General features: G+C 40.9%; 2 protein-coding genes across 3 annotated transcripts; both read left to right on the plus strand.

Moving 5' to 3' along the window:
* Positions 1–28,475: 28,475 nt before the first annotated feature.
* Positions 28,476–108,604, plus strand: Acer3 (alkaline ceramidase 3). Of its 2 annotated transcripts, none has more exons than XM_028877466.2 (11): positions 28,476–28,666; positions 64,544–64,654; positions 68,057–68,109; positions 69,991–70,043; positions 73,930–74,011; positions 82,003–82,038; positions 90,169–90,227; positions 94,447–94,548; positions 96,867–96,971; positions 104,326–104,371; positions 105,055–108,604. In XM_028877466.2, the coding sequence occupies exons 1-11, from the start codon at positions 28,564–28,566 to the stop codon at positions 105,106–105,108; spliced, it is 804 nt and encodes a 267-aa protein (XP_028733299.1). In that variant the 5' UTR covers positions 28,476–28,563; the 3' UTR covers positions 105,109–108,604. The 2 variants fall into 2 exon arrangements, with proteins under 2 accessions (XP_028733299.1, XP_037053201.1); XM_037197306.1 differs by lacking the exon at positions 28,476–28,666 and adding an exon at positions 49,470–49,520.
* LOC114698684 (rab-like protein 2A) lies at positions 73,930–80,947 on the plus strand. Its single transcript, XM_028877467.2, is given in 4 exon segments — positions 73,930–74,011; positions 78,634–79,000; positions 79,002–79,028; positions 79,030–80,947. Coding segments are annotated over 3 exon segments (558 nt in total). The 5' UTR covers positions 73,930–74,011; positions 78,634–78,923; the 3' UTR covers positions 79,484–80,947.
* Positions 108,605–136,703: the final 28,099 nt, after the last annotated feature.

The raw sequence follows: 136,703 nt of genomic DNA on the forward strand, positions 1-136,703 counted from the left end.
CTGTGTTAGCTTTAACCAGGAGTACATGTGACTTACTTAATAAAAAGAGAAAATTTAAAGATAAATCCACCATATTCCATTGCCTTACCTTGTGCTTCTTAATTTATCTGAGACAAGGTCTTATGTAGCCTAGGTCAACATGGAACTAGGTATATAGCTAAGGCTGGCCTTGAACTCCTGATCCTTCTGCCTCTGCCTCCCAAGTGCTGGGATTATAAGGGCGTACCACCATGCCCAGCTATAATCCATCTTGAAATTCTCAGTCCCTCCAAATACTGTGACCTCCCAGTAGCCTGGTCTCAGGTGTCAGTGAGGGAAGTTCACAACCCGATCCAGAATCAGGCACCCAGAGCAGCTGTCAGGAGATACAGGGTCGCCTGCTCTGCCATCCAGGCCTTGCCAGGCAGCCTTTTTGGGTCCTGGATATTTGGTTCCCTGGATACAGATAGCAGTGAAATCAGACCCTGGCCTGGGTCAGGGAAGCAGGTGCGGGGCCCAGCATGGCAGCATGGCCGTCCCCTCCCCAAAGTGGCCATAGCATCTCACTTCCAAGATACAGCCATTATCCCAAAGTGGTATTTGATTTGGGGTTTCCTTTGTCCATGGCTAGTCTGGCATAATTCCCCATGAACACAATGGACCCTCAGTAAGTGAACCCCAGTGAGTCACAAAAAATGTATGCAAAGTTAGAAGCAGCCCTGGGTATTTGTAGGTTACTTGCGTCACAGTAACTTGGGTCTGTGACCCAAGAGCCCCACCTAACAGGGCGCGCATTTCCCAGAAGCTCTGTACACACAATGTCTCCCTCCCTGCTGTACACCTGTATCTCCCGGGGAGCATGGGAAAGTTCCCAGGACAAAGCCGATGGCAGCCTTAGGCTATCAGCAGGGTCCCCTTCTCATAACTGTCATGGAGAGTCCTTCTTGGAGCACCTGAGCTCACAGATGGTGGGGGACTAGGCAAGGCACTGAGCTTCTGCTAGCTGTTCCTTTAGCGCCCCAGGCACCTCCCACATCCCATCCCAGGGGAGGGGAAGGCCGAAATGTCAAGGGATATTGCTGAACCTAACAAATATAATACAGTTTAAAAACTCCAACTCATCGTATGGATAGTTCCTCACTATGCAAAAATTAACTGAATAATTGTGCTTTGGCCTCAGAAGGAAGTAACGCAGCAGTCTCTGAACAGAGTGACAATTGTCTGGATCCTGTTGTCTGGTGTGACCCCATCCCCCTTCTCCCATGGCTTTGTGCGGAAGGAAAGATGGATGAAAGAGATGAGCGGTAGACAAAGCCTACTTTCAGTATTTTTCCCTTGGTGTGTGTGTGTGGTGTGTGGTTTGTGTGTGGTGTGTGGTATGTGTGTGTGTGGTGTTTATGTGTGTGTGTGGTTTGTGTGTGGTGTGTGGTATGTGTGTGTGTGTGTTGTATGTGTGTGTGTGTGTGTGTGTGTGTGTGTGTGTGTGTGTGTGTGGTTTGTGTGTGGTGTGTGGTATGTGTGTATGTAGTGTTTATGTGTATGTATATGTGTGTGTGGTGTGTGTGTGGTGTGTGTGGGGTGTGTGGTATGTGTGTGTGTGTGGTGTTTATGTGTGTGTGTGTGGTATGTGTATGTGGTGTGTGGTATGTGTGTATGTGGTGTTTATGTGTATGTATATGTGTATGTATATGTGTGTGTGGTGTGTGGTATATGATGTGTATGTGTGGTGTATGATGTATGTGTGGTGTGTGTATGCGTGTGTACACGCGTGTGCCTTGCAAGAACCCTGATATACTCTGGAGATCAGAGCACAACCTTTCCAAACGGCTCTTTCCTTCTACCATGTGGTTGTGGGAACCGAACTCAGATCATCAGGCTTGATGGCAGGGGCCCTTGTCCACTAAACCGTCTCTCCAGCCCAAGGCCACTGCTGGAAACACACCTCGACATCGGGGTCTTACAAACAGCTACACAGTTGCTAGGGTGTGTCTCGTAGGGCCCTATCCCCTCCCACCTCTCCTACCCCAGAACCTCGACTTGACTTGTCTTTATTCTTTGCTAGATTCTGTGTCTCTTCCCTCAGCCCAGCTCTTGCCCAGCTCTCCCCAGCCCCTACAGGTCACCGGCCCTTCTAGAAAGGCTTCTTGACCCTTTTAACCCAGCACCTTGCAGTGTAGGCACATCTGGGACATGGACATTCCCAAGCATCCTTGCCCAGCAAGAGTCTAGACGTCTGTACGATGACTTGGGCACCTGTGGCCACTCTCATAGCCCCTCACCCATAGGCATGCTCATGTGTGGATTGGGGCTCAAGCCCTGAACCCACTAAATACCAAGGCCCACAGCCACGTTCTCCAGTTGGCTCTCCAGAAACCCTGTTCTGTTGGCCTAAGGGAGGAACGCACTCCCTTCTTCATGAGAAAGGAAAGAGTACAGGCAGGGGCAGAGATGGGCAGCACTGTCCACTCCCCCTCGTTGTGTCCTTCACCACCCTCCAACCCCTCAGCTTTCTGGGCACCTTCATGGTGAGTTCCCGCCCGTCAGTGTGTCCTGGGGCAGCTGTCTTGCTCCTCGGCTTTGTCGCCTCTGTGATCACCATCAGACTGATGACTGTACCCTTAGAATCAAAGACAGCCAGAGATGGATTTTAATGCTGGTCCTTGTTCAATAAGCCCTATGACCTTGACAAGTTGTGCAGGCTGTCTTGGCCTCAGATTCCTACCCATCTATTGAATTTCTTTTGTTGTTGTTAGTTGGTTTTTGAGACAGAGTTCACGTAGCTCAGACGGTCCTCGAACTTACTCGGCTAAGGATAACCATGAACTCCTAATCATCCTGCCCACTCCTCCACACACAGGGTTATAGGTGCCATCACTCTCTGATCTGTACACTGAATTTCAAAATGAGATTGACTCCATCTAGGAAAGAAACAGAGCCAGGCAGTGGTGGCACACACCTTTAATCCAGTACTTGAGAATCACATGCCTTTAACCCCAGCACTTGAGATCTCACACCTTTAATCCCAGTATTTGGGAAATACACGTGCCATTGATTCCAGCACTAGGAAGGGAGTGATGGCTGGGTGGAGGAAGGTGTGTAAGGTGTGAGGAGACAGGAACTGAGGCCTTTTCATGGTGCTTGAAAGGAGTTTGGTACAACAGCCCTAGCAGGACATTGTTTAATAAACACCTACCTTAGAATAAACGCTCAAGTCACTGGAGTCATTATTCAACAGAGGTCCTGCTGCTGGGCAGAGCTAGACAGTGTAGCCCCAATTTCTAAATGGTCTTTAAAAAAAAAAAAAAACCCAGAGCCAGATATCGGGGTAAGTGCTGATAGATCAGAGAGACGAAGGAACAAGCCACGGCCACATTTTACCTCTAGGACTCCTCAGCAGCTCTTGCACACCATAAGATCCTCCTAGTACGCTGGTATTCTACTGAGGGAATAAGCATGTGACTCCAGTACTGGATAAAGGGGTGCCACCACTGCCTAGCTCAGTTTCTTTCCTAGATGGAGTCAATCTAACGTAATCCAGGGTGGCTTTGAACTCACAGAGATCCAGATAGATCTCTGCCTCCCGAGTGCTAGGATTAAAGATGTGTGCCACCACTGCCTGGCCTCTATGTTTAATCTAGTGGCTTGTTCTGTTCTCTGATCTTCAGGCAAATTTTATTAGGGCACAGAATATATCACATTTCCCCCTTTTTGTCTAAAATAATAAAAGAAGATTACAAGTAATATAAGAAAAACTATATGCAATAAGTATATACAATATATGCAGTCAAGAATTACATTAACAATGTCCAGTCCATTAACATTTGACAGATTCAAAGAAAATACTACATTATTTATCCTATTTTGGTGAGTCCAAAATATACCTAATTCACTTTCTATCCTAACTTGTATTACCAACCCAAAACTATCTTTTGATGTCTTTCAGACTTCACACTTTACACCTCTTTAGTGAGTTTCTTTTCTGAATTTGTTAACAAGGAAAACTATAACTGTCTTATCTTCAACTCCCTCAGAGACCCCAGAAGGAAATATTAACTAAGTAAACAGGAAGTGCAGGCAAGTGACTTCCAAAAAATGTGAGAAATGGTAGAAACAGCTGGCTGGACAGTCACACAAGATTTCTCTGCAATGTTGGGACATCCATCTTCGGTCTACAGGCCTAGCATGTCTGACAGACTCATCTGTGAAGCAGGATATTATGAAGGACTGTCCTATTTTGTCTTGGCAAAATTCGGCAGTCCTTTCTTTTGTGTCCTGCTTGTCCATTTGGACAGCATATTGTTAGCAGTCGAGGCAAGGGCCATTTCTTGCCCAGTGACTAACTTTTGCCACAAAGAAAATAAATTCCATATGGAGTTTCTTCAATGCCCATCATCTTCTCTGAAGTAGATTGGTGCTGCCAGGAGCAGACATGTCTCATTGTCATAAAAATAAAAAGAAACTATGTTATTAAAACACCTTAAATGCCATATTCTGTAGATCTCTGAAGTGTTTGAAGATGACCTGTCTATCTAAAATATAACTGTTTGAACTTGAAAACATACCTAACCTGACAAATCCCATTGTAATAGGTGACTATCAACTAACCTTCGTTTATTATCCTAAATAGTTGGTAATAATAACTTTCAAGGACTAGCAATTTGCATCACATTGTTAAATGAACTGTATAGGTACAATACTTTGAACAAGAGTAGAAATGTATGTACAGCATGTTCTAACAAAATTAATCTCAAATTTGTATCAATATACAAAGTTTGTATACAATGTACAAAAGTCCAATGCAATGTAATATATTTAAAACAAGCAGTTGCTTTTTAAAGGTAGATTCAATAATCTACCTTTTTATCTTATCATATCCATAGTCTCCCTTTTTTCTTTTCAGAGTAGATTCAACAATCTACCCTTTTATCCTATTACTTCTACATCTTTTTTTAGAGTAGATTCAATAATCTACCCTTTTACCCTATCATTTCTGTATAATACATTTCTACATCATGCCAGAACTCCTCAGAAGCAGGAAACTTCTTCTGTTCTGCCAACTCACCTCCCTGAGGTATCATGGGTAACGACCACAGCCAGGCCTTATCTTCCCATTGTTCCCTGTGTCCTCTCACCAAGGGGGCCTGAAACATCTCAGAGGGCTCCCTCCATGTTCCTCTTCTGAGAAGTTGGACCCTCCTTGGTCTCACCAGACTGTTGTGAGCAGAGGGGTTAGGTGGCATGAGGCTTGTGACTCAGCAGCACCTGGCAGTTGTGAATTTCTTCCTCCCATCTCCTGAGAGGGAATGATCCCAGTGATATCTGCCACCTGCGTGTCGTAATCCACAAAACAGTGTGGCAAATGAAGAGGAGAGTGTGCAAGAGTATATGTGTAAATGGTGAGTCCGGGGCTGATGGGAGACGTAAAGAGAGAAGCCAGGGAGGTTCTGTGAAGACTTCCTAAGGAAGCAGCTGTTTCAGCACGGGGTTATGGAGCCGCCCACGGCATGGCACCGCCCACAGCATGGTGCCCCATGCCTGTAATCTCAACACTTGGGATGTTGAAAAAGGCTTTCCACGTTCTAGCCCAACCTGGCCTGCATAGTGAGACCCTATCTCAAACAACAATGAAATAACAATAAAGCAGGGATGGAGGATTGGGGAGGTTATTCAGTAGATAAAAGCACTTGTGCAAGCATGAGGTCCTGAGTTCAAATCCCCAGAACTCAGTTTGAGTGTTTGTTAAATGTCAGCACTCCTACAGGTAGATGTGAGGTAGAGATAGGAGAAATCCCCCCAAAGCCAGTGGGTCAGCTAGCCTGGCATATACAGAGGGAAAACAATCAAGAGACCCTGTCACAAACCTAAGGTTGTCCTCTGACCTCCATATTTACACTGTGGTACACAGAAGTGTACACAAACACACACACACACACACACACACACACACACACCAACAGCGCTGGAGACTGCAGCTCCCTTGACAGAGTAATTGCCCAACATGCAAGAACCTCTGGGTTTGAATTCTAGCACTGCATAAAACAGGTTTGCTGGCCTTAAGCCTATGATCTCAGCACTTAGCAAATGGAAGCAGAAAAATCAGAAGTTCAAGGTCATCCTTGGCTATATAGTGAGTTCAAGGTCAGCCTGGAATACATGAGACCCTGTCTCTAAAAAAAAAAAAAACAAAAACCACCTTTCACTGGTGGCAGAAGGTGCTTGGTGGCTTCATCAGCCACTGTCATTTCCGCTGGGCTCAGCTCTGGGGAAGTTGGGGCCTAGATATAGAAACTATGAAAATACTTCCACTTGTATTTAAGAAAAAAAACAAAAACAAAAACAAAAAATGAGTAGATTTTGAAGAAGTCTAGACCTTAGGTCAGATTTCTCTCCTGGATGCATTTGTCTGTGAATGACATCACAGTCCCACCCTGGGGAGGAAGGACAAAGTCATTATTTCTAAGGCTGGCGTGTAGCTCAGTGGAAGAGCCTGCATGAGGCTCCAGTTCTGTCCTCAGCACTGAAAAAGAGCATGTGCTCCAGATTTAAAGCTGCCAGGTGATGTGACTGACACTGGGGACAAGTGGCCAGAGTGACTGAGCCCTGCTGCTGCAGAATTGCTTCTGTTGTGGCCAGACTGAGAAAGACCCAAGAGTCTGGGTTGGTTGTTTGTACTCAGGGCCTTGGGACTGCTAAGTAAGCGCTCTTCTACTGAATTATGCCACCAACCCTTCTGATTCTATGTTTTAGACAGACTTTCAGTCAATTGTCCAGCCTGGCCTCAGTCTTGCCATCTTCCTATCTCAGGTTCCCAAGTTGCTACAACCTGTATTTATCTATTTAGTATGTTATGTGCACATGTATGTGGGAATGTTTCTGTGTGTATGGATGCATGGGTGTACCTGAATGCATACGTGTGCGTGTGCGCATGCGAGTGCGCATGTGCAGTGTGTGTATGTGTGTGTGTGTGTGTGTGTGTGTGTGTGTGTGTGTGTGTGTGTGTGTGTGTGTGTGTAGGGTATGTCTGTGTGCTGTGTGTGTGTAGGTCAGAGGACAATTTCAGGTGTTTTTTGTTTTTTTTTTTTTTTTTTTGAGATCAAGTATCTCATTGGTCTGGAACTTGCTGGCCAAGTAGGCTAGACTGAATGGCCAGCAAGCCTCAGGATCTACCTCTCTGCCTCCCAAGCATTGGAATGACAAGAACTTACCACCATGTCAGCTTTGCTTTACATGGGTTCTGGGCGTTGAATTCAGGTCCTCATGCTTGTCGGACAAGTGCTTACCACTGAGATATCACCACTTTGGTAAGCCCTCTAATTTTTGTTTGCTTGTTTCTTATTTGTTTTTCAAGACAGGGTTTCTCTACATAAGAGCCCTGGCTGTCGTGGAACTCACTCTGTAGACCAGGCTGGCCTCGAACTCACAGAGATCTGCCTGTCTCTGCTTCCCTATTGCTGGGATTAAAAGTGTGGGCCGCTACTGCCCTGCAAGCCCTCTGATTTTTATACTGTAGAATTTTGAGCAAGATTTTTTTTGTTTCCTTATTTCCAGGCTTATTTATGTGGAATTGTGGCCAAAATACCAACATCAATGTCCAGTGGGCAAACACAAATTACTTGAATCTTTGAATTACTTGAATTCAAATTACTTCAATTACATGAAGCAAAACTGGAGGACTTTTAGAGTAGTTGATTTCTTCTTGACCACAGGCTTTTCAGGCTTAAAGCAGGCCATGTTATCAGAACTGGAAAATTCAAGGAGGAGTGAGAAGGGCTGGAGAATGACTCAGGCCTTAAGAACACATAATGCTCTTGGAGAGGACCATGGATTGGTTTCCAACACTCACACTGGATAGCTCACAACTACCTGTTATCCCACCCCTGGAGGATCTTATGCCCTCTTCCGGACTCCATGGACACCTGCATTCACACACACACACACGCACACACACGCACACACACGCGCACACACACACACGCATACACACAAAGGAATGAAAATAAAACTTTAAGAGAAAGGGAGAGAAGGGAGGTGGGGGTGGGAGAGGGGAGAGAAGGAAGGAACTCAAGTACCTACTCTTCCAGGAAGCCCTCTCTGAATCCTTCTTGCCAGGCTGGGATACAGTCTCCCTTAGCTTCTTGCATTTCTCTGTCTCTACTCATTCAGATTATATTGCACATTCATAACCTATGTCCACATCTGCTCCCACCCTGGCTATTCTGCTGGTCCTCAGGGATCCAGGACTTAGCCTAAGGCTGGGCAGGCTCTAAGTGGGGTCAAAAACCTTATGAACTGAAAAGATAAAGCATCAGGGCTAGAGGCTGGGATGAAGCCGGATGATTCTGCCTGCACTTCCAATTGGAGAGTTTGTTTCAGAGAGAGAGAGTACCATAATAAACCTGTGTGTAAACACTTTTTATGAAGCCTATGAAGGGTTTCCTCTTTATTTACTAGCTTGCTGGAAACCTAAAACTCCTCCAGAGTCTAGGGAGCTCTGTTGCTGTCTCTGACATCTGGGACAAGACCCAGAATGTCGTGTGTGAGCAATGAATAGACAGAAGCAGCAGAGTCCAGAGGGAACAAAAGCTCCAGGTTCTCCATGGTGCTGTACCTGTCTTGGGGTTTCTATTGCTGTAAAGACACCATGAGCATGGCAACTCTTATAAAGAAGAACATTTCATTGAGATGGTGGCTTACAGTTTCAGAGGTTTAGTCTGTTATCACCATGGTGGGGAGCATGGCAGCTGGAGTATAGAGATGTGCAGGTAGACATGGTGCTGGAGAATTCTACATCTTGATCCAAAGGCAACAGGAGGTGAACTGAGACACTGGGTGTGACTTGAGCATATATGAGACTTCAAAGCCACAGCGACACACTTCCTCCAACAAGGCCACACCCACTCCAACAAGGCCACACCTCATAATAGTGCCACTTCCTTTGGGAATCATTTTCTTTCAAACTACACATTTCACCCTCTAGCCCTCAAAGGCTTGTAGCCATATCATAATGGAAAAATGCATTCAGTCCAACTTCAAAAGTCCCCATAGTCTTTCTCAACCTCAACAATATTTAAAAGTTTGTAGTTCAAAATCTCTTCTGAGATTAATGCAATCTCTTAACTGTAATCCCCTGTAAAAATAAAAATAAAAAAAAACCAGATCACAGACTTCCAACATAGAATGGCACAGGATATACATTACCATTCCAAAATGTAGGGAAGGGAACATAGTGAGGAAATACTGGACCAAAGCAAGACCGAAAACCAGCTGGGCAACTCCAAACTCTGCACCTCTATATCTGATGTCAAAGAGCGCTTCAGACCAACAACTCCTTCCAGCTTTGTTGACTGAAACACTTCTTTCTCTTGGTTAACTTTCACTTGCTTAACTCCCTGTTAGCAGCTTTCCTCATCGGATATTCTACAGCTCTTTCATTTCCAACATTTTGGGGTCTCTAAGGCAATCCAGGCTTCAACTTCACAGCTTCATGACATGGCCTCTCTAGGCCTCCATTCAGGGACACTCTGACACATGCCTGGCCTTAGTGGCTTTTCTTAGTCACAGAGACAAATTCCATTACCCATTTCTTCTGTCCTTAACTCCAGAACCACGTGACCAAAGCTGCCAAGTTCTGCTTCTTACTAGGGCTGGAATATGGCCCCCTCATTCAATTACATCTTCACCTACCTTCTGTTTTCAATAATTTCCTTCACTGCCTAAGCTTGGCTGTCTTGGAACTTGTGCTATAGACCAGGCTGGCATGGAATTTAGAGATCCACCATCTTCTACCTTCTGAGTGCTAGGGTTAAAGGCATGTTCTACCACATCTGGCTCTAAGGCTCTAAGCTTGTCTTTAATTCCTTTCCACAAGTTGGAAACTTAGCTGGGTAGGATCTTGCCCAGAGGTCACCACTCCCTTTAGTCCATTTATTAATCTGTTTATCTCCTTGAACACAGGACTTATCTCCATTCTACTTCCTGGTGCTCCTTTTCTCCTCAGCTTGCTCCTTTCCATTATAAATCTCTGTAAGCATAAACACTATTAACCACAGGACAGAGTCTATACTAGGCTGTTTTGAGATTTCCTCTGCCAATGGAATTAATCCAAATCTCTTCACTTTAGCACCAGGCATGCTCTTCAGACAAGGGCAAAAATCAGTCCTATTCTTCACCAAAATATCACAAGAATGATCTTTAGGCAACACACTAAAATTATTCTCCTCTGAAACCTCTTGAGTCAGCCCCCCACAGTTCAAATCATTCTCAGCACCATTGCCTTTCATGTTCCTACTAGTATGTTCCATTAAGCAGTACTTAAAGCTTTACACTGCTTTCCTAACCCAAAACCAAAGTACTAAAATCCAAATTCCTCCAAACGAAAATATGGTCAGGCCTCTCACAGCAATACCCCACTCCCTGGTACCAAGTTCTGTCTTAGTTAGGGTTTCTGGAGCTGTGAAGAGACACCGTGACCATGGCAACTCCTATAAAGGAAGACACTTAATTGAGGCGGTGGTTTACAGTTTCAGAGGTTTAGTCCATTATCATCAGGACAGGGAGCATGGTGGCTGCAAGTACGCTTGCATGCAGGCACGCATAGGACTGGAGATTCTACATCTGATCCAAAGGCAACAGGAAGTGAACTGAGACACTGGATGTGGCTTGAGCATATATGAAAACCTCCAAGCCTGCCTCCACAGTGACACACTTCCTCCAACAAAGCCAACCCCACTCAAACAAAGCCACGCCTCCTAATAGTGCCACTCCCTTTGGGGGCCATTTTCTTTCAAACCACCGCAATACCTCGAGCGCTAAGCAGTGATCGGCCACCACCTGCTGTGTGACCAGATACCTCGGCCTCTCAGGCTAGTAGAAGGAGGGCTGTTAATTGGATATATAGGTTGAAATCCTAGCCAAGAAGTGATGGTGGTTATTAGGTCATAAGGACAGTGTCCTAGTGAATGGGATGGGAGCCCAGTAAAGGTACTCAGAGAAAGTTCTCACCCCTCTTTCTCCCATGAGGGCTCAATGATTCTAAGGTAGTTTGCCAACAGGGAAAAAGATGGCCTCTCTAGAACACAGCCATGCTAGCGCCTTGGCCTCATGTTTCAGGCCTCCAGAATGGTACTTAGCAGCCAACTGGGGCTGCTACTTTCAGCCATTAGGTCTGGTGTTTTGGTACAGCAGCCAGAATCAAGACAAGGGCCTTGGCGAAGATTTTGCCATGTAAAAAACACATTGGACATCAATTCTGTGAAGGTTCTGCAGAGTAAATGATGAAGACAAGATATCCCTCCAGAGACCATGGTCTCGAGGTGGAAACAGACTCTTGATACAGAGGCCCTCAGTGTCTCCGAGGCCCAACCATGCCAGGCTACTTTATACCCAACCTCTAATTCAATGTTTTCCTCAGGGAGGTGTCACCCTACCCTCAAGTTCTAGTTGTGAAGCAAGAGGCTAGGTGACCTGCCGGGGCCAACAAAGAACACAACTGCCACTAGAATCCATGTCTATTTGGCTCCACGGTCAAGATAGTTCCCACCAAACCCTAGCAGTGGATAACCCAAGGATTAAAAACAAAGAGTAATAATATGCTATGTATGAAAATATCCTAAAGAAACACTATTTTATGTGCTTACTAACACATTAATAAAAAAGAAAATCCAAATAAAAGTAATAAGTAAAAGGGCTAGGATGTAGCTCAGTTAGCAGACTGTCGGCTTAACATGCATGAAGTCCCGGGTTCAATCCCCAACTCTACATCAGCTGGGAGTGGGTGGTTCATGCCTGTAATCCCAACACTTGGGAGATGGAGGCAAAAGGATCTGAAGTTCAAGACACTACCAGCTGCACAGCAAGAAGGCAGCCTGGGCTACATGGGACCCTATCTCAAAAAACAATACAAATGAATAATAAAGCTTAAAAATATTAATTTGGGGAAAAAATCTATGGCCATTTACTTCCTTAGAACTTGACTTTTAATTATCTTACTTATTACATGTGTGTGTGTGTGTGTGTGTGTGTGTGTGTGTGTGTGTGTGTGCATGCAGATATCACAGAGTGTGTGAGGTTGGAGGGCAAGCTGTAGGAGTCCTCCTACCATGCAGATCTCTGCTGGTGTGGGACTCAGGTTGTCAGGTGCGGTGACCCCATTAGGTCTGGAGACAGGCTTCTTTGGCAAGCATCTTCATCCCCTGGGGCTTCTTCCCAGCTCATGCTTGACTCTTGGAAGGGCAAAGAGGAGGCCCTGGCATGGCTAAAGGAGCCTAAAGTGGGAAGCAGCAGCAGAAGGTGTTGTGAAGGGAGATGGGATCATACGGGGCCATGCCTGGTGTAGGCGGTGAAAGGAAGCCCTTAGAGGAATGTAAACAGGGTAGACGCTCAACCCTGGAGAAGACAGAGACATTAGTTACTTGGACCCAAGCACCTCACACTGACCTAGCTGAAGAGGCTTGTCCAGAGAACTAACAGTGAAGCTATCCATGAAGCCTAGAGTTAGTTCAAAACCTTGGTCTCCCATCTCTCCAAAGGACAAAAGCAGAGCTTGTAGTCAAGTCATGGCACCCATGCTCTGACCACAGCACCACTGTGTCTCCTGAGAAGATACACATCTCATGTAACTCGGCCAGTGTTCATGTTTACACATGCCTGTGGTTTAGTGTCTGTCCAGCAGATGGAGTGATAATGTTAAAACTTTGTTAGCTGCCCACGTTCAAACTTTCCACCTGTGTTCCTGTCGCCCCTCCAGGCCTAAGGAATGTGGATGCTGCATGTGCTCAGTCATGGATTTGCTGGGTGAGAGCGTGTAATGACTGATGAGTGAGTGCACGCGCACGCTCGCGCACACACACATAGATACAGCCAGCAAACACAAAGATTAAGGGGCATCGTTTTTTAAATCCATGTAGAGGAGTCACGTATTCACGGTGTATATAGTGCTTTGGGGGGCACTAGGCCAGACTGTCTAAGTCTCCTCCTTGACTTGATGGAGATTTGACTTAAAACACATTGCTTAGCCTTGGTGCCCAAGAGATAGCTCAGGAGTGAAGAGCACACGCTGCTCCTCCAGAGGACCTGAGTTTGAGTCCTGTCTTAATTTGCTTTCTAGAGGAAAGGGCTTACTTCTTACAGCTTACAGTCCTTCATGAAGGGTAAGCAGAGCAGGAACCTGTAGGGCAGGAACTAAAGCAGAGGCCAGGAAGAATGCTGCTAACCGGCTTACTCTCTCTGTGCCTTGCTCACTTTGCTTTTTTATGCACCCATTTCTCATACCTGCCCAGGGATAGCATTGCCCGAGTAGGCTGGGCTCTTCCACATCAACCTTCAATCAAGAAAATGCTCCACAGGCTGACCTACAGGCCAGTCCGATGGGGGTATTTTCTCAGTTGAGATTTCCTCTTCTGAGATGACTCTAGTTTGTGTCAAGTTGACAGAATAAAACTAACCAACCCACTTCCCAACACTTAACATCAGTTGACTCACAGCTGCCTGTAACTTGATCTCCAGGGGATTTAATGCCCTCTTTTGGACTTCAAGGGCACCCGTACTAGCATGTGTATATACCACCCCACACACGCATACACATAATTTAAATATTTTTAATTATGTACCCTTTCTCATTATAATGAAGATAATAAGGTATCTAAATTGTGGATCTATTGTAGATACTAAATTACTGTACATAAAATATGGACAAAGTATCTGAAACAGTTCCTGGCACTTATGAATTATTACCTAATTATGTCATTAGTGACAACTAAATATGTAATAAAGAATGGGAGAAAGCTTTGGATGCCTTCCATGAAGATACCTGGCATAGGAGAAAAAAACACTATCTTTGGAGGGCTTGCCTAAACGGCTGGTATAACCTTGGCCCCGAGAGTCTATCTTTCCACCTGAAGGTGAAGATAATCCTCTGGAATTTGACTACAGCACTGTTAATGAAGGGGACCACCCATATGGTATGTCAGTGTTTGGCATGGGTCCCAGAACCTATTCAAAGGCAAAGAATGTTGCTTCCTTCCTGTCTTTTCCCCGGTGGGCTGTGAGCTTGCCAGCACAGCATCCTTAACTGTGCCCCATATGCCCGCACCCTTGACTCCAGCAGAGTCTGGTTAACAAATGACAAGCATGTGTGTGTAGTCAAAGCCGCCATTGCTGTGTTCCACATCACTGCCCCGTGGCTGTGTTCTTTCCGCCAGAAACCTCATTGAGGACATAATCATCTGTCACAGTGGCAATGTCAGTTGCCACCTGCTGCTGTCTCTGCTCAGGAAGGGCTTGTCCTCTGGCTCTGTCAAGCATCGGAGGAGACCTGTCACAACTCAGATAATGCCCCTGCCTGCTCGGATGTCGTTATGCACCTCTGTGGCGGGCCCTCCCATCTCTGCTCCACAGGATAATATTTGAGGCCACCACGCCCACTCGTTGCCATCTGGGTCACGTCTTCTCTCTGTCCCCTTCTGACTCCTGCTCCACACCTCCAAACAGCGACTCCTTGGACTTGGACATCTCTGCGCCCTTGCCCACAGTGTTTCCCTGCCAGGGTGGCCTGCCCAGAGCACCCCAAGACTCCCAGGCCCCTTTCCCACGTTCTCACAGCACTTCACTGCGGCACTTCGCACACATGGGCCACCTCGGGTCTTGTGCTGTGTTTATCTTCATTGTGAATCGAGTGGGCACTCAAAGAATACGTAGTCGGGAACCTGGCTTCACTTCCCCGTGCCTCCCGCACCTCTGTTCCTCCTTTGTCTCTCACTCTTCTGCGTGTTCTCCTGAACACACCCAAGTGTGACCCGCTCGTAATAGATGAGGCACCCTGCCCAGTCTATTGTCATCTGTAGAGGTGTCCTGCAAGAGTCTCCTGTCTCCCAATCTCCATTGCCACACTCCTCTTGGATCCGACTTTGCCTTTCCACTCTCGGCCACACCCTCAGACATCTCCTGAGCTACTTCTAATGTCAAAGGGCCCCATACTGTTTCCTTGCTGTGACGTAGTGAGTCCGGGTCTCCCTAGGCAAATGCAGGCTGACCCTGACCTCACATTTGCAGCCAGCTTCAGCCTCGTGAGCTGGAACTGCAGGATGTGCCGCCCAACCTCTTTCGCCCGGGCCCTGCTCTACTTCTGGCTTTGGAACCATGGTAACTGTTTTTTCCCTCTTCCCTCCTTCCCAAATGATGTCCCTACACAGTTCCCTCTGGGGAGAGGAGGTGGCTGATGGCAGGGACATTGAGATTAAGTGTAGCCTCACAAATGTGACTGACCTTTTCTGGGTTCATAGGCAGCACCCTGTGGTAGGTTATTGCTTATTTCTTAGTCTGGGCTCAAGGGCTGTTCCTGGTTCTCCTGAGTGCTCACACCAAGTCATCCCTGTAGACTTGCTGTGTGAGGAAAGCAGGTCACCTCCTTGACAAAGTCACCACAGGGCTAAGTCCCAAAGAGCGCGTCTCCAAATTCACTTCTGCTGATGTGAATCTGTAGGTTTCTGTTGTTGTTGCCAGTGCTCCTGCATAGGATGACTTCCTTTTGTCTTGGGGACAGGATTTCAAGATCTGTCACTTTGCCCTACTTTGCACTTACTTCTGTACTGATGTAGCCAGAGGGATCCTCGGCGTCGAGGAAGGCTGAGAGGGGTCAGTACCCGCAGATGATAGTTCCCTCTGGGAACAGGTGTCCCAAGACCCAAGATGAGACACAGGGTGCCAGCTGGGAGAAAGCTGAGGGACAGAGGGAGTTAGTGGGGAGCAGAAAGCAGTGGAGCTGTAGGAGCAGAGAGATGGGGGAGCAGAAAAATAATACACTCAGAAAAGTCCCTAATACTCTAGATCATTAGATCATATTCTTCTAATGTAAGTATATCATAGTCTTTTCTTTTTTGAGACATGGTCTCACCATATGGCAGGAGCTGGTCTTGAACTCACAATCCTGCTTGCAGTCTCCCTGGTGCTGGATTACAGGGATGGGCCATCATATCAACTTTCCTTTCTTTTCTTTTTTAAGTTGAGACAGGGTCACACTATGTATCCCGGGCTGGCTTGGAACTTACTATGTAGACCAGGCTGGCCTTGAACTCACATAAATCCACCTGTTGCTGCCTTCTAAGTGGTGAGATTAAAGGTGTGTGCTGCCCTACCTCGTCCCCTAGGGTTTTTTATGTTTGTTTGTTTGAATATATTCTTGAATATATTTCAATGAAGAATATTTTCTTCTAAATGTAGTCATGAATAAAGTGTTCATCAATACATTCTGGAATATTTGTATTCTTACAAATATAATCTTCTGATGCCCCCTTCTCATCTTCTCTGCTCCCCCTTTCCTGCCAGATCCTCTCTTTTCTGTCCCTCAGTCTCCCCTTACTTCAATGTCAAGTGGAGGTTCCACTACCTGATGTCTCCATGACAACAATAGAGCTTCTGTTCCTTTGAAGGATGGCGTAGCACCAAAGTACCATTTCTTCAGTCACACAGACTCGCTTGCACAGTTCAAGGGCAATGAATAGACTCTGTTTGTTACTGGAAGTGTGCCAGTGTCACACAGGGACTGCCATGAGTTAATGCAGCCATCTTTGGAACATACCATCTGCCTTGAGTGGTTGGTTTTGTTGGTCAGATTGAGGTCTCACCCCTGCTAGGGCTCCACTAAGCTATATCCATAGCCCTTTGAGTAGGCTTTTTTTTTCTTTTCTTTTTTTTTTTTTTGTAGTTCAGGCTAACCTTGAACTTGTGATCTTGTTTCAGCCTCCCATGTACTTCAAACCAACACAGCCCCTACACAAAGCTGCAGACAAGTCCTAACCCCACAATGCATTGTCTTCCTCCCAGCATCCCACTAGGCCCTCCCTTCTAGTCATGGAGTTAGAGCAAAGCCTCAACCTCCTCTTCACTCCCCTCTGGCCACCCACAGCTCTGCAGATCACTTGGGTTACCCTGTCCTTTGCAGCTGTCAGCCTCTTTGAGCTGGGGCCAAGCGCTTTCATCCACAGGGATTCTAGAGCACCTCTCCAGGGACTTGCAGCACCCTCTATCTCAGGTTACAAAGCACCTTCTTCATTTGCCTTCTCCTCCCAGTTCATGGCTTTGCAAAAAGCAAGTGACACATATTTAATGAAAGGATCGATTCTCGCCTGAACCACTTCCCATGCAGTGCCTGGATTAATTCCAGTTTAATGATTTGCTTTAAAATACCACTCCAAGTGAGCCAAGCCTACCCTCTGTTTCATCTCTCCACTGTCCAACATCTGGTATCATGCTGGGCCCAGTCTCCTTAGCTTCCCAAACACCGTGTCACCTTTTATGTGGCTCTTTGAGTTTAAGCAGCACTTTCAGACCTATGTGAGCTGTCTGACCAGCCAATGCTATTGGTGTCACTCTTCTGACTTAAAGGAAACCAAGACCCAGTGATGAGAGACGCACCCTGAAAGAGCTAAATCTAATGTATCTTGTTTAGAGGCCTTGCTTTCTACTATGTTAAACCACCTCTTCCATGAAGCTTTATTCAGAGGAATGGGTCGGCAAGCAGTTTGGTGAGACAGCCTTTGAGTTCTAGTTTCATCCTAAGTAACTGATGGTCTTCACTGAGTTACTAACTTCCCAAATGCTGAGCATCTTGTATACGAATGGGTAGCAATACCTCAAAACATAAGGATTCAGCTGGGCTTGGTGGTACAGGCCTATAATCCCGACCACCGGGGGGCAGAGGTGGGAGAATAGCAAATCCAGGTCCTACCTGGGCTATAGAGTGAGTTCAAGGCCAGTCGAGGCAACTTTGTGAGACACTATCTCAAAATAAACAACAGGAAAATAGACAAACAAAAACCCTGGGAATTTAGCTCAGTGGTCAGTCACTCACCTAGCATGTTTGTGGTCCTGTAATAAATTCCTAGTAGCAACCATAAAATAAGGCAAAATTAAAAAATAAGAGTCAATGATAAAAAGGTCTATCAAATGTCTCAGACAGTCAGGACTCAGTAAATGCTAGCCCCTTACCCAATCCCACACAGCCTGTACCTGCTCTTAGCTTGTGCCTTAAACCAAAGTGCTCAGCAGTGCATGCATGCAGGAGATCGCTCATCCAGCCAAGACAGGGACACCGAGTTCAGTGCAAGGATGAGAGCATATTAACTTCCATACTCTTAGATGTAGCTCTTTATCTATCTTCCTCTGGTTGGTTGGAGGTGTATTTTTTGGAGATTTCTCAGAGTGTATATGTCAGGGTTTACCCACAGCCCTGTGTGACTTGCTTTATCTACAGAGCATAATCTGAGGCCTTCTCTCATATAGAACTCTTTACTTCAACCCCACGTGCCCATCTACAAAGGGATTTGTAGATTCCTTAATGTCCAAATCAAAGGAACTGGTTTTTGTTGCTGTTTGTTAATTTGTTTTTGAGATGGGCTCTCTATAGACTAGGTTGACCTAGAACTTGCTATGTAGCCAAAGATAACTTTGAATTTCTTATCCTTTTGTCTAATCTCCCAAGTGCTTGGATGATAGGCATGTGACATCATGCCTAATTTATGTCATGCTGATGATCAGATCCAGAGGACAACTTGAAGGAGTTGGTTCTCTCTTTCCACCATGAAGACTGAATTCAGGTAATCAGGTGTGGTGGCAGGTGACTTTACCTGATGAGGCATCTCACTGACCCCTGATTTTTTTTTTTTTAAGACACGATTCTTGCCATCTAGTTTAGGCTGGCCATGAACACCTGATCCTCTGTGCTTTGGCCTCCCAAGTCCTGGGATGGGTGGTATGTCCCACCATGCCTGGTGGGATATTTTGTGCCTGTGTTTCTTCTCAGAAATCATTCCTTATCAAATAGATGGGCGTCTGGTCCAGGTATCTAGCAGACATTTCTGAAGACTTCGGGCCAGCTTATGTGCCACCTGCCTGTACTGGTCACTGTAGCTGTTGTTCTCAACAGCACATCACACTCATTACCTCTTTTAACCAGCATAATAAAATGTTGGGATCTTAAAGAACTGAGAGAAAGGTTTGGACCTCTAGTGACAGAGCTGTGGTTATAAGTTTGCTACTGACAGATTCAAGGGAAAGGAAGTCGTTGTCTTCAATGGTATACCCAGTGTCTTAGTTAGGGTTTCTATTGCTGTGAAGAGACACCATGACCACAGCAACTTTTATAAAGGAAGACATTTAATTGAGTGGCTTACAGTTCCAGAGGTTCAGTCTATTATCATCATGGCGGGACATGGAGGCATGCAGGCAGACATGGTGCTCAAGAAGGGGCTGAGAGTTAATACATCTTGATCCAAAAGCAAATGAAAGTGGTCTGACCACTGGGCGTGGCTTGAGCATATATGAGACCTCAAAGCTTACCTCCACAGTGACACACTTCCTCCAACAAGGCCATACCTACTCCAACAAAGTCACACCTCCTAATGCGGCCACTCTCTATGAGCTTATGGGTGCCAATTGCATTCAAACTACCACACCCACCAATGACCAGGCTCCAGTGGATAGTTCCAACCAAACGGTCATACAGACGGTCCTGGTTATACTAAATGTGTCACAAATAAAACCAAAAGTCATGATTCTGGGAGCAGGACTGGTGGAAACAAGGGGTAGGGAGGTGCTCTAAGGGATGAGAGGAAAATGAGAGAAGATGTAGAGGGAGTAATCAGCATACATTATGTGTGCATTCATGCATGCATGTGTACATGTGTCAAATAACAGAATTAATCAGTAAAAATTTCAATCACACATACACGTACACATATACAACACATGCACGCACATACACATGCACACAGACATACACGCACACAATCTAACCTGATTCTAGAGGTGACTTCTCCTTTACCCCAAGACTCTCTAGTTCCTATGGGAACAAATACTTTACCAATTTATGCATCAGAATACAAGTGTCCTCTTGTTCCAACAGAAAACCTCTGATGGTGGGCCCATGGATAGAGCCTGGTTGGTCAAGTGCCTGCCTAGCATGCACAGAGTCCTGGGTTCAAGCTCTAGTGCCATATAAATTGGGCACAGTGGCCCACACCTACAATCCCAGAACTCAGGAGGGAGGAGCAGGAGGATCAGACACTGTCACTACAGGGTAAGTTTATAGTCTGGGTGGCAAGACAGCTTGTCTCAAAAACAAGCAAGCAGAAGCTTTTGAGAAGATGCCAAGGAAGAAAGTAAAAGAAAAACCTATTCTTCGATTGCTTTTTTTAATTGAGTCAAGGTCTCCTGTAACCCAGGTTTACCTGGAACTAACTATAAAGCTTAAGCTGGCTTGGAATGGGGTGATCTTCCCACCTCAGCTTCCCTAGTGCTGGATTCCAGGCATGAACCACCATATTTAGCTTGAAGTTGGTGAATTTTTAAACCTGTGTATTTTTAAAATTCTAACTCTAAAAAGTAATTAAAATATAATGGACTATTTATCAAATACATTAAATAATGAAAATTACCCCTAACGCTACTTCCCATAAATACCTCTCTCTGTCTCTCTATCTCTGTCTGTCTATCTGTCTCTGTCTATCTCTGTCTCTGTGTGTGTGTGTGTGTGTGTGTGTTTAAAGATGCGACTACATTCTACATAGCTTTTAACCAACCTTCCGAGTTTATCAGAATCATATGCCACATTACACACATCTTTTAAGTCAGCGAATGCAGATATCATAGTAGTGATAGGACTCAGGTGATTGACAAGCTCTTGAGACTATAAAGGGAAGGGCCGAGGGTATCATGCCGTGGCAGTGCATATGCCTTATTTCACGAGGCTCTGGGCTTGATCGCCATCAATGAGAAAAAAAGTTGAGATGAGTTTTTGAGGTTTTTTTTTTTTTTTGGTCTGGGCAGTGGTGGCACACACCTTTAATTCCAGTATTTGGAGGCAGGGACCAATCTCTGAGTTCAAGGCCAGCCTGGCTTACAGAGTGAGTTTCAGAACAACCACTGCACAGAGAAATCCTATCCTAAACTGCCTCCCCCCCCCCATTTTTTTTATAACATGTGTTTATGTGCATGTAGGACAGCACACAAGTTGGGATTCTCCTTCTACTGTGTGGGTCCCAGGGGTTAGGTTGTCAGCTTGGTGGCAAGTACCTTGACCCGAGGAGCCGCCTCTCCTGCCCTTTTATAAAGGAGAATTTGTGGTGTCCTGTGAACACTTTGTTACTGGCTGAGGTTTGCAATAGCTAGGCTGAGATTGCACATCTCACCACAGGGCATACAGAGAGAACTGGCAGGGCCTGGCTGGCAAGATGGTACATGGGCTGCTGACCTCTACCTTCCCATGGCTCAGGCTCCACCCTAGCCAGAGTTGGACAGGGCAATGCAGTTCAAGGGCAGATTCTGCTCAGCAAGGCTCCAGAACTAACTGGGCTCTAGGTTGGGGCTCAGCTGCACTTGGGAGCTGGTGAGCCCACTATGGGAGTGAGAGGAACTGCAGACCATGTCGTGCAAATGTCCAGCTGCAGACCAGGTCGTGCAAATGTCCAGCTGCAGACCAGGTCATGCAAATGTCCAGCTGCAGACCAGATCATGCAAATGTCCGGCTTGCTAGACTCTGAGCCAGAAGGCAGTGCGAGTCAAAAGTCCCTAAGAGGGTAAATCCCAAGCAGTCAAGAAGGCAGAGGGGCAGGTGGTGACAGGCAGCTGGAGGCAGGGATGGCTCAAGCTGGAGCAGTTCTGGACCCCAAAGCATCGCTATTTTTTGTTTTTGTGTTTTTTCCGGACAGGGTTTCTCTGTGTAGCCCTGGCTGTCCTGGAACTCACTCTGTAGACTAGGCTGGCCTCAAACTCACAGAGATCCACCTGCCTCTGCCTTCTGAGTGCTGGGATTAAAGGTATGTGCCACCATGGCCCAGCTCCTTATATCTTTTTTTTTTTTTTTAAACTATATCATATTGTGATCCTATCTAAGGTACCTCTAATGCCAGCCAATAATCTCAAAAAGAGAAAAAAAAGAAGGTCCTTTAGGAAACCTTTGAACAATACCATTCCACAGGCCTCCAAGATCCTCCAAACCGAAGCTGCTAAGACACTTGACTGGGGCTCTTCCTTAGGTATGTCTTGTCCTTTTCCTGGGCATCTTTCTACTAACCATTGTGCTTTACTGTGTGTTAAAATACCTTCCTAGTAAGTATTTAAACTCAAACTCAGCCTCAGACTGTCCTGAGATCATTTTTTTTATTACAGTGAAGTCCAGCTTTGCAGCCTCACCTAGTGGAGGCCTCTGGAAAGAATCCAAAGGTGCTTCCGGCAGCCGTGAGGAGGTGTAACCTCTGACCTTACCCCACTGCTGCCCACAGTCTTTTCTACCTGCTCCCCTCTGTTAACCCAATAGGAATAACTTTGCCTCTCTGTGCCCTGATTTTCTTTTTTGTAAAATGAAGAGTGACTCAGTGGTTAAAGAGCACAGGACCTGACCTCAGTTCCCAGCAACCATGTAGGGTGGCCCACAACCACCTGTAACTCCAGCTCCAGGGGATGCCCTTTTCAGGTATTTGCACACATGTGCAAACACACACACACACACACACACACACACACACTAAAAAAAATTAAAAAATGAGAATGGTGATACTTACATTTTCTTGGAGAAGTAAATGAAATTATGCATCTACATATGTTCATTCAAATCCCTGGCTAGAATTCAACAAGTATTCCATGAACAATAGTTTTAATAGTAGAAATAATAATAAGAGTCACTGTATATTGAATTCTTGCTGTTAGTTCTTGAAACTCATTATCATACTTACTCCTAACAGTAATCTTCTTAATAGGGTGCTGCTAGTATCTGTCAATTTTAAGTGAAGGAGCTAAAGGGTATAGAGCTGGAAGAAGTCTCAGCAATAATAAAAGGCACTGTTGGGGACTGCAGTGTAGTTGACAGAATGCTTGCCTAGCATGCACAAGACCCTGGGTTCAAGGCCCAGGATGAATTAAAACAAGCAAGTAGCACTTGGCTGTAATCCCAGCACTTGGGCTATAGAGGCAGGAGGATCACAATGAGCATTGGAAGAGATTGGCTGATTGATCAGTTGGTAAGTCTGATATCAGTGTGCTACCCGGTAACTAGTTGTCACTGTTTTTTGTAGACAACACAGAGCAGAGTAAGGCCAAAGGTCTGGAGGTAGACAGGTGGTTAACTTGGCACCCAGTACTGTGCTGGGTACTGGGAACACACAAGGACCAAGACGCTTTTTTTTTTTTGTCCTGGGCCACCTGGAGCCTGGTTCTGGGTTTCTGGAGATCACATGTCTCATAATGACCCATGGTATTCAAGGCACACACTCCATGAGCTGTCTGTTTCTTCAGGTTTGCTGGGAAGTTTGAGGGCAGGTGATCCTTTTGGTGAGGAACACAGGAGACAGATGATCACAGTGCAGAGAGAGAGGATTACTAAAGAATTGGGAGTCTCCTCAGGAAGCCAGGTCTAAGTGGAGACCTGGAATTCAGAAAAAGTCAGCAATGAAGGTGTGGAAGGAAGAAAGAAAAGGGGAGATTGGAGGTTAAGGGGCAATGCCCACATGCTCAGGAGTAACAGGAGACAAAAAGACCTTTTCTAAGGGAGAAGGAATATTTTAGAAATGTGATGATATCAGCAGGGACCAGGTGACAAAGCCTTGTGGGTCCTGTCAGAAGGTTTGGACTTCATTCTGTAGGTGGTGGAAAATCAGTTAGTCCTTGGAGGATGTTGACAGTTTGAGTTTAAGAACAGGTCCTCTGGCAGCCATCACGTTGTGAGATGGGGCAAGACAAGGCTTTCTTCGGGGTTGTTAGCACACAGGCAATGGGGGCCTGCACTGAAGGGGAGGGAAATGGACAGAGAGGGAATCCACAGGAGCTGGTCACTGATTGGATGGGACAGGATGGGAGAACTGGCTGTCAATCATACCTTCTTTCTTCAGCAAACTGAGTCGATGGTTCTGCATTTCAGCACCATAGTAAAGAAACCACTGGCGGAGAAGCCAGTGTGCAGGGGGATGGCAGGTCAGTTTTAAAGCACACTGAATTGCTTTTAAATTCAGTTTTAAAGCTTCTGAATCGATGGAACTGCTCAGAAGGTCATCTGAATGAGCTCTTCTCTAGCAGGTGTCAGTTTTGTTTGGGGTGACAGCTCAGTTCAAACTCTCTCCTAGGCACTTCTGCCAGTCTCCCCAGACTCTCTGTCATTGTCCCTGAGCTCCCTCAGTTGCTTCTGGTCAAATAGTTCTAAATGGATATCCTCAGGTGAAGGTTCTGGAAAGGATATTTTTTTCCTGATAACAAAGAACAGGCCCAGTTTGGTATGTGCCCTTTGTCCCTATGCTTGCCCTTCCTTCCTCCTGCCACATCACAGTTGGATGCTTGGACAGGCAGTAGTGATCTTGTGACCATGGGGCTGAAAGCCCTATCCTGAGACCAAGAAGACACTCTGCACTAGGCAGCTGAGGTAGGAACTTGGGCTGTTTACTACTCGAGAAATAAAAAAATCCTTTGTTTTGGATTTCTCTGTGTAATCACCCTAGCTGTCCTGAAACTCGCTCTGTAGATCTGGCTGGCCTTGAACTCGCAGAGATTTGCCTGCCTCTGCCTCCCAAGTGCTGAGATTAAAGGCGTGCGCCACCAGGCCCAGTTGAAAAATTCTTTCTTTAGTTAAGGTGCTGGAACTATTTTTTTTTTTTTGTCATTAGTAACAAAAACATGATCTTAATTGGTTCAAGAGCTAGAGCCCTGGAGACAGATGTGGGTTAGAGATTGAGATTCAAGCCGGCATTGAGGCGGTAACTGACAGCTCTGAGGTGCATGTGAAGAACAGGCACCGAAATTTACACACATGTAAATGGTCCTTATGAGTTCCGAGACTGAGAGGGCTGCCTCCTAGGTGATGTTGAGAGGCGGCGTTCCTGTTCATAGGGCAAGAATTCTTACATTGTTTTCATATTGTTGACATTTCTATAATCCCATTCAGAATGAAACAATCCATTTGGGGTTGTCTGGTGAATACTCAAGCCCCTGAGATGTTATTTTGTTATCACATTCAAGGTGCTTAACCAAAGGTTTGCAAACTCTGGTCCTGAGTAGTGACTATCTCCCAGGCTGGCACATTTGTGGCTCGGGGGCTGGTCTGGGAACCTCTGTTCCTCTGCTCTCCTCTTTTTCTCACGAATCAGCGAGCCCTGGAGGTCTGTCCTGGAATGCTGGTGCAAGAATTGCCCAGGACTGTGTGGCAACTTAACATGACCGGGCCAGCCTTTGTCAAGATCATTGCCACAGCCCCGCGGCTTGCCAGATTCTTCTCTTCTCCCCCCATCTTGCCCTACTATAGCCTGGAAACCTATTCTGCCTAGCCTACAGATGTGGACATTTTATTCCCTGTTTCCCCTCCCGCTTCTGTTCTTGCTAGGTTATGCAGCAAGGGTCTCATTACAGCACCTTAGGCCAGAGCTTTCAGTCCTCAGACTAACAGTTGTTCTTGCCCTGCCCCCACCTCCGCACACAAGCACACCACTCGAAAGGCCTCATTCTGCTCGCCTTCCTCTTGCCCTTTCAAGCCCTTGCAGGCTGTTTTCTTGCCCAGAAATGTCTCTCCACACATTCTCTTACAGACTGCCCAACTCACAGCAGCCAGATTTATCTTCCGCTTTTTCCAGCGGCTGGGAATGGCTAGGGCCCAACTCCCCGACTTGCTCCTCTCTCTCAATCCTTCCTTCAAGTTCCTTACAAGTCCTGTTGGTTTCTGTGTGCTAATGCTATGGAAAATGTGCCCCTTCCTCATCAGCAGTGCTGTTCACCAGTTCAAGAGCTTCAGGTCTTGCCCGGTTGATCTGCCCTCTCTTCAGCAAACATATCCCATCAATGTTATCTGCCTTCCCTTTGGCAAATGTACCCACATCCATGTTATCTGCCTTCCCTTCATCAGATATATCTACATCAAACTCTTGCTTAAAACTCTTTGGGCTCCAAATGGAATTGTCCTTGCAGGCCTGCCAAGCCTCCATATAAGGTGGAGAGTGAAACCCAACACAGTGCTGGCCCTTAGAGAGTCCACAGTCTTCTTGTCTGCTCAGATCATAGCCCCTTCCTCTGAGCGCCTAGATCGGCTAGGCATAAGGAGATCCAAATATGACCCTCACACAGAATGCCTAGGTTCCAGCCTCAGGTCAGATGCGTGTTATCTGTGTACCCTAGGGAGAAATTTCTGATTCGCCAGGTCAGTTTCACCATATGGCTCAAGGAAGTATTTGATAATATAAACAGTACTTGATTTGTGGGACTGTTACATTTCAAAACTATCTGGGAGCAGAGTGCATGTTTGTAAGTATTAGGTACTATGCTTGTTACAGTTATTTGGACCCATGGGGTATGTATATTTGTTTTGTCTTCTTCAATTGTCTACAAAACTATTTGACATATGTTTATTAAACGTTTACTGCAAAATGAATTTGCTAGCTCACTTGGTCAGGGTGTCTTGTCACATTTCATTTTGGCAGTTAAATTAGTATCAGGTTAAAAACCAGGAGCTTTGCTATTCTACTCTGTATCCCCAACCTTGAGCTGATGTCCTGGTTTCTAGTAGAGGTTCAATTCATTTTTACCAGTTCCCATGTAACATGATCTTGTATAAGTGTGTGTGCTGTTATGTGTGCATAAATGTGTGTATGCAGGCCAAAGATAAACTTCAGGTGTTATTCATATTTCATATGGAGAAAAAAATAGACTATGGAATGTCTTTCTTTCTTTCTTTTTTGGTTTTTTGAGACAGGGTTTCCTGGCTGTCCTGGAACTCATTCTGTAGACCAGGCTGGCCTCAAACTCACAGAGATCCACCTGCCTCTACCTCTCAAGTGCTGGGATTAAGGGCGTTCACTACCACCACCTGGCTTAACTAATACTTTTTTAAAAAGCAAATACAGACGTACCTTGACTTACAGTGGATTACCTCTGATAAACCTATTTGAGTAGCATCCCATTGTGACTAATGATGTGCATCTCTCCCTTTTTCTTTTCCCTTTGGTCATGGCTTATCTGACTCACTTAGAAAACAGCAATGATATAATCCTTGATCTGTGCTCTTTGTTTCATATAGTGTGGCCAGGTAGAACCTTGCAGGCTGGATTACAAAGTATAGAAAGCAAGGTCTCTATTCAAGCGTCATGACTGTAGGATAAGAATGAAGGACAAAGGGCTGTTGGGTGTGAGAGTTAGGGAGGTCTTCAGGGAGCTGGGTTTTAAAGGAACAGTGGGGAGTTGGCCTAATTCAGGAGCAAAGGAAGGACTATGGAAGGTGAGCAGCATTTATCTTCATAACCTGGGGAGAGTTTGCTGGAACTGAGCACAAAAGGCAACACGATGTGTCTATTATTTTTAAATTTTTCATTATTATTATTATTATTATTATTATTATTATTATTATGTGTGTGTGTGTGTGTGTTGCCTGTAGGGAGGTCAGAGGACAACTTTGTGAAGTCAGTTTTCTCCTTGCATTTTTAAAAAGTTCCTGAGATAAGACTCAGCCTGCCGGCTTCACATGCAGAATGTCTTTAGCCAAATCCATTGAGCCATCTCACAAGCCTATGTTTGCGTTCTTAACAGCCCAGTCTGGAGACTGAGGTGTCTTCCAGTCCTGATGTTGGAAGCAGCGGGAGGCTAGTGGTTGGCAAGGGAGTAAGTCTCACTTAAGAAGGCAGAAAACGTTATGCATAGACACCCAAAGGGAAGTCACAAACTTTTAGTGCTTTATCCAGTGTATATTTTATTTATTTATTTATTTATTTATTTATATTTATTTTTATTTATTTATTTATTTTCGAGACAGGGTTTCTCCGGGTAGTTTTGGTGCCTGTCCTGGAGCTCGCTCTGTAGACCAGGCTGCCCTCGAACTCACGGAGATCCGCCTGGTTCTGCCTCCCGAGTGCGTGCGCCTCCGCCGCCAGGCCAGTGTATACTTTTAAAGGATGCCAACACCTATTTTTTAGTCTGTCCATTCTGAATTGTTGGCCCCTTTCTTTTGTCTCCACAGGACACTCAGAGTGACTTCCCGGGAATCGCCGCCGGAGCTGGGTAGGGGTGCTCTTTTTAGTCTCCTCCTTTGAGGCCTGCGGCCAGAGTTAGACGCTGAGGTGCCTCACTGTGCAAGTTTAATCTAGTCCTGGGCTTGCCAGAGAAAGGTTTCATCTCACACTCGCCCCAATTAAACCAGACCGCCCACACACTAATAGAGGCTTGGTCCCATCCAGACAGAAAACAGGGTGCTAGACGCACCTCCAACCTTGCGCCACGGGCGTGTGAAGATCGGCCGGGCTCCCCACTTTCCCAACTCCTCCCGCTGATCACTACTCCCTGGGGCCCAGGAGCGACCGGGTCAACCCCGAACCATCAGGAGAGGGCCCTGTGCGCCTGCCCGGGACGCGGTGGGCGGGGCTGTGCAGAAGGGAGAGGCGGTCCGGAGGCGCGGTGGGCGGGGGCCTGTCGCGGGGCAAGTTCAGTGACGCCTCCGGCCCCGCCCTCTGGCCCCGCCCCGTCCTCTGGCCCCGCCCCCGCCCTTCTGGTTCGGGGGGAGGGCGCCGCCGGAGAGCGCGCGTTGCCTGAGCCGGCCCGGGAGCGGCCGAGCAGAGTGTGTGGGGCGGCGGCGCGATGGCTCCGGCTGGGGACCGCGAAGGCTACTGGGGCCCCACGACCTCCACCTTGGACTGGTGTGAGGAGAACTATGCGGTGACCCTGTTCATCGCTGAGTTCTGTGAGTGGGGCCTGAGGCGGGGAGCGAGGGCGCGCGCTGAGGGGCGACGGCGGCGTGGGGAGAACGCGCAGGAGGGCGAACCTGGCCGCGAGGGGAGGCTCCAGGCCGGGCCCGGGAGCGGCAGCCGGCCGTGCGTGGCCGGGGGAAGCCGGGGAGCCGACGAGGCCGCCCGTTGTGCCGGGGCTGGCTTCAGGGGCCCTTCAGGTCAGGGACGGAAGGGACGTGCGAGCCGCGCCTGGACCTCCGAGCAGCGAGTGAGGCGCGCGCCTGGGAACGGGAGTTCCTACCTGAGCCGCTGCGGCCAGGCCGGGCGCTGCCCGTCCCGAGGTCGGGGCTGAGGAGGTCTCTGTCACGCGGGCCCCGGAGCGCCAGCCCGACTGCTGCTACCCGCCTCAGCTAGCCGGGCACGAAGGGGACGCTTAACTGGCTTCATCCAACCTCCAGTCTGGGAAACTCTTCGGGGCCCTACCCTTCACCTCCCCGTTCTCATTAGACCTCGCTCACCTCCAGGGAACAGTTACCGTTTCTCAGAGCCGAAGCCCCCCGCCCACCCCACCCCCACTCTCACCCCTGCCCCGGGGTCTGCAAGTGCCAGCGATCGCTGTTCAATCTTGCACCAGAAGTGGAAAGCCAGAGAGAGCACCTAGTCACTACCTTCCTGCTCCAGCCACTCTCCCAAGAGCACCAGAGACTAAGTCTCCTTGCTCCCCTCTGTCTAGCTTATCAGACTTGCTGGGGGTTAATGGTCATCTGAGGACACTTCTTTCCATGAATGCACCTTCTGAATCCGCGATTGGCTGCTGTTCTCTGTGTCTCTGTCTTTCTCTGTCAGTCTCTGTCTCTGTCAGTCTCTCTGTCTCTGTCTCTCTGTCGCTGTCTCTCTATCTGTCTGTGTGTGTGTGTGTGTGTGTGTGTGTGTGTGTGTGTGTGTGAGAGAGAGAGAGAGAGAGAGAGAGAGAGAGAGAGAGAGAGAGAGAGAGAGAAAGAGAAAGAGAGAGATGATTATTCCTACCAGGCTAGAAAGAAATCTGCCACTTCTTCCATCCAGTTTGGCCAGCTTTCGAGAGCACAGTGTTTGATCATTCTTTTTGTTTGTTTGTTTGTTTCTGGCAAGAAGCAGAGAATAAATAGTCTTTGGTTGCTACTGCCTTCTTTTAAATGGACTGACTCACTTTACTAGGCCGTGAGGCAAAACTCTTCTTAGCTAACATTCACACTCTTGAGTCCTTCTTCAAGGCGAGTTTCATGCCAGATAATCCGGCAGAAAGTCTTGCAGTTTTCAGGATGTTAGTCCCATGCCCTGGAGACCATGATTTAGATTGAGCATCACTTTTTCTGAACTGCTAGTTTAAATGAATAGTTTTTATACAGTAAAGGAGAAAACAGACAAAGTAATCATTTATAGGGTAATTACTTGGCAACCCAAACATTGGCCAAGGAAGCACTTTGCCAGTTCGTTTTTAGATTGCTTTGGCAAGGATATCAGAGGCTCATGACCACCAGGGAGACTTACAATCATGTTCTCTGAACTGCAAGTGTGTAGCTTTTTATTTTTCCCCTCTTAGGAGTCTTTAGATATTGGATGGGCTTGAAGTTCACTCACTTTCTCTAGAATGTAGAACCAGGTGTAGTGGGTGGAAGAAAATAACTCTAAGGGGAAAGATTTTTGCTTCAACAAAAGAAAAAACATTCTAACCAGTGATCCTGTCTTGGAACAAGTTGGCATGGGGATAAAGGGAGCAAGAGCATTTTGTCACTGAAAGTACTAAAATAGGCATTGCTCACATAAGTCATTTATTTGAAGAGGAACTGTGTAGTAAAGGTACTAGCCTTATTCAGTTTTATTAATCTCCATTGGTAATATAGACTTTTAGTTCAGAACTAAGGTTTTAGATTAGAATCAAAAGAGAAAACTGGCAGTTGAGTCATGTGAACTGTGAGAGAGGAAGATACTAGTATTTTGGCAAATAGCTCTGAGAAATGGGAAATGGCTTTACTTCTTCATGTCCTCAGAAGAGGAAACTGAGTAGACTGAAGGAAGCTTTTGACATAGGAATCAAAAGGGTTGCATGAAGAGGGTAAATGAATGTGTTGACAACTCTTTGTGTACATACTTTGGGAGAAAATGACCTGAAGGAGGTTGAGTCACATTGTCTGACCATATAACATAGTGGTGGATATCTACCATAATTTAAAGTGTGAGGATTTGGCCTTTGAATAATACACAGATTTAAAAAACTGAGTGTGTTGGCACATGTCTATAATTCTAGCATGTGGGAAGTGGGAGCAGGAATTCAAGTCCAGACTCTGCTACATCAAACACTTTCTCAAAAACAAAACAACAAAAACAAAAACAAAATAAGCAAGAGAGCAAAAGATAATTAATACATATATACTCCTGAAGAGTGCAGCTCTATAATATTTACATTAGTGAGTTTTAATGGTAGTATTATCAAGGATAATAATATTTATTATTTAAGTACTCACTGTGTACCACAATTTGCTAAACCTTTGATACGTTTTACCTCTTGAGTTTTACAATAATTCTCTGAAGGTATTATTATGCTCATTTCACGGATTAAGAACTTGAAATGTTCATTTATTTTTAATTTTTAGTCTAGTTTTGTTTTGTGAAAGGGTTTCTGTGGTTCAGACACTCCAGATGTTCAATGTGTATGTAGGCCAGGCTGACCTCAAACTCTTGGTACTCTTCCTGTCTTAGCATCCCAAGTGCTAGGATCACAGGAGTGAGCCAAAATCCCTTGAAAGAGCGTATATTTCTTGTATTTTTGGTTGTGAGCCTAGCCTTTAATGGCTGAGCCATGTCTCCAATCCAAGATATAATTTATCCGAAGTTGCAATGAGTTGTACTGAAAGAGTATTCAAGTTGAGGTTGTATTTTAAATCTATTATGCACTTTTGCTTCTCCATCATTGCTTTTATTACACTTACTGTTTTGCCCTTGCATTCAAGGGAGAAGAACAGACATGAAATCCTATATTATCACAAAAGACAAACTGAATGACCGTTCAAGTTATTCAGCCATCTTTCAAGCATTACAGTGTGTATTTTGGATAATAATTGAGTTTGGGGAACCACAGATGTGGCAGTGATAACATTCAGTCCTGAAAAGCTGTCTTCTTTTTTAATAAATTTGTATATCTATCTATGTATCTATCTATCTGGCAATCTCTCTCTCTCTCTCTTTTTTTTTTTTTTTTTTTTTTTTTTTTTTTTGGTTTTTCGAGACAGGGTTTCTCTGCATAGCTTTGCGCCTTTCCTGAAACTCGCTTTGTAAACCAGGCTGGCTTCAAACTTACAAAGATTCTCCTGGCTCTGCCTCTCGAGTGCTGGGATTAAAGGTGTGTGACACCACCACCCAGCTTTTTTTGGGGGGGGGGTCAGGGTTTCTCTGTGTAGCCTTGTCTGTCTTGGAACTCACTCTGTAGATTAGGCTGGCCTTGAACTCAGGGATCTCCCTGCCTCTGCCTCCCAAGTGCTGGGATCAAAGGCATTCACAGCCATTGCCCAGCTAAAAGCTATCAGCCCATGTTGATTCAAACTTCTTTTTATTTGAAAAGATTAGAAGGACCAGGGGGAAAGGAAGAGAGTCTCTTTAGGTAAGAAATAATAAGTCCCTTGCTGTGCTAAAAGTTATGGGGATACGCGGTTCCTATTTTGTATGGAACTGTACAAATAACAATGCAAGCTAAAGTTGGCTAATATTTTATTTGTTTGTGTATGTGGCAGAAGGGATGTATACATGCTACATTGTATGGAAGTCAGAGGATTACTTGCAGAAGTCAGTTCTTTCCTTCTACCATATGGGTTCCAGGGACCAAACTCAATTCATCAGGCCTGGTGGCCCCAAAGCAGTCTTATAATTAATAGTAGAAACGTTATAGTTGTTTTTATAAACTTTAAAAGGTGTTGTCAAACAGGGCTGGGAAGATAGATGGCTCGCTTACCTAGTGCATACTGCCAGCCTTGTGACCTGAGTTCAGTTCCTTAAATCTACAAGGTAGGAGAGAATTGACTCCCACAAGTAGTCCTCTGACTTTTCCACATGCTCCCCTGCCTGCCACCACATACATGAGTGTTTTATTTCTTTGTAAAATAACTTATTATCAAGTGTAGCTTAAACAGTGCTTGCCTTCTCATCACATAACTTGGAATGAATGTATTTCCTATGCATTGACAAATCCTTTCTGAGTTTGGACAATCTTTTAGCATTTTATTCTTTGCGCTTTCCTTATTGTGAAATATTTCCAAGAGTTCCTTTAATTAGAATTGACTTAGTTTTGTTTGTTGTTGGCCACTATCATTTTTTTGGGTTATCTTCAGTTTTTTTTTTTCACCACAACTGTTATGTTCATTATGTTGATAAGTTTGCCTTAACTAAGCTCCTCAGGCAGTACATTTTTAGCCTCTTAAATGATAGCAGCGTCAACATTTCTGTGATGCGTCTTTCTGTCCCACTAGCCAGTGGGACATGGAGACTTCTTATTAATTATGAAAGCTCAGCCTATAGCTTAGGCTTGTTCTAAACTAGCGGTTTTAGCTTAAATTAACCCATTTCTATTCATCTACATTCTGTCACATACTGCCTATCCTGCTTCCTCCATGTCTCCTCGCATCTCTCTTCTGTGCCTAGATTTCTCCTCCTACTTCCTCTCTCTGCCTAGAAGTCCTGCCTAGCTATGGGCTGTTCAGCTCTTTTTTTTTAAACACCAGTCAGAGCAATACACCTTCACACAGTGTACAAATATCCTATAACACATTTCCATGGTTTCCTGTTTCTCTTACAACTCTGTTTACATTTGTTTGGAATTTCCATTGTTAGTCAGTTCCCTCTTTTTTTTTTTTTTTTGGTTTTTGGTTTTTCCAGACAGGGTTTCTCTGTGTAGTTTTGGCGCCTGTCCTGGATCTCACTCTGTAGACCAGGCTGGCCTCAAACTCACAGAGATCTGCCTGTCTGCCTCCCGAGTGCTAGGATTAAAGGCATGTGCCACTACTGCCTGCCTAGCCAGTTCCCTCTTAATATTCATTTTTGTAAGATGTCACCAGAAGAAAAAGATGTAACTCAATCATATGCTTTGCTGTCTGTACATGGACTGAATAGCAGCTATTTAATGACTTTGAAAGTAACCAACTTTGAAAGAATTGCCTTAGTTGGTCACTAAAAAAATTATGTAATTACATGTGGGTTGAAGATCTAGCAATGAAATTTGTAGTGTATTTATTTGGATTATTTAACTAAATTCTGGCAAACTAAAATATATACATATTGGAGCTCTGCTGAGTGTAGATTGCATCTATTAATAATCCTCAGAGCATTCCTGTTAAGTAGATGATGCTACCCCATTTTAAAAAAGAGAAACTTGGTCTGAAAGAAGCTACCTACTCAATGGCATATAGCTGTGCCACTAAGAGTGGCAGAAATAGAATTCAAACTTAGGTCTGACCACTTTCTTCCATAGTACACAGATTACAGAAAGTGACATTTCAAGTACTAGTAGTTTAATGGAAGAAATTAGTGCCTAAAGGAAGAGGAGAGTTCTAAGCTTTTATTATCGCCTTAGAGAAGAAATTACTCAGTTAAAAATTATTTAAGGAGCTGGGTGTGGTAGCTCATGCTTACAATTCCAGGACTTGGGAGGTAGAGACAGGTGAGTCAGAAATTCAAGGCTGTTCTTGGCTACAGAGTTAGTTTGAGTCTACCCTAGGTATTAAGAGACCCTGCCTTTAAATTTTTTTTCAGAATATTTCATTTATTCAGTAAATATTTATTGAGCTATTTTGTCAGTTGTAAAACTGTAAAGTTGTAAAACTGTGTCTGTAAAACTCTTATGTATAGGCAGCCTCTCTGTCCATGATAGTTGGAAAGGCCAGTAGGATATAAATAGGCACACTCCTCCTCCCTTCTCATTCCCACCCCAGATTAGAGATTGAACCTAGGGCTGCATGTGTGCTAAAGCTATATCTTTGTATCATTAACCATACCTATATGTCTACCTCTCTCTCTCTCTCTCTCTCTCTCTCTCTCTCTCTCTCTCTCTCTCTCTCCCCTCCCTCCCTCCCTCCCTCCCTCCCTCCCTCCTCTCCTCCCTCCCTCCCTCCCTCCCTCTCTCTCTCTCTCTCTCTCTCTCTCTCTCTCTCTCTCTCTCACTTTTCCCCCTCTCTCCCCCTCTCTCCATACATACATACCACTGAGCTAACCTCAACTCTGTTTATTTTAAGACAGAATCTCACTAATTTGTCCAATGTAGTCTTGAAGTCACTATGTGTAGTTCAGACAGGCCTTGAACTTACTGCCTCAGCCTTCAGAAAGCTAAAGACTATTTGAAAATTCTTAGTTATGACCTTCACCAGTTAGAGGAGGTAACATGATTGGCCACACCTTTAGTAGTGGAAAGTGTGAACAGCACTCACAGTATGACCATCTAACCATCTACCTTTTATTTTGGAGTTGGAATGAGCTAAGTATTGTTTCCCTTCATGGATTTGTTGCCACTCTTCAATCCTATCTATAGGACCCAGGCAGAAGGAAGTAGGCAGTCCTCAGTGCCCTCAGTCTTTATGGCTTTATTATAAGATTCACTTAGAATTTTATCTGTAGCTCAGGATAAAAGGCTTTAACCAGTTGTCTTTCATACATATGTCACTAGGGGTATCTGGTTTCTTACTTTTGCTTCCTTTCTTTTTCTTTCCTTTTCTCAGGCTCCTTCCATTTTTCTTGAAATAAGTGAGTACACATTAGGAGTCTTTTAGTCCTGGGTCTCTGTGGGCTGGCAGAGGTGACATTCCTGTTATCTTAAGGAAGACAATTCTTTTGTTAAATTTTTTATTACATTTATATTTTATTTATTTATTTAGTGTGTATGAGTGCATATGCTTGTGGCCATCAGAAGACACCTTTTGAGAGTCAGTTCGTTTTCTACCATCTGGTTTGTGAGGATTGAACTTAGGTCCTCAGACTTGATAGCAGGTGCAAAAGCACCATAAGTAAGTCAGCTGAAGAAGGAAGAACAAATGAAAGATCAAATTCAGTGTACAAAAAGATTTAGGTTTAATATATCCAACTCAGAGACTGCAAGTAAATGGTTTTGGTTGTTGTGGTAGATGTATTTATGGGTACATTAGAGCAGAGTGATATGATACTTAATAAAAACCTGAAACAGATTTATAAAGACTTGTAGGTTACCTAATATTTGACACTGCAGCACACAAACACTGCCCTGTCATCTACAAAGTTCATTCTTGAGAAACACACAGTTGAGCTAAAAAGATATATAGCAAAACCAAAAAAACACTAAATTTTTCAGTAAGTTTACAGTTTTGTGTTGGGGTACAGACATGTTTAGAACTCAACAAAATGACAGAGCCAGAAAGAGACAGCAAGAACAGTTATGGTAACATGAAAATCCTAGGCACTTTACTATGGAAAAAGCAACAGGATAATAGAAAGGCCAGTATAATAAAGTCTGAAACTTTGCTCCACTGCAGGCTTGTGACTTTGGGTAAATCACTTATTCTCTGTATCATTTTACTTTCTATAAAATGCCCCTTTTGAACACAGGATCTCAGGCATGTGAGATAAGTACTTTATATCCTTTTTTGTTTTTCCAGATAGGGTTTCTCTTTGTAGCCCTCGCTGTCCTGGAACTCACTTTGTAGACCAGGCTGGCCTTGAACTCACAGAGATCTGCCTGCCTTTGCCTTCTGAGTGTTGGGATTAAAGGTGTGCGCCACCACTGCACTTTGTATCTTAATTGTTTTATCTTGTTTATTTTTATTTTATGTGTATGGGTGCTTTGCCTGCATGTATGTCTGTGTACCACTTGCATGCTTAATATACAACACGGCCAAAGAGGACATTGATCCTCTGCAGCTAGAGGATCTTACATGTATAAGCCTCTATTGGGAGCTGGGAGTTGAACTTGCGTCATCTGGAAGAGCAAACAATACTCTTAACAACTGAGCCATCTCTCCAGCCTCCCAACTTAATGTTTTTTTAGGTAAAAATTTCAAATATACAACAAACTTGGAAGAATACTGCAATGGATGTTCATTTACCCACTGCCTACGCTCCTACTTTAACATTTTTTTTGTACCCGTTTTATCACCTATCTATTCATTTACTGATTCTTCTCTCTGCCTATCATTTTATTTTTTTTTTTGACAAAGTACACTTCCCCTAAAAACTTTCACACTTGTTTCATTATATAAAACTCAATTGTTATGTGTTTTCCTTTTGGTGTAAAGTCTTCATTCAATGGAATGCATAAACATTAAAGTTATCGTTGCTGAAAAATAAATATACCTGTATAACAGAACCCTTATTTAGATATTTAGCTTTGGGTTGGCAATGTAGCTTTGTGGTACAGTGAATGCTTAGCATACCTGAAGCCCTAGAAGCCTTATATTCTCTCCAAGTCAGGGAGGCTGGAGAGAAAGATAGGGAGCTTTTCTATGAACCTCATGCCCCTTCTGGGTTAATAGTCACCTCCTCCTTCCTCTCCAGTGCAACCATTGTTCAGATTTTTTTTCCTCCTCCCAAAAAGTAGATATGCCTGTTCTGGAACTGCATGTAAGTGGAATGAATCATCTAGTATTTACTGTTTGATGTAAGGTTTCTTTTGCTCAGCAGAATGTTTTTGAGATTCATCTGTGTTGTTGTGTAGTGGTAGTTTACTATAAATGAAACACAGAACACATTTTCCTGCTGAGGTGGCTATCTGACTATTGTTGGATTTTGATGATTATCAATAGAACTGCTATGCATATTCTTGAACAAGTCTTTTTGTAGATATATGCATTTTTGTTATTTTCTATTTATTTGTTTGTTTGTTTGTTTATTATTTTGACATGGTCTTGCTATGTAGCCCTGGCTGACTTGCTGTTTAGTCCTCACTGACCTTGAAATTGTGACAGTCTTTCTGCCTTAGCCTCATAAGTGCTGAGTTACAAGCTTGTGTCACTACACCTGCTTAGAAGATCCATCCATCTTTTTATTTTTTATAGGAAAACCCCTACAGCTGGAATATTTGGGACATAGAGTAAATATATGTTTTGTTGCATTAGAAACTACTAGGTGCCGGACGGTGGTGGTGCACGCCTTTAATCCCAGCACTCGGGAGGCAGAGCCAGGTGGATCTCTGTGAGTTCGAGGCCAGCCTGGGCTACCAAGTGAGTTCCAGGAAAGGCGCAAAGCTACACAGAGAAACCCTGTCTCGAAAAACCAAAAAAACAAAAACAAACAACAACAAAAAAATACTAGGTTTTTCTCCATTTTTACAGTGATAGTTTTTGTTTTTGTTTTGAGACACAGTCTGGCTATGTAGCACAGACTAGCCTTGAACTTTTTATGTAGCCCACACTGGCCCTCCTGACTACTGTGAATAAAGCCATGTGCTACCATGCCTGACTTACACATACAGCATCAGGTCCACATTCTTGTCAGTATTTTACTTTAGTTATTTTCATTTTAACCATTCGGGTGAATATATACTCACATGTCATGATATCTAGTTTATTTATTCTTAGGTAGTCAGTCTTTTCCCACCCCCCCTCCCTTGCACACTACTCTTTTCAAGCCTGGCTATTCACATATACATTATACACCCATGCCCCTTTCATTGTTTATATTGTTCTATGAGAGATAATAAATTGTCTTTTGAAATTTTGAAGTTTGGATTGGTTTTTCAGCAATAGGTAACTGAAAACAGTGTTTAGGTTGAGTTTTGGCAATTTTGATTTCCTATTATATAAGCTTAGTATGCTAAATTATACCATACTTTAAGTCTTAGAAGACAAGACTAAAAAATAAGAACTAAGTTTAGTACTTTTGAAATCTGTTTTATCTTCCTAGAATTTTATAAGCATCCTTTTATTGATCCCTCTAGTGTATGCATAATAATCAAAAGAGATATTTCACCCAGTGAAAGTATAGCTCAAAACTGAAATAATTTGTTTGTGGAACTGGGAATAATAGTTGGCTCATCCTAGATGTGCACTCTTAGCTCTTAGATATGTTCTCTAATTTCTTACAACAGACTGCTTTTAACAGTAATGGCTGGGTAGAGTTAGAAGAGCAAAACAAAACTCTGTACATAGTAAAATTTTCTTATTAGCTTTGGCTGTATACACATTGTTAAGCTTGATCTATTGACTCTTTACCTCTATGACATGTCATCTATTTTCTCTAGTAATAACTAAATCCTGAAGTCTGCTTTCTTTGATGCTAGTGTAATCACCCAGATTTTGTATAGTTCATGTTGATATGGCTCTTCTTTCCTATCTTTTTATTGGAAGCTTGGCCTTAGCTTAAGCTCATTCCCAACTAGCTCTTTAACTTAAATTAACCTTCTATTAATTTACATTCTGCCACATTCCTCCATTCTGTATGTCTGACTCCCTCCGTGTCTCGCTGGTGTCTCCAGCATGCCTAGATTCATACCAGTTTCTCTCTCTTTCTGGAAGTCCTGCCTATCCTCTCCTGCCTATCTATTGGCCATTCATCTCTTTATTAAATTGATCAGGTGCCTCAGGCAGGTGAGGCAAAAACATAGATACACATCTTCATGAAGTGTAAACAGATATCCTGCAACAGGCCATACCTATTCAAACCACCACAGTCATTTTAACAATTTCTCCCTATTTTTTTATTTTTAGTTTTTGATGTGACTTCTTACTTTATAGTCCAGGATGGCTTTGAACTCAGAATTCTCTTGTCTCAGCCTCTGTGTACTGTGATTATAAGCGTGAGCCACCACACCTGGTTTAAATCTTTGCCTTTTCATTGGCATATGTTTATAAGTAATATAATTATTTGTATGGTTTGGTTATCATTTTTTTTACTGTCATGCATGTGTTCTTTGCTTTTTTTATTCTTTTCTTGTCGTTTTTTATTAAATTAGCTATATGTTTATACATCTGGTATTTAAGCTGTTTCAGTAGCTTCACTGATTGATATCTCTCTTTTTTTTTCCTTTAGAGTTTGCTCTCACAGGCAGTATTCAGCCTTTTGACATTATTACAAGATGTGGCATCTAAAAAGTTTACACTGTTGAGTTACCAAAAAAAAAAAAAAAAAAGAATTTTTAAAAATATAAAAAAAACCCTAACAAATCCCCAAACCTATGGTTGTTTGAATAGGTATGTCCCTTATAGACTCATGTGTTTGAGTGCTTGGTCCATAAGGAATGACACTATTATGACGTAATGCCCTTGTTGGAGTAGGTGTGGCCTTGTTGGAGGAAATATGTCACTGTGGGGGCAGGCTTTGAGGTCTCATATTTGCTCAAGCTATGCCTTCAACCTATGCCCAGTAGGGTACACAGTTATTTCTGCTACCTGCGTATCAAGATATAGAACTCTCAGCTCCTTCTCCAACACCATGTTTGCCTGCATGCTGCCTGCCATGATGATTATGGATTAAACCTCTGAAACTGTAAGCCATCCTCAGTTAAATGTTTTCCTTTATAAGAGTTGCCATGGTGATGGTGCCTCTTTACAGCAATAGAAACCCTAACTAAGACAAAATCCAAAAAACCAAAAACCCTTTGTAAGGGACTTGTAAGATGGCTCATCAGGTAGATGTGCTTATTGTACAAGCCTGGTAACCTGAGTACAATCCCCTGACTCCACAGAGTTGTCCTCTGGCCTCTACACGTGTTACGACATTCACATATCCTCCCTCCTCCATCATACACGTACACACACACACAAACCCCTACATACCCCTTCCTCCATCATACACACACACACACACACACACACACACACACACACACACACACACACACAATAATTTAAAAACCTTCATAATGCTTTAGGTGAGTTTATGATTTTTTGTTGTTGTTGTTGGGCTGAATTCATAGCTGTCCTGAAGTACAAGCTAGGCAAATTCTCTACCACTGAGCTACACCCAGATTTTTTTTTTATTTTTTAACATACAGTCTCACTCACTAATTGCCAGGCTTGAATTCACTTTGTCAACTAGGCAGGTCTTGAATTTTCTACCCTCCTATCTTAGCTGCCTAAGTAGTTGAGCTTACAAGTCTGCACCTCAGGCCCTGCTACAACATTGTTTTTATATTCTCAGGTGGAATAATTATTGTTTCTATTGTGTTTTTATTTATTTATTTTACCTCTAATAAGGCCAATATGCATCAGCTCTTTTGCTTTTCAATGCTAGTGAATAGTTACTTCTTTATTTCATGTAGCTGTGAGTCGGTTGCCTTTTAAGCATACCAGGCAGTCTTAGCCCTAGTGCCCATTACTTAAATGTTCCAAGGCCTCAGTCTTATTCCAGTGTGAGCGTTGAATCTCACCCTCCTGTGGTACCAAAACAGGCACTGGTGCCCTTCCCCTTACTCTCTTGGGGCAGTCATAACCTGGTTACCATATTGGTTTTTAATTTCTTTTTGTGCCACATTCCTCAGATGTATCTTGAGTTTTAATACTGTTAGAGTTAACTGTGTGTTTAAGAATATATGTATTAAGCCGAGTGGTGTCACATAGCTTTATCCCAGCTTGGGGAGGCAGAAGCAGATGGATCTCTGAGTTTGAGGCCAGCCTGGTCTACATAAGGAATTCCAGGTTAGACAGAGCTAAATAGTGATACCCTGTCTTGGAAACAAAAACAAAACAAAGAATATATTTATTGAAAATTTCCAACATGTCTATGTATTTGTAGTGCAAGGCTGTTTGCATATTGCTAGATAGAATTTATGTATTTTAAAACTAGCAGTTATATTCTATATAGACATGTGGATAGATAGATGAGATAAGAAACTCATCTAGGTAGTAATTTACTGGGTCCCAGCCATATGGCTTTGTAAGTCTGACCATTTTTCTAAATTATTCAGAAAAGCATGTTTTTCTTTTATTCTTTCTTTTTTAAGCATGATTTCCCTAACACTTTGGTCTTCCCCAGCAAGGCCAGCATTTTTGGCTTCTCTTCCCTCCAGGCAGCCTCTGAGATTTACAGGTTGCCTGCTTTGCAGGCTTTTCTTCCTTTTTTTTTTTTTTTTCCTCCGAGACAGGGTTTCTCCATGTAGTTTTGGTGCCTGTCCTGGATCTTGCTCTGTAGAACACGCTGGCCTTGAACTCACAGAGATCCGCCTGTCTCTGCCTCCCAAGTCCTGGGATTAAAGGTGTGTGCCACCGCTGCCCAGCTCTGCAGGCTTTTCTTTTAAACCTTGATGAAATTGTTCTTGAGCTGACAAAATAATCGTCTAAGTAGTATCGGCATACCAGGAATGTAGTATTGAGAGTCTAGCATAGGCAGGCTTTCATAACCTGCCTTTGCTTCCTTTTAATGTGACCTCAGCTTTGTATACTTGTGCTTTACATGATACTGCTGTTACGTTCTAAAACTCAGCACAGCTTCATTGTTTCATGTATTTGTCCTCCCTATCCTGCCCACCCCCTCTACTTTATTAATTCAGCCTTATTTTGATTTTTCTTCTAAATTTACAACTTATTTTAGGTTTTCTTTAAGTTTTCATTTCTAGAGGATTTTTTTTTCTAAATCTGTCTCAATGTTGGTCATAATCTTTTTGTTTTGTGCTTGCCTTTTGTTGTTACTTTTTATTTCTTTAAACATTATAAAATACTCATATTTTGAATTTTTTCATCTTTTTGTGATTCTTCATTTATTGATTTGCTAATGCCTATTTTCTAAGATTTTTTTCACACACATGCTTGCACGTGTGTGTGTGTGTGTGTGTGTGTGTGTGTGTGTGTTTGTGTAGTAGTGTGTTAATGTGAATGTATGGCACATGAGTGCTGGTGCCTGTGGAGTTCAGAAGATGTTGTACATCCTGGAGCTGGAGTTACAGGCAGTTATGAGCTACGCAATGTGGGTGATAGAAATCAAAATTAGGTCCTCTGCAAGAGCAACCAGTGTTCTTAACAGCTGAGCCATCTCTCCAGCCCATTTTACTGATTCTTATGCTTAGTATATATATATTGCTTTGCAATGTTATACAATAGATTTTTTCCCACTGAGATATAAACTTTAAAAAAATGTAAAAAAGGTAAATAGCTGGGGTGAGCAGGACATGAAGTGAGCAGGGGAGATGTGGCCCCTCCTCTCATTTGCCATAAGGTGACGTAAGCGAGGGATGCCCCTCACCGCCCCTCACCCTTTGCCCTCACACCTTGTCCCTCACCAGCTACAGCACTGGGGAGAGCAGGCCCTGCATTTCGCCTGGGCAGGACAGTAGAGCTGATCATTTGGTGAGGAGCACAGATGAGCTGGCCCAGAGAGCATGGAAATGGGAGAGCTGGTTCCGCCCCCCTTGTATGCCATGTGGTGGCAAGAGCAAGGGAAAGAGGCCCTCCCCCTCTTGCCCCTTGGCACCTGTGGCAGGTGAGAGAGCTGGTCTCAGGGGCATGGGAGTGGGAGAACTTAACCTGCCCCTCACCAGCTGCAGCTGGGGAGAGTGGCCTCTGCACCTCGACTGGGCAACACAGTAGAGATGGCCCTGGTGATGTAGGTGCAAGTGAGGGTGTGAGAGCAGGAAAACCCATCCTGCCCCTTACTGCTTGCTGCATAGGGTGAGCTAGCCTGGGTGATGCTGAAGAGCTCATGCCAGTGATGAGGATGAGGTAGAGCTGGTGGGCTGACCAATCTAGCAACCAACCATGCCTAGAACTAGGACTATGAGTTGGCTCACCCTAACATCCACTCCATCCATGATCTGGAGTGCATGAAGGGGCCAGTCCTGCAGATCCCAAAGCTGCAGGATGTCCATGACACAGGGCAACAGCAAGATATTCAAGAGGAATCCCAGTGAGGGTCCAGCTGAAGTCAGAGGCCTTGAATCAGGCCAGTGACTCTTTTTAGTCCATACATCTTGCAAATAAAGATGTATGGACTAAAGGGTACACTGTGTGACACACTGTGTCACAGTACAACTTCCATGACGAGATTTTTTTCCTTTTTAATTTTAGTTTATTTTGTTTTGTGGGGGAGTTTGCAGGGGCAGAGGGCAGATGGGAAGGGACAGGGAGATGAATGGGATTGGGATGCATGATGTGAAATCCAGAGAATTAATAAAAAGTGAAAAGATAAATAACAATAAAGATAAATGATTCTTTTGTCTTTGTTTCTAAAATTATTTTGGTAAACATACAATTTTATTTTGTGTGTGAATATTTTGCCTGCTTGTATGTCTGTTCACTATGTGTATGCTTGGAGACTGTGGAGGTCAAAAGAAAGCATCAGATCTCTTGGAACTGAAGTTATAAATGGTTGTGAACCTTCATGTAGGTGCTGGGAACCAAACCAGGGTCCTCTGCAAGAGCAACAAGTGCTCTTAACCACTGAGCCATCTCTCCAGCCCCAATAAATGATTCTACAGTAGCATTTCTTTAATTATAAGGCATACAAATAAATACATTTTAGAAGTTTAGATAAGTTCCAGCTTATGTATATATAATATGTTTGCTTGCCCTTTAGAATTATGAGCAAAGATTAACACATTTCATTTTGTATTTTCTATATTGTTTCCCTTTTTTTCCCAATCTGGTGTGATAGGAGGAACATAGCTTGTTATCAAAGAGATTTGACATGAAGTTAAGTCCAGATATTCTGTTCTAACAGCTATACAACATGGAGCAACTTCTGTACTTTCTCTGGGGGTCAAGTTCTCTGATAAGTAAAATAAGGATAATAATACCTAACCCACAGATGGCATTTTATATCAAAGGATGTCGTATAAATATGTTTACTATCGTGATTCCAAGAATATAAAAACTGTTTCTGTTTCTTTTGCTCTTTTCTAACTTGCTTTTTCCAGTTTATTTATTTCAAGTAAAATGTGAAATGAAGTATTTAGATTGTAACTTAATGAAAGACTATGGAAATATGTATTATGTGTGTATTTGATAATGCTGTTGCATTAGCTGGATCACAGAGAAACTTCTGTTTGGTACCATGACTCACTCTACTTGGCTGACCTGTTCTGTTTTCTTTAAAGCAGTTGTCGTTTTTTTTGTTTGTTTGTTTGTTTTGTTTTGTTTTTTTTTCCTCCAGACCTTAAGCTGACACTTGGGCAGTGAATGAATACCTTAGAGAAAAATATCTTGTTTCAGTGAAACTTGGTCCAGAAATTCTGATAGGAGTAGCCTAGTACATTTGAGAGGTTTGAGAATTAAAAAAAAAAAAAAATTATAATTTTTAAGTTTTTTCCCTACTACTTGGGAACCAGATTCAAATTACACACTCTGAAAGAATTTAGTAAATTCATAATCCTATTATTTTTACCTAATATTCTTTTAAAATGAATACTTAGCTGCTCATAGAGTTGAAGATGGAAACATTGGAACACTTAAACAACTACTTACACATTTTCAAAGGAATTCCACAACTTATTTTCTGTATAACTATATCTAAATGTAATTATTTGTTTTTGTTATTCATATTCACAGAGAAGCTTACTAAATAGAATTATTTCATTTGTTATATAACTTGAAAATATGTTTGAAGTATTGAATAATACTAGAAGAGTAGTGATATGTAATTGGATAAATTTATAATTAAAAATGTATAGCCATCAATTATGAAGAGAATACAATCTTTACTAAAACATTTAAGTAACTTATTTTACTTTAAAATGTGAAATTAATAGTGTTTTTTATAAAATAAGTAAAAGCTTACTGAGTATTTTGTTTTCTGAACTATAACTACACACACATGCATGCACACAAACACACACAATCCAGAACATGAAAAAGTTCACAAAGTGGAATTAGAATAGACATTTTAAGATTTTTTAAAAAATTATCTATATGTGTGAATCTGAATTTATTTGTGCAGTGCCTGCCAGAGGTCAAAAGAGAACATTGGGTCCCCTGGAGCTGAAGTTACAAGTGGTTGTTAGCCACCTGACACAGTATTGGGAGTCAAATTCAGGTCCTTAGAAAGAGCAGTACAGTCTCTTAACCACTGAGCCATCTCCAGTCCCGAGAATAGAAATTTTATCATCAGTATCCTTGTATGTGAATCCTGACTTTTCCTTGAGGGTTTTGTTTGTTTGTTTGTTGTTATTTGCTTTTTAAGACAGGGTTTTTCTGTGTAGCCCTGGCTGTCTTGGAACTCACTCTGTAGACCAAGCTGGCCTTGAACTCAGAGATTCACCTGCTTCTGCCTCCCTGTGCTGGGATTAAAGGCATGTGCCATCACTGCCCAGCTGAGATATTTTATATAAGACAAATTGCTTAATTTTTCTTTAGCTGTCATATTAGATTACTAATATCTTATGGTTTAGATGAGGAAAATGACTTCCATAAATCTGAAAGTAGCATATAAATATTGGTTAAGAGTTTAAAGCTTTGCTATAAATTCAGGATGTGGTTGTTTACTCTGGAGGCAAAGGCAAGTAGATCTTTGTGAGTTCTATACTATCCTCTGCTCTACATAGTGAGACCCTGTCTTAAAAAAAAAAGTCTTCACTATCTTTCAAAATCAAATTATCTTCCTTTTTGCTTATGAACTGAAAAATTATTTATTTTCTTCACAAAAATGTCTGTTTTACTAAAAGTTTTACTCAGCGCAATGCCTTAGCCCTCTAATAGGTGCTCATAAATAGAATGAGGGGTTGAAGATGTTTAGTCTCTTAGCATAAACATTATATATTGCTATTAAAAACTACTGTAGCCAGGTGGTGGTGGCACACACCTTTAATCCCAGCATTCAGGAGGCAGAGACAAATGGATCTCTGTGAGTTCGAGGCCAGCCTTGTATGCAGAGCGAGATCCAGGACAGGCACCAAAACTACACAGAGAAACCCTGTCTTGAAAAACAAAACAAACAAACAAAACAAAACAAAACCCCGAAACTAACTACCTCTTAATTGGTAAATATAGATAGACTCATCAGCATAAGAGGTGTGACCTTAAACCCACAGAGTTATTGTGGAGATACCATAGATATGTAATTGTTTCATATTTTAGAGGCAGTATAGTACAATTCATAAGCTTAGTCCTAAGTTTGAACCTACTGCATTCTCAGTTGAAGAACTATGGACAAATCATTTTCTCTTTTGAGCCTCAATGCCTTTAGTAAATGAGTATTCTTCTAGATTTATCCACTTAGAGGATTGCTTTGGGAAGTGAATATCTGTAGATGTGAATGTATTTATTATAAGCTAGGAAAAGTATCAGAAAAGTATAAGATGTAGACACTTTGTTTTATAAGAATATGAACTGGCTACATGGTCTACTTTTGCATTTGTGCAAATTATAGAAAATATTATTATAAAGATTGCACAAGGTTGGGTATCTTAAAGGACTCATCCATCTTCATAAACCATATCCACCATAAAGTTTTATTTAAAGGAACACAAGAGGGTGTAGCAAGAGAAAGGTAAGGCAGACATTGAAGCTATGGGAGATATCAGAGGATCTTAACTTTGGGCACTGGTTTGCTTATCTCTGAGTTGAATCACTGGGATCCGGGTTATAAATTTAGGTTTCCAGAGAGCTCAAGGTTGAAATTCTCAGTGGGCTGTATTGTGTTGCTACTCAAGTAGTATGTAGTGATCTTTTTAAATTTCTGTCCTAATTCTTAATACTTTACTCCTACATATTCAAAATAAAATTTGATTTACCTAATATATAAGATATGGGAAAAAGATTGAGCTTTATTGTAATCTCAGAGAAACAGCTCCAAGACCACACCCAGGGTTTGTAGAAAAATCCACGATGTTGGTGAGAATTAAACTTCTATCTGATGGGTAGGAAGGGAACACACCCTTTCTGATGGCAACTTTCTTTATTACTCCATGTTGAAAATCTTTCTCTTTGTCTTTTCCCAGTTATATATTTCCAACAGAAAGCTTTAGACAATATAAGAGTGACATTTGAGGGCCACATTACATTTCTTGAGTAAATGATAAGAAGCAGAGCATCCTGATAACCACACAAAATAAATCTATCAGCTTTCTGATTAGTGGCACAGCTGCAGCTGTGAAGGAGGATTCAGTTGTTTCACTATCTTGCCAAGGATATAGCCTATAAAGGGGGTAGAAAGGCAAACTATCTGGGAGCTTAGAAAATAGAGAAATTATACATTATATTCTGTATTTCTAAGTGTGATAAACATTCTAAATTAACATTTAAAAGTGTCAGTTTCTCTTGGGCTTGGATTGCTGTGCTGGCTAGGGGAGTGCAGCCGGTGCAGCTGGGAGTGAGTAACCATGGCAACGCTTGACACTTCCCTGAGGGATAATGTCATGAAAATCATCCCAAATCTTAAGATATATTTTCTTATCCTGTGTGCAACCTCAGATCACAAGGACAGAAACTTGGAACTCTTATTTCAGGGCTGTAAAGTTAGATTATCCTCTGTAGCCCTGGCTAGTTGTGAAAACTTTTCCCGTGGTTTAGCTGCATGAAAGCAGTTTCTCTCTGGCCTCTGGTTAATTGCTATTCTGTCACACATGTAAATTTTAGGACCTCAACATAAACAGTTAGTTAGTTGCCCCTTGAGTTTTGTATCATAAGACTAAAGTTAGGAGTTTGTACAGAGTTAATTGCTGAGGAATTTGTGCAGGGAGTTAGGTCTTATGTTATCAGCCAGACTTTAGCTAGAGAAGAACTGGCATGAAAGTTGCTTTATGCCTGTGATCTTGGTTCAATAATCAGACATCTGGGAATTTGTCCTTGTGCATTTTCTGTGAAGGTTTATTTTATGATTCATTTACAGGGATATCTAGTCTACTTTGAACTTGCTCTGAGGTTTTTAAATCAACCAATTGTATGTTATTGTCTTGAAGCTGTGGAACAAAGGCCTAGCTACAAAAGAATATTTTATTCACCAAAATTACACAGTAGAAGAAGAAATAATTTTTCTGTCAATCCATAGACATAATTGTGTCCAATATATTCAAGGAGAGAACACACTAACAATCCAGGCTATGGGAGAAGATCCCATAACTATTTTAAGGAAAAATTGTGGTAACACATAAGAAAAGTACAGACAGAAGCAAACAATATTCAGCATCCATGTCCTTGTAAGCCTTGTTTGACGAGGTTCCTCCATCAGAGAATTATTCATCTGGTAGGTTGACCTTATAAATATCAGTTATTATATGCTATATATTCTTATGGCTTCTGGAAGAGCTTAATTTTTCTCAAATTGAATTTTAGTTGAGCTACCTTTTACCATTTGTTAAATGCTTCTTCCAAAAAGTTGAAAACCAACATTATTACATGCTACATCTTAAATGTACTTGTGTATGTATCTGGACTTTCCAATCTGTCTTAGTGAACTCTCTTGTTTCAGCATCACATTATTTTGATGATTTGTGTGTGTGCATGAGTGCACTCACATGTGTGTGCATTTATGTTGGGCTCAAACTTAGGACTAGATGTATGCCATACAAGTCTTCTACCACTGAGCTATGTCTGCTGCCCTGTTTTAACTAATGTTTTATATAACTTCCTAATTGCTTCAATTGTGGTTCTACTTTCTGTATCCATACCCATGTTCCCTGTCACCAGCAAAAAACAATGCTGATAGATAAAAGGACTTTGTACTTTTGTTTAGGGTTAACAGTGAGAGAACATAATTTTATTAGATACTTTTTGGAACCAGAAAGGGGAAAATGAGAGTGATATGGCTTAAATATGATTTATGACCACTAAAACTCATGTGGACATTTAATTCCCAATGTAACAATATTGTGAGTTGAGACTTTTTGGTGCTCCGAGCACAGATCATTTATCTTTAGAGTGAGCCTGACATCTCCCTTATTCTTGTGTACATTACTCTCCCTTCGTCCGCCAGGTTATGATGCCGCATAAAGCCCTTGCCAATCTCTGTCTCTTGAACACTGAGGTAAATAAGTTGTCCAGTCTCTAGTGTTTTGTTATTGCAAAACATAGGTTAAGACAGGAAAAAAAGTAGAATAGGGCTAAGGAAAGGGACATTTACTAAGGACATTAGTTTGAGATGGCTTTTATGCTTCCTCTATAGATGTAGGAAAGCCAGTTGATGTGGAATCTCTATCTCCTCATTTGTAACAGAGGGAAATCAATTTGGTTAATGTTCCTTAAATTTTTATGTTGAAGCATTCATATAGGTAGAGAAAAGTGAAAACAAGTGCATGTCTGAAGCTGTAACTGTGCACAGCCTTCCATAAATAAGACTTTTTAAATACTCATAAAAGGATTTTGTGTGTGTGTGCACATGTGCATGCGTGTGCACATACATATGCTTTAGCGATTATACCATTGACCATTGTAGTAAAAATTGGAAAAAAGGCAGGTGGTGATGGTGCACACCTTTAATCCCAGCACTAGGGAGGCAGAGGCAGGTGGATCTCTGTGAGTTCAAGGCCAGCCTGCTCTACCGAGCGAGTTCCAGGATAGGCTCCAAAGCTACACAGAGAAACCGTGTCTCCAAAAAAAAAAAAAAGAAGGAAAAGAGCTAAACATTGGTTGCTAGAAATTTGTGTAAATAAAATATTATGTAGCTTTATACTAAAATATTGTATAGCCAATAAAATGAAATGAAATTGTAAATATTGAAAACATGATCAGGGCTTTGACTCATGTTTGTCTTTATATTTGCATTTTTTTTCATGCCACTAAACAACCATAGTCAACTGAGATATGAAGAAACCCTGGAGTTGTATAATATAAAAACTTCTTGTATCTGGAACTATTTGTGAATCCTTAATTCTACCACTAATTTTTAGTTCTGCTCCTTTAAATTTCTGGTGGTTAGTATAAGAAAGCTTCTTTGTTGCTAGAGAATGAAAGGGATTTTGCAAAGAGATGATTGTTTTCAAGTGTTCAAATTCTTGGAATATTTTTATACTTGTATCATCTATTGTCATCTAAAAACTCAAGCTTCTAGAGCTACTCTAGGGATTTTCATGACTTTTTTTTTAAACCTCCTGTATCGTGATTATTATATATCATTATTATAGAATCTCCTGCTACTATTCCATCTGAATTTTTTCTTTCAAATGCTAAAGATTGAACCCATGCCCTCCATACTGGGCAAAATTCTGTTACTGACCTACAGCGCCAATGGAAATCTTTTAGTCAGAAGTACATTATGGGAACTTTACTAAAAGAGACTCTCCCACTCTCAACATTGGCCAACATTGAAAGACCTGCCTGACTGTGGGAAATGTGTTCATAGTGCTGTATCTGGTTCTTTTCTAATTCTGTGCTTTGAAGATCTCTTCTTGATCTTAAAAAAATTATTTAGAGGGTGAGATGGCTCAGTGGGTTAGGGTGCTTGCCTTGCGAATCTGATGACCCAAGTTGAATCTAGAACCTGTAAGGTGAAAAGAAAGAATTGACTGACTTCACGAAGTTCTGACCTCCACATGTAGACTGTGGCACAGATGCCCTACTTCAGGCACATGTGCACACACAATAATAATTTAATTTAGTAATAAGAGTGGTGTTTCTTTACATTTTTAGAAGTTTCTGTCATTAGGCTTAATTAAAAAGTCAGTTGGGTTCTCCCTTTTTCCTTTGCATTTAATCTATAATAATGTTTTGGGTCAAGTCCATAAAAATATTAGGCTTTTAACACAGACAGGTAGTTGGAAAAAGAAAGTATTTTGATAGTCTTTCTTAATAATTATGGGTGCTCTTTGATAGTATATTGAACTTGACAAGTTGTTGTAGTCTTATGATAAGTTAAAGCATACACTCCCTTGACTATATCATTGATCTTGCTTTACTATGTCACATTGATATACATTGATTTTTCTTGCATTTTGAATGATCTTTTACCAAATCTGTGATTTTACAAGCATCATGCTTCAGTCACTTGGAAAAAAAGGTTCAGTCTTGATATAGGTCTTTTAGATATAAGGTACTTCTTTAATATTTTTAAGAAATCACAGTTGTTAATATAACACTTTGGCATCACCAGATAAGCCTGTAACTATTGATAAGCTGTCAGTTTCACAGTAGAAGTTAAAAGATTTTCAAGACTAAGTTTTGATTGAAAAGCTAAAATTTTGTCATTTGAAAAAAAAATACAATTATTTTTCTTGAAGGAACATTCACTTTGCTTATTTCCATGAAGATCTTCCATATTCCCAAGAATAACTAATTCATAATTTGCCTGTCAGTTCTTTCAAATTAAAATGGTGCTCATGAAAAAAGCAGGTAGTTAAACTCACATCTTAAAACAATCTTACAAGTACTTTTCCTAGAGAACAGCTTTGTGAATCTGATGACTACATACTTCAGTATGTAGTAGTTCTTTATGTAAATTTTATTTCATGATAATTTCATGACAAAGCACTAAATAAATGTACACTCGAGTTGGGAGTACAACTCTTAAAACATTTTTTTTTTTTAAAAAGGGTTTACCTGAAACCAGTTTACTCACCAATCTACCTATTAGCCACCCTACCCATCTTGCTGATCTGTGACTTCTTGGAGTCCAAACCCAGAGTCTAAACCAGAACTTCTGATAGGAACTCCCAGTGCCAGTTCATTTTTGATTACTAAGCATGCTTTCTTCAATCTGTTATCACATGGTGTTTCATAGGATATTTTTCTGATTTTACAGTTTTATACACTTGGTCTAAATATGAATGCCTAGGCATTAACTATACCACCTTCCTATAAATGTCCAAAAGAGTGCTGTTTTTATTGCAGCTGATTCTAATTTTCACAACAAATAATCTTGGATTGGTGTGAGAATTGACCAGGGGAGTGTAGGAATATAGAAGTTCTTATTGCTTGCAACCATACCATATGGGGAACCAGCTCTTAAAAAGAAATGCTAGGTAGTATTCAGGAGGAGATTCTATTCATAGGAATTCAGCCTATGAGATAGTAAAATGCATAGATAAAGAAGAATGTTCTAAGGACTGGAGAGATGGCTCAGCAATTAAAAGCACTTGCTGCTATTGCAAAGGACCAGAGTTTGGCACTGGCACTGGAGACCATTTCCTAAATAAAACACCAACAGCACAGACCCTGAGCACAACAATTAATAAATGGGACCTCTCGAAACTGAGAAGCTTTTGCAGGGCAAAAGACACAGTCAATAAGACAAAAAGACAGCCAACAGAATGAGAAAAGATCTTCACCAACCCCACATCTGACAGAGGATTGATCTCCACAGTATATAAAGAACTCAAGAAACTAGACATCAAAATACTGAACAGTCCAATTAAAAAATGGGCTAAAGAGCTAAACAGAGAATTCACAAAACAAGAACTACAAATGGCTGAAAGACATTTAAAGAAATGCTCAACATCCTTAATCAAATCAAAAGAAATGCAAATCAAAACAACTCTGAGATACCACCTTACACCTGTCAGAATGGCTACGATCAAAAACACCAATGACAGCCAATGTTGGAGAGGATGTGGAGCAAAGGGAACACTCCTCCACTGTTGGTGGGAATGTAAACTTGTACAACCACTGTGGAAATCAGTATGGCAGTTTCTCAGAAAATTAGGTATCGAACTACCTTAAGACCCAGCTATCCCACTCTTGGGCATATACCTAAGGAATGCTGATTCATACCATAAAGATACATGCTCAGCTATGTTCATAGCAGCACTATTTGTAATAACCAGAACCTGGAAACAACCTAGATGCCTGTCAACGGAAGAATGGATGAAAAAAAATGTACATATACACAATGGAGTACTACTCAGCAGAGAAAAACAACGAAAGCATGAAATTTGCAGGCAAATGGATGGAACTAGAATAAATCATCCTGAGTGAGGTAACCCAAACCCAGAAAGACAGTCATGGTATGTACTCACTCATAAGTGGATTCTAGATATAAAATAAAGAACAATCAGACCACAACCCATAGAACCATGGAGGCTATATATATAGCATGGAGGGCCCTAGGACGACTGTGGCTTATAATAAATTTTGGCTTTACTCAATTATTGAAAAAAAAATAGCCAAATGAATGGAAACACATGAACTATGAACCAAAGGCTGAGGGGCCCCCAGCTGGATCAGGACCTCTGAATAGGTGTGACAGTTGATTGGCTTGATCAGTTTGGGAGGCAGCTAGGCAGTGGGACCAAGTCCTGTGCTCATTGAATGAGTTGGCTGTTTGAAACCTGGAGCTTATGCAGGAACACTTGGCTCAGCCTGGGAGGAAGGGACTGGACCTGCCTGGACTGAGTCTACCAGGTTGATCGCAGTCCTTGGGGGAGGATTTGCCCTGGAGGAGGTGGGAATGGGGGGTGGGCTGGGGTAAGGGAGGGGGTGGGAGGGGGGAGAATAGGGGAACCTGTGGCTGATATGTAGAACTGAATGGTATTGTAAAATAAAATAAATAAATTTTTTAAAAAAAGGACCAGAGTTTGGTCCCAGAGCCCACATAGCAGCTCACAACCATGTGTAACTCCTGTTTCAGGGGTCTAGCTCCCTCTTCTGGCCTCTTTGGGCACTGCATGTGTGTGGTGCACAAAACACAGTTGTGCAAAACATTCATATACATAGGCAAAACACTCATATACATAAAATAAAAAATAAATAAATTTCAAAAATATGTTCTAAAATTATGTTTACTACATTATATAAGGTAATTTTTTGTTTGTTTGTTTTTCGAGACGGTTTCTATGTAGCTTTGGAGCCTATCCTGGAACTCACTCTGTAGATCAGGCTGACCTCAAACTCACAGAGATCCGCCTGTCTCTGTCTTCTGAGTGCTGGGATTAAAGATGTGCACCACCATCACTTGGCTTGTTTCACTTTTTAGTAAACTATGTGCATGTTAGATCTTAGTTTAAAAAAATTTTAGTTTGATAAAGAATTATCAAACTGATTTAGCCAGGCAGTGGTGACATACAGCTTTAATCCCAGAACTCTGGAGGCGGGAAGGAGATGGATTTCTTGAGTTTGAGTCCAGTCTGGACTACAGACTGAGTTCCAGGACAGCCAGGGTGACATAGAGAAACGCTGTCTGGAAAAACCAACAAAAAGCAAAAAGAATTACTGCTTTAATATATGTTATGTTTTCTTTTAAAAGTATGTTCAGTGAGCTGGGTGGTGGTGGCTTTAGTCCCAGCACTTTGAAGCCAGATACAGGCAGATCTCTGTGAGTTTGAGGCCAGACTGGGCTACAGAGGGAGTTCCAGGATAGGCTCCAAAGATACAGAGAAACCCTGTCTCAAGAAAAAAAAAAGTATGTTCTATGATATTGTGTTGGCAAATAATATTCACCTGAAAGTCATGTCCATTTGACACCTGATCTGAATATAGGGTCTTTAAAAATCCTGAGATTAAATTATACCGGAACTAAGGTGTTCTAAATTCAGTAACTGGTATCTTTATACGAAGAAGAAATCACAGTGACAGAGAGAGAAGAAAGGAGGTGAAAATGAAAGCAAAGATTAGAATGATGCATTTACAAACCAAAGAGTGCTAAGAAATGCCAGCACTCACCCAAAGCTCCGAGGAACAAGGGGGTAGTTTTTCCTCAGTGCCTCCACAAGGAAACAACTCTGCTGACACCTTAATTTAAGACTTCTAGCCTTCTCAATAAATTCATAAAGACACCCTGGCTATGGTCGTTTGTTATGGCAGCCCAAGGAAACAATACATGTTTATAGTATTTTTTGAACTTCTTTAAATAAGAAGCTATTAACATAATTTTATTTTGTGTGCACATTAGTGTGTGTGTGTGTGTGTGTGTGTGTGCGCGCGCGCGCGCGCCGCGCACGTGCATGTGCCTGCCAATAAAGGATTAATTACCCAAACTGTAGTATCTCATACAGTGTGAAACTTTAAAAGCAGTGGTAGGGTGCTAGAGAGTTGGTTCAGTAACCCCAATTAAATGTTTTTCTTTATAAGAGTTGCTATGGTCATGGTATCTTCACAGTGATAGAAACCCTAAGACACTTCCACAGGCACCAAGACCCATATATACATACTCATATGCAGACCCATATACATACACGTAATTTAAAAATAAATCTTTAAAAAGTAGTGGCAGAGGGCCGGGCAGTAGTGGCGCACGCCTTTAATCCCAGCACTCGGGAGGCAGAGCCAGGCGGATCTCTGTGAGTTCGAGGCCAGCCTGGGCTACCAAGTGAGCTCCAGGAAAGGCGCAAAGCTACACAGAGAAACCCTGTCTCGAAAAACCAAAAAAAAAAAAAAAAAAAAAGTAGTGGCAGATCACTACTCTATATTAAGGATAACTGGTGTTGGAATTCTTTTAGCTCTTTGGGGGGCCGCTACCCAGTTCCAAATAAATACACAGAGGATTATTCTTACTTATCCTTACTTATGAATGCCCGGCCTTGGCTTGGCTTATTTCTAGCCAGCTTTTCTGAAATTATCCCATCTACCTTTTGCCTCTGGGCTTTTACCTTTCTCTTACTTCTGTAAATCTTACTTTCACTCTTACTTCGTGGCTGTGTGGCCGGCCCCTAGTGTCCTCCTCCTCCTTCTCTTGCTCCTAGATTCTCTCTTCCCAGATTTCTTCTATTCTCTGCCTGGCAGCCCTGCCTATCCTTTCTCCTACCTAGCTACTGGCTGTTCAGCTCTTTATTAGACCAATCAGGTGTTTTAGACAGGCAAAGTAACACAGCATCACAAGAGCTAAACAAATGCAACATAAAAGAATGCAACACATCTGTGCATCACTAAACAAATATTCCACAGCATAAACAAATGGAACACACCTTAAAATAATATTCCAACAGATAACAGTGATACTTTTATTTTTAAGTTATGGAACCTAGATTACTAATCTTTGGGAATCCTTAGAGTCTTGAAGAGCAAAAGAAAATACTTTCCCTTTTGTGATTACTTTAAGATGATTTTTAAAACTTTTTGAGTTGGCAAGATGGTTCAGAGGGTGAGTAAAAGCATTTGTTGCTAAGCCTGACAACCTGAATTTGGTCTTGGACCCCACATGGTAGAAGGAGAGAACTGAGTCCTGCAAATATTCTATATGCCCTTGGCATTCAGGCCCTGTCTGTTCCCCTACACAAATAAGTAAGTGTAACAAATTACAAAAAGACTATTTTATATGTTTAAAGCCAATTTAGGAAAATATTTATGCTAATGTAAAAGCTTTAATAAAAATAAATCATAAAAATATAAATGGTGTTGGGTTGGAAAGATGACTCAGTGGTTAAGAGCACTGGCTGTCCTTCCAGAGGACCCAGGTTCAATTCCCAGCACCTATATGGCAGCTCACAACTGTCTGTAACTCCAGTTCCAGTGAATCTTACACCAATGCACATTTAAAAAGAAAAGTATAAATGATGTCCTTGGTGAAATTTTAGCAGTATTAAATAGTTCCATTTTATTAATTAAACTTAAAATGTATCTTTTAAAAAGGATTTATTTTCATTTTGAATTTTATGTACATAATATATACATATATATATATATATACACACGTATATATATATATATATTCAGATGTGAGTATGGGTGCTTGAGGAATCCAGAAGAGGAGCAGTCTGAAGAAAGTACCTGATCCTCTGGAGTGGAGTTACAGATGGTTATGAACTTCCCATTGTAGGTGCTGGGAGCCCAATTCTGGTCCTTTGGAAGAGCAATAAATGCTCTTAGCCACTAATTCAGCTCCTCAGCCCCTTAAGATACTTGTACTTAGCCGGGCGGTGGTGGCGCACGCCTTTAATCCCAGCACTCGGGAGGCAGAGGCAGGCGGATCTCTGTGAGTTCGAGGCCAGCCTGGTCTCCAAAGCGAGTTCCAGGAAAGGCGCAAAGCTACACAGAGAAACCCTGTCTCGAAAAACCAAAAAAAAAAAAAAAAAAAAAAAAAAAAAAAAAAAAGATACTTGTACTTACATGATTTTTTTTACATGTACTCCAATTATAAGTAAATGAAGAGTGAATGAAAAATTGTGATGTTAGAGTTGAACTTGCTACATCAAATAAATTAATTTTAATTGAACAATGTCATTTAATTTAAAATGTCCATTAGGTTTTTAAAATTTTAGTTTTTATTGTATTATTTTATGGGTATGGATGTTTTGCCTATATGCATATCTGTGTACCACTTGTGTGCCTTGTGCTCCTGGAGGACAGGGAAGAGGGCATTGGATCCCCTTTGAGCTGGTGTTGCAGACCAGTTTTGAGCCACTATTTAGGTGCTGAGAATTGAACCCAGGTCCTCTGGAAGAACAGCAAGTGCCCTTAACCACTGAATTATTTCTCCAACCTCAATGTCTGTTAGGTTTTAAATATCTGAACTATTTTATAGATTTGGTGCTAGTTTAATTTTCATGTAGGCTATCTTGTTTTTATGTTCCTTTATTGCAGTGGTTCTCAACCAGTGGATCATGACCCCTTTGGGGTTTGTATATCAGATATTTAGACTGTGATTCTTAACAGTAGCAATATTACAGGTATGAAGTAGCAATGAAATGATTTTATAGCTTGGGGTCACCACTGTAGGAAAGGGTTGCAGCATTAGGAAGGTTGAGAACCACTGCTTTATAGTATCTTTTTTAAAAGTTATGTGTGTTTAAACTTGTGTTTACATACTTAACCACACACATGCATGGAGGGAGAGGACAACTTGCAGGAGTTGTTCTTTCCTTTCATTGTGTGGGTCCCAGGAATTGGACTCTTGTCATCAGGCTTAGAGTCAGGGCAGGTGCCTTTATCCTTTGTGCCACCTTGATCACTTTTTGTGCCTTGTACCATTTGAGTGAGTGGATGAATGTCAGGCCACTGCCCTTGGATAATAAGACATACAGTGAAAAGAAATCTGTGCAAGGTAATCGAGCTGAGTGCTGGGTGAGAGGTTAGAACGTTATGTGCTGTTAGAAGAGGAGTCAGTTTTCTGTAAGGTGGTTGGAGAAAACTTAACCTAATGTCAGCAGATTTGAGTTGGGCTCTGAAAGTTTTAATTAGAATGTAAAGGAAGTTGGGATTATCAAAATAACCATTTTCAGATTTTGTCATTTCAGTTGTGCCTCTTCATTACTTAAAATGTTTGAAAAGCCTTTGTTCTTGACCTGTGACAAAATCTGTTATTTTCATTCAACAAATATTCCTCCAGTAAGCCGGGCAGTGGTGGCCCATGCCTTTAATCCCAGCACTCAGGAGGCAGAGCCAGGCAGATCTCTGTGAGTTTGAGGCCAGCCTGGTCTACAGAGCAAGATCCAGGACAGGAACCAAAACTACACAGAGAAACCCTGTCTTGAAAAACAAAAATAATAATAATAAAAAAAATAAAAAATTTCTCCAGTGAGTTAATGACCATCTTCTCTTGTTCTTCTGACTCATGTCATCTACTTAATGTTCTTTTCAATGTTTAGTGTTCACCTTGGACCTTTCTAAGGCAGAGTTAGATAACCATAGTACTTTTCTGCTGAGTCTCTTCCCTCCTCTCTAACCTCCATCTTATGAGGTCAGGGTTTTCCTGTGCCATGACTGATGAGGAGCTTTGGTTCCTCTCTTATCTAAACTCTGCTTCCAGTGATTTAATATGTATATTTCATTTTTATAGTGTATGGCTTTAAAACTTTAAACTGTGAAAAATACTTTTCATGAGCCATGGTGGATAATTTATTAGTTTTACTTTTTTATTTTTAACTGTGTATTCGTTTGTGTCCCTGTGTGGGTATGTGCTTGAGTGCAGGTACCCTTAGAGGCCAGAAGGCATTTGTTTTGTTTTGAGACAGGATCTCTCTACGTAGCCCTGGCTGTCCTATAATAGACCAAGCTGGCCTTGAACTCACAGAGATCCACCTACTTCTGTCTCTGAAGTGCTGGTATTAAAGGTATGTACCACCATGCATGGCCTAGAAGATATTGGATATGCTGAGACTGAATACACATATGTATCATGTGACCATATTCCTTTTTTTAAATCTGATCATATTTTTAAATATGTAATTGTTTTAATATTTTTTCATTTATAGGTTGTTAAACTAAGATGTTAGCTAACTCCAAATTGCAGCATCTAGTCACCTCGGGGCCTATGTATTTTGCCGAATACTGGGCAGTTAGCCTGCTAAACACACTAGCTCCACCCTGCTAAACACACTAGCTCCACCTACTGTCATGCTGAAACAAAACATCTTGCTTGTATACCTTGGTTCAGAGTTCTCTATGTTTATCCGTTGCTTACTGTTTTTTCCTCCTTTCTTTCGTTTTTCCCCATGTATATTATTAGCTGCTTTGTGTTCATTATGACTACAATACATGACAGAAGTAATCTGAAGATTTATCTTAGTTTCAGCTCATCCTGGTAGGGTAGGTATGGAAGCCTGAGTGTGGAGGAGGCTGTTCACATTGTGGACCAAGAAGCAGAGTTCATGACACAAACGAGGGGCTAGGTATAACCTTCAAGGACTTATCCTTAATGACTTGTTTCACTAGCTAGCCCCCATCTCCTACACATTCCAGAGCCTTCCAAAGTAGCATCACCAGCAGGGGGAACAAGTGGTCAAATCATGAGTGGAGGGCCATTTCAGCTTCAAATCATAAAACCATATTTTGAGGGGGAGGTTTCCAGACAGGGTTTCTCTGTGTAACAGTCCTGGTTGTCCTGGAACTTGCTCTGTAGACCAGGCTGGCCTCAGACTCACTGAGATCTGCTTGCCTCTGCCTCCCAAGTGCTGGGATTAAAGGCATGCACCACCACCACCGGCCATAAAACCATATTTTAATATATGAGTCTTTCTTGAAAAAATGACTTTATTAAGCAATTCTGAAATTACTAGAATATTGCCAACCTGGCCTACAAATTATTATATAAAGAGACTGCTTAAACTTTTCAGATTTTTAAAAATTTGTGTGTGTGTGTGTGTGTGTGTGTGTGTAGAGGGGGTTCTTTCACCTATGTATGTGGGTGTGGAAGCCAGAGGTTAACATTAGGTGTCTTCCTCATTAATTTTCCACCTTACTGGGTTTTAAAAATTTATTTATTTTTATTTTATGTGCTTTGGCATGAAGGTGTCAGATCCCCTGGAACTGGAGTTACAGATAGCTGTGAGCTGCCATGTGGGTGCTGGGAATTGAACCCAGGTCCTCTGAAAGAACAGCTAGTGCTCTCAACTGCTGAGCCATCTCTCCAGCGCCCCACTTTTCTGTTTTGAAACAGGATCTCTCACTGAACCTGGAACTCATCATTTCTGCTAGACTGGCTAGCTAGTGAGCCCCTGGAATCTGCCAGTCTCAACTCCAACCCCTAGTAGCTAGTAGGTACATGCTACCACACTCAGCTTTTACATGGCTTATGAGGACCTGGACTCAGGTCTGCATGCTTACAGAGAAAATACTTTACTTAATGAGCCATCTTTCTAACCCTTTTAGAAAAGATTATTTAATTCATTTAAATATATATCCAAGCAGAATTTTTTATTTAATAAATACTTAGCAGCTGTTGTGCAGTATATGGATGAATGTTTTTATTTCCAGAAAATGAGCTGTTTTTAAAATAATTTTCTAGAAATTAACTCCAAATCTAATAAATTCTTCGCAGAATTAATTTAGCCTTCATTTTTCTATCATTCATCTTATACCTTAAATTACAAAACACTACAGCCACATTAAAATATATGGGGAAGAGAAGGAAAAACATTATTTCACCTCAAACTCCTATTTTTATGTGGTTATTAGGGTACTTTCACTAGCCATAGTTGGGTTCAGACACAACTAATGAAAGAAGTTTAACTGCTAGAATCAATTTATTGCCTGTTCTTTGCTCCAAATTCAGTATTCATTTCTATACTATCTTTAACTGGTGTTTTGTTTTGTTTTGTTTTGTTTTTTTACAACTAGCATGAGTTAAACTTTGTCAGTGGAGGGCACTAGAGATACATCACAGGAGGAAGGGCTTTTCCTTCTTGGTGTTAGTGTTTTGGCCAGGCAACTTCTTGGGTGCCTATTCTTGAAGTCCAGGTGAAATTAGTACCATGTTAGCTCCTACAAGTTCAGGAAGCTTCTCTAATATCCAGGTCCTGAGTTAGTCCAAAGCACATAGTAGCCAATAACTTCTCCCCACCCCCACAGAGTGGTCACCTTTTGCAGGCACCTTAGACGACAGATTCTGATGGGTGAGGTGTGTATGTGTGTGTGTGTGTGTGTGTGTGTGTGTGTGTGTGTGTGTGTGTGTGTGTGCAGGGCCTCATGTATCCCAAGCTGGTCTCAAATTCTCTGTGCAGTGGAAGATGACCTTCAACTTCTGATGTTTCTCCTACTTCTGAGTGCTAGGATTATAGACATATGCTACCACACTGAGTTTATGCAGTGTCTGGGATTGTGCTCAGGGTTTTGTACATGCTAGACAAACACTCTATCAGTGGAGCTATATCCGCCAACCTTCTGGCAGGTTTTAGTAGGTGGATTTCAACAAGTTTGGTAGCATGTCACACAGCAGCTTCTCTACTGTTCGGTGAACTATGGGTGTTGGTCTGCATCTCAGCCCCGAGGGATCTTCTTTTACTGCTCTACCACAGTAGTAGGGATAGTAGGTCTACTCTCCTTGCACCTACTGTTCCTTTGTTCTGCAGAGTTCTCATTGCTTCTTACCAACTAGCTACTCTTTATTTCCTTCTAATTAATAATCTGAACTTGAACTTGAGTTCCTTCTACCTCTGCCTCCCAAGTGTTGGGATTGTAGGTATATAAAACTAGGTGACCTGGCTCCATTATGCCTTATTTTTGAGACTGAGTCTCATGTAGCCCAAGCTGGCCTTCAGTTCTCTGTATAGCTGAGAATAACCTTAAACTTGGGATCTTCGTGCTCCTGAGTGCTGGAATTATAGGCATGTACCACCTGGTTGGTGTCAATTTGAAAGTCAATTTGAGTGTCTCCTGCATGCTAGGCAAGAACTCTGACAACTGAGGTAAATCTTACCCCCTTCAGCAATTCTTTATTGTAAATTTTTCTTATTCAAATTGCTCCATGGCTTACCAATTCTGGCTAGAACCTGATTAATAGCAGTTTTTAATTTAAAAAAAAGTTTTAAGTCTGCAGTCATGTATATTCTTTGTTTAGTAAACCTAAATTGGTTATAATTTATATAATTTGTTATTTAAAGAGCAATTTTATGTCTATTTTTTAAATCAACTTTTTCATTTTCTTTTGTTCCATTGCTCCCATCCAACCCTTGGAGCTGAGGACTGAACCAGGGTGTTATGCTTGCTAGGCAAGCACTCTACCACTGAGCTAAATCCATAGCACCTCAATCAGCTTTTAAAAAACATACGGTTGGAGAGTTGTCTCAGTTAAAGAGCACTTGTTGCTCTTGCACAGGACCCAGGTTGGGTTCCCAGCACCCACATGGTGCCTCACAAACTCCTGTACCTCTAGTTTCAGGGGATCTGATGCCTTCTTCTGAACACCAATGAATACCAACATCTGCAGATGCTTATCTCTTATGTAAAATGGCATAATATTCTCATAATCTGCACACATCCTTCAATATGCAGCATGATACATTGATTACTTATAATACCTAACACAATGTAAATATTGTGTTAGTAGTTACTATACTTTATTGTTGAGGGAATAATTATAAGAAAAAGTATGTGTTTAGTACAAACATTTTAAAAATATTTCCAGTATGTGGTATTACATGTAATTGAATTAGCCTAATATTCAGCAATAGATGCCTGGGTCAGTTGAGACCAGGTTGACTACATTAGTACAGATATTCCAATACTTCTATCAAATATCCTACCAACATTTTGACTTATTAAATTCCCTATTTTTCTTTGGAAATTTCCCGCAGTTTTTGACTTTCCTGCTTTATTTTCAGCTGTGTCATCAGTGATCATTTGGACAGCACTACTCTGGTTCTTTCTTTCCTCTGTTGCAGACCGTTTCTTAGATTTTTATCTCATCTCTTCAAAGAAGTAATGTCCTTATTTTGGCTCATTATATTACCTACTTGGTTCCAGAGAAAAGATGTGTTGCAAATATATTTTTTCAATCCTTGATTGTTTGAGAAAATATCTCCATTCTACATTTTCAATTAATTGATAATTTATCTTGATATTAGTTAGCTATATTAAAAATCATTCACTTGAAACATTGAAAATATGCTACTCATCTCTGACTATAATAAAATTTGTGTTGATTAGTCATTTCTTTCCCTGTTTACTAACAACTTTTGGGACTTGGTTTTATTCTTTTGCTATTCATGTCTGAACTTTGTTTTTATTTTTATCACATTTTATTTATTTATTTACATATGCATCCCAGGACACATATGGAAATCGAAAAACAGTGTGAAGGAATTGATTCTTCTCCCATATATATAGACCCCAGGAATTAAATGGGGTCATCAGACTTGGTAACACACCTTTGCCCACTGAGCTTTTTTTGCTGTTCCTTGTAACTTTGTTTTTGTAAAGATGAGAACAAAAGTCATATAAGATCCACTTAAATTTTAAAAATCTATTGTCTCATGTCCTGGAAACTAAGAACACTATAAGAAAAATGAAATATTACAAAAACACATAAAATGTAGACTTTCAATTCATTACTTTTCAATTCCACAGCAAAAATAATATTATTTATATTATGTTATATCAGTGTTTATATTATCATTCACTTACAGAGAACCACACTTTGAGTATAGACTTCCATCTTCAGCTAACTTAACTGTTATATCTCTGAGGATTTTCTGGGATCCTTTCCTTGCTTGCTTTTAGAATTCAGAATTTTGTCTTAAGTGGGTATACTCTAAAACATTCTTAGTTTCATTTTTCAGGAAGTATCTTTGGTTTTTTTGTTTATTTTGAGAAATTTTTATTGAATAAAGACTTTTTGTAGTATCTTGAAGATATATTATCACAGTCGTTCTAAGGAATTCCTTATTTAACTATTGCTAAAAACCGAATGAATGTGTTCTTAAGTGTTACTGGTTAATCTAAGTATCTTCTTGTATTTTTCTCCTGTAGGGAATACAGTGAGTAACCTAATTATGATCATACCTCCAATTTTTGGTGCAATTCAGAGCATTAGAGATGGACTGGAAAAACGGTATATTGCTGCTTATTTAGCACTCACAGGTATGTAGAATACTTCATTTGAAAACAATGGTGTGCTATAATATAATCTTCCTTACATGGCTCGTGGCTTACTGGTACTTTACATCTTCCTTGTCCTGGCAGCAGCTGCAGGCAGTCTCCCCCTTCCCTTCCTGTTCCCTCAATTCTCCTCTCTGTTAGTCCCGCCTATACTTCCCATCTGGCTACTGGCCAATCAATGTTTTATTTATTAACACATTTGCCACATAGAGCATCCCACAGCAAACCTTAGTAAAAGCAATTCAGAAATCTGTTGGAGAAGTTTAAAGGAAAGATGGAAATACTAATTTAAAAATCAAACAAAAATTATGGAGCTGAAAAATATAATGAATGAAATGAAAAACTACAGTAGATAGCACCAACAGTGAACCAAGCAGGAGAAAGAATGTGAATCAGACAGGTTATTTAAATATATATATATATAGTCCTGAGAGAAAAAAATAAAGAGGAATGAAAAAGGTTTAAGGGATTTGGAGAATAACATCAAAACAGCATTTATATGAGTTATTTGAGTTCATGAAAGAATAGAAGGAGACAAGGAGTAAAAGATAGGAAACTATAGGGGTGGAGCTATAACTCAGTTTGTGGAATGCTTGCCTAGCATGCCCCAAGGTTTAGCTTTGATCCCAGGCACTGCATAAAGCAGATATGGTGGCTCATGCCTGTCATCTCAGCAGGTAGGAGGATCAAAATTTCAGGATCACCTTTGCTACATAGCAAGTTTGAGGCCAGTCTAGGGTGTATGAGACTGTCTAAAAAAAGAAAGAAAAAAATGTATAGCAGGACTGGGCATGTAGCTTAGAGGTAGAGCACTTAACTTTGTGTTCAGTCTTTAGCAACCATTGCTAAAAATAGGATGTTGACGTCTTCCTTGTGTTATTGCATTATAGTTTATTGGTGTGTGTGTGTGTGTGTGTGTGTGTGTGTTTGTGTGTGTGTATGGTTGTTGAATTGACCTGTTTATTATTATATAATGACCATCTTTGTTTCTTTTTACAATTTTTGCACTCAAGACTATCCAGGCAAAATAAACAAAAAACCCCAGCAGATCTAAATTGTACTATAGACCAATTAAACCTAAAAGATGTTTACAGAATATTACACCCAACAGCTACAGTACAATACATGTGTACCTCAACAGCACATGGAACATTCTCCAGGACAGATCATATGTTGACTCACAAAACAAATTTGAACAATTTAAGATTGGAATGATTTTAAGTATCTTTCTGATAAGAATGGTGTAAAACTACAAATAACAAGAAAAATGTTAGGAACTCTACAGGTATGGAAAAACTAAGATATATGCTCCTGAAAAAAATAGTGAATTAAAGAAAAAATAAAATGGAAATACAACATATGAAAAACTGTGAGAGATAGCAAAAGCAGTTCAAAAAAAAGGATGTTTGTATCAAGAAGAGTGCAAGTAACCCTAACATTACATCTCAAGAAATAAAAAACAATAGACACTAAAAGTAATAGAAGGAAGGAAATAATAAAGACCAGAGCAGAAAGAAATGAAATAGAAACAAATACATATGATCGGTGAAATGAAGATGATGAATTACAACTGATAACAATAATACAAAGAATCACAAGGAACTTGTGTTTGTTTGTTTTTGTTTTTTTGAGAGGTGAAATGAAGATGATGAATTACAACTGATAACAGTAATACAAAGAATCACAAGGGACTTGTGTTTGTTTGTTTTTGTTTTTTGAGACAGCGTTTCTCTGTGTGACTCTGGCTGTCCTGGAACACCATCTGTAGACCAGGCTGGCCTCGAACTCAGAGATCCTCCTGCCTCTACCTCCTAAGTGTTGGGATTAAGGCATGCACCACTACTGCCCGGCCATAAGGAACAATTATGAATAGTTATATGCCAACAAATGAGATAAAATAGAAATACACAAATTCCTGGATACACGTAGCTTACCAAACATTGATGAAATGGCATCTCCAATCATTGGGGCAAAGGAGGTAAAATATTTTCATAATTGATGCTAGAGAAAATAATTGAATATTACCTTACATCATACACAAAAATAAATTCTAAATTAATCAGAAATATAAATATAAAAACCAAAATATTACGAATGCTGAAAGAAAATGTGTGAATTTATGTCCAGCATTTTGGAAAGACTTTCTGTGATTGAAATCTAGATGTAAGGAAGGATGAATAAATTGAACTACACACCTGTCCAGGTGTAGTGGGGCACACATGTAATCTCAGCCACTTGGGAGGCTTGCCTGGATACATAGTGTGAGGTCAATCTGTAAAACTTAGACTGTCTCAATCTACAATTTCTTTTGGCTTGGGATGCTCCATAGTAGAACATTTGCTTACCAGGAACATAGCCCTAGCATTAATGCCTAGTACTACCAAAAGGGGGAGGGTGCTTTTTCTTTTTCTCCTTTCAATTAGCATGAAATGGAATGTATGGACTGTTGATACAATATTTATTATAAAAGTCCACCTAGCTACAAAATTATTTTAGCCTTGCTTACAAAGCCCATTTTGGGGCCAGAAAATTGAAAATGTCTTTTATGCTTTTTCTGTACTATAATTGTTTCCTAGATACATAAGTTGTATATAAAATATTTTATAAAGAAGCCTGAGTTAGAATCCCTTTGTTATTACTTAATAGCTGTATGCCATGTGTAAACCTTTATTGTTAGTGAATTACATGAAGGCCAGATTAACCAATAATGGTTCTGTAAAGATGGAAGGACCTAGAGCATATATAGTGGTCACCACACTTGGCAGCATAAAACTTCAATTCATAGAACTATTTATTGTGGCAAAGAGACTGCCCCACACTGCCACCAGTGTCTGAGATGCTCCCTTGGATTCTTAACTATATACCACAGAAAGAATTACAGAATGAGTCAGAAAGAAGCAAAGTTAGCTTATTAAATATTTACACATAGAGACCGCAGTACACTTTCTCAAGAAAGTTCTCAGAAGAATTGCATTTAGGTATCTTTACAGTAGTTTTGTATATATGATATCGTGGCTCTCTAAATTACACTACTAGGTTTTATGGATCAGAGGAGTACAAGAGAGTGCTAAAGGAAGCTGACCAACTATGCACAGTAAAGCTTATCCTGAGCATCCAGTACTTTATAGAAATAACAGAGTATTGTTAATCTAGTAAATTACTTAGTAGGGAGAATTTTAGAAAAATTATACAGTGCTTGTTTTTCTTCTATGCCAAAATTGTCAATCATAGCACTAACTCAGCATCATCTGTATATTGTCACAAGACTTATAAACTTTGTTTTCCTCCGAACTTAATACTTTGAAATGTCTTATTGTCTTCTGAAATAATTTTGGTCCCAAAGAATTTCTTGCTAATTCTTTTATTTGTCTGTCTTAATTTCAGTGGTAGGGATGGGATCCTGGTGTTTCCACATGACTCTGAAATATGAAATGCAGGTGAGTAATGGCAAAAGTAAATGATTATTTCTCTCAATTTAGAGACACTTCCAATTTGAGAAAAGACTGCATAACTAAAGGAAAATAAAAGAGGGGACTTGTCATCTTTGAAGTTTTTCACTTCAAGTCAAAGAACTCAAATTGGCCATATAAAGAAGTAGTATGGCTTTCTATGTATGTATGCCAACTCTGTGCAGACATATATATTTTTAGAACAGCATTAAAGAAGACTATTACATGAAGGTCCTAAAAAGTCGTAAGCAGTTCACAAAAACATATTCTTATGTGCCTACAGTCTTTCATGTATCAGTGGCATCCATTTGAGTGGGATGGATCCTGCTTAGTTTCTATCTTTGCTGTGAAGAGGTTATATATCTAATCATTTGAACTTTTTATCATCACTAGCAAGACAGGGTTTCTCTGTGTAGCCCTGGCCATCCTGAAATTCAAAACTGATTATTTTATATGCCAACTACAGAGCCAGGTCTGGTTCCCATCATTCACATGGCAGCTCACAGCCATCTGTAACTCCAGTTCTAGGGATCCAACAACCCTTTCTAAACACACACATGGTTGTACATAAGCACATGAAGGCAAGACACACAAATAAAATAAATCTTTTTTAAAAACTAAACAAAAAATTAATAAGCAATAAGATGAAGACTAGTGAGATAGTACAACAAGGAAAGGTACTTGCTGAGTCCAACTACCTGAGTTTGATCCCCATGATCCACATGGTGGAAGGAGAGAACCAACTTCCAAACATTGTCCTCTAAGTGCACATATGTGCAGGGTACATGCATGCCCAACAGTACCCCTCTCTCTGCTAAATAAATAAATAAACTAAAAAAATAAATAAAATAAATGGGGCCTGGTACGATATTTTAATCAGTAAAGTATTTGCCATGCAAGTGTGAGAACCTGAGTTTGATCCCCAGAATCCACATAAAAGTGCCAAGAGTGGTAGCATATGCTTGTCATCCTAGGCAGAGGTGGGCAGATTCTTTATGACTAGCCAGTTTACCCTAATTGACAAGCTCTGGATCAGTGAGAAACTGATTTCAAAAAACAAGATAGCGAGTGCCTGAGGAAAAACAACTAACTGTTGACTACTTGCATTCACGAGTGTGCACACACACACACACACACACACACGAGCAAATGAATGCGTATTTATATTTTTGTAAACGTAGTCCTTTTAAATAAGCCACAAACATCTGGAGTCCATACCTTTATCCTGAGCTACACGTCTGTACTTCTTATAACCTGATAGACATTTCTACATATCTGTGTCAGGTACTTAAAACTCAGAATGCTGAAAATTGTTCTTGTCATTTTCTCTGTTTTCATCATTTCATTAAACTGTACTACTATCTCCTGAATTGTTAAGCAAGAAACTTGATAAATCCTTTATAGTTTCTTTCTCCTAACTTTTCTATAAAATTAATAACAAATCTCTATTTTACTTCCTAAATACTTCTCAATTGTGCACATTTACAAACATTTCCGATTTCTTTGGCCTGGACTCTGATTACAAGGCTGTTCTCTGGGAAAAGTCAGTCAGATGTGCCACTTAGATGTCTGTCTTAGAAGGAACGGATAGATAACTTTGATGGGTCAAAAAACAGCAAATTGTACAAGTTAGTTAGATGGTGATTAATATATTAAGTAATTAGTAAAAGAAATTAAATAAAAATTAGTATTTTGGGGGAGAGAAGCTAGGAATTGAACTCAGGGCCTCTGCATCCTAAGCAATGCATTCTACCACTGAGGCACATCCCTAGCTTAAGAGATGACAATTATAACCATTCTGAAGTTTATTTTGACGTCCATAGTTATAGCTGTGTGGTATTTACATCTTTGTCTCTCTACTTCATGTAGCTATTGGATGAGCTCCCCATGATTTACAGCTGCTGCATATTTGTGTACTGCATGTGAGTACTTACATTTAAAATTCAACTCAATCTGGTTTTTGGTACAATTACATTATGAAGATATGTAATGTAAAAGATAAAAATTGAGACATTAGTGAAGAGTTTAGTTTTGGGGAAGCTGCAGTAATCTCAAAACCCTAATGCCAGTTTAGGTAGTATCTTAATTTGACTTAAATACATATTTTGCCTTTTCTTGAGTGAAGAATGTGTCCAAATTGTGCCATAAAAAGTTTTGGAATAGTTTCTCTATACTGTAATATGAATGGTTTCTTTTTTAGTTACTGCTTTTTAAAGATATTATTTATTTTTATTTTATGTATGTAAGCATTTTGCCTGCATGTATGTCTGTGTACCATGTGCATGCCTGGTATGAGAAGTTAAGAAGAGAATATTGGATCCTCTGGAAATGGAGTTATAGAGGGTTGTGAGCGACCACGTATGTGCTAGGAACTGAATCCAGGTTTCCTGCAAGAGTAGCGAGTACTCTTTTAACTGCTGAGCCAGCACCAGTTCCTTTTGTCATTGGTGTGTGTGTGTGTGTGTGTGTGTCTGTGCGCGCGCCCACAGTGTACATGTTGGGGCCAGAGGACAACTTTCAGAAGTGGGTTCTCTCCTTCCACTCTGGTATACTGAGATTGAACTTAAGTCTTCAGGCTTGAACTGTAATTGCTTTTACCTGCTAAACCATCTCATTGTACCATGAACTGTTTCTTAACAAAAGCTTACCTGAAAAGTGAAGGACACTCATAGTTATTAGTTGTTTGAGAATTTCATACAATGTATTTTGATCGTCTTTCCCCCCTCGCTGAACTCTTTCCAGATCTAGTCCTATCTCCCTAACTACCCAATTTCATGTTCTATTTATTATTATTATTATTATTATTATTTTTTTTTTTTTTTTTTTTTTTTTTTTTTTAGGTTTTTCGAGACAGGGTTTCTCTGTGTAGCTTTGCGCCTCTCCTGGAACTCACTTGGTAGCCCAGGCTGGCCTCGAACTCACAGAGATCCGCCTGGCTCTGCCTCCCAAGTGCTGGGATTAAAGGCGTGCGCCACCACCGCCCTATTATTATTATTATTATTATTATTATTATTATTTTACCTATCAAGTCCAGTTTGTGTTGGTCACCACTCTTGGGTGTGGGGCTTTCTCTTGAGTATAACTGAAGTGTCAGTGGTCACATCATTAAAGAAACCAGACTGTCTATTTCCCAGCAGCTATCAAATGCCAGTAGCTGCTCAGCTATGGATGGGGCTTTGTGCTTACCTCTGCACTGTTTCCACATTTCAGCTAACGAGCACAGTAGGTACTGAGCTGCTTTCATACACAAGAAAGTAAAGCACAGAGAAATTTAGCAGCTTGCTCAAGGCAGTGAGCAGAGCTTCATTAATAAGTATGCCAGGCATACATTATGAAGGTTAATAATCTCTGAGGGACACTAAAATATCCCTGGAAATACCCCATGCCAGAAATCTAGAAGGGGCAGAATCTCTCTGACCCTGATGGGTTTTTTGTTTTGTTTTGAATTGGTTTTAGGATGTTCTTTGACCATATTAAGTATGCAAAGCAGTCTAGACCTCCAACTGTTTCTAAACCTGCTTGCCTTTGTATGCTTTCATCTGTGAAGCATGTACTGGACAAGTTTTGTAATGGACTTGGAAGTAGAAAGCAAAAGAGTCAAGGTACTAACCCTCTATGGACAGGGCCAGATTAAGAAAGTAGTGATAGCCTTTCCAGTGGTGTCAACCTCCCTATAAGAACATGCCCCTTGTTAAGGAGCTCCTTCATCCCTCTCCAGAAGAGGAAAAGAAGAGATACATGACAAACACCCTGGTTCAGGTCCCCCATTCTTACATTACAGATGTGAAATGCCTGGGATACTATAGAATGACTATGATCTTTAGTTATGCACAATGTGTATTTGCTGCTCCACTGTCTCTGTCAGCCCACAGGGGGCAAAACAAAGCCTACAGAGGTATGGATACTCCTTTTGGAGGAAGTAGTTCGGAAAGCACCCTGATTCAAAATGAGTGGGAATTATCCAATAAATTTTGGATAAATAAGAAAAAAGTAGATGTATAAAATAAAGTTGTTGTGGTAACATTTGTGCATATGGGTGATTTGCCTGTATGTGTGAATATGCATCATGTGCATTCCTGGAGAGAACAGAGAAGGCATTGTATCCCCTGGAACTGAAATTGTAGACAGTTGTGAGCTTAACAATATCCTTTGAGAACACTTGAAATAAGTTTCTCAACTGTAGACAAAGCAAAAAGGAAACTGTAACTCAAAATGCACTACCTAACACTTCTATCCAATTATAAAGTCATATAATTTAAAAGTAAGATCCTGCCTCACATCTGTATCATCTTCAGAGTCATAAAACCTAGAATTTAAAGGTGAAGGAGAGCTTAGAAACCTTCCATTCCAGTCTCCTTTCTCCTTTCAGAGAAGGAGGTAAGCGTGCAGTTCAGTTTCTATGAGCAGTTAGTAACTGAGAATGCACTGCTGTCTATTCTAAACCTAGTCCTCAAAGGTTGGGTGTTTACTAATGGCCAACTGTCCCCCATACTATCTCCTGTGCATCAGGCACTAACCTAGTAATTATCTGAAAAAATAATAAGTGTAGATGTAACCAACCATCTTATTAAATAAGAAACACAGAGCCAATACAGAGATAAAAGCCAAGAGGTCAGAGCAATGGCTAAGAGCTAAAAACCTTTCCCTTCACTGTCGCTGTTGCACTACCTCTCCAAACCAGACCTACTTCCTGTGTGTCTGTCTTTTTATAGTGTTTCTGTTCTGCCTTCTCATTGGTTGTAAACCCAACCACATGACCTCCTAGTCACTGCCTGTCTGTACAGACCTCCAGGTCTTCTATGGTTGGTATTGAGATTAAAGGCGTGTGTCTCCATGCTGGCTGTATCCTTGAACACACAGAGATCCGCTTAGCTCTGCCTCCCAAGAGCTGGGATTAAAGGCATGCACCACCACCGCCCAGCTTCTGCTAAGGCTTGCTATTAGCTCTAACCCTCAGGCAACTTTATTTATTAACATACAAATAAAATCACATTTCAGTACAAATAAAATATTACCATAAATAAGATTATATCATTATACACAAAGAATTCACACTCCAGTTGGGGAGACACATTAGGAAAAATAATTATAGTATAATGCCTTTTTCTCCTCCTCCTCCTGCTTCAACAGACTCTCACTCTGCAGCTCAGGGCTGTCCTTCAGTCCCAGCCTCCTGAATACTGGATAAAAAGCATGAACTACCATGCCTAGCAGTACAGTGATCTCAGTAGTTTCATTCAGAGAGAGATCATTAGTTGTAATATACACAAATACACAAAGATGCTAGAGTTAAAGAAACTTCCTTTTTGTGAGGACATGAGGAAACTGAGAAACCAAATAGAAGGGAGTGCAGCCTTGCCTCACTAGAACTGCAAAGGAATGTCTTTGTGCCTCTGTCTTTTCTTCAGTCCTTCCTCCACATGGCTTCAAGTCTTCTATCTACTTTATTTTTCTTTTCATTCAGGTTATTTCTCTGCTCATTTGTTCACTTGTTTATTCATTTTGGCTGCCTCCAGATATCAGCCTTAGACTATCTGATACCATATTTTGACTCCCTTTACTTAATTGATTTAGTTGTCTCCCCAACTTCATGCTTGGAGAGAGAACTTCATTGTCTCAGCTCAAGTTATGTGGCTACTGCTGATCCTCTTGTAATCAGTGTGCAGTTCAGTGTTTCTAACATGAAGAGTGAGAGGTAGAAATAGTGAGGAGTGCTGGATCACAAAGGCATGTGGGCAAGGTGTAAGTGCATTTACTTTGTTCCTGTTATACATTATAAAGTAAATTTCTTTCTCTCTTATTTTAAAGGTTTGAATGTTTCAAGACAAAGAGCTCAATAAACTACCATCTGCTTTTTACCCTAGCTCTATTCAGTTTAATAGTAACCACGGTAAGTCATACTTTATCTCCAGCAAGGTATGCCTTGTAGGAGATTGGAACAGTTAGTTTCCAGTGTTTGTGTCAAGCTATTCAAACTGAAATGTTTTTATGCAATTGGAATGTCTTATTTTTAGACTTTGCACCTTTATTTCCTTTTCAAAAACTACTTTTAATTGAAAAAAAACTTTTAAAAAGTTAGTTTTTAGATTTATTCTACTTTTTTGTGTGTGTTTGAGTGTTTTATCTATATGTATGTGTACCATCTATGTGACTGATACCTGGAGAGGTCAGACGATATTAGATCCCCTGGAGTTTCAGATGGTTGTAAGCCATCATGTAGGTGTTGGGCACTGAATCTGGGTCCTCTGCAAGAAGAGCAAGTGCTCTTAAACAATGAGCTGTCCTTCGGTCCCCAAAATAACTCTTTAATGTGTTTTTTTTTTTTTTTTTTTTTTTTTTTTTTTTTTTTTTTTTTTTTTTTTTTTGATTTTTCGAGACAGGGTTTCTCTGTGTAGCTTTGCGCCTTTCCTGGGACTCACTTGGTAGCCCAGGCTGGCCTCGAACTCACAGAGATCCGCCTGGCTCTGCCTCCCGAGTGCTGGGATTAAAGGCGTGCGCCACCACCGCCCGGCTAATGTGTTTTTTTTTTTTAAGATAAAAGGTTGAAAAGTAAATATTTAGTTAGTAGCAATAGGAAAAATTGCTTTTCTCACGGATGAACTTACTACCTCTTATTTGTTAAAAACAAGAAGTGAGGCTTTCCATGTTGGCCCGACTGAGTGTTTTCATTGTTAACTTGAATTAAGACAATATTAATTGGAAACCTGTGTCAGGTACTAGAAATACAAAAGTGACTAAAAAGTAGTTGGTATCCATGAGGGAACTCATTCTACTAGGGAAGTTAAATGGGAACAAAGACTTGTAGCAGAAGATAATGACTACAAGAATAAAGGTAAAAACCTGTAATATAGTGATGTGAGAAAAAGAGGATCAATTAAGACCATATGAGTGCATTTAGCACATCATATATATGTGTAATTTTTGTCTTTATGAACCATTTTTAAAAACTAAATAATTTTGGGACTGGAGGGATGGCTCAGTAGTTAAAGTACATACCTATCTTAGAAAAGACCCCAATTTGGCTCCCATATCAGGTGACTTACAAACCCCTGTTACTCTAACTTTAGAGGGATCTGTTGCCTTCATAGCACCTGCACTCATGTGCAGGCATGTTCATGTATGTGTGCATGCACACAAATAATTCAAATAATTGAAACATAATAAAAATAAATTGCTTTAAATTTTAATTTACCTTTTTGTTTGTTTGTTTGTTTGGTTTTTCGAGACAGGGTTTCTCTGTGTAGTTTTGGTGCCTGCCCTGGATCTCACTCTGTAGACCAGGCTGGCCTCAAACTCACAGAGATCTGCCTGGCTCTGCCTCCCAAATGCTGGGATTAAAGAAATGCGCCGCCGCCACCACCAGGCTTAATTTACACTTGAAGCCAAGATGATGGTATGTGCTTGTTATCATAACACCTGGAGGCTAATACAAGAGGATAAGAAGTTTGAGGCCATCTTGAGCTACATAGTATATTCTAGGCCAGATTCAGCTGTATGACTTTGTCTCAGCATGCCCCTACTTCCTTCCTAATTTTAATTTTAAAAATATACTGCTTAATGAGGATCACACATGGGCTTGAGGCCAGCCTGGGCTACATAATGTTTTGGTCTAAGCCTAGAACTTAGAAAACAAAAACAAAGATTACTGTTTGAACAAGGCATGATGGCTTGAGGCTGCCCTGGGCTACATCAAAACACTGTCTGAGGAAGCAAAAGCAGAACAAAAAAATACTATATGAGTAGGTCAGGGCAAGCTTCAGAGAAGATTCTCTTGGGTTAGATTTTAACTGATGAACAGGAGTTTTTCAGGCCTCTGGGCAACAGTGTAGTAAAGCATTTTTAGTCTTTTGTATTTCCATACACACAGACCGTAGACTAGCATAGTGAATTGTTGTTTTTTAGAAACTACTTACTATGTGCCAGATGTTTACTGAATAGTTTGTCTTGATTGTTCAATTAAGTTATCATGGGTACAAAATTGAGAGAGGTTTTATATAGGTGATTGCTTACGGTAGGGGAAAGTGGTAAATGAGTCTAGTGAGTTAGACGAAATATCAGGCGATAAAGTCCTATGTGTGCTATGTTTAAGAGTTTATTTGTTCTTAGGATTGATCCATAAAGTAGAAAAAAATATAATCAGACAAGTTTTAGAAAAATTACCTGTTACAGAAGATAGAGTCTGGAGATTAAATACAGGGATTTTTCATACTTTGTAAAATATGGGACCAAGATTGAAGTAGTGTAGCTGTGGGTATGAAAAGCAGCAGACATATACAACCTGTGGGACGTATGACCCATTGATTAGAGAGGGTAGAAGAAGAACAAAGACAGAATGGTGCAGAATGGCTTCTCTTCTTAGGGCATGGTTGTTAGCCTATTAACCATGTAAGTGGTGGTGCATGCCTGTAGTCCCAAGCACTTCACAGGCCAAGGCATGACATCTCAGTTTGAGGGTAGCACATACTACACAGCAAGATCTTCTATTAAAATTAAAACATGGAGCCAGCATGTTGGGACAAGCCTGTAATCCCAGCACTCAGGAGGCAAAGGCCAAAGGATCATGAGTTAAAGGCCATTTTTTCTACATAGCAAACTCAGGGCCAGACTACATGAGTCTTAAAATATAAAAATCGAATTGCTGGGTGGTGGTGGTACAAACCTTTAATGTCAGCACTCAGGAGACAGAGGCAGGCAAATCTCTGAGTTTGAGGCCAGCCTGGTCTACAGAGTGAGTTTCAGTATGGCCAGGGCTACACAGAGAAACCCTGTCTCAAAAAACAAAACAAAATTAAGTTAAAATTAAAGATAAAAATACATATAAAATAATAAGACTGTGGTTATAGTTCATTTGGTAAAGTGCTTGCCTAGTGTACAGAAAGCCCTAGATTACATCCTCAGTACGGAATAAAACCAAATGTGTTGGTATATGTCTGCATTCCCAAAATCTAAGTTAGGAAGGTTGAGGCAGGAGGATCAGAACTTTGAGGTCATCTTTAACATTATAATCAGTTTAAGACCAGCCTGGGCTATGTCTTTAAAAATAGTAATAATAAACTGGACCAGCAAAAATGGTTCAGTGGATAAAGGTCCCGTTGCTAAGCCTAACAACCTAAGTTTGATAATTGGAACCTAAATGGTGGGAAAAGAGCTGACTCCTGCAGTGTCCTCTGATTTACACCTGCATGCCATGGCATGAGTGCATACACACACACACACACACACACACACACACACACACACACACACTTATGTAATAAAAAGGAAACTTTTTAATTGAAATTAAATAATTGAACTCTGAACATCTTTTTCAGCAAAGATAATTAGTAAGCTTATGCTATGATGTAGGAGTAAATAAATTTGGTTTATGATAAGTTGAGTTTGAAGTATCCAGTATTAATGATACTGGAGGCTTAACAGGTAGGCTGGACTAAAGATATAATTTTGGGGAGTTGGTTGAAGTGTAGGTTGTATCAGAAATATGGAGATAGGTGAACTGGTGCCAAAGTCAAGCATACCATTAAGACTACAGAGATACAACCTATGGAATGCAGACCTTTGAGGACCATGTAAAAACTATAGCCAGCAAAGGAGACTAAAACAGTAATCTGAGATAAAGGAAAGACAAGAAAGCCTCATGTCACAGAGGACAAAAATTTTAGAAGTGAAACATGAAGAGGAATGGCAAGATGGCTAAGCAGGTAAAGGTGCTCGCCTTCAAACCTAACAACCTGAGTCCAACTCCCAGAACCCACCTGATGGAAGGAAAGAATTTACCCTTGTAAGTTGTCTCTGACCTTCACTCTCACTATCACATGCATACAGTGAATAAATAAATACAAGTAAAAAAAACCCAACTATTAATTGTCTCTGAATAGTTAAGAAAAATGAAGAATAACAGCCTGCTGAAGGAAGATGTCACCTGGTTAAGATGATGAATAGAATATTCACTATTTTCTTGAGTTCCTATACTCCTTTGCCTAAACTCTGTATGAGTTCATAATGAAAGAATCCTGCAACTTCAGAAGTAAAAAGAAGTCAGGCTATTATTTTAACAGAGGGAATAAAATCAAGAGTGTCGTCAGTGACTTGCCTGGCCAACTAAGATTATCTAGAAAGTTGGCATCAAAATCAAAGCTAGACTCCTTTGCAAGTTAAGAGATGTTATAATTAGAAACAAATCAAGCTTTTGAATCAGTTGGATGTGAGTTTGGATCTAATATTTTTACTTAGCTGCTTAGTTCTCTCTTAGCTTTAGTTTTCTTACCATAAAATGAATATAAAATAGAACTTTTTTTTTTTAATTTTTTTTTGGTTTTTCAAGACATGGTTTCTCTGTGTAGTTTTGGTGCCTGTCCTGAATTTCCCTCTGTAGATCAGGATGGCCTCGAACTCACAGAGATCTGCCTCCTGAATGCTGGGATTAAAGGTGTGCGCCACCACCGCCCGGCAAAATAGACCATTTTTATACTAACTATAATATTAATAATAAGGACTCCATAATTCTTGGCCTAGGAAACAGTGTTGAAGAGACATACTGTTAAGTCTGGGCTGTTGGTACACACCTATATCCCTGCACTCAGGACATAGAAGCAGGAGGATTGAGTTCAAAGCCAGCCTGGGCTACAGAGCGAGATCCAGGACAAGCACCAAAAACTACACAGAGAAACCCTGTCTCAAAACAAAAAACGGTGCTGTCTCATAGCAGCAGCAGAGACGCGGCCAAGCCGCTACCGGAGCATGGTTGCCTGTTAGCGGACAGTGACAAGACTCCAAAGCTGGCTCTTGTCTACGGCCAGGAGCTAATGGCAGGGGACAGAAGCAAGCATTGTGAGCTGGACCAAGAAAAATATGATGCTCATGACAACGTGAAGATCATCTGTGGGAGACAGTGCAGTGGGCAAGTCCAAACTTCTGGGATACGGCAGGCCAGGAGACGTTCCAGAGCATGCATGCCTCCTACTACCACAAGGCTCACGCCTGCATCATGGTATTTGATGTCCAGAGGAAAATCACCTATAAGAACCTGGGCACCTGGTATGCAGAACTTCAGGAGGTCAGGCCGGAGATCCCATGCATCCTGGTGGCCAATAAAATTGATGCAGACTTACAGATGACTCAAAAGAACTTCAGTTTCGCCAAGAAGTTTTCCCTGCCCCTGTACTTCCTCTCAGCTGCTGATGGTACCAATGTGGTGAAGCTCTTCAATGACGCAATTCGATTAGCTGTGGCTTACAAGGAAAGCTCCCAGGACTTCATGGATGAGGTTTTACAGGAGCTTGAGAACTTCAAGTTGGAGCAGAAAGAGGAGGATACACCAGACCAAGAGCACAGTGGCATGATCAAGAGCCCGTCTCCTTCTTAATCAAGAGGACACCCACACGTGGCTGAGTAGGGGTATCAGGGAGCTATTTGAAATGCCCAACATCTCTGGAGAACCTCTCCAGGCTACCCCTGCTCAACTTCCTGCAAACCCACTGTTCTGTGGTCCATGATGAGGTCAACACAAACACACTAGACAGGCATGATATCCCACCAACTTCCTACAGCAGGATGAAGGGATCCATGTCTTTCGAATCTCCCCACCCCACCAGCAGCCTGGCAGTGTAGAATCAGTGAACATGCTCATGTTTTCTTACTAGACATGTAATGTTTGTTGTCTTTCATCCCAAACTGACCTCAGGGATTCTCCTTGCTGCTGACAGGACTGCTGACCCCTAACTACGCTGTGTCCTGCAGAATCTGTGACCTCTGTCCCTTTGCCCTCTGAGTCTCCCAACCAACTTTTTAAACAACATTTTGGACAGACTGTTGATTCCAGATTTTTTTTAGTGCTGTTTCAGGAGCTCTTCTAGGTCAGGAATAGGACTCCGTTGCAGTCACATGAAAACACGCCAAGTCTAGCCATATCTGGTCATATCCGCACATTACTATTACCCACCACATGAACAACAGCTTCTTTTGAAGCCTCTATCTCAGAGTAGAAAGTGTTCCTCCACCTGTCTAGCATCTTCTGTGGGTGGCAGGAAATGGCATGGGAAGAGCTGCCCTGCTTCCTGCAGCTTGCTAGCCTGCACTTATGATTGTCTTCAGCATCATTTCCATTGTCTTTATTATTTTGTTTGTATTGTTTCCTTTTGTACAATAAAGATTAAATTTCATAAAAAATAACAACAACAAATAAAGACACATTCTCCTTATTAAACTTAGAGTTATAGGTAATTTTTCAGTCAAAGCCCTTTGACTACTTAAAGGAAATAATTGTGGTCTTTTGATAGTAAGAAACTTATTTCAGAAATAAATTTTTAGGTAAGTTTTAAAACTACGTGAAGTTTTATTAGATTACTACATTAAATGAAGACATAAAGATGTCTAAACCCAGTTCTAGATAGCAAAGAGATGATTAGGTTATAGGGAACACAACAAACCAGTAGAATGCCATAAAGTAGCAGTTCTCCACCTGTGGGTTGTGACTCCCACAGGGGTCACTTATCTGATAAACTGCATATTAGATATTTACATTACAATTCATAACAGTAGCAAAATTACAGTTACGAAGTAGCAACTAAAGAATTTTATGGTTGGAGGTCACCACAACATGAGTTGTATTGGAGGGTCACAGCATTAGGAAGGGCACTGCCATACAGCTTATAGGTAGATGGTGAATAGTTGCTTCTCTAGGAAATGAAAGAGATCATAAAAGACTTCAAGGATGAATAATTTGTGTTGAATTTTCAAAAGTATTTGTGAGTTGAGGATTTCTTTTTTTTAAGATTATTTATTTATTTATTATACAGTGTTCTGTCTGCAGATATCCCTGCAGGCCAGAAGAGGGCACCAGATCTCTTTACAGATGGTTGTGAGCCACCATGTGGTTGCTGGGAATTGAACTCAGGACCTCTGGAAGAGCAAGCAGTGCTCTTAACCTCTGAGCCATCTCTCCAGCCCCTGAGGAGGATTTCTGAACAAAGTAAAGAGCAACATATTTTCAGATGCAGAAGCATGAAAGGGATGCATTCAAAGCACAGTGCTCTTTGGAGATTGGAGTGAGGAGAAGACAGCAGTGAGGCCAGGCAGGAAGACAGGAGCTGTGGGAAGCTTTGAATGTCAAGTTAAGAAACCTGAACTTCCTTATGGTAGTGTAAGAGTCATTGAAGGGTTGATTCGAATTTTGATTCCTGTGTACTGTGTCATTTAAAAGTTGTGCTCCTGTAGACAATATGTACATATTAAATCTTACAAAGGCATTGAACTTAACAGCCACAAGACACTGGAGCCTAAAACTTGGGTTTGTGTAACTGGAGGTGTATCTAGGTAGTGAATAGTTTGGAAGTAGAAATGGGTACAAAGAATTTGTTTAAATGGTTTTACTTACTGATAATCTAGTATGTCTAGATCCTTTCATGTACTTTAGCTTAGAATTCTCCATGCTGCTGTTTTCCATTCTTCAGGTAAGGATCGATTCTTTTAAGTTAAATGACACTTGCTGAAAGCCTATAGCAATTAAGTGGAAGAGCTAGAAATTTGGTTCTAAGTATAGTATTCTTTCTACTGGTATAGGGACTGTCAGCAGAATGTATTGACCCCTCATGAATAACCTTGTATTCTTGACCATCCTTGATGGTGACACAAAGACCAATGCTGAAATAGTCTACCACTGATTGAAATATTTAATTATTTCATTTGCCATGGCTGGGCTAGCATGGGAAAAAGTTACCGGTAGGTGCTAGCCCTCCTGTGCCATACCACCTTATCTGATTGGTTTTATGTGGCTGTAATATGGTTGGAATAACATGGGGGAAAGAAAGGTTTGGGATTTGAAGAGTAATTGGAATAGGTTTTTATATCCCTTCTTTCACTTATGTTTCTAATAATATTTTTCAGATTTACCTAAAAGTAAAAGAGCCTATATTCCATCAGGTAACTTTTTTAAAAGATTTATTTATTTTATGTTATTTATATGAGTGTTTTGCTTGCATGTATGTCTGTGTACTATGTGCATGCTTGGAGCCTGTGAAGGTCAGAAGAAAATGTCAGATCCCCTGGAACTGAAGTTATGGATGGTTTGGAGCTGCCATGTGGGTTCTTGGAATCAAACCTGGGTCCTCTGCAAGAGCAAGAAGTGCCCTTAACTGCTGAGCCATCTCTCCAGCCTGATAAATTTTTTTAGTTATGAAACATTTAACTGTTTAACAATACATGCCTGTTGTCTGTTTCCCTTCTGTAGGAAATTATATGCTGATACAACTTTTGAAAATAAAATGGTAAAATGTCAAGAATCTACTATTAGCCTAGAACTCTAGTTCTCAACCTTCCTAATGCTGCAACCCTTTAATACAGTTCTTCCTGCTGTGGTGACCCCCAACCATACAATTCTTTCATTACTACTTCATAACTGTAATTTTAGTGCTGTTATCAATTGTAATGTAAATATCTGATAAGCAGGATATCTGATATGCCACCCCTATGACAGGGTTGTTCAACTCCCAAAGGGATCACAACCCACAGGTTGAGAACCACTGGCCTAGAATGATGACACATTCTAATACTTAAGAGATCTTAGCAGGAGGACTTCAAGGTCATCCTCAGCTACAAAGTGAATTCAGGGTTAGAGTGGGCTTTATGCCTGTGCTGGATACAGCCCTGGCTGGTCTGGACCTCTGTGTAGGCCAAGCTGACCTTCAACTCATAGAGATGCATCTACCTCTGCTGCTTGCCTGAGTGCTATGATTAAAATATGGTGGTACCCCAAAAAGAATTTCAAAACAAAGATCACTTTGAAACATAGCTGTAAACAGGAGCTTGGCATTGTAATGGGAATATACCTGGGACAGGCAGTGCACAGCTCTAGCTGGATGTTGGTATTTAGTAATACAGGTACAGTATCGCTCTCAGAAGCTCAAGGGACCCTGGAGCTCACACATAAAATCTTTTTATGAAGCCTAATGTGGTACCACACACTTGTAATGTCAGTACTTGGGAGATGGAGGAAGGATTAGGAGTTGAAGGCCAAACTCACCTCCATAGTGAGTTTGAGGCCAAGTTAGGCTATGTTAGATCCTCTGTCCGAAAAAGTCTTTATAATATTATGATCTAGAAAAGACTAAACTGCAAATTCCTCAAATATTTTATCCTTAATATGTTTAATGGATTTTTTGAGGTGGATGTTATTGATGGAGTACTGTGCCTGATTACCATACAAACTTCAAACTTTGATTCTCAGTTGACAGCCCTACAAATTAGGGATTAGTATAAATATCTTTTTTTGTTAATTTTTTTATTTATTTTACTTACCAACCACAGATTCCCCTCCCTCCTCTCTTCCTGTTCCCTCCCCCCACCTCCCAGCTATCCCCCCTACCCGCCCCCATCCACTCTTCCTCCTTTCAGAAAGGGGCAGGCTTCCCATGGGAGTCGACAAAGCATGTCATATCACTTTGAGGCAGGACCAACCTCCTCCCCTGCATCAAGGCTGAGTGAGGCGTCCCTGCATGGAGAATAGGTTCCAAAAAGCCAGCTCGTGATCCCACTGCTAGGGACCCCATAAACAACCCAAGTTCCACAACTGTCATCCATATGTGGAGAGCCTAGGTTGGTCCCATGCAGGCTCCCTAGCATATTGGTCCAGAGTTCATGAGCTTAATATGAATATCTTAAGGGAAATGAGCTCAGATATGAAATTAGTTGCCTTTAGACAGCAAATACAGTGTTTAAGAGGCAGAGCTAGGATCATAACCTAGATTTATATGACTTGTGGTTTGAATGAGAATATTCCCCACAGGCTCAGATGTTTGAATACTTGGTCCCCAGATGAGGGTGCTGTTTGGGAGGTTTAGGTAGTATTCTTTTGTTGGATGAAGTAAGTTATTGCTGGTGGGCTTTCAGAGTTTAAAGACTTGGTTGCCATTTTGAATTCTGCTTGTGGTTAGAGATGTGAGCCCTCAGCTTGTAGTCCAGCCACCATTCTTATAGCCTGCTGCCTCCACTCTGCGTCATGGACTCTAACTCTCTGGAACCAGAAGCCCAAATAAATCCTTTCTTCTATGAGTTCCCTTGGTCATGATGCTTCCTATAGCAATAGAAAAGTAACTAATACGTGAGTCCTGCTACCATTCTTTTAACAAACTAGTTAAGATACATATGCATCTTAACTACACACATGCATACATATATGCATACAAACATACATACATGCAGACATCTTAGAAATGTCAGACTCCATATACTTTTAAATTCTTATATAGAAAATAAATATTCCTTTCACTTTTAAAATGTAATTCAGTAATCATCTAACTGCAATCTATTTGTTGAAATAAAATCTGTAACTTCTTTATGGGGTCTTGCTTTTTTCTTCAGGCCATTTGGAAGCATATGTACTCATTGACACGACAGTAAAGGGCATCATCACTTTCTTATTTATTGTAATTTGCAGTGATATTATTATATAATTGCCATTTTATTTTAAAAGATTTATAATTTTATGACCATCATTTTCCATTTTGTATTTTTAAGGCTTATTCAAATCTGTTCTATATAATAAAATTAACAAACTATCAATGTAACCTACCCATACTGCAACAGCTATGTGTTTTCCAGTAGGAATTATTTTCTTCTCTATGCATAGCAATAATGTGTGCTGATAAAAAAGGGAAGCAGGTTGAAAACTGAGTCTACCCATGTCCATTGTGATGTATACCCTAGGCCCAGAGATTAAAAATCAGGATAGCTAGCGTTCTCTCTCTCTCTCTCTCTCTCTCTCTCTCTCTCTCTCTCTCTCTCTCTCTCTCTCTCACACACACACACACACACACACACACACACACACACACACACGAAAAATGCTTCTAGAAAGTGGAACAATAGCGTGCTCAGAGTGGGCATGGAAATTTTGTGTGCCTTCAGCCATACCTTCTATTACTCATCTGTATCCTTTGTACTGTTCTTTATAATAAACATTCAAACAATTGAACAAACAAGCTATTTCTCACTGTTGGAGTAAGTTACAAATATAGAAAGAGATAGTTGGATTTGGTGGTGCACACCTCTAATCCTAGCACTCAGGAGTCTGGGGCAAGAGGAGGTTTAAGAATTTGAGGTCATATTCCTCTTACTGGGTTGCCTTGCCAGCCTTAATACAAGGGGAGGTGCTTAGTCCTACTGCAGTTTGATATGCCATGCTTTGTTGATAGCCATGGGAGGTCTGCCCCTTTCTGAACAGAAACAGAGAAGGAGTGGATTTGGGCCCTGGGGAAGAGGGGAAACTGCAGTCAGGATGTTAAATAAATAAATAAAGTTAATTTTTTAAAAAGAAAGAACTTTGGAGCAATAATAATTTAAAAAAAGAATTTGAGCTCAATATTAATATGAACTCATGGTTTAGATGCCATATTTAGAAAAATCTACAATGATTTTTAGTATCACCAGTAATAGGTATCAAATGGTTATTATGTTTCTCCTGGTATAATTCACTGAGGACACAGCATCATTTTAGTAAATCATGAAGAGATATAAAACAAACCCAAACTTAAGGAAATTCCCCCAAGCAACTTGACTATAACCTTTAAATATATCAGTCATAAGCCAGAGAGTACATGCCTGTAATCCCAGAACTCTGAAGGCTAAGGCAAGAGGATTGTAAAGTCAAGCCAGCCCAGGCCATGTAACAAGATTCTGTGGGCCACAAAAGCTAAATTCATCAAATTCAAGTAAAGAATGAGGAACTAGTCTGGAATAAAATGGCTTCAGAGACTATCCTAGATTGCTTCTGTTACTGCAGTAAATAACATGACCAAAAGAAACTTGAGACCAAAAGGATTTATTTCATCTTACAGTTTACAGTCCATCATGTAGAGAAGTCAAGGCAGGATCTCAAGCAGGAACCTGAAAGTAGGAACTTAAGCTGACCGTGGAAGACTTCCTCGGCTTCCTCCTCATGGATTGCTCAGCTTGCTTTTTTTTTTTTTTTCTAAGAGATTATAATATAAGGCAGGCAGTGGTGGTGCACGCCTTTAATCCCAGCACTCAGGAGGCAGAGGCAGGCAGATCTCTGAGTTCGGGGCCAGCCTGGTCTACAGAATGAGTTCCAAGACAGCCAGGGCTACATGGAGAAACCCTGTTTCAAAAAATAAAAGATAATTAAAAGAGAGAGAGAGATTATAATTTAATTACCCTTTCCTCCCTCCAAACCCTTCATATACTCCTCCCACTCTCCTTGAAATTTATGGCCTCCTTTAAAAAAATAATAATTGTTATTGCATGCATATATGTGTAAATAAATACATTCCTAAATATAACCTATTCAGTCCATATAATGCTAACTGTGTATATGTATTCAAGGTGATCATTTGACACTGGATAACCAATTGGTATGCTCTTCCTTGGGAAGGCCACTTCTCTCATTCCCAACTTCCCTCAGTTGCCTCTAGTTCTTTGTCTAAGGTTGAGGCCTCGTGGGCTTTTCTTCATCCAGTTTGGCATGCTCATTGGTGCCATCCTGTTTGGCTCATATTTGGACAGTCATATGGTGAGACTTCATGGTGTAGCTTCTGGTATTACTACGAGAGACAATCTCACAGCAAACTCCCTGACTTTCTGGCTCTTACAATCTTCCCATCTCCTCTTCTGCAGTATCCCCTGAGCCTTAGTTGTGGGAATTGTTTTGTAGATGTACCCATTGGGACTGGGTTCCACAACTCTGCCTTTTGATTGGTTGTGGTTATTGGTGGAGAATCAACAACCACTACTTTACTAAACCAGAATAATCCCTAACAACAGTCTGTAAACATTTGTTCTTATAATCACAGGTAAGTGTAGTCTTCACCCCTCATCAAGGAACCTTCTCTTTGTAACAGATGAAGACCATTGCTTTTTAATATAACTGAGAACCATTTGCCCAAGGGTTGCACCACCCACAGTAGGCTGGGCTCTCCCATCAATCTTTAATCAAGAAAATGCCCTCCAGATTTGCCTACAGGCCAATCTGACAGAGGCATTTTTTCAATTGAGGTTCTCTCTTCCCAGATGACTCCAGCTTGTGTCAAGTTGACAAAAAACAAACCAGAACAATTGAGAGGTGTGGTAACTGAATGTAACTTTCATGTCCTGTGTAATGTTTTGTTTGTTTTGTGTGAGACAGCGTCTTACTATGCAGTGCTAGCTGGCCTGTAACTTAACTATGTAGACCAGGCTGGCCTCTACCTCCTGAGTGTTGGGACTAAAGGCAACAACAACCATGCCTAGCTTACTTGTTTTTTGAGTTTTGCATATTACAAATATTAAGACAACTGTAAGTTTTAAATAAGGCCATTTAGTATCATACCACTGTTACTATACTTCCCTGTGTTTATACTTTGGATATATAATAAAATATCCTCTTTTAGGATAAACATACACCTAAATGTTTAGTTGTAAATAAACAGGGAGGAAGGAAAGGAGGGAGAGACAGAGAGAGATAATGTGGTAAAATGTTAAATATTTGCAGAATCTGGGTGACAGCTATACTAAGTAGGTATTCTACTGTGTAGCATATGTTTTCACTCTTTCTTTTTTGGGTTTTGGTCTTTTTAGAGAATGTCTCACTATATAGCTCAAGTTGTCTTCAGACATGTGGTACTTCTGTCTCAGCCTTCCATATGTAGGGATTACCATGTGTGCCACCACACCCAGCCTGTTTTCATTCTTCTAATGGCAGCGTTTGTTGAATCTGGTTTCTTAATTTAACAGTAATGGTTAGTGGGGCTTGAGTAGGAGTTCAGTGGTAGAATATCTGCCTAGCAGTCCAAGGCCTTGGGTTTAATCCACAGCACCATGAAGAAACAAACGGAACAAATGAGTTGTCTGGTCTCTTGAGAGTGACACAACTATCCATTATCCGAAAAAGAAGGAGAAAGCAATCTTGTCTAAAAAACTCAATAGTTGGAAAACTTAGAGTCTCGATTTCTTGACACTTGATAAGCCATACAGAAATTTCTTCCTGTCTTTAATCTTTTAATTTCTTGATTTATAAAATCGCTCAGCAGGTAAAAACTCTTGTCATGCAAGCTTGACTACTGAATTCAGTCCTGGGTCTTATGATAGAAGGACACCCCTACACACCTGCATCTCTCATATACAAACACACCCAATTACAATAAATTAAAAGCATTTTAAAGTGTTGAAAACAAGGAAATTATCATTTTATAAGTATCATATGAAAACAATATAGTTGTTTTTATTAATAGTTGTATTCATTAAACTTAGTACAATTTGATACTAAATCTACATAGGGCTAAAGAGATAGCTCAGTGGTCAAGAACACTTGATGCTCTTACAGAGAACTGGGGGCAGTTCCCAGCACCCACAAGGCAGCTCACAGCCATTTGTGACTCCAGTTCCAGGCGATCTGATGCCCTCTTCCAGCTGTGTAGACACCAGGCATGCACATAATACACGTTCATACAGGCCAACCATGCATAGTCATAAAAATAGATGAATATTTTAAAAACTATATATTAAGATATCAAATAACATGTAAATTCCTGCCCGTGATAAATGGTGAAAAGCTTCTAAAAGATATTTGACTTAGGTCTAGAGATAAGTAATGCTATAAAAATAAAAGGAAAGGGTTAATAAAGACCAAAGGTATTGACTAGACAGATTTAATTTCCTGAGGAGGGAAAAGTACTGATAACAATTCTCCTTTACTATTAAGTCCAAGGTGATCCAGAAATCTCTAAATGGGAGCCCAAATTTGATTGTCTTTTTCAAAATAAGATAATACCCTAATTACATAACTGCCACATTAAATACATACACCAGTATATCTTAAAGCAAAGGAACAAAAAGAAAAGCATGTATAAGAGTAGATAAAAAAGAATGCCTAAGAAGCCAGTGAAGCCTTTTTAGCAGCAAATTGACAAATCAATGATTGGTATCTCAGAGAGACCATCTGCTGTCTCAAGGAGCCCTGTTACTTAATTTTCCTGACAGAGTAGATGTCCACTAAAGATTGGTTCCCAGGTGTGGTACATCAGTACATGGAGACTTGTCTTTTCTCACGTGACACTCAGATTTTGTAAAAACACACTGTGTAAACAATGTGAAAAAACAAGACTAAACATTTTGAGTTAAATTTTTTCTTTTACACTTTTTTATACATTTTATTACTAATTAAGTAAGTTAGCTGATATGATAAGTACATTTGGAAAAAGATAACTAGTAATTTTGGTCTGCTATATGCCATATTGTATATAAATATACACATGCAATATGTCGGTCTGTTCATGCATATTATATAAGTTGAATTAACCAGTATCATACTAGAATATCATCTTTCTTTATAAATGAAATGAGCAAGAGTTTGGAAGGATAAATGATTGGTCTGCTTTATTCCATCTAGTTAGTGGCAAAGCTAGAAAAAAAAGATTTTTTATTTTTTTATTTCATAACCTATGTTATTATAGATACTCTTGTGTCCAGTTACTTTGGAATCATCTTAGGAGAAATATCAGTGTTATGTGTTGGTTGACTGGCTTTGAGATAGGGTCTAGCAATAAGTCCAGGCTGCCCTCAAACTAATGATCCTTCTGCCTTAGCTTCCTGAGTAATGGAAATACTCAGTAATGAAAGTATGTGCCACTGCACCTGACTCTTCCATCTTTTTAAAAGCTGACTTTAAATTGGACATAGTAGCATGCAGCTATAGTCCTAGCACATACGAGACTAAGGCAGGAGGATCCAGAATTCCAGGCCAGTCTAGTCTACATAGGAAGACTTTGAATGAAATAAAAGAAAAAGAAAAAAGAAATGGGAGTTAAGGATATAGTAGCTCAGTGGCAGATCACTTCCTTAGTATGTATGAGGCTCTGGTTCAGTCCTTGTCACCACAAGATAGATGGATGGATGGATGGATGGATGGATGGACGGACGGACGGACGGATGGTTGACGGATGGATGGATGGATGATGGGTAGACAGAGATGGACAGATGATGGATAGACAGATGATGATGGAATGGATGGGGAAATAGGAAGGAAGAGTTGTATTGACCACTTTCTTTTTCTTTCCTATTCAGGTCATGTATGGAATGTTGGTCTTTACATTAGTACTTCGTTCTATTTATATTGTCACATGGTAAGTAGTTTGGGTCTACCATCAACATTCTGATAAAAATATACTCAAGCTTATAACAGTAAATCAATAGCCTAAATTGGAATAAAATAAAACCTAACCCTAGCAGAATAGTGCTAGAAAACTATAACCCAGCATTTATTTGTGATGTCTGGAAGACTTGTTCTTCAGGTGACTTATTAATGTGCATCATATAAAAAGAAGCGTTCTAAAATTAAAGAAATTTGAAGAAAACTATATATGAGACATCTGCTTGAATATGTATAGCATTGATTAGGATGTTAAAGACTTTGAAAAGTACTATATTCAAAAAATGTTTTTGTAGGGCTGGAGAGATGGCTCAACAGTTAAGAGCACTGGCTGTTCTTCCAGAGGTCCTCAGTTAAATTCTCAACAATCACATGGTGGCTCACAACTTTCTATAATGGGATCTGATGCCTTCTCTGGCATGCAGGTGTACATGCAGATAGAGGACTTGTATACATAAAATTCATTCTTTAATCCCAACACTCGTGAGGCAGAGCCAGGTGGATCTCTGTAAGTTTAAGGCCAGCCTGGTCTACAGAGCAAGATCCAGGACAGGCACCAAAACTACACAGAGAAACCCTGTCTTGAAAAAAAAATAAATAAAAAGATAAAAAATGTTTTTTTAGCCGGGCGGTGGTGGCACACGCCTTTAATCCCAGCACTCGGGAGGCAGAGGCAGGTGGATCTCTGTGAGTTCGAGGCCAGCCTGGTCTACCAAGTGAGTTCCAGGAAAGGCGCAAAGCTACACAAAGAAACCCTGTCTCGAAAAAAAAAAAAAAGTTTTTGTTTTTCAGACTTGCCTAACTAGGTTAAGTAACACCTCAAGGAAGGCTGTCATATCATTAAATGTTTCACAGGCTAGGAAAGCAGTTCAATAGCAGAACACTTAGCTAGCAGGCATAAGGCCAGTTCCATCCTGTGCCCCTCCTCCCACCAGGTATTTCACAAAAGATCATTTAAGAATTACACATAGTCTTTAATAAAAATTTATATTGGACAGTGCTGGCACACATTTTTAATCCTAGCACTCAGAGGCAGAGGCAGGTGGATCTCTGAGTTCGAGGCCAGCTTGGTCTACAGAGTGAGTTTGAAGACAGCCAAGGCAACACAGAGAAACCCTGTCTCAAAAAAAAACCCCGAACAAACAAAAACAGAATTTATGAAAATTAAATAATACTCATGAGATTACTTTAAATAGGTCCTACCCCCTATGGAGTAAATCCCACCATACAGTGGATGCTCAACTCAATAAGTGGTACAATCCATGTGGCTTGCCCATTTTTGTTTTTAAAATGAACCTTTTATTTTGAGATAGTATAGAAATGCTTGTATAATATAGTGTCACAGCCAGGAGTTGACACTGACATAATTGAGATACCAGACACATCAGCAGAAGGATCCCTGTGTGGTCCCTTTATCACCTCATCTACTTCCTGCCTCCAACTCCTACTCCTTAATCCCTGGCAATTAATAGTCTTTTTTATGTTTATAGTTTTGTCATCTCAAGAAAGTTTTATAAGTAAAACCATATAGCCTTAGAGATTGTTTTTTGAATCTCAATATAATCAATCCTCTGGATAGTGTAGACTTCTCTTGCTGAGTAGTATTCCATGGTATAGATGTACCACAGTTGAGTAACTTTCAGATTGAGGCTGTCATAAAGCTATGAACATCTATGTACAGGTTTTTGGGAAAACACATGTTTTCTTTTCTCTGAAATAAAGCCCCAGACTGGAATTGCTGGGATGTATGGTAATTAGTTGTATGCTAAGTTTTCCTTAAAACTGCAGAAATGTTTTCCACAGTGGTTTTACCATTTTTACATTTTTGCCCATAATGTATGAATGATTCCGTTTCTCTGCATCATCACTAGAAATTTTTATTTCATGAAGGTATGAAGGTACATACTAATTCTTATACTTTTAATTTGCATTTCCCTAATGGTTAATGATGTTGAATGTATTTTCATATGCTTTTTCTTTTGCCATTAGTATGTTCTCTTTAGTGAAATGTCTATCGTGCCTTTGCTCATTTTCTCTGGATTTACAAGAATTAACAAGGAAATTTTCTTGCTTTTATAAGTTTTAAGATTCTAATTTTTTGTCAAATATGTAGTTTACAAATATTTTCCCACAATCTGACTTTGTCTTACATATTCTTTTCAGAACATTTTTTAAATATATAATTTCTTTATTTTATGTTCATTGGCATTTTGCCTGCATATGCATCTGTGTGAGGGTGGCAGAAGCCCTGGAACTGGAGTTACAGATAGGTATGAGCTACCACTTGGGTGCTGGGTATTTAACCTGATCCTCTGGAAGAGTAGTCAGTGCTCTTAACCACTGAGCCATCTTTCCAGCCCCCAGAATCTTTTTTCCCCCCGAGACTTGGTTTCTCTATGTAGCTTTGGAACCTGTTCTGGATCTTGCTCTGTAGACCAGGCTGGCCTCAAACTCACAGAGATTCACCTATCTCTGCCTCCCAAGTACTGGGATTAAAGGCACGCGCCACCACCACCGGCCAGAATCTTTTTAGTAAGCTAGTCTCAAACTCACAGAGATCTACCTGCCACTGTCTCCCAAGTGCTGGAATTAAAGTTGTGTGCCACACACCCTGCCTGGCCACGTTTTAGAGTTCCATTCCAGCATCTCTGTAGTGTTGGTGCTGGGTCTGCTCTCGGTGTGTTCACACAACCCGCTCAGGTCTAATGTCAGTGCCTGGCGCAGTTGAGAAACCTTGTCCCCTCTTTATGCCTGTGTTAGTTTTCTGGGGCTGTCGTAACAAAGTGCTGTGAGCTACGTGACCTAAAACCTTTGGGATTTGTAGCCTCTCGAGTCTAGAAGCTGTGAGTACAACTGCAGGGGTCTTCTTGCCATTCCACTGCGTCCTGTCTCCTGGTGCTTTGCTGGCAACTCTGGCCTTACTTAATCTGTAGTTTCTGTCTTTGCTGTCATGTGGTCTTCTCCTTGTGTCTTCATGTGGCCATGTTCTTGTAAGGTCACTAGTCTTCTTGAAATATGGACCTGTTCCAATATAACCTCATTTGAAATATCAGCAGTGACCCTAGTTAAAAATAAAGTCACATTCTGAAGTACTAGGGTTAGGAATTCAATGTATTTTGAGGGTGGAGAAGAGAATAAGTCAACATGTATCTTGTTCCATTTAAAATGTAATTACCCGAAATATTTTCTCTACATAAATTTAGAACCACATCAGATAACTTTATGATTTTTGCCTCAATTGTACATTTTCTTTAAAAACTCAAGAAAAGGGAAATGTATTTTGTGGTTTTGTTGATTGAGACAAGACAGTCTGGTTGTATTGTCCAGGCTGTGATCGTTCTGCCTCTTCTTCCTGGGTATCTAATAAGGATGGAAGTCTGGATGGACTCCCAATTTGCTGAATGGCCTGGGGAAGAAACTACAGTGTGTGTGTATGTTTTGTTTTTTGTTTTTGTTTTTGGTGTATGTGTGTGTGTGTGTGTGTGTGTGTGTGTGTGTGTGTGCGCGCATGTGTATGCAGTGCCTGGCAGAGAATGTGACTCAACCCATGTTAATGGGTTCTCCCATCTCTTACATGCCACTGAAAAATTGTTGGGCAAGTATATCGGATTATCTCCTTCATATACTTAACAGTCGTGAAGGGCCATTCTCTCTCAGTATCTTTAAATAGCTAAATGTCCGACAAATGTCTAGGCACAGTGGTGAACTACTATAAGTCCCAGCTCCTGGGAGGTTGAAACAAGAAAACTGTGGGAATCCAGAAATTTGAGACCAGCCTGAGTAACAACATAGCAAGACCCACCTCAAGAAATCTTTTTAAAGTATGTAATACACGACTGGCAAAGGCATTAAATTAATAAATGGGTTTGCTCTTAGTCTCCTGAGGACTGTTTTGTTTTGTTTTGTTTTTTTGGTTTTTTTTTTTTTGTTTTTTTTTTTTGAGGCAGCATTTCTCTGTGTAACAGCCCGAGCTGCCTTGGAACTAGCTGTAGACCAGGCTGGCCTCAAACTCCTCACAGAAATCCACTGCCTCTTCCTCCCAAGTGCTGGAATTAAAGGCATGCACCACCACTGCCCGGCTTTCTCTTGAGGACTTTTCTTTCTCATAAAAATGATGACTTCCAGTTCTCACCTCTGGTCATGATGTGACTTGAAGATTTGTTATTTTTGCTTTACTTTTCTTTTCTCCACAGGGTTTATCCATGGCTTAGAGGACTAGGTTATACATCCTTGACTATCTTTTTATTGGGATTTTTATTGTGGAATGTAGATAACATCTTTTGTGATTCACTAAGGTAAGATATATTTTCATTCCTAGAAATTAATTTTGGAAGCATTATATTAAGCAGAGAATTTTGTAGGTCCTTTTAGTGTCCTGAAATTAATTTTTACCAATGTTGACACTGTATAGCAGAGTAAAATTAAACTCTGGAAATACCTATTTAAATTGCCTGAAAGTTTAAACCTCAGAATATTTTATAATTTTGGGTTATTTTGTATGTGTGCATCATAAAACTATACAGTTGATCACAGATATACTATTTCTTTGAAAACTAATCAAGCTGGTGTGGTGACACATGCCTTCAGTTACAGCAACTGGGAGATAGAGGCAGTCAGACCTCTGTGAGTTCAAGGCCAGCTTGGTTACAAAGTGAGTTCCAGGAGAGCTAGGACTATTGCACAGGGAAACCATGTCTGTAAAAAAAAACAAAAAAAGAAAAGAAATTTACCTAATCTGCTTCACCGAGTAAACAAGAATGATTTTTTAATAAGCATTTGAAATGTATGTAAAACTTTCTAAGGAAGGTGTCAGTCAGCAAGGTTTAGACTATTAGAAACTTGGAAGTGACCTGGTCTCTGCAGCAGATTTATTACAGGGGGGAGAAGGAGGGAGGTATAACCAATATTAAAAGAGTTAAGAGATGTATTATGGAAGCTAAGGGTACAGCTCAGATGGTTGAGTGCTTGTCTAGTATGCATAAAACCCTGGACCGGATCACCAACATCAAACACTTAAACCAATGAGTGTAGGGAAGGATTGGTTAACAATGTTATTAGCCTTTTGTGATCTTGGTTCGCTGTGAAGACATAAACAGAAATGTTGATTAATAATTATATATTATTATATTTTTATATATTATATAATAAATAATAATAATAACCTGATTAATAATTAAATTTTTATACTAAAAAGTTATTACTAATATTTTAGATGTGAAAACAGTATTGTAGCTATGTTTTAAAGAATTTTTTTCTAGTGATATATACTGAAATATCTAGTGATAAAATATATCTAGAATTTTCCTCAAAGTAATGTGGGAGAAAGACATAGATGAAGATTCAGATGACATGGATTTAGCATAATTTAATAATTATTCAAGTTTAGTAATAGATTTATTATTTTGCTTACTTTTGAAGAGGGTTGGGTTTTTTGAGACAGGGTCTCACATAGCCTAGGTTGGCCTTGAGATCACTAAGTAACCAAAAATGATCTTGAATTCTTTATCCTTCTATCTCCATCTCCCAAATGCTAGAATTACAAGCATATGCCTTTGCATGTGTTTGAAATTCTCTATTATAATTCCCTGTATTAAAAAGTTGCATATGTAAATGTAGAACTTTAAATGTAGATAAGTCAGTATATACTTTACTTAGATCCCTATAGTAAAAAGTTGTATAAATGTAGACAAGTAAATACATTCCTTCCTTACACATTAAGATCTAGCTGGATATGGTGATGTATGTCCATAATCCCAGCGCTCTAGGCAGGAGGTTTAAGATATGAAAGCTAGCCTAGACTATATGAAACCCTGGAGGGCCAGGGTAGAAAGAAGAAAGTAAGAAACTAAGATCTATATTCATGGTTCTGAATTAGAAATATCCAGCAGAATGCCTAGGAGAGTGAAGCTTTTATACTGAGTGATTAGTCATCCCCTGGGTGTGATCCACTAACCTATCATATGGCCTCAAGTTGGCATTCCACATTGGTATTCTTCTCTAATAAATATTAATATGATATATACTTTGTAACCAAAAGAATTTGAGACCCATCTGAACTCCTAGGTGATTGACCTGGGTTGCTAAATTAATCTACAAATTTTAAGCTCAGGCCATATATAGCTTTGCTAATAACTGTGAAATCATAGATATTAAGAGAATTTATAGACTGTATAGTGGTATACTGAGATGAAAAGAAATGCATGTGTATTCTTTCCTGAGCAGATAGCTAACTGGACTAGTGTTTCTCAAAGTGTGTTCCAGAAAATAGTTGTTCCAGGGTATTAATAAAGTACTACCTAAAAAAGAATTTCCATGGATTAGTGGTTACCTGGAACAAAATGATAGACTCTGTGGTAAGACTATTCAAAGCCTTTAATGAATTAATATGCATTAAAATTAGTAAGAGGTCAATAATTGTTTTCTACATTAGTTTGAATCATTTCTTCATGAAACTTCTGGAAATTTTGTTTATTCTACAACATGCTTTTAGAAAACAATACAGTGAATGTAAGGAAATTAGATAATTTCCATATTTTAGAATGTTTCAAAATGTAACATTGTCAGCACTAGTATATCTTCAATTGTAACAGTGGTTTCCCCCTTCTCCACACAGGAACTTTCGAAAGAGAGCGCCCCCTATCCTAGGTGTTACAACACAGTTTCATGCATGGTGGCATATTTTAACTGGCCTGGGTTCTTATCTTCACATCCTTTTCAGGTAGGAAATTAAGGCTTTTTAACCTAGTATTGGAAGAGTTTTGCTTTTTTTGACTTTATACTTCAAGAAAGAAGGTGTAAATATAAAATGTTGGAGACAGAGTCAGGGTTCCAGCAATGCCCTTGCTACTGGGTGACCATAAGAAATCCCTTCCCACATTTATGTCATGTGTCCATGGGGTCATGAAGCAGCTGGTAGTTGGGGATTCTATTGTGTGTATTCCAAAAGCAGATGGATCAAAGCTGACTAGTATCCAAGAGGCCCAATTACACCACAGTCCTGATGAGTGACAAGAGGGTGTGATGGTGTATGATCTTAGAGTTTTCAATCCTGACCTTCTCGGGGTGGGGGACCTTTTTCCAGAAATAAGTTGGTTATCACTTTGTTCCCTTTGAGACTGTTTAGGATTAGACACTTTTGGTGAAAATGGACTTAAGTTCTCTCTCACTGGTCACCCCACCCATTCATACCTCCATAGCATCCTTTTTCCACTTATTAGGCCTTATCTTTCTTCAAATCATTTATTTATTTGGTTTTTTATTGATTGATTTTTTTTTAATTTATTTATTTTTATTTTGCTTTGCCTGCATGTATTTTTTTTTATTTATTTTATTTTTTTGTTTTGCCGGCACATATTTCTGTGTGCCATATATGTGTGCCGGGTGCCTGCAAAATCCAGAAGGGACGACCATCAGGTCCTCTGGAACTGGAGCTACAGATGATTCTGAGCCACTGGTGTTCTTAACTACTGAACTATCTCTCCAGTCCCTTCAAAGTGTTTATGATGAGTTAAGTTTGCATCTACTTGTTTTCCTCTCCAGACTAGTATAAGTTCATCCAAGCAGGGACTTACCTATTCATTGCCACCTTTCAAATGTGCAGAATAACGCCCGGCATGGAGTCAGCACCCAGGATATAATGTTCTTTAATGAGTGAATGTGTACATGCTGATCTCTTCACCAGTGACACATTTAGTCTCAGATTCTTCTTGGAAACAAGCTAGAATATTTATAGAGAAAAGAAGCCAGGCAGTGGTAGCACACGCTTTATTTCCAGCACTCAGGAGGCAGAGGTAGGCAGGTCTCTGAGTTCAAGGCTAGAGTGGTCTACAGAGTGAGTTCCAGGACAGCCAGAATTGTCCTGTCTCAAAAAACAAAACAAAATTTAAAAAAAAAAAAAAGAAAAGAAAATTTTCTTTGAACTAAAAGTTCATGGCTTGGGTCTTAAGGGACAGTTGGTGAAGGTTGAAGGTCATTCTGCAGAATGAAAACCATGTGTTCTTAAGGTGTAGCCTGTTGGTATGTGTGTGCCTGGGTAAGAACCTATTGCCCAAAGAAAAGAAAATCCTTGGGACAGTTAAAGTGGAAACCAGCAGTTTGAATGTAATGTTAATACCTGCTTAGAAGTGTTGTATTATGGTGGATTAGGAGGGTGCCTTAGTTTTGTGGAGTACTCTTTAGATGTACATTGGAATACTCAGGTGTGATAGAGCATCTTTGTAAAGACGCAATAGTCTATATTCGGTGTATCTAAACCAGAAAGTACCACAGGACCAAATGTGTTCAATTCTATCATTGAGGTACTGAAGAGCTTCTGGTTTTAACTGGGAAGGAGCAGAGTGGGAATAGGATCATGAAATATGCATAGGTCAGCCGTCTTGGTCTTACTGATCATTAACTTCAGATGGCTGTGCAGAATTATCTAGTTTTGAATCATCACAAGTTATTTATAGATGAGGCCTGTTGATTACAACTGTTGTTTCTGGGATCCTGGAGAGAATGACTAAGGGAAAAGAAAGCCAGAAAGACCAGATGAAATTAGTTAAGCCTTCAGGTTTAAGGCAAGTGACTGAAGACTTCTAGGTACTTGTCTGGTTGTCTGGAACAGGGTGTCATTAAAAAAATGGCCATTGATAATGTACTGATTGTGATGTCTGCAAATCTTGGCAATATCTTAGTTTCTCTTACCTTGGTTCTTTCAGCCTTTCACAGTGTGGCATTACCAGCTTTAATGAATATCCTTAAATAACTGACATGTCCGCAGCATATCTGAGCTAAAATCTGATCCAAAATTTAAGGTAGCAAAGGAGACAGTTTTTACAAAATGAAAGCCAAGTGCTGGGGGCGGGGGGTGTTGTTGTTGTTTTTTGGTTTGGTTTGGTTTGGTTTGGTTTTTTGAGACAAGGTTTCAGGTTTCTGGCTGTCCTGGAACTCATTCTGTAGACCAGGCTGGCCTCAAACTCAGAGATCCGCCTGCTCTGCCTTCGGAGTGCTGGGGTTAAAGGCGTGTGCCACCACTGTTTTGAGTGCCAGGTTTTTATTTAGCTTTAGGGTGTCATTGGACATCTGTAAGCAGAATGAAGAGTCAGTACTTTCACCTTTGAAGTCCCTACTACAGCTTCATCACTTCAAGATTTGTAACAATCTTAAGGCAAATTGTCCAGAATTTTACCCATCATCTTTAAGTTTAGAGGGTAGGGAACTATATGTTGGAGGAATCACATTGTCTTGCTTTTTCATGTTTCTTGTGTTTCTATGTTGTGATTTGATAGACTATTAGTTTAGATATCTTTTCAGTTTGTTTTGTTGTTGTTTCATTTTGTTTTTTTTTTTTTTTTTTTTTTTTTTTTTTTTGTGGGGGTGGGGATTGTTGTTGTTGAAACAGATTCTCACTATGTAGTGCATGTTGGCCCGGAACTCACCATGTAGACCTCCTGGCCTCAAGTTCACAGAGATCTGAGTGCTGGAATTAAAGATGTGTGGCACAAAGCCTGGTGGTGGTACAGGCCTTTAATTCCAGCACTCAGGAGGCAGAGCCAGGCAGAGCTCTGTGAGTTCCAGGACAGGTCTGCACAGAGAGACCCTGTCTTGAACCACTACTCCCACATTCCCAAAGAGGATGTGTTAAACCAAGATGAGCCTCTCTTCTGATTTTATTCTGATTGGTCAACTTGCTCTCGAGGGCTCAGTTCCCTAGTAGCACTGAGAACAGAGTAAACAGACTATTGTAATTGCAAAAGTATTAAACCAAAAAAAAAAAAAAGAAAAGAAAAGAAAAAACTCTAAATACAGTGAGCACTGATTAAAGCCCAATACTATACCACTGACCATAAAACAGAAAGTGGCAGGCCGGAGGTAGGGGTGGGGGGGGTCTTGGCACACCCCTTTAATCCCAGCACTCGGGAGGCAGAGCCAGGCGGATCTCTGAGTTTGAGGCCAGCCTGGTCTACAGAGCAAGATCCAAGACAGGTACCAAAGCTACACAGAGAAATCCTGTCTTGAAACCCCGCTCCCCCCCCCAAAAAAAAAACAGAAAGTGGTAAAATTAATGTAGTGTGCTACAAAGTTAAACAATTGCAAAGGATGGAATGGAAATGATGAATATGTTCAAAATATTGTGTAAAATTTTCAAAGAATTAATAAAAATTAAAATTTCTTAGGATAAATATGAAAATAATACTGAATGAGATAAAAGAAGGAGACAGAAAGAAATAAAAGAGAAGCAAGGTTAAATAAAAGAACAGGCCGGGCGGTGGTGGCGCACGCCTTTAATCCCAGCACTCGGGAGGCAGAGCCAGGCGGATCTCTGTGAGTTCGAGGCCAGCCTGGGCTACCAAGTGAGTTCCAGGAAAGGCGCAAAGCTACACAGAGAAACCCTGTCTCGAAAAAACCAAAAAAAAAAAAAAAAAAAAAAAAAAAAAAAGAACAGGAAAAAGAGTAAAGAAGAATATTATAAAGGGAAAGAAAAAAGATCTAGACAGCCTGGAAAGATGGCTCAACAGTTAAGAGCACTTGCTGCTGCTCTACCAAAGGTCCTGAGTTTGGTTCCCAGAACCTGCTCACATTGGACAGCTCACAATTGCCTGTTATCTTAACTCCAAGGAACCTGACACCCTTTTCTGACCTCTGCAGGCACCCACATACATATGGCACACACAGATATATACACGTACACATAATACCCCCATGCATTTTTTTAAATTTAAAAAAGGAAAAAGATTAAGAGATCAGAAAAAGAAAAAGCAAGCTGAGCACAGTGGCACATGGCTATAATCCCAGTCCTTGAGAAGTGGAGGCAGGATTTTAAAAGTTCAGAGGTCAGTCTCAGCTCTACATAGTGAGTTTGAGACTAGCCTTGTTTACATGATAACCTATCTCAAAACAACAGCAACCAGAGAGTTCCAGTTATTCAAAGTTTGAAAACAAAATTAGATAATGTAAGAAAGGAGATTAAAAATAAAAATGTAAATCTTAAAAAATAAATAAATAAATAAATAAATAAATAAATAAATAAATAAATAAAGTGAACCAGGCAGTAGTAATCCAAGCCTTTAATCTCAGCACTTGGGAGGCAGAGGCAAGTGGATCTCTGTGAGTTCAAACCCAGCCTAGTGTACAGAGCAAGTTTCAGGTATACACAGAGAAACTCTGTCTCAAAAAGGCAAAAAAATAAATAAGGTAAAGTAAAAATATGTAATATAGTAGGAAGGATGGAAAAGGGAAACACAGGCAAAAAGAAAAGGATCTAGAAATTTGCTCACCTGGTGGATACTTGCTTAGCATGCACAAAGCCTTGGGGTCCATCCCCAGCACCACATAAAACTGGGCATGATGGCACCAGGAGATAGAGGCAGGAGGATCAGGAGTTCAAAGTCATCTTCATCTACATAGTGAATTGGGGGCCAGCCTGAACTACATATGCCCTTGCCTCAAAATAACAAGAAAAAGGGGTAGAGAGTAAAAACATAGAAGTCTTGCTTCTTAAAAATATGTATAATAAAGTAGAAATACTACTAAAAGTGAAGTGAAAAGAAAAAGGAGGATGCACAGAGGCAAAAAAAAAATAGGAAAGAGAAATAGAGCAAGCCTTGGAACAGCTTCTTTCTGTGCCCTCGAAACTTGGAGATGGTTAATAATAGACACAGGGCCTACTAAGTTGTAGACACTCATCTTTGCTATGCTTTTTGCTGGTGAGGAGCCTATATTGGACAACTGTCCAAAGTTCGCTAGAGCTGTCTTAACTTTAGTGGCCTCTTTGTGTACCAAGAGTCTTAGCTGACCACACTTAGCTTTGTAGTCAATCCATGAACTGGGCAGGTTCTCTGGAGACTCCCAGTATTATACCTCTGAGGTAGCTCATGTTCTAGCTAGAGAGGCTCTCCCAAGTGTGTGGGGACTAGGGAAGCAACCAAAGCACAAAAGTCTGTATGGGCAGAAGACCTGACTTCATACTTTACAAACACTAAGTATTGATCATCCTGCAGGAGGAATTCAGCAGTGGATGTCAAGTGAACAGCAAATAGATAGTTCCAGAGGCTGCCCTACCTGCTGTCCTCAGGCTCAGAGCAGTCAGACTCCAGGGTTATTCTCAGTTGATGAGGCCTACACTTGGGTTGTTGCAAGTTAGCTTTAGGCGGGGGTGGGGGGGTGGGGGGGTGGGGGGGGATTTACTCTCCGTTTTCTTAGCTTGGCTGCTTTTTGATACATTACCTTTCTTTCTATACTTTTCAGCTGATCTATTACTACCTGTATGAATTTCCAAAGATTTTCTCTCTTTGGGATAAGGTCTATTTCTTATACTGACTTTTCCTCTTAACCAGGTCACACAGAAGCAACTGCTAGTCTGCCGTTTTACCTAGAAGACAAAGCCAAATTGCTTATTTGGCCCCAAGCCTCAATTTCCTCTTCTGTTAAATACTTAATAGATTGTTGAAATAATTAAGTTGAATATGACTTGCTCCCTCCCCACCCCAGATATTCTCACCTTGTAGATTAGGATGGCCTGAAATTTACTAAGTATCCTCGGTTGGCCTCAAACTCAAGACCCTCCTGCTTTTCTCTACTGAGTACTAGGATTACAAGCAAGTGCCACCGCGTCCAGTGAAAAACTACTTCTGCATTATTGTCAGCCTAAATTGTGCTAATAAACTTTTCACTAAAAGCAATTGTTTAGGTTTTTTGTTGGATAAATACTTAAAAATATCAGCTGTAAGACAAAGTGCTAAACGGTCTTATTAATAAAAATAAGAATAAAAAAATAAAAACCGGAGCCAGATATTGGGGTTAAAAACGAGATCAGAAAAGCAGAAAGAAGCCAGCCACGTTCTTACCACTTGGAGATCCTCAGCCAAAGAGAGCTACTTCCTATATGCCTTTCTGTTCTGCATCTCACTTCTTCTGTCCGCCCAGCTACATCACTTCCTGTCTGTCTGTACAGACCTCCAGACCTTTATAGTTAACTTGTAGATGTAACCAACCGTCTTATTAAATAAGAAACACAGAAACAATGTAAAAGAGAAAGCCGAGAGGTCAGAGCTCAGAGCTAAAATCTTACCCTTCCTCCTGTGAGCTCCTAGCTTCCCGAAAGAGAGCTATTTCCTGTCTGTCCATCTTTTCATAGTCTTTTGTTCTGCCTTCTCATTGGTTGTAAACCCAAACATGTGACTGCCTCGTCACTGTCTGTATGTACAGCCCCCCAGGTCTTAAAGGCATATGTCTCCAATGCTGGCTATATCCCTGAACACACAGAGATCTATGGGATTAAAGGCGTGCGCCGCCGCCGCCACCACACTCTGTCTATGGTTCTAATAGTTCTGACCCCTGGGCAACTTTATTTATTAACATACAATTAAAATCACATTTCAGTACAATTAGAATACCACCACATTAACTAGTGTTGGAATTTAAGGCATGTGCCACCACACCTGGCTCTGTTCCCAGTGTGGCCTTGAACTCACAGAGATCCAGATGGATCTCTCTTTCTCGAGTGATAGGACTAAAGGCGTGTGCTAACATTTGCTAACATTAACAAATTCAAAGTCTTATAGCTAGCAAATGTCCAGGTAACTTCTGAACTGCCATTCCCTGCAGTTCCAGCTTTAGTACAGGAAAATATAGCATAGCCATATTAAATTTTATAAACTTAATGAGGTTCATTTGACCTTTACATTCTTGTTTGAAATACTAGAAAATTAGGTTTTGTATATGTTGTCATGATATATTTGTTACTATTCAAATACATTTAAATAATGTAGTATACATAACACTATGTTGTATATTATAGACAACCTCATGACTTTCAGGGAAAAAATTCAGCAATGTTTGCTATATGCACTGCTTTACTGATCTAATCTCACTTCCAGCAGTGACTCACTTTAAAGACAGACACCAAAGAAACTGTTACCTCTCTGGGTTTCTCATAGGTTTATTTAATTAATGATAGAGCTGCATTTGCAAAGATAGAGTAATGATACCAACCACATGGGACATCATAATGTCCTAAACTACAAACATCCTGAAATTACAGTCTATGAGTTGATTTGTCTAAGAAATTTATTTTTCTACTTTCCTTTCAGTTTATATACAAGAACACTTTACCTGAAATGCAGGCCAAAAGTGAAGGTAAGTCTATGTTGTAAAGGGCAGGGTGGTGGTGTTGGTCTTGAGAAGATCACATGGATGTAAAAGACAACAGAGAGCTATGAGCAGCACAGACTTTGGAACATCAGACATGAATTCTGAAGTGTTCGTTATCCATCCACTATATGTGAGCTTAGACAAATCTCTTCTTTAAAACTGAGTTACTTCAACAGAATGGAGCTGTTAATAGCAACATTATAGCATTATTGGAAGAAGTGAAGATTAAGGGGCTGGGGAGATGGCTCAGCAGTTAAAAGCATGTCCTGTTCTTTCAAAGGACCCAAGTTCCATTCCCAGCACCCACGTCAGGTGCCTCACAACCACCTCTGATTCCAGCTCTAAGGGATCCAGTGCCCTCTCTGACTTCCACAAGCACTGCATTTGCATATGTGCATGTGCACACAAATCCCCCCAAAAGATGTCTTTAGGAATTAACAGATTAAATACCTACTTCCACATTGACAAAGTAGATACTTAGTATATTTAAATAAATTAAGTAAAGGTCGTTTTTGAGATCGGATGCAAGGCCCTTGCTATGCTCAGGCCGCTCATTCTAACAAACCTAACACAGGTTACAGTCCAGACCCCCCAGGGATTGTAAATCTCCTTTCTATTCAGGCATAGAATAATCTTTTCTCTCATTTTGTCCTCACTTGTTTCCACAGTTTCTCTTTGGGATCTGGCCAGTGGTCATGTTTGAACCTCAAAGGAAACACTGATGAATTATTCCACCAAGAAAACAAAAAGCACCTATCGTCTTTCTGACAAGATGGTCAAGAAGGTCCCAAAGACTTGCACATTCAAAGATGCCATGCCCATCACAAGAAATGAATGACTCAGCCACACAGAGAATGAGCAATCAGTCTGTTGGGTGGTCAGCTCCTGGCTTTATCTCATTTGTCCTGGACCTAAGATGCTTACAGAGAAATATACAGATGGGGTGTATATTTATATTCTGGAATGGTGGGAAAGTTGGGCTTTTCTTAACAGGTTAACAGTTTGTGCTGGTCATCCATGGAAAAATTAATATTTTTTCTTTTTTTTTTTTTTTTTTTTTACAAGAGTTGCATGTTAATTATACCTTTCTTAATTTTTGATTAAATATTGAACAAAGTCATTAAGGACTAGCAAAATCCCATATTCAGATGGTTGACTCTGAGCCAGCACTTAGCTGTGTCAGCTTTGATTTATATTATTATATTAACCTCACAGATGGTTTTCCATTATTAAAAAGAAAAAGAAAAAAAAAAAAAGACCTGGCCGTGGGATTCTAGGTAGCTCCTTACTATCTGCCTTGGTGCTAGCTGGAGTGCTGTAAGCAAATTCTGACCTGCCAGTGACTGGGCTCTGTTGTCACCTCCAATAATTTGTCTCGTACTATGTGACCCACAGCCAGTCAAAAGGGTGGGCCATCTATCATCCCTCCAGAAGCTCTTCGGGAAGCACCTCTGCAATGTAGTCCCTTTCACCAGTTAAATTCTGTTTTGCTTTCTTTAATCTTCAAGTTATTATTATTTTTGTGTCTAGCAAATTTAACTGGTGGTCTGGCCTACCCATATTCTATATGCCAGCATAGTTTAAGTGAAGTTATTTGGGAAAGTTGTACATTTTTTACTTTTTGCATTATATAGTATTTTCCAGTTCTCAGAGAAGTCATGGTTATACCCAGACACATATGTCGGGTTAACTACCAGTAAAATGGTCAGAAATGTTTTGCATAAGGCTTATTAAAATATTTGCTCCTTAATTTTTTGAGGAGAAGAAATACAAGTGTTAAAACAGTACTAACTTGTAACTTTTACAGCATCTAGAACTTAGAAAAGTAAGTAATAGCAATAAAATCTCATTGTGAGGCAGATAGTTCTAATTTGGATTTGAGTGTATAAGAAATTGAATTGATTGTCACAAACAGTAAATGAAGGATCATATATCTATTGATTGCATCCTGAGATGTGGCTTCAAAAGAAAAGTAGGGGTTTTTTTCTCATGCAAAACTGATTAAAAACAAACAACTTTCCCATTTTTCCAATATTCATTAACTAGCCTTAGCCTGGCAGAGTGATGATGCACACCTTTAATCCCAGCATTCAAAAGGCAGAGGTAGGCAGATCTCTGTGCATTTAAGGCCAGCCTGGTCTACATAGTTCCAGGCCAAACAGGGAGACATAGTGAAACTATGTCTCAAAAACAAAAACAAAACAGTGTTTGGTTCATTAGGTAGTCTTGCTACATTTTGAAAACCAAAAATGTTTCCCAGATGGCCATTAAACAAACACACCTTTTATAAAAGCAAGACATGCCAAAACATAAATCTAAGAGAACCTCAGTTGTACTTTCACTGTTGGCATGGGTCAGAGTCCAGAATACACCCCACTGAGATGCCCAGGTTCCTGTGTTCAAAACAAGAGTTGGACCAGAGACACATGGGTAGTGATGGAAATAGAGATCTTTTACTAGGAAAAAAGATAAATATTCCCCAGAATGGGAGTGGGCCCAAAGACTGGCAAAGAAAGTTCTAAGATCAAAAGGCCCTTGGCCAAGAGAGTCTCTATCTTTTATAGCACATTTACATAGCCTCCATCTTTTCTGGCAATTAGAGAAGGTAGGGCTTTTTTTTTTTTTTAAAGCATACTGTTTTGTTATGCATAGACCTCAGTTGGAGGTGTTTCCAGTATTCCTTTGTCATTGCTTTTTGTTTGTTTGCCTCTAGAACTTCCTATTTGCCTACCTCACTTTACTCCATCCTCAGAGCTGTGGTCTTAAAAATCTTTCTGAGGATGATAATCTATTTTGTACAATTTCCATGCTGATGAGGAGTGTAATCCTTGCCAAAGAGAGACTACAAAGCTCTCTTCCTATTGTATCTATTGGTTGGAGAGGAGGCTTTGGAGTTTTTGTTGTGGGAGTTGACATGAATCATAATGAGTTAAGTTTGAAACTGTCATATCCTAGAAGAACAGCTTTTACAGGATCAAAAAAAAAAGATGGAGAAATGGTTTAGCAGTTAAGAGCACTAATTGCTCTTGCAGGGGACCTGGGTCTGATTCTCAGCACCCACATGGCAGCTCACAACCATCCATAATTGCAGTTCCTAAGGATCTAACAACCTCTTTTGGCATCTGCATGCATCAGACACACATGTAATACACATACATATCTGCAAGCAAAATATCTATACACTTAAATAAATCTTAAACAAGTTGTCAATACAAGAATAATATGATTATGCCAACCATAAAGGACCAGAGTCAAGAAAACCAAAAGCTGTGCAATTGTTCTGGATATGGTCCTTTAGAATGCTAAAACAAATTAACAAACAAACAAATAAAACCATATATACAAATAAAAAAATCCCAACCAATGGTTATACATTGAGATCATGGCAAAATACAAAAGAACAATTTTTAGGAAAAAATTCAGTAGTAGAATATGTTAAGGGGAAGATAGTATAGAGTTGTAACCATTGAGTACCAACAGTGCCAAAAGAAAAAGAATGAAAAAAACCAAAACATGGTTATAATTACTGACAGATTTATAGTAGAGTTTATCTTTGCCTTTAAGAAGTTAAAGCATCCTGTTTGTTGTCTGAAGAGATCTTTATGTCCTTCAGCCTTTTAATAGCCTATAGGTGTAGGGTCCTTGTGTTCTTGAAGCTGCAGAGACTTGAGTCTTATGGACACTGGTGCCACTCCCTTACAATGAAGCTCTACAGGCTGTATCTTGTCTCCAAACATCTAGTGCCCTTCTTTAGCCAGCTTTAATACCCTGTCAGATACAGTATATTATCTCTGTCCAGGATCTCCAGAGAAATATGATTTTAGTAATGCAGAGTTGTAACTAAAATAAGGGAGACTTTCCTTTTTTTGGTAAGACTTAATATGTCCTTTTTATTATATACAGAGTAAGTATATCCAGTCTAATGTTACTGCTTGATGGTATTGTAACTCCTATAATTTTCATTATGGAAAGGAAGTTCAACTTAAAGATCTTTGGCAAACATATCCATCATTCTAGATGTATCTCAACCGTTCCAGAAATCTTACACGCATCACTTGTACACTAAGAGCACTCTTATAAAAGGGATCAGTCCAACAGAAGAATTCTTAACACAGCATCCGGAGAATGGGATCAACATAAAGCATTTTGATGCTGTTTTATTTTTGTTACCCTTGACTTTAAAAAAAAAATGAAATAAAATTTTAATCTTTTCCAGAACCGGTTTCAGAAGAAAATCCTTATTAAAAATCTATGTATCCAGTGTAAAATTTAATGGCCTAGTGGAGCTTTCATGTTGTGATGCCAATGAATGCTGTTCATTTTATATACACAAGTAGCAGTTTAAGGTTTCATAAAACATTTGATAGGCAAAAAAAATACCATTACGTTTCAGAGAGTTAAGAATACCTACATTTATTATATGGCAGTATGTATTTATCGGGCCTTTTAATATATCTCTCACACATTCATGTTTTCTGACATGTTTTAAATTAGGCCTAGTAATGAGGCTGGAGTGATAGCTTAGCAATTAAGAGGACTTGTTGCACTTGCAGAAAACCTGAGTTCTATTTCCGGCACCCAAAAGTAGTTCATGACCATTCATAACTCTAGTTCCATGGGATCCAATGCCTTCTTCTGACCTCTGAGGCATACATGTGTGGCACGTACATACAGACAAAACACTTGTACACATAAATCTTAAAAGCAAAATTAGGCATGCTAAGAGAAGCACACAACGAAGTTTTTGTATGTATAAATGAAATGGTCACAGACTGTTATCACTTAGTTTTCTCAGGATGCAAAATGACAAAGATGAAATGAAAACAATTACCATGAACAGACATGACATAATTAGAATAGGGTACACCCAGCAAGAAGAACTCATACAGAATTAAAACTCGACCTCTTTGAGATGTAAGAAAGGTTTAATGAGAGGAGAAAGTTCCAAGGTAAAGCTGTTAGGTAGGATTAGTTTATTTTCCTTACTTGTTTAAGAGTTAATTAACAGAGGGTCACCTTCACAACAGGGGATTTTTAGAGTGGGATCTCTTTTCTCTTTAGGTTTTATCCTAAAATAGACTAACAGTTCTTTTCTTTGCTAGAAAATTTTTTTCTGTTTGAAGGTAAAGAGAAAAAGTCAGTGCAGAAAACAAAGCCTTTTTTTTTTAAATTTATCTTTATTAAACCTTTTATTAATTTGTTACTCATATTTAAACATTTCTTTATCTTAGATGTAGTTTTAAAACTCTTATTAATTATATATTAAAATTTTCAGGGTTTTTTTTTACATGTTTTAAATTTTCAGTTAGACCTGGTAGTGGTGGCACATGCCTTTAATCCCAGATCTCAAGAGGCAGAGGCAGGTGGATTTCTGTGAGTTTGAGGCCAGCCTGGTCTACAGAGTGAATTCCAGGACAGCCAAGGCTACACAGAGGAAACCCTGTCTTGAAAACCCAAAAATAAAATAAAATTTCAATTAAAGTATGCTGTCCATTTGTAATCTTTAATTGTTGTCCATGTCTTCAAATTTGTGTGTGTGTGGGTGTGTGTGTGTGTGTTTGTGTGTGTGTGAAATCAAATATTCCCTATTTTAGGAAGCATAAAATCAAATTATCTTTAGTTATATTTATCCAGTTTTAAAATATTTATAACTTGAATTTATACAGTTACCAAACACAACCATCTAGGGAACCAAATGACAACTATTCAAATATTCTTCCATAAATTAGACACTAAAGTGGTGGCAAAGAGTTAAGAGGCTGAATGCTAACAAATTAGCAACCAAACATTCTAAAAACAAATTAAACCAAATGTTCTGAAGCCACACACACTGAAAAAACCACAGAGGACACCATACTGCTGACTGTTCACCAGCTCAGAATAAACCAGTGGACTGTGGCCCAAACCAAGCAAGTCCAAGTCCCTGAAAAAGCTTGCCAGCATCTACCTGAGGAGGTGACATTAAGTGGTTGGGCATAGTGGGCACATTCTGGTACCTGACACTTGTCCAGACTACTCTTCTGGTGAAAGGAGTTCATCCTTAGAGCATCATGTTTAGGTGCCAAAAGTTGTTGACAGGGCTGAGAAAACAGTTCAGTGGGTAGAGTGCTTACCCATCATGCATGTATGAAGCCCTAAGTTCCGTTCCCAGCAACTCACACACACACAGCAACAACACAGATCTGACCTCAAACATGGAACCAAACGTGTGGTGGTAATCTAATTATACTGAAATGTGATTTTGATTGTATGTTAATAAATAAAGTTGCCCGGGGGTCAGAGCTATTAGAGCCATAGCAAGAGTGTGTCGGTGGTGGCACACGCCTTTAATCCCAGAAAGCCAGCCTTTAATCCCAGGGAGTGGTGATATAAAGCAAAAAGATATATAGGGCGTGAGACCCAGAAACTAGAAGCATTTGGCTGGTTAAGCTTTCAGGCTTTGGAGCAACACAGTTCAGCTGAGAGCTATTGGGATGAGGACACAGAAGCTTCCAGTCTGAGGAAACAGGACCAGCTGAGGAACTGGTGAGGTGAGATAGCTGTGGCTTGTTCTGTCTCTTTAAATAGACGAACAGTCAGGAAATAGGGCTCTCATTCGGGAGGCTGGGACACCACAGGCGGAAGGGTGAGATTTTGGCTCTGAGCTCTGACCTCTCGGCTTTCTCTTTCACATTGTTTCTGTGTTTCTTATTTGGTGGGACGGTTGGTTACATCTATAACTGGCACCCAACGTGGGGCACGAACCCACGACCCTGAGATTAAGAGTCTCATGCTCTACCGACTGAGAGACATTGGATAATAGAAAAAACTACAGAATTAAATCAGCCTATATACTTTAAGGATGTGCTGACCTCAGAATGGAAACCAGGGTATGTATTACATTGGGGACGAGGTTTTGCTTTTGTTTCTACAGGAGAAGATAAGCTGTGGGTACCATCAAAATTGATAAAGGTTCGATTTGAACAAGAGAGACCTCTTAATTGAGGAGGTGATAGTTCATCAACCAGCATGAACATCCAATTTAAACTAACTTGTACCAGTAACACATGCCTTTTCATTTAATCAGATAATAACTTGCCAAAAAGGAACATCCCCAAAATTAGTCTTGGGGAAAGGTTTTTGTTTTTGTCTTTTAGGAGAATGAAGGTTAAGGAATCTGAAGAACACTGGACAAATGAGACAACTGAAGAAAAGGGACAAATCATCTATCCCAAGAAACCGAGTGAAACGGTGTATGGGTATATATTATCTGAAAAATTTTATGTCTTCCTAAATGTTTGTTTCTGCTTTTCTCTAAAGATTTAACACTATTGGTTTTCTAACAGTCCCAGTTCAATTAAAATTTAAAGCTGACTTTGGAGTTGGAGAATGGCTCTCTCCTTCTTTAAAATCAAGCATGTTGTTAAAAGGAAAATGCAAACTCCCTGTATCATGCCAGAATAAGAGCCATCTTCTGCTATGGTACAGGACAAAAGCAAAATTAATTAAGGGACTATTCTATTACTAATCTCAACTCTTTGATTCTATTCTGATTCTTTAAACTTTTCTTAAAGTATGAATTTTATACCAAAATTTACAAGATTAACATATAAAGATATATAGATATATATACATTTTAAACTTTGTTAAGATATGAATGGTCATATAGAGTACTAACTAATTCTAGAAAAAAGGCTAGCTGCATATATATGTTTTTATGTTCCAGTCTCTTATCAGTTTTCTGCAGGAAATCATGGCCAGGCCTAACATCAACTGAAGTCTCCAGAAAGAAGATGGGGCCCCACAACAACAACAATTCCACGTGGACAATAATAATATCATTAAGCTGACAAACATCATCCACAGATCAGCTTTGAACTACAAGGTGCTCAGAGCAATTTTGAGATGACTAGCTGAGATGATCCAGTCTCAAAGACTACTTGAATAAGGACTTGAGATAAACCCTGAACTTTGGCATTATACACAGACTGGATAATGAAGGATATAGTTACCTCTCCTAGAATTTGACAATTAACCAAAAATTTTTCTTTCAGGATAAAGAAAACTTCGCCCATACCCAGCAGGAAGCAATTTTAAGACTACGTCGCCCACATTCCCAAAGAGGTGGTGTGGGGTGGGTGGTTTTTTGGTCCTTTTAATGGGTTTTGGGTCTGGGATAATTTTCAGTATTTAGGGGGGTTGGTTACAAGTTATTGTCAAGGGTTAAGAAAAAGGCTAAGCAAAGGAGATTAGATTTAAGGTTCTTGTTTAAAAAAAAAAAAGAAAAGAAAAAGACAATTACTACAAATTTGAAACTGATATTGTTAGAAAATGCTATATGTATATTTCTAATTGTATTTATACCATTCATTTAACAATATAATACAAATTTCTGATCCTTGAATGTTATTATTACCAACTACTAGGATATAAAGAAATGAAAGTTAGTAGTTAGACATTACAATAGAACTTGTAGTCATATTAGATATGTTTTAAAAATTGAGCAGAGATGTTTTAGACAGGTCATCTTCAAACCCTTCAGAGATCTACAGAATATGGCATTTAAAATGTTTTAATAACTTAGAAAATTTTTCTTTTTTGAGACATGTCACCTCCTGGCAGTACTAATCTACTTCAGAGAAAATATGGGCATTGAAGAAACTGCATATGGAGTCAACTTTCCTTGTGGCAAAAGTTAGCCACTGGACAACAAAGTATCCTCGAATCAACAGGACAAAATGGACAGACAAAACACGAAACAATGGACTACTGATTCTTGTCAAAACAAGTGTGGTTATGGCTTTATCAAAAGGCATCTTCTGAGGCCAGGACAATATGGCCCCATCCCTGAAGTGGCCTTCACATCCGGAAAAGGTACGGTGCCCTTTTCTTCGAAGGCAGCTTAACAGGCAGAGGGCCGATGGATTCTGTTGTACAATGGAACAGCAGCTGAAAGCTCATGCCTCTCAAAAGTAGACTGGCATTTAATAAAGGGATGTGGAGAAGAAGGGGATGCTGAGATGAAGCCATATATACACAGCCAAGAAGAATGGACAGCTGAATTTAAAAACTGTCAACAATTTCCAGAATTTAAAATCCTGAATCATGACAGGACACTAGTGGAATTCAGGTGTTTCTGGTACATGGACTGCTCTCACCCAATGTGAGATTGAACTGTTGACCTTGTGTACATCCTACTTCACAAATGAGTCTGTCAGATACACTAAGCCTATAGGCTGAAGATGATGCCCCAACACTGCGGAGAAACCTCAGGTGACTGCCCAGGCAGCTGGCTGTTTCTGTCAACTCACAAATTTTTTGGAAGTTGCTTGCATGCACTTCCTGTTTTTTATTTTTGTTAGCTAATATTATTTCCTTCTTGGGTCTCTGAGGGAGTTGAAGATTAGTTAGTTATGGTTGAAGATTAGTTACTTATAGTTGAAAATTAATTAGGATAGAAAGTGCATTAGATACATCTTGGATTTACCAAAATAGGATAGATAATGGAATTATTTTCTCTAATTTGTCCAATACCTGTTTAGGTATTTATTATTTGTATATATTGTATATAGTTATTGTACTTTTGTATATAGTTTTTCTTTTGTTAGTCATAACCTTTTGCTTTTTTTTCTTTTTATTAAAATAGAAAAGGGGAAATGTGGTGGTAATCTAATTATACTGAAATGTGATTTTGATTGTATGTTAATAAATAAAGTTGCCCGGGGGTCAGAGCTATTAGAGCCATAGCAAGAGTGTGTCGGTGGTGGCACACGCCTTTAATCCCAGAAAGCCAGCCTTTAATCCCAGGGAGTGGTGATATAAAGCAAAAAGATATATAGGGCGTGAGACCCAGAAACTAGAAGCATTTGGCTGGTTAAGCTTTCAGGCTTTGGAGCAACACAGTTCAGCTGAGAGCTATTGGGATGAGGACACAGAAGCTTCCAGTCTGAGGAAACAGGACCAGCTGAGGAACTGGTGAGGTGAGATAGCTGTGGCTTGTTCTGTCTCTTTAAATAGACGAACAGTCAGGAAATAGGGCTCTCATTCGGGAGGCTGGGACACCACAGGCGGAAGGGTGAGATTTTGGCTCTGAGCTCTGACCTCTCGGCTTTCTCTTTCACATTGTTTCTGTGTTTCTTATTTGGTGGGACGGTTGGTTACATCTATACAAACGAGTGACAATGGCCTAGGAACAGATTCAGATTGCTCCAAATGCTGTATTCCCATGGTAAGTTTCATAAAGTTTTTGTAGTAACAACAAAGAAAATCTTGTATCATGGGGCTAGAGAGGGTTTGATAGTTAAGAGTGCCTATTCTTGCAGAGGACCCAGGTTTCCTTCCCAGCACCCACACCAGGCAGCTCCAACTGCTATAACTCCAGTTTCAAGGGATCTGATATTCTCGCCTCCTGACTGGTGGCTTGCCAAATGTGTTACAGAGATCCATCTCCTCAAGCAACAGGAACTTTTTGAACCATCTTGTAGAACCATAATTGAGAAAACAACCAGCCAGATAATGTTATCTCTTCACTTTTATTTAAGTTTAAAGCTCATGCCAGTATGCAAAAGGTTCTTTGGGGACCATCAGATCCCGCTATTCATTTTCCCAGGCTGACCATGTTTAAATCTCATGTTTGGGGCTTGTGAGACGACATAGCATGTTAAGGTACATGTTGCTAAGCCTGATGACCTGAGTTTGATCCTTGGGACCTGTGTAGTGGAGAGAACTGACTCCTGCAAGTTGTTCTCAGACCTCCACTTGTGCCATAGCATACACATAAACACACTAAATAAAAGGTTAAAAAATTATTCCTCACTATTGAAGTCTTTAACTGGCATATTGGGAAAGGTGGCCAAGTTTAAACTTAAACACAAATTGTAGTGGTATTTGCTCTGCCCGTTACCTTGGGCTATAAGGCCAGAAGGAGGCATGGTCACGTAGGTTTTTTGTTTTGTTTTGTTTTTTAAATCCTGGTGTGATCAGACACCAGATGGCCTAGGTATTGAACCTGGGTTCTCTGGGACATTAGTCAGTGTTCTTAATAGCTAAGCCATCTCTCTTCCTAGATAATGCAACAAATCTATGGGAGTCTGGTTAAGGAGTATTAGGGAAATTTTTTAGGGTAGATTGAGGAAATATACTCAGGAATATAGAACGGAGTAGACAGCTGAAGTCTTCTGATCTGACTGGGAGCGAATCCACCTGGCAGTTCGATGACATCAGGCAGCAGGTAGCAGGGAGAAGGGGCTCATGACCCTTCTTTTCTTTTTAAGAGGTCACGTATAAGATGCACTGCCTCCTTCGGGCCCTATATCCCAAAGTCATGGGTGGAGCAAATACCACTACAATAAATCTCAACATGATCAAACATGCCATAATAGATTTCAAAGTAACCTCTTCATCTTCCATCAGTACCCCATGATTTGGGCCCAGCAGCCCTGTATGCCCAGGTACAGTGGCAACAGTTCTTTCTGCTTTCAGTCCATCCTATGAGCAGGGGATGAGGTGTGGGCCTTTGAGAATGGCTATGCCATAGGAGAGGTGGCTTGCCCCGCCGGGGAATGTCATTGTGGAACCCCAAGAGGGAAGTGCAGGTTGCCAAAAGAGCACAGGAGGAGGTCTCTGCTCCTCTGTCCCAGGATTTGGCAAGTTCAACTAAGAGGATAGTAGAGTAGTTAATGTTGGGTAGATAAATGTCTACACTGTCAGAGCCCAAGGCAGAACACGCCCACCCCAATCACTTTTCCCATGAGCCTTTCCTGAAACCAGTTGTGGCTCGTTGCCATGGGAATGTACCTGATCACAACTAGGCTCTGTTGAGGGATGGTCTCCCATCTGCCCCAGGCACCATTCACTTGTAGCCCACTTGACTGTTAGCCTAGGAGGGATGCACACCACTAGGTCAAGTCTTTTGTGGGTACTGAATGAACCTTTCCTGTTTTTATAATAGTTCTATGTGGCCAGTGCTACACTGGTTAGTCCACATAACAGGTCCATGTCCCATATAGCCATCCTCTCTCTCCTTGTGGGCAGCAGGCAGCTCCCCAACTTTCCCAGTCTTAAGTATAGGATTCCCTTGGCAGCCTCTAGTGTGAGCTCCTTGGTCTGTGGACGTAGGGCACTGCCTTAGTCGGTGTTCTATTGCTGTGAAGAGACACCATAATCTGGCAACTCTTATAAAAAGGAAGCATTTATGATTGAGCACATTGGGTACATGCCCAAGAGTGGTATAGCTGGGTCTTGAGGTAGATCGATTCCCAATTTTCTGAGAAGCTGCCACATTGATTTCCAAAGTGGCTGTACAAATTTGCACTTCCACCATCAATAGAGGAGTGTTCCCCTTACTCCACATCCTCTCCAGCATGAGCTGTCATTTGTGTTTTAACCATTCTGACAGGTGTAAGATAGACTCTCAGAGTCATTTTGATTTGCATTTCCCTGGTGGCTAAGGATGTTGAACATTTCTTTAAGTGTTTCTCTGTCAATTGAGATTCTTCTATTTAGATGTGTACCCCATTTTTAATTGGATTATTTGTTTGTTTTGATGTCTAGTTTCTTGAGTTCTTTATGTATTTTAGAAATCAGCCCTCTGTCGGATGTGAGGTTGGTGAAGATTTTTTTCCTATTCTGTAGGCTGTCATTTTGTCCTATTGACAGTATCCTTTAAAGGTCTTACAGAAGCTTTTCGGTTTCGTGAGGTTACACTATTGTCTATCTTAGTGTCTGTGCTACTGGTGTTCTATTTAGGAAGTTGTCTCCTATGCCAATGTGTTCAAGGCTATTTCCCACTTTCTCTTCTATCAGGTTTAATGTAACTGTTTTTATGTTGAGGTCTTTTATCCTCTTGGACTTGAGTTTTGTGCAGAGTGATAGATATGGATCTATTTGCATTCTTCTACATGCCAACATCCGGTTATGCCATCACCGTTGTTTTGAAGATGCTTTCTTTTTTCCATTGTATAATTTTGGCTTCTTGTCAAAAATCAGGTGTCTATAGTTGTGTGGCTTTACATTTGGATCTTCAATTGGATTCCATTGATTCACCTGTCTCTTTTTATGCCAATATCATGCTGTTTTTATTACCATAACACTGCAGTACAACTTGAAATCAGGGATGGTGATACCTCTGGAAGTTCTTTCATTGTACAGGATTGTTTTAACTATTCTGAGTTTTTTGTTTCTCCATATGAAGTTGAGTATTGTTCTGTAAAGAATTGTGTAGGGATTTTAATGAGGATTGCATTAAATATGGATATTGCTTTTGGCAACATGGCCATTTTTAATATGTTAATTCTACCTACCCGTGAGCATGGAAGATCTTTTGTGGTAGGTTGAAAGAAAATAATCCCCAAAGGGAGTGGCACTATTAGGAAGTGTGTCCTTGTTGGAGTAGGTATGGTCTCATTGAAGGAAGTGTGTCATTGTGGAAGTGGGCTTTGAGGTCTCATATATGCTCAAGACACTACCCAGTGTCTTAGACCACTTCCTGCTGCCTGTAAGTCAAGATGTAGGACACTCAGCTATTTCTCCAGCACCATGTCTGTCTGCATGCCACCATGTTGCACCATAACGATAATGGACTACACCTCTGTAAATGTAAGCCACCCCAGTTAACTTTTCCCTTATAAGGTTTACTGTGGTCATGGTGTCTCCTCACAGCAATAGAAACCCTAACTAAAACAGAAGTTGATATCAGGCACTGTGGTATTGCTGTGATAGGCCTGGCCATGCTTTTGTTTGGAGGAATTTGGATTTTGGTACTTTGGGTTAGGAAAGAGGTGGAATGTTTTAAGTACTGCTTAATGGGCCATACTAGTTGTTAGCATTTAGGCATCTGTACTGGCCTGCCCTTAGGGTCCTGATAGAGTATATCCTCAGCTACAGCCACTAAGTCTCAAATATTATTAAGGACCAATCTTAATAATTTTCTTCCCAGGGGCCCAGAAGACAAGTTACAAATGGCGTGAATTATTTTCGGGAAAAGAATCTAAGTACACTGAGCTCTTAGTCCATCTACTTTATTCCTCCAGCATAAAATCCTATCTACGTAACTTCAGTTCTGTTACCATTCCTAGCTCCTTTCTTGCCTAATTTCTCTCTACGTTTATCTGCTGTCCCTTCTAAGTTCTATCTTAATTCTCTCCTCTTAGTTCTGCCCCATCTCATTCTTACCCATCTCATTCTTCCCCATCTGGCTCTTCCTCATCTTCCATCTCATTCTTCTAGTTCTCCAGTCAAAATCCTCCCCCATCTTTGAGGTTTATAGTTAAATACCCATGCAATAGTAGTGCTCTAGTTCAAGCAAGGTCACCAGGCTTGAATTCTTTTTTTTTTTTTTTTTTTTTTAAGATTTCTTTATTATGTATACAGTGTTCTGTCTGCATGTCTGCCTGCTGGCCAGAAGAGGGTGCCAGATCTCATTACAGATGGTTGTGAGCCACCATGTGGTTGCTAGGGATTGAACTCAGGACCTTTGGATTGAACTCAGGACCTTTGGAAGAGCAGTCAGCGCCCATAACCGCTGAGCCATATCTCCAGCCCCAGGCTTGAATTCTTACAGGGTTATAAAGGCAGACAAGAGTTTTCCTCAGGCAGTGACCATCAGGCTTTCCTTTACAACCCAAAAGGAGAATGGTAAAGGAGGAGGTCAACTAAGAGCTAAAACAGTTAATATATCAGAAAAAGGGAATTTATATGTTCAAACGACATCCCTAGAGGTGGTTTGGTAAATGTTAGGAGTCTATGATGTTAGTATAAATACCACTAAGGCTGTATCAGAAAGGAGGGTCCGAGCTTAATTTGCCTTTATTCAGATCATTTGGCCTTGGATGTTTGATAGGTATTTCAGACAAAATACACTGTTATGAGTTCTTGGAAGCATACATAGCATACAAGGAAATCATTCAAAGAATCGGCTAACATATATATATATATATATATATATATATATATATATATATATATGAGCTAAAATATCACCGAGACTTCTTAAACCATGGCTTGACCTTCGGAAAAGTCCTTGACCTTTCCAAGTAGTAGCTTTTGTGATAGTAGCTGAATTCCATTACATTTTCCTGTGACTTGCAGCAGGGGATTTCAGTTAAGAGATTGCATGGATCTTAGAAGAGAATTTTAGACTTTGAAATAAGTTTGAGACTGTTACAGACTATGGACACTTTTGAAGTTGAACTGAATGCATTTTTGCATTATGATATGGCTATACATCTTTGGGGGCCAGAGAGCAGAATATGGTGGTTTGAAAGAAAATGACCCCAAAAGGAGTGGCACTATTAGGAGGTATGGCCTGTTGGAGTAATGTGATCTTATTGAAGGAAGTGTGTCACTGTGGAGTCAGGCTTTGAGGTCTCATATATGCTCCAGATACCACCCAGTGTCTTAGACCACTTCCTGTTGCCTGCAAGCCAAGATGTAGGACACTTCTCCATCATCATGTCTGCCTGCACACAACCATGTCACACCATGATGATAATGGACTAAACCTCTGCAAATATAAGCCACCCCAATGAAATGTTTTTTCTTTATAAGGATTGCTGTGATCATGGTGTCTCTTCACAACAATAGAAACCATAACTAAGACATCTTTCCATCTTCTGATATCTTCTCCAATTTCTTTCTTTAAAGACTTGTCATACAGGTCTTTCACTTGCTTGGTTAGAGTTACCCCAAGATATTTTATATTTTTTTTCTGGCTATTGTGAAAGGCCTTATTTCCCTGATTTCTTTTTCAGCAGCCCATTTACTGTTTGTATATAAGAGGGCTACTGATTTTTACCACAAGGGCACTTGTTCAACTATGTTCATAGCAGCTTTATTATTCATAATACCCAGAAATATCTGGAAATAACCTAGATGTCCCTCAACTGAAGAATGGATAAAGAAAATGTGACATATTTACTCAATAGAGTATTATTCAGCTGTTAAAAACATTGACATGATGAAATTTGCAGGCAAATGGATGGAACTAGAAAAAAATCGTCCTGAGTGAGGTAACCCAGACCCAGAAAGACAGTCATGGTATGTACTCACTCATAAGTGAATATTAGCTATAAAATAAAGGAGAATTATGCTACAATCCACAGACACAGAGTCTAGGTAATAAGGAGGGCTCAGCGGGGGGCGGGGGGGGATGTGCACGGATCTCCTTGAGAAGGGGAAATAGAAGGGATCTTGTGGGTGGACTGGGGACAGGTGGGGATGGGAACCTGAGGGGTCAGGTTGGTCAGTGGATGGAGGGGGAGAGTACTGAAAGAGATGATTGGGGGAGCATTTCCAGGGCAGGTAGAAACCTGGTGCAAGGGCAACTCCCAGGAATCCACAAGGATGACCCTAGCTAAGACTCCGAGCAATAGCAGATATACAGCCTGAACTGGCCATCTCCTGTGACCAGGCAAGACTTCCAGTGGAAGGATTAAAATACCAACCCAGCCACATAACCTTGGACCTACAGTCTGTCCTGCCTATGGAATGTGCTGGGGAAAGGGTGGCACAAAGATTGTAGGAGTGGCCAACCAACGACTGGTCCAGCCTGAGACCCATGCCACAAGCATGAGCCCACCCCTGACACTGCCTGGATGCCAGGACCCAGAGTCTGGATGGCCCAAAGACCTAGGATAGAACCAAACATGATTAGAGGGGGAAAAGTATCAATGTAATGATGCCTAATGATATTCTGCTATATTCATAAATTGGTGCCTACCCCAATTGTCATCAGAGAGGCTTCATCCAGTAACTGATGGAAATAGATGCAGACCCACAGCCAAACATTGGGCCAAGCTCAGGAGTCCTGCTGAAGAGAGGGAGGAAGGATTATATGAACCAAAAGGGTCAAGAACATCACACACACACACACACACACACACACACACACACACACACACACCAAAAAACAAAACAAAACAAAACAAACCCCACAGAACCAACTAACCTGGGCTCATAGAAGCTCAAAGAGTCTGAATTGACAACCAGGGAGCCTGCATGGGACTGACCTAGACCCTCTACACATATGTGACAGTTGTGTAGCTTGATCTACTTGTAGGACTCAGTGGGAGTGAGGGCCTGTCCCTAACACTTTGGCTGGCTTTTGGGAACCTATTGCTCATACTGGGTTGCCTTGCCCAGCCTTAATACAAGGAGAGGTGCTTCGTCCAACTGCAACTTGATATGCCGTGTTTTGTTGATACCCTTGGGAGGCCTGCCCCTTTCGGAACAGAAATGGAGGAGGAGTGGATTGGGGGGAGGGGACAGAGGGGAGTTTGGGAGAGGGAATGGGAGGAAAGAAGGCAGGGGAAACTGTGGTTAGGATGTAAAAATCAATAAATTTAATTAACTTTTAAAAAAATTAAAGCTTTCTTACAGTCTCAGAGGTTTAGCCCATTATCTTAATGATGGAGTTTTACATCCAGATCCACAGGCAGCAGGACGAGAGAGCCGCTGGGCCTGGCTTGGGCTTTTGAAACCTCCAAGCCCACGCCCAGTGACACACTTCCTCCAGAGAGGCCTTATTTCTTAATGCTTTCAAGTAGTGCCACTGCCGGATGACTAAGCATTCAAATATGTGATCCTGGGGGGCCATTCTCATTCAAACCACCACAGGTGCCACAAGCCACCTACAGGAAAGTAGGGGGAAGGGATAAATTGGAGCTGGTGCCTTCTGGTTGGGAGCTTGCCCATCCTTTCCAACTGCTCTGAGAAAGTTGAAAGTAGCAGGAATGGAAGACAGGAATAGATTCCAGGATGAATCTTGGTAAGGAAAAAAGAAGTTGGAAAGCATTTTGTGCTTCTTTAACTTAAAGTTTTGTTTGTTTAGTTTTTTTTTGGGAGGGGGAGTATGCCATGCATATAGGGATGGGTCCCCACAAAGGCCAGAAGAGGGCATTGGATCTCCCAGAGCTGGAGTTACAGGCTGTTGGTGCTGGGAACTGCTGGGTCTGGGAAGAGCAGCAAGCATCCACTGCTGAGCCATCTCTCCAGCCCCTGAGTTAAAGTTCTTAAGAGAATACATATGTGTGTATGCATGTATTTGTATTCCTAGCTGGTGCTTACCAAAAGTGTTATAAGCATAAATCAGAGTCCAGACAGCACACATGGGATTTCCAGGTTCTCTGTCCTGGAATTGCACCAGGTACATATAGTTAGTGATAGAAATAGAAGCCTTTTATTAAAAGAAAGATAACTTCCCAGAATAGGAGTTTGCCCCCTCCTTGGGACCTGGGCAAAGTCCGAGGTCCAGTCCTTTGTGGGACATTCACAAAGCTTTTACCTTCTCTGGCTATAGGAGGCCACAGGGCTTTTTTTTTGCACATGCTGTTTTGTTATGTGCAGCCTACAGTTGGAAGGGTTTTCCCTCTTCCTCTACCATTGGTTTTATCATGTGTCTTTCTATGCTTTATTCCCCTTCCTCTCTTAGAAGGGAATAAAGCTAGAGTTTCAAAGCAATTTGGGAAACTGCATTTTGCTTTAAAAATTCTGATTTCTGACTATATTTACTTGAACCTGACATGAGGGACCACTTCTAAAGAATGCATTTATTTCATACCACTTCATTTTTGTACTGTTCAGCCAATTATTATTCTGCATAAAAGGTGTATAAGCACAGAGGTGCATCCTTTGTGACAAGGTTATTAAATTCATAAGACTCAGATTCTGTAGCATCAAAGTCAGATTAAGAACAGAGCAGCATGCCCTAAGGCTGTGAGCTTTTAGAGGAGTTTTTTTGTTTTGTTGTTGTTGTTTTATTTTGTTTTGTTTTTTGAGACAGGGTTTCTCTGTGTAGCTTTGTGCCTTTCCTGGATCTTGCTCTGTAGACCAGGCTGGCCTCGAACTCACAAAGATCCGCCAGGCTCTGCCTCCCAAGTGCTGGGATTAAAGGTGTGCGCCACCACTGCCCGGCCTTAGAGGAGGTTTTTGAATGTTCATTTCAGTACCCCCACAACTGGTCACTGGGATAAATTGCCCAGCATCTCATAGGAGAGGTATCTTCACCCCTAGGGGGCAAGACTGCAGCACTTCTTCAGGACTCCACTTGCTATGAGTGTGAAAGCCAGAGCCAGGCTCTTTCAGTTCCCCAGTCAGGCCTCACACAGTAAAGAAGTTTCTGTTCCCCTTGTGTGGAGATCACTGCTAACTCACAGGCTATTGCTATTTTACCTTTATTCCAATGCCTTTGTTTGGTTTTCCTTTGTGGATTCTGTAGGACATTACAAGGTTTAGACATTATTACCCTCCCTTCCCTTCCTTTGACTTCCTCCTTAACTGGAGTGTTAAAGTACCTACTGAGTAAACAGGGTTTGTCTGTGTCTCACCAAGGTAAACACCCCGTGAAGATGTGAAAGAGGCATTGTTAGGGTTACTGCAGTGAAGGACCTGGGCAGATCAGAGCCAAGGAAGGCTGCAGAAATGGCATCACATAACAGATCTCACACAAAAGATTTATGGTGTGTGTGTGGGGTGTGTGTGTGGGCGGTGTAAGACCATCTTGGAGTGGGGACAAGAGAGAAACAGACATACAGACAGAGCAAAAGAGGAGGCTGTGTTGGCAGGGGACTTATTAAAGGGTACACGTGTTGCATTTGGCGACTGGTGATGATGTGACTGTTGGCAGTGAGTCGCTGAAGGCAGGCTGGGAGAACATCTGGTTTCTAACATTCCTCCTTTTGTTAGAAAAGGTGAGGGAGTAGGAAGGGGTGACCGGTGAAGCAGGAATGGGGAGCCATGCTCTTTAGACTGCTTCCTGTTGTCTGGGGGATATCTTTGGGGACCCAAGAAAACTGGGATGCTGGCCAAGTCCTGAAGGAGCTGGCTAGTTCACTCACAGTCCAGGCTCTGCAAGACCATCTAGGGTTGGGCAAGTACAGGTGGCATCTGTGAGGGTGGAGTGCCTGGGGCTAGCCGCTTTGAAGCTGTCCAGGATGCATATTTTCAGGGGCCACCTGGAGCTGGCAGGTTGCTAGAACAGATATAGATATATATAGATATATATATTAGGGACAGTGGGTAGAGTTTAGGAGTTTAGAGGAAAATTTTTATCCATGATGTACATTTGAAACTTTTAGGCCCATGGTCCTGGTAGTTGGGGGGGAGGGGTCTTAAAACCAAGGAAAGGGGGAGGGGAGATCCCACCCTCAGGAATAAGCAGAATAGGCAGGTGATTGACAGTACTTATCTGGAATCCAAGAGAGGTGGATTCAAGTCAGTTCCTGAAACATACAAGAGTTTTTTTTTAAGTTTGCAAAAAGAGATTAAGTTTTAAATATGTTATCATTACCATTGTAATCTGTACTGAAATCCACATTGTAGAAAAAGTTGTAGATTCATGCCTTTGAGTCATAGTAGAAACTTGGAGACAGAAAATGATTTGGGGTTAAAAGCGTGAATACTTTTTCCTCTATCCAGAAAATTGGGTGTATATAGACTAGACAGGTGTTTTTAGCACAATGAGAAGCACTTTTCAGGCTATACTTAGAAGACAATCGAAGAAAATTTAAAATCTTGAGTTTGTCACCATGATAATAGTAGTTAGTGCTTACCAGAGCTATATTAATAGCTTATCAGAATTCCATTGATTAATGTTAAGACTAAATGTTTGAGGTCTTAATATAACAATAGCATAGAGAGGGGAATTAATCTGAAACATTTTGCATATACCTTAAGTCACTTTCTTATCACAACTTAAGCTTTCACATCCTCAGACCTTTATAACTTGCATTTATACACCTTAAAACACCTTCTTAGACCCTAAAACATTTTCTTAGATCCTCATGTTGTGCCCAGGTCGCAAGAACCCCAAGCAAGACCACCACAGAGCCAATATCTGGATGCAAGCACACAGAGGTTTTTCATAACAAAACACGCAAGCTTGGTCTGTCATCCAACACAGCGGGTGAAGGAAAACGTCTCCGAGCACTCACTTTAAGGGGTTTATACAGGAAAGGTTCACATGCAGAATATTACATATCTCGGGGGCTAGGGATGAGGTAAGCATAAGGTTACTAATTGCTAACAGGATACGGGGTCTCTATAGAGACATAAATTTGTAATCCCTGTGCCCTGCTTTTGTTGAACTCGGGATATATACATTTAGATTTATTGTTCCAGTTCTACTCTCCTCTAAGGTCAACTTCTGGTCAGTTGAGCCCATTATTCCCCATATCTTGTTTTGCCAAGTCCAGGATACATAGATTTATTGTCCCAGCCTTATAAATTGAACTTCTCGTCACTTCTAAAACTGCTGGTCAGCAAATGCCTTTGGAGGAGGGGAGGGGGAAGCATCTCTCAAGATGGCTACTGATTTTTCCCTTTCATTCACAACTTAAGCTTTCATATTTTCAGATCTTACATAAACTTTATAACTTTTCTCATCCAATCATTCACGAGATACAGGTGGTTGATTACTGAGAACAGTGATGTAAAGTGAGTTACATTGAAAACTATTTTGTGAGTTTATCTCTTTTTTGGAGTCTGGTAGTGAGGTAAACTGTGTCTAACCCAGTAGTAGCTCTAAGAAAGTGAAGCCTGTGGCCTGATTTTTACATCTGAACGGAGCTGAGAAGGCAGCTGAAGCCTTGGTTGCTGCTCTCAAAATGACGAAGCTGCCCCTGGCCTCGTCATCAAGACCATCAGAGATCTGAGGAGGATAAATTTTACCTGAGTAAGCAGGACATATAGAGTCCATACAGTGACTGGCAGCTTTACTGATCCTTTTATAGCTGCATCATTATGGAATATTGCAGTTTTTGTATGACTTCGTTTTTCCAAATGACTAAAGCTTAAAGTAAGCAAAGACAAAGAACCTAGATAAATATTACTGTGAACCTGTATAGACCTTAGGAATTTATAAATCTTGATTATCAAATACCTTCTTTATCAAACATATGTGGTTACTTATCTAAAATTTTTAGAAGCTTGGTGTTGAACAGTTAGCAAACACATAAGTAGTTAAGTGTAAATCCCTAAGTCAGCTTTTGTTAGTCTGAGTAGATCTTTATAACCTTTAAAACATCATATAACATGGTAAAACATCATATAGAGCATATTGTAAACCAGAGTTTAATCACATATATAGTATGTTGTAGCAAATATAACCTTAAATTTTTATCATCATACAAAAATCCATATTAATCTAAAATATTTTGGAGACTTCTTATTGCTTCCTTAGTCTAAAAGGAGATACAATGATAAACTAAGGGCTCAATAGAACTGAGATGTTTTATAATTGTTGCTTTATGCCACGTGGTCAGCTTAAGATGGTGAAGTCACACAGCACGTACCTTTAACCTTAATAAAGATGACTGCCAGTCATGTGGCTACTTTATCCTGATGAGGCCATCAGCCAAGACAGAGGAGAGACACATGGTTGCTATTTAAAAACATGTTTTTTTTTAGTAGATACACATCTCTATAGTAGATTATCTATCTATCTATCTACCTATCTACCTGTCTGTCCGTCCGTCTGTCCGTCCGTCTGTCCGTCCGTCTGTCCGTCCGTCTGTCCGTCCGTCTGTCTGTCTGTCTGTCTATCTATCAAGGAATTGAGTCCAATGAGAAACAGAGAAAGGATCACAAAAAGAACTCCACTATAGGGAGGATTAGGCAGCTAAGAGACAGAGAACAATGTAGCTATAAGGAACAATGAGGAACCAGCAGAAACTCCCCCCAAGGGAAAGTTCCAGTATCCCAGAAGCCATGAGGCCATAGAGAAGCTGTGGGACTTAGCAGACAGCTCCTAGGGGGAGGCAAGGAACCTCTCAATGGATGGGCGCAAGGAGGGATAGAGCAGATAGAGAGATGGCTCCGACGGGAAGGAGGAGGCAAGGAAGGGGCCACGGACCCAGGAGAGTGTAGGCAGCTCCTGGGGGCAGTGAGGAAGTTCCAAGAAGGATCTGAGAGGAGCCCTGAGGGAGCAGAGGGGGTAAGTGTCATGGTAATAAGAATTTCAATCTGGGGCATCCTCAAGCGGACTGAGAGGCTTATCAGAGAGAAATGTCCCGAATCACAGAGCAGAGGCTTCCCTTTTCACATGATGGGGGCCCGGTAGGGTGAGGGGAAGCTTCCTGGCACACTAGTGTGGCCTTTTGTAGTAAAAGTAGATAAAGAAGGGAGCTCTGGAGAGATGACTCTTACCTAGTAGAAGGGGAGAGACAAGTGGTTAGAGCATGTAGAGAAGAAAACAGCTGGACAGATGCGAGTGTCTTAGTAAGTAGAATTGCCCATGTGGTGGGGCCCAGAAGGGCATAGCCACATGGTGGCTGCCCCAAAAAGGCGTAGAAGGGAGATGCCCACATGGTGAGTGTCCCAAAAGGGGCATAGTGGGCTCCAGGAGCCAGAGAGAGGACACTTACCAAGTCTCTTACCAAGTAGCCCAGAGTGGGTGGCCTTCAATTCTGGACTATCTTGCTTCACTCCTAAGTACGGGGATCAGAGGCATGGGTCACCACACCCAGCAAACTTACTTCCGTGTCTTTACAGTCTAAACATGATGGTGGGATATATAATAATCATAAGCAGGTCTGAAGTTCAGCTGAAATTTGGGCTAAGGTCATAAACCCGAGGAACAAAGACAGTAACAGAAACAGGTGAGCTCACAGAAGGGATTGCAGGCTGAGTCCTGGAAAATGAGTCACTCCAGGATGCGGTGGAGGAGTGGTGAAGGAAAGAGACCCCTGTGGGAACAGGGTCAAGGGATGACAGATGGTGAGCGATGCCTTGAGGAACTGCGAGAGAGGCGCCAGGAAAAAAGCAGAGGGCCTTTGACCTCAAGTGCGTAGTGTTCCCTGGACACGATTTTGTGCCTCCTGAGACAAAGATTTGCATTTAATTTAAAAGACGTGTTTATTCTTGTTGGATATCGGAGAACAGCTATAGAACCCAACTTGAAATGTGAAAGGGTCTGCTGAGTGCCGTCCTCACTGCACTCTGAATCTGGACATGGCCCTCTGCCTGCTCTCATGCTTTCCCAGGTACAATCTATAGCACGTGACGGGCAATTGCATTTAAACTGGTCTGTCCTGAGAAGGTTCTGGAAAGGGCTGCTCTGTTAATATTTAGTATGCATTTGCTGATATTTCATTTACACGTTTTTTCTAATCATACATTTCTGAACTCAAACAACCTTCCTTGGATCATTGTTTTCTTTGTTACATTTCTGTATAAAAACAAAACAAAAACACTGGAGTGGGATTGTCTACAGCTTTAAACTGTAGCCAGCCTCATTCTTTCAGGTCCCCAGATTCCAGGTCTTACAGACACAGATCTGCATAAGTCTGTCAAAGGTAACAGACCCTCAATTTAAAGAGATACCAGTCAGTCACTTAGAGGAAAGCCTGGAGAGGCCCAGTGGCTGAGCAAGGTATGGGTGTCAGCAGAGTCAGCTACCTGGTTGACATGAAGTGGGGTTCAGCACACAGCTGGAGCCAACCAATTAATCCTGTCAGGTCCTCCTCTGTTAGAGACATCATTTCCTTGCTGTGCATGTGAAAACCTGGGCTGGGATCCTGGTCCTCCACCAAAGAGCTGTGTAATTGTGGCCAAATTACTTAACTAATATTTAGATTCTATATCTGTGAATAGATTTGGTATTCTGTAGCATAAATCCAATAGTGGCCTCCTTGTATCGCTGTGGTAAGATGACCTGGTTCGGGACTGTGGAGTACCTTATAACTTCTGGGCAGATACAAGGAGTCGGCCCCTGTCCCTGACCCCTCTCACTGATCCGTGCAGCCTAGAACAAACATCAGGGACTGGCCTGTGCCCTCAACACCTGTTCGTATTGGAAGTGGTAAGAAGTAAGGCTCTTATTCTATTCTTCTCTCTCACACTAAGGTGTGGCGGGACAGACAGTGGACCAAGGCTTTTCACACCACTTGCTGTAAGGGAGGTTAAGAAATAATTGGGTCAGGCTTGCTTTCATCTCCCCTCTGAACAGAGCATATTTCCAAAGCCACCTTACCCACACCCTTGCCTACATCAGTTCTGACCACTCCAGAAACTTCTTACAGAGCTCCCGTTTGTCATTTTATTCTAATAACCTTACCCCCAGGAATCCTTCTCTCCACTTCAACTTACTGTCAAATTTCACAGAAGACATTTCTGTTAAGAAGAGTTTCCAGGGGACTTAAAGAAAACGGGTCCAAATACAGTCAGGTACCCAGGGATGGCCTTAACAATGGTGGGCCCTAGTTCTGGAGAGGAATGGGGTTGAATCCCTTCCTGGGACTGTACTTGCCCAGATCTAACTGGTGCTCCAGCCCCTTCAGAATTTCACTCTTCCAGGAAGTTTCCAGGAAGTCTTTAGACTTCCCTGTCCTTCTAGACACAGCCTGTTAGAAAACTTTGCTCTGCTCCCTGCCACACACACACACACCCACACACCCACACACACACACACACACACACACACACACACACACACACGCACACCCTCCTCCACTCCCCTGCTCCCCTCTTACTCATCCCATGTAGACCCTCAGGTAAGTCACCAAGCCATGGAGACGCCCACCCCTCTACTCCGAGAGCCCTGCCTGCTTAGGCCTCAGCACTAGGCATACCCCGCTCCCCCAGGCCTTGGATTCTCTCCCCTTGTTAACTTTTTTTCAGTGTAGGCTAAGAGCAGACTCATGAGTATAGATAAGGACTTGTGAAATTTTTTGAAGGATCAGGTAAAAGCCCCGTGACAACATTCAAGGACCTCTCCCCAGCCCCCTCAACTTTCTCTGTGTCTCCAGGCCTGATGCTCCTCCATCCACGGTGTAGCTCGAGTGCCTCACAGGCATGCTCCCCGGCCCAGGGCTTCCTCTTCTATACCTCTCCTTGTCTGTTGTGGGAACCTCCTACCATCTTCAGACCTCAGTGTGATTGGTTAAATATCCCATGAATTTCTGGAACTCTCGACCCCATTCATCTGGGGTGCTCTTATAACACTCTCATCAATACGCTATTTGGAATGTCTTTATGCAAGTTCCAGAGTCCTGAGACCACTGTGTCATGAAATCTAGCAGTCCCAGCTGAACCAGCCCTTGGCTTACCACTCACTGAATACAGATGGCCACAAGGAGAGGCTGGTGGTGGGTCCAGCATAAGAAACCTGAGTCAAACTGCAGAATATTGAGAAATACTGACTGGCTGTCCACATTAGGCCCTTCATACTGTCTGCATCAAGAACTCCACTTGACAGACAGCAGCTTGAATGTGAAGTCTCCTGGGCTCACTCCAGGGCCCTTCCCTAAGCTTCCTCAGCCATTCGACTCAAGTATTCGGATTTCATTTTCTTTTTCCAGATGGTTCCTGCCTCCCAAGGCATGCTGGGTTCCTTGAGGGCCAGGCTTATGTCTACTTCATCTCTGCCCTGAGCACTCTTAGAAGCAGTGAGATAGGCCCTTTGACCACTTGCCAAATTCGGAGTACTCGGGGCTTGGTGAAATTTTTCAAGGAATTAAGTTAAAACTAGGGGGAGAAGGGGAAGGTGGTAGACCACATTTTTGGTATGCACAGGCCCAGGTTCAAGCACCCCTACTCTCAAAATCATACTCTATCACTTGTGTGTTTAAAAGGTATATATATGAACAGTTTGTGTGTGTGTGTGTGTGTGTGTGTGTGTGTGTGTGTATGCATCTGCACATGTGAGGGGCATGTACAGACCAGAGGACATCAGTTGTCCTCCTCCATCACTTTTCCCCTTTATTTTTAGACAGAGTTTCCCACCATTAATCTGGAGCTGGCCAACAAGGCCCCAAGTACTCTAGTCTCTGTCTCCCCAGAGCTGGGATTACCGGCATGCACCATCATGGCTGGCTTCCCACAAGGGTTCTAGGGATCAGAACTCAGGACCTCATGCTTACATGGCCAGTACTTTACCTACCGAGATACCTCCCGAGCCCCCAGCAGCTTATTTAACAAATACTTCCAAGAGTATTCCGTTAACAGCAGGTCCTATACCTGGAGTGGTTCCAATCAGGAGGGACCCCTGACTGTGGCAGTCAGCGTTAAGATGGTTGTTCATCCTGTCTGCAAATCCCTCAAAGAATATACCGCAAAAGGTGGGTAGACGGGGCAAAGAAGAGTCTCCCAGAGGAGGGCAACATCCGAGCTTGATCTGAAAGAGCAGGTATTTGCATGGACTAGAAAAACTTGTGGCTACCTTACCCTGCCCCTGAGGGGGAGGAGTGATGGCCTGGATTGGTTGAATGCAAGAACACTAAACTAAGCCACTGTCAGGGGGGCGAAAGCCAGTGTGTAGCAAGGGTTGTCCCAGTCTGGGATGGCACAGGACTGATTCTCATCTCTCAAACACACAAGGTAAGATAAGGTGGGGTCTTCTTATTGAGAAGGCATTTATTTATTTATTTATTTATTTATTTATTTATTTGCATGTGTATGGGGGGAGGGGGAGAGAGAGAGGGAGAGAGAGAGGGAGAGGCCAGAGGACAACTTGCAGGTGTTAGTTCTCTCCTACCTTTATGTCCTGGGGATCGAACTTTGGTTGTCAGGCTTGGCGGCAAGGCCATACGGAACCATCTTGTCAAACACCAAGGTTATTCTTTTTGGGAATTAATTGTTCCCTCCTCTCACGCCACTCTCTTCTTAGCAGAAAACGGTGCAGTCCGTGCATCCCCATGGGGTGCTAGGGAGAGGCCAGACACCAAGAGATAGCAAAAGTTCCTTTGCTTGTCACATCTTTAGTTCGAATACTCCCCCAGGAACACTCTGGGGTGCTGCAGGGGAGCTGGATGGTGACCCTGACATCTGGGCAGGAAATAGCCGGAGTACTTCTTTGGAAGGGCAAGGGTGAATTCCTAGCAGAGAGGACTGTATTCCAAGTGTAGAGCAACAAGCAGTGAGCTGCAGCCAGAGGACCACAAAGCACCAGGGGAAGGATGGAGTCCCCCCTTCAGAGGATGGCTAGCCTGGCTCCTGGAGGGTGCACCTATTAGCCCGTGGCAGACATGAGTCTAAGTACTTAGTTACATCAACTCACAGCATGGGATACTGAGACAACCTGCCCAATCCCACAGATAAGGTTCGAGAGACAGACTGCCCTCTTTCATGCAAGCTCAGTAGCCACAGCGCCAAGAAGGAGTCAGATCTGTAGACCTGGACTTACCAGGAAGTGACCTCGAAGAGCTGGTACTGAAGCTGAGTCCAAGCTTAGACAAGGGAGCAGGGCCAGTGGAGACCAGCAGAGCTTTAGGAGTGGGGGCTCCTGGCACCCAGAGGAGCAGTTTAAGAAAAGGAGGTCCAGCCAAGGACCGAAGAGAGGACGCTTAGTGTCAGTCAGAGCCAAGTCAGAGGCTGTACATCCTAGCACAGAGAGCCAGCTCCGCCCTCAGAAAGGGCCTGCCCTTCCCTGTACACCATTTTTCCTCATTACACTGAAAGCTGGCGATGCTCCAGGGTCTTTGGACTTACCAGAGGAAATGCGCTCTTCTTTGAAACCGGATTTACTGATGCATTAAATCTGAGAAGATTTTCTCTTTCTAGAAAAGACTCAACACAAAGAGGTGAAAAAACATGAAAAAAAAAAAAGAAAAGAAAAAAGAAAAAAAAAAAAAAAAAAAAAAAAAAAAAAAGAAAAGAAAAGAAAAGAAAAGAAGTAAACCAAAACCCGTCTTGCTGTGTATAGTCCAGGCTGTCTCAGCCTCCCAAATGTGGATTACAGGCATGATGACCCAACACACCTGCTTTATCGAAATGCTTTTAAATTATGTTTTAAGATGAGAATGGTAGCAGGTACCTGCAACCCCAGCACTAGGGAGACGAAGGCAGGGAGATCCGGAGTTCAAAGCTAGCCTCAGCCATATGAAACCTTGTCTCAAAAATGCTAAAATAACCTAGGCTTAAATCCCAGATCTTTGTGAGTTTAAGGCTAGCTTTGTCATAGTGAGTTTCAGTCCAGCCAGGTCTCAAAAAATAAAAGTAAATACAAAAATAAAATAGTTTAGCATTTGTAAGGCATTTTAGCATTTGTACGATTATTTTATTTCACTGAGAGATGTGATTAATGTTTTTCAGGGAGGAAACTCAAACCTTGGAGGTTAACTAACCCATAGAAAGAGCTGAGACTCAAGCCCAGTTATTTAGACTCCAAATCCTGTGTTCATTCATATTTTATTCTTTTATTCATGAAAAAGTCTTTATAGGCTGCCAGTGTAGCTCAGTTGGTAGTGCTTGCCCAGCATGTATGAAGCAGTGGGTTACACTCCCAGTGCCACACACTCTGGGCATTGTGGCACATGACTGTAATTCCAGCCCTTGGGAGGTAGGAGGCAGGGGGATCAGAAGTTCAAGATTATCCTTGGATACATAATGGGTTTGAAAGCAGGGCTGGAGTACATAAGACCTTGTCAGAAGAAGAGGGGGGTGGGGAGAAAGAAGGAAGGAAGGGGAGGACAGAAAGAGAGAAAGAGAAAAGCAAGTCAAATAAAATCGCTGACTCAAATTTGCCCCACGTAGGAGTATGCAGGAGTAGCTATGACAGTAACATGGGTACAGCATGTCACCATCCCTCCTCTAGTGCACCAGCACTGAGGCAGGACTGTGAGCAAAATAGTGGAAATCTGCAGGTGGCCTTTCTAACCATGCTCAGCAGCACCACTTGTGTGTGCACATTTGTCACGAAACTAACTGCTGCCACTCTGCTCTGAGCACTTGCTCTGTGCTCACTCTGAGCTAGACACTGGGTGACCTGTAATACACCTGTACTAGAGCACAATCCATTCCAGTAACACCGGTAGTGAGTCTTTCTCTGTCCCACCAGCCAGCTCCCAAATCACAACATGGAGACTTATTATCAATTATGAAAGCTCAGCATATAGCTTAGGCTTGTTTCTAATTAGCTCTTATGACTTAACCCATTTTTACTGATTTATGTGCTGCCATGTGGCTCGTGGCTGTTCCCCCATTTCTGACATATCATGCTTCCTCTGCATCTGGCTGGTGACTCCGCCCTTCTTCTCAACATCCTCTGTGTCCTGAAAATCCTGCCTAACTATTGGCCATTCAGCTTTTTATTAAACCAATCTGAGTGACAAATCTTCACAGTATAAAAAAAAAAAGATTATTCTACAACATTTTCTCCTTTTGTGTAAATAAAAAGGAAAGGTTTTAACTCTAACATAGTAAAAGCATATACAATAAGAATAATTATCACAGCCAGGTGTGGTGGTGCATGCCTTTAATCCCAGCACTCAGGAAGCAGAGGCAGGTGGATCTCTCTGAGTTAGAGTCAGCCTGGTCTACAAAGTGAGCTCCAGGACAGCTAGGACTGTTACACAGAGAAATTCTGTCTCAAAAAAATAAATTATTATTATTATTATTATCATCAGGTATTGTCTAAATAGAAAGCAAAGGTATTAACTTCAACAAATGAAACTATTTACAATAAGAACAATTGTCAAGTAAGAATTACATTCACAATGTCCAGTCCACTTGTATTTGGCAAATTTAGAGAAAATACTCCATTATCTATTCTTTCTTGATGATTCCAAAGTTTTGTACCTAATTTACTTTCCATGATGACTAAGGGAAACTGTAACTATAACTATCTAGTCTTCAAGCCCATCAGAGACCAGAGGATATAAAATTACCTGAGTAAACAGGAAGTGCAGAGCAAGCAACTTTCAAAACTATGAAATGACAGAGACGTGGCTACCTGGACAGTCACCCCAGGGTTCCTCTGTGATAGAGCATCCATCTTCAGTCTATAGGCCTAGAATATCTGATAGACTTTTCTGTGAGGCAAAAAGTTTGAAGGACTGTCCTGCCTTGTTTTGGCGAAGTTCAGCAGTCACTTTTCTGTGTGTCCTGCAGAATGTTGAGCAGACTTTTCTATGAGGCAGGAATTTTGAAAGACTGACCCACCTTATCTTGGCAAAGTTCAACAGTCTTTTTCCTTTGTGTCTAGCTTGTCCAGTTTGTACAACATACTGTCAGCAGTCAAGACAAGAGCAGTTTCTTTCCCAAATAGATAGTTTTGCCACATTGAAAGCAAACTCCATATGGAGTTTCTTTGATACCCATCATCTTCTCTGAAGTAAATTGATGCTCCCAGGAGCAGACATGTCTCATGAAAAACCCTGTTAGCAAAACATTTTAAATGCCATATTCTGTAGGTCTTTGAAGTGTGTGAAGGCCATCTATCTATCTAAAATATATCTGTTTGACCTTGAAAACACACCTAACTTGACTACAGGTTTGACTGTTATATGTGAATAACTACTAACCTGAATTTCTTTATTATCCTAAACAGTTTGTAATAATAACTTTCAAGAACTAGAAATTTACATTACATTGTTAAATGAGTTGCATAGGTAAAATACCTTAAACAAGAGTAGAAATATATATATATATAAATAATATATATATATACATACAGCATGTTCTAACAAAAATAACCTTAAATTTGTATCAATATACAAAAATCCATACCAATGTAAAATATTTGAGACTAGTGGTTGTTCAAAAATAGACTCAACAATCCACCCTTTTTTTTAATTTTTATTTTATGTGCATTGTTGTTTTTGCCTGTATGTATGTCTGTGTGAGGGTGTCAGATCTTGGAGTTACAGACAGTTGTGAGCTGCCATGTGGGCACTGGGAATTGAACCTGGGTCCTCTGGAACAGAAGTCAGTGCTCTTAACCAATGAGCCATCTCTCCAGCCCAACAATCCAACCTTTTATCTCATCATTTTTATACTATATCCCCCCTTTTTATCTTCAGAAAGAGATCCCTGAATCTAATCTCCTTTGTTCAATTTTTTCTTTTACCATGACCAATAACAATTTGTAACTAACCCCCCTTAACAATGACAAACATCCATAGCCCACCAAATGACCAAAACCCATCCACTTGACCTCCTGGGAATGTGGGTGTTGTGTTTTCTGGACTGCTTCCTGTTGTCTGGGGGCACTGGCATATTTGGGGGACCCTGAGAAAATTAGGATAATAATCAAGTCTTGGCTAGAATAGTCTGTGAGGTCTCCCATCTCACCCAGCAGCCTTGAAGCTGTTCTGGATGCAGAACTCTGAGGAAACTGCAACAGAGTCACTCTGAGAGGCTGGATCACCTGGACCACCCATTTTTATTGGTAGCTGGTCCCCTTGTTCTGAAAACACACAAACTTTTAAAGATAACTTACATATCTGTGTTAACACAAGTAAGGAATGTGCAGTGTGCACAAGTCAGTCAAAGATTTTTTGTTGTTTTATAGTTGAGCAGGTAAAAGGCATCTGTCAACTTTATAAGTCCGTTTGGAATGCATAACCAAACTGTAATATAAATCTCTATCCATGCCATTTGAAAGGATGGCATGTAGCAATAAGTCATG

This window comes from Peromyscus leucopus, chromosome 1 (assembly GCF_004664715.2).
Source record: "Peromyscus leucopus breed LL Stock chromosome 1, UCI_PerLeu_2.1, whole genome shotgun sequence".
Taxonomy (NCBI): Eukaryota; Metazoa; Chordata; class Mammalia; order Rodentia; family Cricetidae; genus Peromyscus; species Peromyscus leucopus.

What these genes read in the sequence shown, in the direction of transcription:
- Acer3 (XM_028877466.2), top strand. Translation starts at nt 28,564, where the DNA reads ATGGCTCCGGCTGGGGACCGCGAAGGCTACTGGGGCCCCACGACCTCC. An exon ending in TCTATTTATATTGTCACATG is followed by an intron (nt 90,228 to 94,446) that starts GTAAGTAGTTTG and finishes TTTTCTCCACAG; the next exon opens with GGTTTATCCATGGCTTAGAG. An exon ending in ATCTTTTGTGATTCACTAAG is followed by an intron (nt 94,549 to 96,866) that starts GTAAGATATATT and finishes TTCTCCACACAG; the next exon opens with GAACTTTCGAAAGAGAGCGC.